Here is a 139417-nt window from a genome sequence, read left to right as displayed (position 1 = left end):
GTTTCTATTGTCTCTGTTTTGTCCAGTTTGGCTCCTACTTTCAGCAGTGCCTTCTTGTCTGGGGCCCTGCCCTGAAGTGGAGTTTCAGTTCATTAGTATCGAGAGTTCACAGGGTCCCCTCTGCTGCAGCCTCCTCAGATCTTTCTGTGGGCCAGTTGCGCTCACCCACACTTGGGAGTTGTGTGCTCAGTCCTCCCAGTTTCCACAAAGCATATATCCATTCCTGGCTGAAGCCGCGAAGACTGGGTCTGCCCCTCTGCCTCTTTCTTCCACTGCTGTGGTGGTCTTGGAAGACGGAGCTTCATCTAAGATGGAAGGGCCTGGACCCCTCTGAGTCCTGGATCCCTCATCTGTCCCTATGTTTGCTCAGACCGAACGTGAGCAAAGAGTAATGGTAAGCCATTGAACTTTGGGGCTTATTCACACAGGCTGTCCAATTGTGACTCCCACAGAAATTGATTTGTAAGAGAAATGCTGGCATTGCAAAGCTCTGAAATAGGTGGTATTGGCTTAGCACTGTAGGGGCAGATGCTAAGGAAATGTATCAGAGGCCAGAAAGGCAGAGATCTATGTTATACATTTCACAAGCCTGTCTCCTGTGACCATTTGGAAAGTACGAGTACCTCCTGGATTTATAGTTCTAGAGAAAAAGGTTGAAAAGAAGATGCACATAAAGTTTCTTCACTGCTGTTGGCTGCATCTGGTGAGGATTATGAGGAAGACATCAGCTCAAAAGGAATGGAAAGGAGTTGGGATAAATCAGAAGGTCAGGACCGAGTAGGGCAGAGACACTCAGGCCTTCTGGATTCCCAACAGTCTGAGGTGGTATTTGAGATGCTTTGGGCCTAAAACCCAGCAACATCTGTCACTTGATCAAGGTGATTGAGGGTAAATATGAGAGTAGGGCGTGGCCTTCTCACCTGTCGTTTCAGGTCGATTCAGCCATTAAATTGTGAGAAAGGGCCCAGAGGGGATCAAGCAAAGACACAGGTGAGAATGTGCACATAGAACAGACCTGAGTCAAATCAGTCAGATGCCTATTAGATTTTTAAAGGGACTGTAATTCCGATGAGATCCCATGCCTGGCCTGCAAAAGCCTTTGATAATTCGAGACTTCAAATGGAATGAAATGATGTTTGAGCCTTCACCCTTCCTAGGAGACAGGAAGCAGACTGGGAACGTGAGAAAACTCACTCCAGAAATGGTCAAGAAGGCAAATAAAACCCAGGGGGTAAAGAAGAGTCCCAAAAGTCACCGTGGAGGACATTGGACTTGGAGATTCTCTCAGAGGGAGGAGTCAGGGCTGTAGTCAGGAAACTTCTCACCCTCAAAGTGGGGGCTGCACAAAGTATCCCTGGTGAATTCTCAACATTGCCGCGATTTCTCAAATTCTAGAAGTTTTTTTTTTATTAGAAATTATCGATGAGGGCACCTGGGTGGCTCAGTCGGTTGAGCATTTGACTTTGACTCAGGTCATGATCTCACGGTTCGTGGGTTCAAGCCCCACATCGGGTTTTGTGCTGACAGCTCAGAGCCTGGAGCCTGCTTCAGATTCTGTCTCCCTCTCTCTCTGCCCCTCCCCCGCTCATGCTTTGTCTCTCTCTTTCTCTCAAAAATAAAATAAACATTAAAAATTTTTTAAAAATTATAGATGAATTTTTGAAATGCTTTGATGGATTCCAAACAGGAATGCAGATTGTGGTTATCGGATCCCTATTCCACTGGAATACATCGGGTGTGTGTGGAAAGGGGTATGTGACCTGTGGTTTTAGTTCAGAAGGCTCTGGACAAAGAGGAGCCACAGAGAGACCACTGCAGGTTGCCCATGGACCCTGCACTCTCAGCGGGAGGCAATGACTGGGTGGGACCTAGGTGTTCTCCCTTAAGGGAGGGGTGTATTCTCTGTGTAGGAAGGACGGGGCAGAGCGTATTTGAAGTGTTATGGCAGAGACAACCAGCACTGCTGAAGATCCATGTTTCCAGTCTTCCTTGCCATGGGGGTGGAGTCATGTGATTCATTCTGGCCACGGACTAATCCCAGATGTGACCTGGGTTAATTTCTATTTAAAAAAAAAAGATCTTTTTAAAAAATGTTTATTTATCTTCAAGAGAGAGAGGGGAGACAGAGCATGAGCAGGGGAGGGGCAGAGAGAGGGGGAGACACAGAATCCAAAGCAGGCTCCGGGCTCCGAGCTGTCAGCACAGAGCCCGATGCGGGGCTCGAACTCACGAACCGCGAGATCATGACCTGAGCTGAAGCTGGACGCTCAACCCACTGAGCCACCCGGGCACCCCGACCTGGGTCGATTTCAAGTTGACCCAGATAAGAACTGGAACTCTCCTCCAACGTTTTTCCGTTGGTGGTGGTAACTGTGGAAGTCACGTGTGGAGACGGCAGAGCCACAAAATGGAGGCTGCCTGGACACCTGGGACACCACGTGGAGGAGAGAGCTACCCTGGACAGTCATCCAACTTGTTTGAGACTGGGACATGGGGATGAGACAAAAACCTTACTTTGGTCAAGCCACCAACATTGTGGGGGTTTGTTACCATAGCACAACTTTAGTCTTCTTGGCCAACAGAGATAAGTAGTAAACTTTTTTCACACAAAATCGAGCCTACCAGCCATGTTACTTATAACATGCTTTTAAAAAACTGTTAAGGGGCGCCTGGGTGACTCAGTCAGTGACTCTTGATTTTGGCTCAGGTCACAATCCCAGGGTTGTGGGATCGAGCTCTGCGTTGGGCTCCGTGCTGAGCGTGGAGCCTGCTGAAGATTCTCTCTCTCCCTTTCTCTCGTCCCCCTCCCCTGCTCTCTGTCTTTCAAAAAAAAAAAAAAAAAAAACTGTAAAAAATCAGCTTCACTGAGGTACAATTTACAGATAATAAAATGTTTGTCTGTAGGGGCGCCTGGGTGGCTCAGTCGGTTAAGTGTCCGACTTCGGCTCAGGTCATGATCTTGTGGTTCGTGGGTTCAAGCCCCCATGTTAGGTTCTGTGCTGACAGCTCAGAGCCTGGAGTCTGCCTCGGATTCTGCGTCTCCCTCTGTCTCTGCCCCTCCCCTGCTCATGCTCTGTCTGTATGTCTCTCTCTGTCTCTCCCAAAAATACTAGGCATTAAAAAAATTAAAATATTTGTCTATAAATCAAATCGTTTACAGACAATAGAATCCACCAATGTTAAGTGTCATTTTGATGATTTTAGTAAGTGTACCCGGCTGTGTAACCACAAGATAGAGAACACTTCCTTCACCCCCCTGCCCCCAAAGTCCCTCTTGCTGATTTGCACTTGAACTCTGTTCTCACCCCAGCTCCTGACCCACACTGATTCGTTTTCTGTCACTGTAGTTTTGCCTGTTCCAGACTGCTACATAGACGGAATCACACTGCAACTAGCCTTTGGTGTCTAGATTCATTCATTTAACACAGCGTCTCTGAGATTCATCCAGAAGTTTGTTCCTCTTTATTGTCAACTAGAAGTCCACAGCATGGCTGCATCACCCGATGGACATTTGGGTTATTTCCAGTTTTTGACTACTGTAAATAAAACTTATTACCATTTGCGCCCAAGTTTTTGTGGTCACATTTTCATCTCTCTCGGCTCCATTTCTAAGAGTATCATCTCTGGGTTGTATGGTCAATGTGTGTTTGACTTCAGAAGAAACCCTCTCCCAACGTGGCTGTACCGTTTTGGATTCCAGTCTATCAGAGTATAACCTGCTTTCCAACTTAACTAGTATTGCCCTGCTGAAGGGAGACATTTTTCCGAGACACGACTTCAATGGTTTTGATAGTTCAAACCATCCCGTTGTTTAACATTTAGGTCACTTGTCTATCTCCCCGATGGTAGGTGTGATTGTGAAGGACACCTCGTACGTGAATTGTAGTGCACGTCTCCGCTCATTATCTAAGGTGAAGTTCCTGAAGTTATTCCAGGTTAAAGGGTACAGACTTTGCTTTAGACTTTGGAGATATATTGACATCTATTGCCTTCTTAAACCGTTGTACTGACTCATAAGAGCACCAACAGTATGGTAGCATGTTCATGTAATTTGACAGACCCCCTTCGTATAAAGGGGATATCAGTCTTTTCTGTGTCTTATGCATCGTTAATAGTTTTCCCAGTTTTTGTTTTGTGGGTTTTTTGGTTTTTTTTTTTTTTTGTCCTTTTAACTCTGCTCAGGGTGTTTTCATCCACAGACATATTTATTTATTTATTTATTTATTTATTTATTTATTTATTTAAAACGTTTATTCATTTTTGAGAGAGAGAATAAGCATGAGCAGGGGAGGGGCAGAGAGAGAGGGAGACAGAGGATCCAAAGCGGGCTCCATGCTGACAGCAGCGAGCCTGATGCGGGGCTAGAACTCATGAACCATGAGCTGAAGTTGGACACTCAACGGACTGAGCCACCCAGGCGCCCCTCATCCACAGACATTTTAAACTGTTTTGTCATCCACCATGTCAACTGATTCTTTCGTGATTGCTGTCTTTGGTGTTACGCTTGGAGAGGCCTTCCTCATCTGAAGATTATAAAAATAGTCACCTAGATTCCTTTACGTTTTAAAGAACTTCAATCTTTACATTTAGCACTTTGTGTATTTATTTTGTAACCGTGACATTTATGAGGCACACCAAAGAGTCCACAACACATATGCAAGCGTGACAAATCATAACAATAAAGGTGCACACCCCAAAAATAATCAGAAGAAAAACAAGTCACAGGAAGGACACGGCATTTGCTTTCTTCGTTTCATTTTTGCAGAGATTAAAACTGAGCAAAACTGAACTATATATTATTTAAGCGAAACTCTAAGAAAGGCAAGGAAATGAACGGCATTCTAAGGGGCCGTTCCTTCTACAGGGGAGGGTGGGGTGGAACCAGGCAGGGACCCTCAGAGCTTCAAAGGTAACGGATGCTCTCTCATCTTCAGGTGGGGGGTGGGCCCACTGGGGTTCATCTTAGCATTCTGGTTTAAAGTGGACACAGTCATTTTATATGCCCTTTGGCATGTATATTCCAAGTAACATTTAAACGCTTTTTTAATGGTGGTGAAATACACGGAACATAAAATTTACCATAAAAGTTAAGTATACAGTTCACTAGTGTTAAGTATATTCACATTGTTACGCAACCAATCTCCAGAACTTCTTTCGTCCTACAGAACTAAAACGCCATCCCCCATTAAACGACAACTCCCCACTCCCTCCTGTCCCCACCCCGCCCCTGGCAACGGCCATTCTACTTTCCGTCTCTATGAGTTTGACTACCCTAGGTGCTTTATATAAGAGGAATCACACAAGATTTGTATTCTGTGACTGGTTTATTTCATTTAGTATAATGTCCTCAAGGTTCACCCATGTCGTAGCATGCATCAGAATTTGCTTCCTTTCTAAGGCTAAATAATATTCTATTGTATCAATACACCACATTTTATTTGTCCGTTTATCCGTCCATGGACTCCACATGGAATTAAAAAATAAATAAATAAAAATGTCAACTCTCTGCTTCTGCATCTGACTCTATAATTTACTAGGAATGCATTTGGGTGTGTGGTGTGAGGTAGGGGCGGGCAGCCTACTCTGAGTTTCTCCACTTCTGAGAACTGTGAGAAACCCACTCCTTCATTTTACAAGCTTTAGTGTAAACGTACGCCGTGTAGAGACGCTGAAAGAAAGCACTTCATCTTTCATTCGTCAAGTATTAATCGAGTACCTGCTACTTGCCAGGAACTCTTTAGGGCCTGGGGGTGCAGCTCCGTGAAGACGGACGTAGACCCTGCCCTCACTCTGCCCGTGACTGGTTTCAAGTGCTGGAAGACAGGGACCAGTCTGGGATTCGAGGACAGAGTGGTCACTTCCAGCTTGTGAGGGATGTGGAGAGAAGGCTTCTGAGAGGAGGTGGCCCTGATCTGGGCCCTAACACCTGAATGGAGCTTGTAAAGAGCTAAGAAGAGAGACATTGAGAGAACAACCAAGCCACAGGCCTGAAAGTCTAACGCAGCTATCATTTCCTGCCTGGTCAGTTAGAAAGCATTTAGCTGCAGGTGACAGAGGTCCCCAGCCACAGTGGCTTGAATGATCATATAAGGTTCAGAGGCAGCTGGTGCTTAGCTCGATGGAGCCCCACCTCCTTCCATCCTTCAGTTTTGTCCCCCGTCAGTGTGTTGCCTTCCATCACAGGCTTATTGTGCTACAGCTGCAAGATGGGCGCCTCAGATTCATCCATCACATCCTTTCACTGCGGCCTCCAGAGGCTGGAGGCAACGGGGTAGCCGACGTGTAGAGTCCGCTCCTCCGGCATCTCTCTCTTTGTTCCAGGAATGCCATCTTTCCCAGCCTTCCCTTCGGTCTCACTGATCGGAACGAGTCCCACGACAGCCACAGACCAACCCCTGGCAATGCGGGATGAGATTTGTGACTGGCTTAGACCCAACAGGATTCATCCTCTAGAGTTGGGCTGTCCAATATGGTAGCCACTAGCCGCGAGTGGTGATTGAACACTTGAACCGCACGTAGCTAGGGAGACTGGGGAATTGAATTTTTATTGAATTGAATTGTGATCAATTAATCACCGAAATGTTTTTTAATTTATTTTGAGAGAGGGAGGGAGTTGGGGAGGGGCAGAGAGAGAGGGAGAGAGAGAGAATCCCAAGCAGGCTGCACACTCACCACGGAGCCCGATGCGGGGCTCGATGTCACGACTGTGAGATCATGACCTGAGTGGAAATTGAGGGCTGGATGCTTAACCCGCTGAGCCACCCAGGCGCTCCTTGATTAATTTGAATGTACATAGCTCCACGTGGTTAGAGCCCGCCGTAATGGACAGCACAAGCACAGCGCTAGGGTCTGGGCACTTCGCCTTTGGCTAAGTAAGGTCTGGGTAGGTTTATCTGGGGAGAAGGGAGGCAGCTGGTGAGCGGGTAGTAACCGAGGGTGTGGCCTCACCACGTCCAAGACCTCCAGCCCCGTCCTGAGCGCTATAGAAACCCATTTCCTCTCCAGTATCTCCGAAGCCCCTGTAGCTCTGATTTCCTGCCTCTATTAAACGTTCCGGCCCCGCGCCGGGTCTCTCGGGCTGAGGGCCTGAAGAATACAGAGAAACTGACACAGCGGCATAATTCTGAATGTCCTTTATGTTGTCCCGAGTCACACTCTTTAACTTGCTCCGGCCTGCTGGACCACCGAGGACGGGAGGAGCCAATCGCAGATGCGTCGTCTGGAGAAATGTGAATGTGAGCCGCCCTCGGGGAGGGGCATCGCCAGCCCATTTCACAGGCGAGAAAGGCGAGGCTGTCCCACCGGGCTGGAATGTGCACCTGGTCTGGCTCACCCAGAGCATGTATGGTCTCCTAGGAGGCCTCTGGAGTCAGTGCTGGAGGCAGCCGCAGGCCTCAGCCCATAACTCAGGGGGAAGTCAATGGAAACATCGTTTGGGTGTATTTTTAACCTCGCTGGCTGCGAGCTGAGAGCCCAGCGCTGCTCTGCGCCATCAGTGAGGATAAATGGGCGAGGTGGTGGGCAGAGGCATCTGGCTGACCAGGCCTTCCCAGGGAGTCGGGGCAGGGCAATGAGCCATGACTTGATGGAAAATCGAGGCTCAGAAGGCATTGACGTGGCCAAGGTCACATAGTATGTGTGTGGGAGGGTGTGCTGGGGATCGGGGGCAGAGTTGAGAGTTGAAAAACCACCAGACGCCCGTGCCCTATTGCCGCGGTGGGGGAAGCGCTTGGGCTCTGGAGTGAAGACTTGTCTAGAAGCCTAGCTCCACCTCTGATCAGTGATACATCCTTGGGCTCAGTTTCCTCCTCCCCCAAATGGTATCATACAGAGCACTACCTCGGGGGGGTGGGCGTGGGCCTTGCCACCGCCCATGGCAAACCGTCAGAAACAATTCCTACGTTGGTGTGGCTGGCTCTGCTCTCTCCCTACCAGCCCGCAGGGCATGTCCACAGCGACCGCGTGGGCAGCCACTCTCAGGAGGTAAGACACGGGCGCGAGGCCACACACGCTGGAACGTCGGTGCTTTTGTTTCCTGGCCCGGGCTCCTAACCGTTACCCTCCAGGAGAGCCTGGCTGTTGAGCGCTTACTGGCAGCGCTCGTTTCCCTCACCTCCGGATCCCGGCTCATCCACGACCCCCAGTCCCTGCGAAGGCCTCGGGCCCCCACTCCCTCATCCTGCTGATCGCTGCCTCTGCTCCTGGGAAACCTCCATTCCTGCTTGCAACCTCAGGAGCTTCTTGGTTTGGCCATCCATTCACGTATTCATTGACTCATTTACTTATTCGCTGACTCCTTCCACACGTTTCCTCCGGCCCCGCTGTGAGCAGACAGTCTGCGGACACAGCACCGAACACAGCCTGCCCCTGTGGAGCTAACAGACGTCAAAGAAATAAATAATCATAATTACAGGCCCAAGAGGTGCTCATGGAGAGAGGGAAGAGGGTAGGGGCGGCTGTCCAGCATTTGGCTGAGCTGTGCGGGAATCCGTCAGAGGAGGTGACAAAGAGTCGAAGCTTCAATAATGAGAAGGAACCGGCCACGCAGGGAGCTAGGGGACAGTGGTCCCGGCAGGGGCACGCGCACAGGGCCTGCGGTGAGGTACAAGCCAGGTCTACTGGAGGAATGGAGAGAGACCAGGGTGGCTGAGCGAGCAGTCTGCTGGGGAGTCCAGGCTGGCGGGCCCCCCCTTGTTCGAGTCCAGCCAATCCCAGCCCCGGCCGCGTGTGGGAGTCATGGGCGTGGGGAGAGGGCAAGGCTTTTTAAGATACAAATTCTGGAGCCCTATCCCTGCGGAGTTTGATTTGCAGTCTGAGGCGGGGCCCCCTGATCCAGGATTTTTTACAACGCTCATCCCCTGGTCCCCACCCAGTGACTCAGACCCACGACTGGGTTTGACTTGCAGCACCTCAGAAATGCATTTTCCTGGAGAAGTGCAGTCAGAGGTGGTGCCTGGCTTTGGTTTCCCTGCATGGTTCCTGCCCTCCGAAGACTCTCATGGTAGTAGGAGAGGTGGTGTGCTGAACTGATCGTTTTAGCTCAGCGCTGGGGACCAAGGGGTCACAGAGAGTTAAGTCCTACCTGAGATCAGAGGAGAGCAAGCAGGGCCAAAAAAGCGAAGCTGGTCTGGGCCTTGAGGATCGCATACGAGTGGGGCCATGGTTTGGCGAGGAAGAAGAAAAGGGTGCACCAGGCAGAAGGAACAGCAGTTGCAAAGGTGTGTGGCCCGTGCAGAAAATGTTGAACTTGCCCCGGGGCGGCGGGCACGGGGTGGGGAGGGGGATCGTTGCCAGCCGGCCGGAAGCCAAGCCAGCCAGAGTCCTTCTCCTCTCCTCTCTTTGGCCACCATTCAGAGCGCAGCTGACTTTCCAGCTAGAGAAGGAGCCCCCTCCTCGTGGCCCCGAAGTTGAGAGGGAGGAGGCTGATGCCGGCTCTTTCAGTCTCTCTGGCAGGGGCTCGGCTGCCACTCAATCAATGAGCAGCCAGTGCAGAAATGTCAGGACCAATTACAAGGCATGAGCTTTATCGTCCACAATACATCTGTATGAACGAGGCTTTTAATGATGCCACCGAAGCTGCTGGCAGAACCTGTCACGGCCACCCATCCCCTGGTGGGCACTTCTCATGGGCTGCATCCTTGGTTTCCTCTGGATGGGAGGGGAGGTCGGATGTCCCTCTTCAGAGGGAGAGGAGGCCTTGAGCTTCGGCCCATGGAAACCTTGATCTCCTCACTATCAAGTGGGGACATGGGGGATGTCAACAGCTACCGCACCATAACGAACAGCCCCTAAGCGCAGGGGTACAAAACAACAATTTCATTTAGCTGACAATTCTGTGGATTGGCGATTTGGGTTGGGCTCAGCTGCTCTCCGCCGGGATTGCTCACCGCATGCAGTCTCGGCTGGGACGGCTGGGTCCCCCTCCCCAAGAGGCCTCTCACCCTCTGGCAGGCCAGCAGGGCTAGTCCATGTGGCAGAAGGGTCTCCAGTACAGCAGTGGGAGCCGCAAGGCCTCCTGAAACCTCGTCTGACCCCTGGCCTGGCCTGGTCTGACACCTGCCTCTCATCTTACCGGCCCTGCAAATCCCATGATTCAAGGGGACAGGATCTATCTCTTTTTTTGTTTTCAATTTTTTAAACATTTATTCAGTTTTGAGAGACAGAGAGAGAGACAGAGCATGAGCAGGGGAGGGGTAAAGTGAGTGAGAGACACAGAATCCGAAGCAGGCTCCAGGCTCTGAGCTGTCAGTACAGAGCCCGACGCGGGGCTCGAACTCACGAGCTGTGAGATCATGACCCGAGCCGGAGTTGGCCGCTTAACCGACTGAGCCACCCAGGCGTCCTATCTCTCTCTCTCTTTTTTTTTAAAGTTTATTTTTTAAATTTATTTTTGAGACTGATAGAGAGGAGGCAGGGGAGGGACAGAGAGAGAGAGGGAGACAGAATCCCAAGCAGGCTCCATACTGTCAGTGTAGAGCCCGACACAGGGCTTGAACTCACAAACCGTGAGGTCGTGACCTGAGCCGAAATCAAGAATCGGACACTTAACCAACTGAGCCACCCAGGTGCCCCTGAATTCTAGCTCTTGAGGGAAGTTGCTGCAAGGACTTTGGGGCTGTGTTTGCAATTTACCCACGGCTGATAGGAGTCATGCAGTCCATCAATAAAGATGCTCTGAGCTCCCACGTCTTATGCTGGGTGTTGCTGGGGCCACAGAAGGAAATCAGGCTCAGTTTCTGCTTTCCAGAAGCCTCTGGTTTGACGGAGGAGGTATACATAGTCAGATGGGGGGGACATCCGAGGTGCTAGAAGGGGAAGGTTTGGCCCAACACAGAAATGAGGTCATGGAGGTGGGACGTGGGGAATAAACTCTAATGGCCTTTCTAAACTATAAAGTGCCTTACGGCTCTAGGGGATGAGAGCGGCCATTGATTTTGCATTTATTATTTACCAGGGGTGTTCATGACTATCTTCAGGTTATTTGGCTTCGGGTTTTTAGCTGAGGCCCAGAGCAGGTGAGGTCACACAGACTGAGGCAGGTCTAGGATTGGAACCTAAGGGTGTCTGGCTTTTTGCACTTGTCCCAGGCCACCTGACTTTGTTTGGCCCAATGATTCAGTAGGTGAGAATTCCCAGGAAAGCGAGTGATGCTTGGGCCCCAACACGCAGGTTTGTGTGTACAGGTGTGGGCGGGGAGGCTGGGGACTTGGGCACAGAGGCCGGGCCGAACCCATTTGGAGCCTCCAAAATAAAGGCAGTAGGAAGGTCTCCAGGATGCACACCCTGGGACCCCAGACAAGCCCCACTTTGTGGGAGCCACCGGTTCACTCGCCCCTACTCTGTCCCATGTTGCCACCAAGCTCTTACGGCTGTCCAGTGTGACCTTCTTTTCTTCTCTGATGTGTTTGTCACATGTCAGTTGGGAAAGCGGGAGATGCGTCCGCCGGCCGGTCCTTGTTACCTGAGGAGAAAGGCTTAGTCTGAGGCGAATGGCAAGATCCTGTGTTTCCCAGGCTGGGGCCTACCCAGAGGAAGACTTGGGTGCGTGGCCGGCATCTCCTGGGCAGTGGGGAGCATGGGAGCAGAGCAGCCATATTAGCCACAAGCGCTGTTTGCCGAGTCGGTCCCGGGCTCACCTCATTTCACTGTCCTGACAGCATCCCGGGGTAAGTATCATTAAGTCTGCTTTGCAGATGAGGAAACCAAGGCACAGAAGGGTGAAGTGGCTTGCCCAAGGTCACGCGATGAGTCAAGGCGTGGACTGGGGAACGTTGGACCCCCGGGGCCCTGCTCCTTCCCACTTAAGCTGACTGGTCTCAGGAGCCTGGATGTGGGGCCCCATGGGGCCCAGCCAGCTGCTCTGTCTGTGTCCCGGTGCGGGGCTTCCACAGCCTTCTGTGGGGCGGGGCTGCTATCCCCTGCGGTCTCAGAGGTGCCCCTACCCGCCCAAAGTCACATAGCGGATAAGGCGCAGAGCCAGGAATCAGTCCCAAGTAGTTGGAGCTCTGAAGAGTCCCGGATGTGAAGCATGTGGTCCAGGCTTCAGGGCACGTGGCCAGCTGCCGCTTGGGGAGCGGAGCTCCAAGGGACCGGTGAGGCCACCTTTCCCGTTGGGGAAGGTTCACGCCTTAACTTTTGCTTCCTCGGGGTCCCCTCCGACTGGGCCGGAGGGAAGAGAAAAGCTCGTGTGAGGTGGGGCTCTGGCGGGCGGGAGGCTGTGGGAAGAACGGAGGGAAGCTTGACCTGACTCCAGACCTGTCTGTTCTGAGGGGTCCTGGAGGCCTGGAGCTTCCCTGTCCTCCCTGGTCTGGGGTCTTGGAGACCCCTCAGTTCACAGCAACGCTACGACAAGAAAAGCGAGACCCTCGTTTCCGGAGCGCGTCCCGAGGGCCAGGCGCCGCCCTGAGAACTCGGTGCGTTTGCCTCATTTAGTGTCGGGAGCGGGAGCTGCTATGCTCCCATTTTACAGAGAGGGAAACAGAGGCACAGAGAGTGTTAAGGACTCGCCTCCAGCTACTAGGGGAAGGCCAGGCATCGCACGAGGATCTTGCTCCCTTTCCCTCAGACGCGGCACTCCTGGACATTGTCAAGAAGGCACAAGGCATCTTCCTGGTCTTCGGACACTTGAATGGAAGACACAGGACCAAAATGCCAGGCGGCGACGATGATGGAGAGACAAGGGTGAGGCCCCACATGTTGGGCAAGCTCCTTCACCTCCCGGCCCTCAGTTTCCCTATCTGTAAAAGGGGATGCACCTGTCTCAGAGGCTCACTTTGCGGATCGCGTTAACACATCTAAAGTATTTAGAACGGTGCCTGTCCAGCCCGTGGTAAGTGCTCAGTAGAGCTGGCTGTCACAGTGACATTGATAACTGGCGTGGAGGTGATACTGGGCACGTTCGTCACCGCAGTCGGATGACGTGGCAGCACACCCTCTCCAGTGTGCAGACCAGCACCCAGGCACAGGGTTAAGGGGGTGGCCTGAGCGCCCTGAGTCGGGACATGCGCAGTGGGTGCCCCGCTGAGCCCCAGGAGGACAGGGCCCCGTCGCCCCCTCCCCCTCCGTCAGAGGGGACTGCCTGCCTGCCTGGGGCCAGTTGCCAGCACGTGAGCGTCCTTTTACTGGGACCTGGTGGGGACTGAACTTGAGCCTCCGACGCTTCGGGGCGCCCCCTGGTGGCAAGTGAAAACTGCCCAGTAGTGACTTTGTCTTTTCCAGGGACGGTCCCTTTCATGTTTCACTGATCAAAAATTAACAATGGTGATAAGTGCTCACATGGCCCTTAGGTCTTACCAGGCCTGTTCGAAATGCTGGACATACTCGCCGAATCCTCTCACAGCCATACAAGGAAGGGAGCAGCGTCAGCCCATTCTGCAGATGGGAAAACTGAGCTGGGAGACAAAAGTTCCACGGTTGGTCGGCAGCAGAGCTGGGCTTGAACCCACGCGGAGGGGCCCAGAGGCCGCACCTTAACCCCCACCCTACGGAGTGGGTACTTTTATTATTTTATTGTGTTTATTATTGGGGAAACTGAGGCACAGAGCGGTTTGCACGCGTTTGCGTGTCGTACCCAGGGCCACCCAGCCGGGAAGGGCTGAAGCTGATATTTGAACCTGGGCTCTCTGGCCACAGAGGCTGTGGAAGTCACTGTGACACATTAGCCTCGCCATGGTCTCCCCAAGTCCTCTCTCTTCACCCCACTGGACCTCACTCCCCAGGGCCCAGCTACCCCCTCTAGTTGCTCTATTCACCCCTCCCTTTCAGTTCAATCGGCCACTTCTTGCGTTCACCTCAGGCCCAGGCCAGCGTGTGTGACCTCTGGTGGAGGATGGCCTCCCGGGCCTCATTGTTCCTGTCTGAGAAATGGCCTTGCGGCCTCACAGGGCTGGGAGGGGGTGGGGATCTCGGGATGGGCTCCTGTGCCACTCCGGGCTCTGGGGCTCCTCCCTGCCCCCCTGCTGCCTCCTCCCGGGCCCAGGCTTGGAAGCCTTCGAGGGGCTGCCTGGGCTCCGTGGGGACCCCTGTGCCGCGTCCCCTCCTGGACTTGGAAACTCACGTGGCCCCTGTGGGGCGTGGTGGGAGGTCTTCCCTACCTCTGACGCGCTCGTCTCGGCCTCCCTGTCCCTCCAATTCTCCGGACCTGAGTTAGGGATTTGGGGTGCATCTCACCCCTCCCCCTCCCTGCCTCAGGCCCTTCTTTTCCCTTTGAACTGTCTGTCTTGCTGCGGAGGAAGCTATTCATAGCCCAGATGATGCAAAATTTATAAAGTGTGGCTGGTAGGGCCGAATCTGCGCTCCGCACAGGCCAGGCCGCCCCCCTCCCCACTCCCCACTCCGGGCTTCCTGTGTGGTGGGGGGGCAGCTCCCTACCCGCTCCCCTCCCTCAGCCCCCTTCCTTCCTTACCTGCCAGCCTGCATTTCCAGTCCTGGGGGGGACCCGGGCTTAGCACGGTCTGCTTAGGACGGAAGGGGCATGGCCCGGGCTCTCAATCCTCGCCCCTGCAGCCAGCTCCCTTCATGACCCTCTGTTCCTCACCTGAAGAACGGGTTGTTGTCAGAGGCAGACACAGCAAGAATCTGCACCTGGAGGGCCAGGCACTGCTCTAACAGACTCACTGGATGCTCGCAACACCCTGCAAAGTAGTTGCAATTATTATTCGAATTTTATGGACGGGGCGACTGAGGCACAGAGAGGCCGGCTGACTGGGGCAACCGCGGCCCGAGGGGTGGAGGGCTGGGAAGTGGTGCAGCTGGGATCCAAATCCTCACCTGCCGCTTCATCACTGCCGTCGGCCCGGTGCACGAGCCTGACTCCCTCTCCATCTGAGGGGAGGCAAAGTTCCACAGCTGGCGAGCAGCTGGGCCGAAGCTTGAACCCGGACAGAGGGACCCGGATGCCACACCTGAATCCCCATTCTCTTTCCATGTTGAGAAGGAAGGAAGATCTTCCCCCGGAGATTCCAGGAGCAGAAAGGTTCTGGGGCTCGAAGCTTCATAGAGGACTGATGGGTATCCCTCCCGGGGGGGGTGGGCAAGGCCCAGGGAGGAGAAGGGAGCTGACCGGGGACACGGAGAGATGCCCGCTCTGGCTCAGGTCTCGGCCAGTGGGAGGGGTGTGTGTGGCCCCCGACACGGTCTGCAACAGCCCCGGGCAGCCAGGCTTGTCACTCGGAGAAGTGGCAGACTCCGTGGTCCCCACCGGTGGTGGTTCCAGTTCTCCGAGGGAAGACAGGTAACAAATGGTGCCCTGGGCAGGCAGGTCTGCTTCCGACACGCCCACAAATCCACGGACTCGGTCCTCACAGCAGCCTCGGAGCAGACGCAGGAACTCTACGGACGCAGGAACGCGGGTTCAGAGAGGTAAAGGGACGTACTCGGGGTCACACAGCCGGCAGGTGGCTGGGGAGCCACGTGCACCTGGACGGTCCGCTCACCACGTCAGCTGCTGCATCGGCTGAGGTCCTGCTGCGTCCCCGGTGGTCCCACGCCCCCACACCCGCCCACTGAGATAAAAAGTAATCTAACGTAAAACTATCCTTTTTAAAGCATACCGCTCAGTGGCGTTGAACACATTTGTGGTGTTGTGCAAACGTGTCCACTCTTTAGTTCCAGAACGGTTCCATCACCCCGAAAGAACACCTTGCACCCGTTGGCGGTTAGTCCCCATCCCCCCGCCCTCAGCCGCTGGCGACCTCACGTCTGCTTTCCGTCTCTGCGGGTCTGCCTGATCTGGACATTTCATACAAGTGGAATCACGCAGTATTTGGCCTTGTGGGTCTGGCTGATTTCACTTGGCCTGATGTCTTCAAGGTTCAGCCGCATTGTAGCAGGTGCCAGACTTTATTCCTTTTTTAGGGCCAAACAATATTCCATGGCACGGATAGCCCACATTTTGTTTATCTGTCCATCCATGTGTGGATGGACATTTGGGTCGTTTCCACCTTTTGGCCATCGTGAAGAGTGCCGTTAGCAACATTCACGTGCCCGTTTTGTGTGAACGAACACCGGTTTCAGTTTTGGGGGGCAGAGACCTCACAGGGGAGTGACCGGGTCATAGGCCTGTTGTTTCAAGGACCTGCTGGCTGAGGACTTGACAACAAGCCTTGTGCCCAACACCCATCGTGTCCCTCCTGTTCCCCTTGCGGACCTGACCCTGCATGTGTCCTCCTTATGCGCACAAGCCAGTGTTTCCTTGCTAACGAGCAAGGCTGCGCTTGGCTACTTCCCTTCCTTATCACTGGGGCTCTGGCCAGGAGCCCAGGGCTCTGAGGGACCAGGTCGCAGACGGGAAGTTCATGGCCTGCAGAGGAAAGGGGTCTGGCCCAGTGAGAGGGACACGAGCTGGGCTTTGACCCCAGGCCAGTGGGACCCCCGAGTCCCGGCTCTCACCATTACCGCGTGTCCCTGCACGTGGGGACCGTACCCCTGGAGAAAGCCGAGCCACAGAACACTCACATCCCACCTTCCTGGGACATTGGCTCTCCTCGAAGATCTGAGGCAGGATGTGAAACTTCTATGCGAAAACAAACCCCAGCTGGATTCTGCAGCACACTGCCAACCTCACAAGAATTTTTCATCCTTAGTCACAGGCATCCAAGAAATGTCCTGGCTTTGATGGCCTGAGACACGCCAGGGACCCACCCCCTGCAGTCCCCCGTTGCTCAGTGTCAGGGATGTGATCGGAACTCCCGGACGGTGCTCGCTTCAGCAGCACATATACTAAAATTGGAACAAAACCCTCAGGCGGCCTCCTTGGGGTGTGCACTTCGGTGGTATCTTCGCCCTCCCCTTCTTCTTCCAAAGAGAAGTGGCCAACTCCCGCCTCTGCCCGGCTGCCCCAAGCTCACTCGAGACTCTCTGAAGTCCTAAGGTGGCAAGGAAAGAGACCCACCTGTGCACAGCATGGCCCTCCTGCCATCGGCTTTGGTATGGATTGGGGCTGCGGCTTTATTTCCTTCCTCCAGGGGCCCTGGCTGCTCTCCCTGTCCCTCCTGTCCCCCTCTGAGCAGCATGCGGACACTCCATAAATATCGAACTGATCAATGGATCTGTCCCTCTGGCCTGGACGAGGTAGCTGGTAATGGCAGCCATCTTGGGATCCCATGAGTGGTCCCCCAAGATGGGGGTATTTGCCACTGTGCCTCGCTGTGCCGGTGAGGAAACTGAGGCCTCCAGTGGGCTTGGGCTTTTCCAAGGTTACCCACCAAGGCTGTGGGGGTGGGATGGGTTGGGAACCAGCTCATCTGGCTCCCGCCCCAGACGTTAGTCGACCTCCTTTGACTAGGCCATGGGCCCAGTGCTGCCATGTTCCTGAATCCTGGATCATTGGTGTCCCATTGGCCATGAACACCAGCCCCTGTGTTAGTGCCTCATGAGTGCCTCAGGATTCTGGGGAGGAGACGAGCCACTCGCTCAACAATTGTTGACTGAGTATCTACCCTGTGTAAGGTAGGCCTTCTGTATCCAGGGTATGCCTGACACAGGGGCTCTGACCTCCTGGAGATGATGTTCTCATCAGGAAAAGAGATAATTCTAAAATGCCAGGTGGACTTAAGGGCTATGAAGACAAACGGTGCAAAGAGATGGGATGGAAAAAGTCAGGGAAGGCCTCTTGGAGAAGATAACATTTGAACAGACACCTGAACCAAGTGAGGAAGTGAGCCATGAGACTTCTGAAGAACTTTCCAGGCAGGGGAGCAGTACATGCAAAGGCCCAGAGGTTGGTGAGCGCTTGACACATTTGAGGAAGTTACCTAAGAACTGGCAGATACCACAGACTTGGTCCATCCTTCAGGCACATTCCTTTTGGCCTGCAGAGAGTTAGTTCTCATGATGGTTTTAAAAATTTGAATTCACGGCCAACATTTTATTTATTTATTTCAATGTTTTATTTATTTTTGAGAGAGTGCCAGCAGGGAGAGGGGCAAAGAGAGAAGGTGACAGAGGATCCGAAGCAGGCTCCAGGCTTTGCGCTGACAGCGAGAGCCCTACGTAGAGCTCGAACTCACGAACTCCAAGATCGTGATCTGAGCTGAAGCCGGACGCTTAACCGACTGGGCCCCCCGGGCCCCCCATGGCCAACATTTTAAAATCTGAGATTTTTTTTCCCCATCAAAAATCCAGATTGGGGCCCCTGGGTGGCTCAGTCAGTTGAACGGCCGACTTCAGCTCAGGTCATGATCTCGCTTCTCGTGAATTCGAGCCCCGCGTCGGGCTCTGTGCTGACCTCTCAGAGCCTGGAGCCTGCGTCGGATTCTGTGTCTCCCTCTCTCTCTGCCCCTCCCCCACTCGTGCTCGCTCTCTCTCTCTCTCTCTCTCTCTTTCTCAAAAATAAATAAATACTAAAACAATTTTTTAAAATTCCAGATTTCCAGCCTCTCCTAAGAAACGAAAGTGCTGACGATCCTGAGCCCTGGGTTTGGAAGGCTGGAGCCAGCAGCATCCAGCCCTCTGACCCCCGTGGCCGCTCACCGGCTCCGTCCTCATGCGCTGAGTCCGTAGGATTCACATTTGCGGCCCCTGGCCAGGGTCACCGCCGGGTGCTGGGGGCCCGGGGCTCACAAGGCTCGGGCTTCATCACAGGTCTCGTGTCTCTCATCCCGTCCGGAGAGGAGTTGGTGGTTGAAGGATGGAAGCCCCGTTTCTACCACATGGGGCAGGACCGAAGGGTTATGCCGTGTTGTTTCCGTAGGTCTCCCCGGTCCCCGGCAGTTTACGGCAGTTTTCCTACCCCTGGAAAGGGTGTGGGGGGCTCCTTCCTGTGCCCGTGCTGCCCCTGTAACCACAAAGTCTCGGGCAGGTCGCCTTGTCACTCAGCCGAGTTACTCTACCTCTGTGCCTCGGTGCCCCTGTCTGGAAAATGGGAGTAAACAGACACTGATGTATCTAGCTCAGGACAGAAATGGGAGCAGGCAGGGACCATGATGCTTTGGGGATAAAAGTCTTAGTCATTTGCAAGTTAGGGTCAAAAAGAGAAGATTTGGGGGCATGCCAGCTTCTAGAACAAACCCACACCAGCACCCAGGGCCCCAGGATCGGGGACCTAATGCACTCTCTCTGCTTCGCTTCCTTCTTCCTTTCCTACCTGCCCTTATCTCCGCTTCATCGTTCAACCCCTATCCTTGCGCACCTGTTGTGTGTCAGGCCCCGGGGGGTCAGGGCCTTGCTGTGGCCCCCTGCCCTTGCCCCCTGGAGCTTACAGGGTGCCTCCCTCCCTGCCTCTCTGCCCGCATCTCTGGAAGCCGCACCTCTTCTGTGGCTCCAGCCCCTGCTGTGTGAACGCACCCTGCACTTGGTCACTTTCTCTCTCTCGCCTCCGGTCTCGGAGTGGGGCAGCTTTGCTGTTGCCAGTAGCTGGTGTTTGTCCCGTGTCCCGTTCAGCTTCTCAGAGACTTTGTCCCCCACGGATTCACCACTCTAGAAGCAAGGGTCTCCGTCCGGGAGACCTAGGGGGCCTTCTGTTTCTGGAGTCTCTTTTCTCTTTTCCAGATTTGGAAGCAACCTGAGGATCAGGATGGTCCGCTTCCTTCCTGGGTTGGTAGCGTCTAGAAATCACATGGGGTAACACACCTTTAAATCATTTCCCTTTTGCAATTATCCCATGAGGCACTCTAAGCCCTCACCGTGTTTTAATAGGTAGGTAAGCTGAGGCACAAGGAGGACGAACGCTTTGCCGGGGGCTGCACGGCTACTACATGGCGGCCGTGGACCTGGGCTCGCTTGCACAGCTGGACCTGGAGGAGGTGTCAGACGGGCTTTCTTGCAAGGATGAGTGAATGAACGAGTGAACGAATGAGAGAAGCAGGTCTCTGTGCGTGTTTGGGGCGGGGGGTGGCAGCCAGGCTTGGGTCCCTGGCCTGCTGGGGATTTGCCCACCATGGTCTGGCCCCTAATCCATGGGCAGAGCCCCCTGTGCGGCCCATTTTCAGCCGGAGACTTTGGCTTGGAACAGAGACATGGAACAACAGCCAGAGAACTGAGCCGGGACCTATGGGCTCCGGGTTTGTCCCCCCAGCTCCCACCCTGGGCAGCTGAGGACCAGGGATGGGCATGAGCATCGTGGTGACAGGGCTGAGACAAGGGCCGGCGTCTCTGCTTTCTCTCCACCCACCTGCTAAAAGGGACTTATTTGTCTCTGTCCCAGAGATAAAGGATCCTTCTCCCTCAGACAGCTGGCCTCCGCCAGGACTCCCCCGCCTGGATTCCCCCGGCCCTTGCTCCAGTGTGACCCTCTCTCCTTGAATATCCCAACCTCTTTCCAGCAACGGGCTTTTTGCCCCATTCTTCCCCCCCCCCCCGCCCCCCCTCCCCCAGCTTGGAACACCCCTCTCCTACTCAGGCTTCAAGTTTCAGGATAAATGTCACCTCCCCGGGGAGGCTATCCCAATCCGCTCGCACCTGGGGGCTTACCAGCAGTCTTCTTATCACCAACTGGGATCACCTTCCTATGTCCTTACCCAGTGCCAAGTGGCAGGGACCAGGCCCCCTTGTTCACCACAGTGCCTGACCCAGCGGCCCTGGTATACAGCAGGTGCTCAGTGAGTACCGAGGAATGAGGGGTGCCTCACGTCTTCTGGGCGCATCCTGCCTGAGAAGACAGGGCTCCCTTTGCCACAGCTCCAGCAGACATGCCCTCGGGTCCCAGTGTCTGGGACGGGAGCATGTGCTCACCTAGTAAGGAAGGAGGCTGGGTGGGAGACCCCTGGCCTCCTGTGTCTGGGGCAGAGAGGACTGGCCGAGCCACCAGGGCCTGACTTCACCTCCTGCCTCCCTCGGTAGCAGATGGGAGGGGCTCCAAGCCTCAGACCCAGGATTCCTTTGCATTCATGTTCCTATAGGCTCAAAACCCTCATACCTCTCAGGCCTGACTTACTCCTTAAACCCCGTCTGTTCTCAGCTCGAGGTATTTGGGGAGCTCAGAGGGTGTGTTTTACGGCCTCATCTCGGCATCCCAGGGCCCGTGGTTGAATCTGGCAGGTCCTTCTCGCACAGGCAGCTCCGGGAATCTCGAAAAGCCCTGGCGTGTGAGCTCATGGGGTCCTGTCACACACTCAGAGAGGGCCTGCCCACAGAAGCTGAGCCACTTTGCTGCGGTCACGTAGCCTCTGCCCTCGCCGTGCGTGGTCTCCGGATGCCTCCCAGGCTCTCGCTCCTTCCCATTTCTCTTCTTTCCCCAGAAGCTCAGGATGTGGGGCACAATGAGGCCTGAGTGCTCAGACTGAAAGTGCCCGTTCTGCCCGTGGTCACGCCAGACCTTGTGCGAGGTCACACAGCAATCAGCAGCAGGTGGGAACTCAAGCCTCTGCTGGGCCGAGTCCTCAGACGGCACCGTGTGGGGCCCTGTCTGTGGATGCAGGGGGTACGGTGCAGTGTGAGGGGGTGACCAGCCTTTCAAAGTTCCTCGTGAGCCCTGGTTCTCTCCTTCATGGATTTCTCGGTGTGGGTGTGAGGCCAGGAGGCATGATGGCCGTCGTCACCCCAGGTCAGGGGGCTGGTTCAGCTGTGCAAGGGTAGGGGTGGGAGGGCTGTCTGAGTCCAGAGAGGGGACAGCTAATGTGAACCCAGTGGCTGGCTCCAGGGGTGGCAGCCTGCAGGATGGGCTGGTAGGTGGCCTGAGCTGGCTCCTTCCCTGATGCCCAGCCCCGTGGCGGGGACAGTGATGATCAGATGTGGCCTCGTCCCGGAGGAGCCAGCAGGGAGGACACGCACGTGCGGGCACACAGGACACAGCGCACAGATATTGCGAACCACACCCCCATGAAGCCCAGGCTGTGTCAGGGTAGGCTCAGGGGTGCTATGGGGTCCCTGCCTCGGCCTGTGTGGGGGCAGTGAGCCTAGGGTAGGTCCCTGTACCCCACCAGCAAAAAGAAGAGGTCAAAAACCTGGGACAAGCTTCGCTACCATCAGATGTTGCCTCCAGATACTTCTCTTTGCGTTACACAGGCTTTGTTATTCCTCGTGCCATCTGCCGTCTGCTTTCCGGGTCGCTGATTCTGGGGGTGCCTTCTGGACCGTCAGCCCCTTCTGCGTGGATGGCTGTCCTGGCTGCTGCAGGTTCTGCCTCACACGTGCTGCACACTGGCCCTTCCTGCCAGGCATCGGGCCCTTTCCACCACTTGCCGTGGAAATGATGCTGCTGAAGCGCCCTGAGAACTCCCACGTGCCCCGATTACTTCCAGCAGGTTCGTGCGTCGTTGTAAAATCCCTGGGTCAACGGGTCCGTGGGTTGCGTGCTGATAGGAAATTTGTACTGAACACACCGTGCCCAGAGCACTAGGGTGCGGCGTGGGTGTCACCTGCCCTTCCCTGTCCCCCATCCTCTCACTTCTCCTCCCTAGAGGCAACCCCTGGATTTCTTGTGTGGCTTTCCAGAGGCTTCCACACACACACACAGAATTGATACGAAGTATTTCCTGTGGTTCTTAAATTTTTTAATGTTTATTTATTTACTTTGGGGGAGAGAGAGAGAGCGTGAGCGAGAGCACGAGTGGGGGAGGGACAGAGAGAGAGCATCCAAGCAGGCTCCACAGTCAACACAGAGCCTGACATGGGGCTCAATCTCACGATCGTGAGATCATGACCTGAGCCGATATCAAGAGTTGGACGCTTAACCGACTGAGCCGCCTGGGCGCCCCTGTGGTTCTTATTTTTAACAGAGGGTGTAGCAGTGTGAGTGCCACCCTGCGTCTTGCTTTTCTTTGAACGTGAGATATCTGGGCGGTGCCTCACGTCAGGATGATCAAGCCACGTCGTTCTTTTTCTCTGCCCTATAACACTCTGTGGTACGACGTCACCTACTTTTGTCACATCAGCCCCCCGTGGTGGGCATCCCGGTGTGTGGCCTTCGGCTCTCGAAAACAGGTTGTAGTGAGCATGATATCCGTGGGCTGTCTTCAGTGGGCCTGGGGCCAGCGGTTTCTGGCAAGTTTGCCTAAATGGCCCTCCCTGGCAGCCATCCGACCAGCGATGAATGTGGGACCCACCTCCCTCCGCCGTGTTGAGGTCTTTGACAACCTGAGGGTGAAAATGGCCCCTCAGGGTAGATTGTATTTCGTTTGTCCTGTTTAGAGCTGGCCGAGTAGAGGGTAGGGGGCTGGAGAGAGGGACCGTTGGCCAGGCAGTCGGCCGTCACACAGGTAGGACAGCACTGACCATGCTCAGGGTGGGTAAGGGCCCCCCCACATGTCCAGGGTGCATGTCAAGGAGACGAAACTTCCTGAAAGATTTGCTTTAGCAGGGCCTTATGATGCATGAAGGATTCCCTTAGGTGCAACAGAGAGGGCAGGGCAGCCGGGCGGGCGAGGAACACCGGCAAAGGCAGGCAGGGGTGGAAGTCAGGGTGGATTCAAGAAGCAGGGTGGGTTGTTGTCTGCGCTGCAGGGGATAAGGACAGGCCGTGTCACAGCGCCTCAGTTTGTCCTCTGGGCACTGGGGAGCCAAGTCAGGAGAGGGAGAAGGGAGGACCCGGGGGGAGGCGAGAAGGGGCGACCCTAACAAACGAGGCCTGTCCCCCTTATAGCAAATAATGAACCCAGAACAGAGCGGAGGCTGATGTTTTATTCACGGCCTGCGCGGAGCCATCAATTACCGGCTCCTGCCACCCAGCCCGGCACCGCCTCCATCATCCTGCCATCCCAGGCTATTTTGGGCTTGGGCTTGGGCTGGGGCTTGGCCTCGCCTCCCCCATCATTCAGGCCCCTCTCCCTGCCTGGGGTGGGGGGCGCTTTCCAGGCCCCAAATGAGAGGCCAGAAGCCACAGGTCCGTTCTCGCTCAGCATTTGGGTAAACTGAGGCTCGGAGGGGCGCAATGGCGCTATCAGGAGGAGGACCGGGGCTTTCCTTTCCCCCGTGTCGCCCTTGAGGCAGGTCGGGAGGGTTATTATTCCCATCTGACAGGAGGGAAGTGGAGTACCAGGTAGCGGTAGTTCAACACAAGCCAAGGCTGGAGATGTTTTCACCTGTCATCACTTTTCCCAGGCTCTTCGCGGCTGCCAGCCTGCTTCTGGGAAACCTGCCCCTCACCGAGCCCAACTCCAGCGCCCATTCGCTCCACAACCACCCCGACGGTCTCCCCCGTCGCAGTCCCACGTCAGCCACTAGGCCAAGGAGAGGGCACCCCGGCCGGGCGCTGCGGGGACTGAGAGCATCCCTCTCCTCCCTCTCTGCTCACCAGTCAGCACAGTACGGCCCCCCGCAGAGACAGAGGGGGGCCCCCAGATCCCAGGACCTCAGGGATCCTGGCAGAGCTCCCTCGGAGGACCCAGTAGAAGCCCCGAGCTCAGAGAGGAAGTCCACCCAAGGTCACAGGGCAAGGCCTCCAACAGGGAGGGGAGGGGGCGAAGGGGAGGAGCACTTACTACTATCTCCGTGTCTAACTCCGTGCCTGTGGGGGTCGGGCTGCCTGTGCTGCACCTCTGCTCATGCCTGAGGTCTCAGTGATGAGCCGAGCCATCCCCCCACCCCCCCGGAGCAGTGAACAACTTCCCGACGGCTCCTTCCCCAAGAGCGGGGCCCCCCAGCCTGGGGGTGAAGGGAGCCGGAAAAAAGGAGACTAACGCCGTCCCTGGTGCCCGTCCCTGTCTGACGCTGGGAGGTGAAATGAGTGGCGGAGCCCGTGGAGCGGGCTGGGGCCTGGAGGCTTCTCGAAGCAGGGTTCCCCTAGGCTCCCAGGGTGGCTGGAGTGCTGACTACGCACCGGTGGGGGCCCATCGCATCCCCCCGTCTCTGAGGCAAAGCCGGAGGCTCGGGCTGTGGGGCTCCACGGTGGGCCCTCCAGGGCACCGTCTCAGGGAGACGGCAGCCCCGGGAGCCGCGTCTCATCTGGGCGCTCCAGGAGCCCAGTGTGGCTACAGCCGAGTGGACGAGGAGCCACGAGTGTGAAGTAGCCACAGGGCTTGGGGCCAGATTGGGAGGGTCTTGTCGCCAGCCGCCTCCCCCGCCCTTGCACACAAGCTTCTGCGCGATCCCAGGCAGAGGGCAGGCAGGGTCTCGTCTATCCTACACTGGTCTCCACGGTCATGCTGGCTGAGAGGTGGTCGGAGCGGGCTGGGGACTTGGACTTCATGACCTCTGAACTTATTCTACGAGGATGAGTCACCGTTTCATTTGGGGAAATAGCACCGAAGCTGCCTCTTAGGTTCTGAGGGCCACGCCGAGTACCCGGGGGGCTCCTTCCTACCTTCGGTCCCGGAACTTTGGAGGAGACCCAGGGTGTGCGTGGGAGAATGGGGTGCAACTTCCTCTCTGCTCCAGCCGTGAAAACCCTCTCTGAAGGTCCTGGGGGAAGGACCCCAGGGGATGTCCCTGCCTCCATGTCCCCCATCAGACCCCCTCTGCTTTGTGCTGTACTGCCTCTGGCCTGGCCCTCAGGGGCGGAGGGAGCAGAAAGGGGCCCCACGCACCTGCTGCTCCAGAAGGTGATGAACCAGCCAGCCAGCCAGGGCTTAGGTATCAGGTCTGGCTCATTGTTTTGTTTCTGCCACCTGGTAGCAGCTGGATGACCTCACTAAACCTCAGTTTCCTCGTCTTTAAAGTGGGGCCGGGGCACTGAGTGGTGTGAGTGGCTATGCTGGGCACACGAGTCCCCCTTCCAGGTGCCATCTGCCAGGGCCCCGCGCTGCTCAGGAAGGCTCACGTTTCTTGCCATCTCGCCTTCTGTTCTCTGATTCCTGCACACTTGCTGCTGGAACTGCCTTGGCCAGCGACCTGGTCCCCACCCCATCACTGGAACAGCCTGGGCCCCTGCCACCTTCTGTGCGGATCCTCCCGGGTTTTCAGGCACCATCTGTTCCCCTAGACCCATCTCCGAGACTGGATGTGGAAGGGCCGAATCCTGCCCCCGCGGGATGCTTGAATCCCTTTGGGGCCCCCAGCGGGGTGCCGTCACGTCTCTGCTTGCACACCTCTGCTGGTAGGGAACCCACTGCCACAAAGAAGACAAGTCCCACGTGTGGGGGCCAAGCTCTGTCTAAGCCCTTTGGTCACAACTAGCCCCACGCCAGGGAGGCCTGGAAAGGTGAAGAGTATATCTAGACCCTGAGGTGTGGTTGGTCCCGCCACCCACCCGCTCCCTCCCCCAAACCCATATCCCCTGTCGGTTGTTCCTATTCTATGACACTTACTGGGTACCTACCGTGTGCAAGGGACTCAGTGGTGACAAGTGATGCTTCTGCCCTTGTGGAGCTGACATTGGAGTTTGGGGATTGATACGTATCGGTTGGCAATGCCTTGGAAGAGTAAGGCAGGGGAGAGGGGCCCTACTGCCAGGGTGGGGAGGACGGCCATTTTAGAGCCGCTGGTCCAGGAAGGCCTCCGTGACAAGTCCATAGTTGCACAGAGGCTTGACGCAGGTGAAGGATTAAACAAGAGACCATTGAGGGGCGCCTGGGTGGCTCAGTCAGTTGGGTGTCTGACTTCAGCTCAGGTCACAATCCCACGGTTCGTGGGTTCGAGCCCCACGTCGGGCTCTGTGCTGACAGCTCGGAGCCTGGAGCCTGCTTCAGATTCTGTGTCTCCCTCTCTCTCTGGCCCTTCCCCTCTTGAGCTCTGTCTCTCTCTCTCTCTCCCTCAAAAATAAATAAACGTGAAAAAAATTAAACAAAACAAAACAAGAGACCATTTGGGGAAGAGCATTTCTGGCAGAGGCAACTGCCAGAGCAAAGGCTCCGAGGTGGGACCCTTCCTGGAATTTTTGACTCAGGAGATGGCATTGCCTCTGTTTCTGTCACACCCACGCCCAGGCCCTCAGTAAACCCTGCAGGTACACCTGCTCAGTTCCAAATCCAGTCACTTCTGCCGCCTCCACGGCCACCGTCATCGCTCACTGGACTCGTGCAGAGGCTGCCGCTTGTGCGCCTAACCTCCTATTCCCACGGCAGCTGGAAGACAGTCGAGAGCACGAAATAGACTCTCCTTGCAGATGTCCCACGGAAAGAGTTTGGCGGGTGAACGCAGAGCTCCTCTGTGACCACCCTGGGTACACTCCCAAGAGAAATGAGAAGGCCACTCAAACAAGTAGAGAATCGCACGTTCGTACAGCGCAACTCACAGTCGCCAAGAGGTGGAAACGAGGCTGATGTCCGTCAGCGGGTGCGTGGACAGACAAGATGTGGTCTAGCCATCTGACGGAATGTTGTTTAGCCACAACAAGAAATGAACATGAAAAGGAATGAGACACGCTGCTACGCGGATGGATCTCGAAGCCGTTATGCTGAGCCAAAACAGCCCGACGCAAAAGATCACCTATCATATAATTCCATTTACACAGAACATCCAGAATAGGCAAATTCACAGACGGAAAGTAGATCGGTAGTGCCCATCGTTTTCCATCTGCCACCTCGGTTCTTCATGGCCCTAACGCTGCCGAAAAACATCGCCCTGAAGTCTGTGCATTTCCATTTTTATTGTGTTTCCTGCACGAGAATGTCAGGTCCGCAAGGCCGGGGAATCTTGTCTCTTTGGGTCACTGTTAGGTCTCCGGTGCCCAGGAGAGGGCCTGGCCCCCACTGGGTGCTTGCCAGAGGAAGGAAGGAAGGAATGTCAGTCCCCCTGCCTTCCTGCCCTGCCTCCAACACCTCCAGTGAGCCGCCTGCTGAATCCCACTGGTTCTGCATTTGATGAACGAGTGGTGTAGTCCTGCTCTGCCTGCCCTCCTGAGTGAAGGCCACACCATTTGGCGTGACGTTCAAGGCCTTTCCCCGGCCCCAGCTGGCCCATCTCTCCACTGTCCCCACCCTGAACCCCTTCCCTACACCCACTCCCACACTCACGACAAACAGGTCCCTCCGCCTGCCCGAGGCCACATGGCCGCTGAGTGCTGCAGCCGAGAGCTACGCTAGGTAGTTTCAACCTTGACTGCTCCCACGAACTCTGCTGCCCAGATTTGGAAGCAGCCAAGAAGCCAGCCCAGGGGACACGGTGATGACAATTATGAATGTTCCCATGAACCCTCGGACACCCATTAATCATGATCCCCCTGGCCCTCTGGGGATTATTTTCCAGGTGAAAAAACTGAGGCTCAGAGAGGTTACGAAGGTCTCCCAAGTCACAGAGTGAGGAAGGGGCCGAGCAGATGTGATTGTGGAAGCTGCATTTTTCTTTCTGATGTTAGCCTTGTATTGCTCTCCCTGGGCTCTGCCTTCAAGATCCTTTAGCCTCTGCCCCTCTTCTCCCCGGGGCCTCAGGCCCACTCTCCCTGAGCCCAGATCCAGAGGCAGGGTAAGGACCCAGCCACTTACTGAGCTGGAGCTGGTCATCTGGCTATGCCTCAGTCTCCTCACTGGGAAAGTGGGGACAGTGTCAGTCTTCCTCCCAAGGGTGGTAAGAGGCCACAGTGAGGGAGGGGCCTGGCACATGGTCAAGGTCTGGCAAACATCAGGGTAACTGGGGCCATTTCCCTAGTTCCCTAGAGCTCCAGTCCATGTGGGAAGATTGATGGGGCCCAGAGCTCATGTCTGGGTAAAAACTGTTTCAAACACAAGACCAAAGGCCTGCAGGATTCCAGATGAGGCCCTAAGCCAGCCCTGAAGGACTTCCTGCAGGAGGAGAATGTGGGTAGTGTGGGTTCTGGGGTATCCCCGCAGAAGAAGCAGCCCGAGCACGGACCTGGCGGTGGGGGAAAGCGAGGCCTCCTAGAGGCTGAGTCCTGCTCGAGGGAGGAAAGTGGGAACACAGGGCCCCGAGCAGGTTGTCAGGCCTTCCCCGGGGCCACATTATGACTTTCAAGCCCCCATGGTACCTTTGCCTACACGAGCTCCTTCCGCCACAAAAAATAATCAAATTATATTCTGACTGCATTGGTATAAAGGTGAATATTAATCCGTTCCTTATCTGCTCACCCATTCGTCCGCTTGTCCCTCTATCCATCCGAGTCCATCTGTTCACCTAGCCACCCCTCTATTCATCCATCCATCCATCCACCCAGCTGTCCGTCCACACACTCCCCCAGCCGGCCAGCCTGCCCACTCAGACCCCTGCTCGCCACATCTAACTGACATGCCCTGTCCGTCTGTCTACGGACGGGTCTGTCTGTTTTCTTTCTTCGTTATGACATCAGTCTCTGCATTCATCTTTGTCTCCAGAGATTTTTCTAGCATCTGACTCCAAGCCCCAACACAAGTCCCCTCTTCACCTCTCACTGATGACGGATCTGACCCAAACTTCAAACTTAGCTGAGCTTCAAGGCCCTGCCGGTCTGTCATGTCTCTCCACTCCCTGCTCCTGCCATTGATCTAGAGGTTTGGGGACCCTGGGAACTGTGGCTGTTGTGCCCAGTGGGTGAACTGTCCCCAGCCATCCCCCTAGGCCGTGGGTTGGAAGCTGTTTCCAAGGGTCTGTGGCTGGGGTTCTGCAGCCCAGAGAAGAAAGGTGGGCCATGATCACAGGGGCTGAAGCAGTGGGGGGAGGAATGGGAGCACATTCATGTCTGGGCCTCAGTTTGCCCACCTGTAATGTCCTCCCCCGCATTCTAAGCTGCTTTCTAGGCTCCCTAAGCGGCCTGAGGGCCAGGGTGGAGGAGGGGTGCTTGCTTTTCCCTTTCCTCTCCGCCACTTAGGCACTTAACAGCCCTGATGCCCTTGGACCAGGAGGGGAGTGACTGCTGCAGGAGGGAGCACCTCAGCCCCATTAGCACTGCTAATAGCCCCTGGGGAGCCAGAGGTCACCAGGTCACAGCTGTGAGGCCATTAGCAGCCCATTAGCTCATTCTCCCCTCACCCCCAAACCCCCAACTCCAGCCTCAGAACCTGCCTTGTGCTTCCTGGCAGAACTTCTGGCCCCTCACTCACACCAATGGGTCTCAGAGGCCCCCATCCACGGTCAAGGCCTGGTCAGCCCGTGCAAGTTTGTGGCTGACCCTTGCAGAACTGGGGGCGGTCAGAGGCAAGGGAGAGCAAGACAGGTGCGAGTTGGTGGCTGGACCCACTGAGCAGGTGGTGATGGCTGGTTAGAGGTGTGGGCATTGGGACCAGCCACTTAGCATGAAGTCGCCTCTGCCTCTTTGCCAAATCGGAGTTGTGTGCTGTTTCCAGCTTTCTCCCGCCCAGCCTACGTGAAGTGACTTTTACCCAGAAGGACCGTGTCAGGTCGGTGAGTCAATCAACAAATATTGACTGAGCTCACAAAGCATCAGACCTTGGGTGGGAGGGCAAAGACTTAGACTCTCCTAATTACAGAATTCATTCACTCACCAACAAACACTTATTGAGCACCCACTGTATGCCAGGCCCTGAGACACAGCAGTGAAAGAGACAAACATCCCAGTGAGGGGGATGGAAAACGGGCTTGTGAAGGAACGGATGGCAAAACTTCCAGAAGGAAAGGGCCACGTAGGAAACCAAACATAGTGTCACTGAGGCAGGGTGGGAGTGGCCACTGTGGTCCAAGCATCTGGGGGGGCCTCCCTGAGGAAAGGGCCTCGGAGCTGGGCTCTGGGTGGTGAGAAGGGGCATGGTAAGTGGAGAGCGAGGGGAAGAATGTTACAGGCAGCAGGAACAGCACGTGTAAAGTCCCTGTGGTGAGGAAGAGGAAGCCGGAGGGGCTGGAGGACAGAGGTGGGATAGCAAGGGGAGGTAATACGGGGTTCTTCTTGTCATGCAAAGGACAGCTGTTGGAAGATTCAGAGCAGGGCAGGATGTGATCTGGCTTGAATTTCAGAGGGTCCCTCTGGCTGTGTGGGGCAGAAGGGGTGGCTGGAAGGCCCGCCAAGTGACGACTGCCCGCGTCCTGGTGAGCTATGACTGGGCCCTCGCTGGCGCACACAGGGCGGGCGGGGACAGTGGAGGGGAGGGATGGACTCCGATCTGCTTGCAGTCTGAGTCACCAGGAATTAGAAGCCTCATGAATCTTAGAATTAGACTCTCCTAATTAGAACTAGAATTAGGAGCCTCACGGAATCTTGGCATTAGAAGCTGGCAGGAAGCTTGGGGGACCTGATCCTCTGTGTAGCCTCAGTCCCCCGGGTCCCGTCCCAGCCCCTGACTGAAACAGCCCCTCTCTGTGCTCCAGCTTTGACAGTCTGAGCTGAGCTGCCCTGAAAACTATCCTGCTCTTGCCACCCCACCCCTGCCCCAGATGTATTGCATCAAATGTATTGGTGGCCATAAAGGGCAAGCTGCTGAAAGCATCACTCGGTGTCCCTCCAAGCGGGTCGGGGGGGTGGGGAGGGGACGCGTGACCCAGCCTGTCCGGTGTGGAGCCCTTCACAGTACTGCTTTATTTGCTTCTCACGAGGATGTGATGAGATGCATGCCATTGTTGTTCCCATTTCGTGGATGAAGAAACTGAGGTTCAGCCAGGGATCCTGTGGCCCCTCGGGGCCCAAGTTGGGGCGGTCGGGGCGGGAGAGGAGCAGTGGGAAAAGTGGGCAGAGAGAACAGCGCCTGGCACAGTATTTTTAGCCAGCTGCCTGCCCTGCCTGCGAGGGGAGGGGAATCGAAGACGGTCTTCAAGGGAGGAAGAGCGTAAAGTGATGTCTTAATTGGGATCCTCGAGGAGAAAAACTGTTACAAGTGCTCAATTATTGTATAATGAGCCCGCCAGTGTGAGGAGAGAGCCACAAACATTTGCAAAGCTGCAGTGTGTGTGTGGTGCTGCTGGGGGCGGGAGGCATGGAGGTTCTTTCTCCTGGTGGCGACGATTCAGCAGCAGCAAGGTCCTCCGGCCCCACCGTCTGCTCCACGGATGAACCACCGGTGGGGGTATTTCAGGCGTTGTGGGGACATTGGATGAGCATCCAGAACCGATAGACCCTCCTTCCTTGCCTCTGCTAGAGGGGAGAAAAGGGCACGGACTCAGAGATTTGGGCTGTTGTGGACAGGGAAAGACGGGAGCCCTGGGAAGGACAGGCCCACATCTGTCTCTGTCCAGGCCTCCCTCCGTGGCTCCCCATCGCTGTCCCGAGAAAGTCCCAGCTTTGCTGCTCCCCCATGACTTGTCCTCTTGGGCTTCCCCAGACGCTTCCTCTGGCCTCGTCAGTGGCTCTCATCTAACCTGGGCCTGGGGCGTTTCTGCCTCTGGGCCTTTGCTTTTGCTGTTCCCGCTGGCTGGTTCCCCGCCCTTTTTGTTCATATACGAAAAACCTATGCCATCTTAAACCATTTTCTCCTCGGTGATCATCTTGTGTATTTTATCTGCCCTGCCGGCACGAAGTCTCTGTTACGTCTTTGGGTACATCAGCCCCTGCCGGGGCCTCAGTTAACTCATCTACCCGATGGGGGGTGTTGGACTGAAATTTCGGAATTCTAGAATGCTTGAGCTGTAGGGACCAGGATCTCCAGTGTACAGAGAGGAACCACAGACCCAGAGAAGGTCTTTCCTTCCACAGTGATTGGCCACAGATCAGACCCCCTGCCCCAAGGGGCTCCACCCCCAGCAATGCCTGGCCCTTGGCAGGCGGTTGGGGCAAGTGAGATGTAGCAGATATTATTATTTCCATTTTACCTGAAATTTTTTTTTTAATTTTTTTTTTAACGTTTATTTATTTTTGAGACAGAGAGACAGAGCATGAACAGGGGAGGAGCAGAGAGAGAGGGAGACACAGAATCGGAAGCAGGCTCCAGGCTCTGAGCTGTCAGCACAGAGCCCGACGTGGGGCTCGAACTCATGGACCGTGAGATCGTGACCTGAGCCGAAGTTGGACGCTTAACCAACCGAGCCACCCAGGCGCCCCTTTACCTGAAATTTTTTTAAATTGCAAACTAATTTAAAAGAACATTTTGCTTTCACAAGTATGTCTGGGAATGGAACAGGGGCTGGGAAGTAGGAATCTGATATAGAATCATTGCTGAGGGCTCTCAAGGGCTGGCCCCAAGGACCTCACTTTCCCATCTGTGAAATGGACACGCTAATTGTCCTTGTAGTCCTGGGACCAAGATGAGGCCTCCAGGGAGCCAAGCTCCCATTACAGAGGCTCAGTGGTACTGAGGGTGTCTGTAAGAGCCAGTGGAGGTGTGTGTGTGTGTGTGTGTTTGTGCGCGCGTGCACGTGCGTGTGTATAGCCCAGCTTGTCATAGGCAGAGATGGGCTTCTTGGAGTTCCTCCCAACATCCCTCCCTGGTCTGGGATCAGGAGTCTGGAGGCAGCTGCTGGAGTGGCAGGAAAGGAGCAGCAACAGGAATCTGTGGAGGAAGGGAGGGCTGTCCTCACAGGACCGTGAAAGCCAAGGGCTCCAGCTTGAGGCTGCCAGGGGCCCCACAGCCTGTAGGCCTGGGTCGAGGGCATTGTCCCGTTTTATAGGTGGGCAGTGGCGGCCTCAGAGGTCAGGGAAGAGGAGAAGGAGAGGAAGAAGAGGAGCAAAGACCCCAGCCTCTGTCCTCATTCATTCATTCATTCACTCATTCACTCCCTCCCTCATTCATTCACTCCTTTGTTCATTTATTCTTGTTCACATCACCCCACCCACTCTCCCTCCCTTCTTGACTTCAGTATATGTTTCCCCAGCTCCTACTGAGCACCAGACCTCATGCTGAGTGGGACAATGGGACAGACACAGGCTCTGCCCTTAGGCCCCTTCAGTCAGGTCAGGGAGGTAGACACCTTCCAGGACCTGTGCAGGAGAATCCACAGTTACAGCCACCTGCCACCCCAGGGTCTTGGGGGTGGAGTCAAGGGGGCTTGCTGGTCAGGCTCACTTATTTGCTCCAGAGGCCTCACCTGACTCCCTTTTGAAACCCAAGTCAGCTCAGATCACCCCCCTGCTCAAAACCTTCCCATGACTCCCCTCTCTAGGAGAAAAAGGCAAAGTCTTCCAAAGACCTCAAGGCTCCCCACGAGCCCCTGACATGAGTCTCCACGCCTCTTGTCTTTGCTCTCTCTGCTCAGCTACATGGGCTTCTCCTGGAACTCACTAGATAAGTCCTACCTCAGGACCTTTGCACATGCTGTTCTTGCTGCCTGAACCAATCTTTCTCCAGTCATCCTCATGGCTCCTTTCTTCACCTCCTTCAGGTCTTTCTCAGTAAAACATTTGTGGCTCAACCAAATATTGCACCCCCACCCGACCCCCTCACCCTGATTTATTTTTCTCCCTACCATATAATACTCTGATTCCTCACTTAGTTTAGTTATTCTGTCTCCTGCACTAGGGCCCCAGCTGCACAAGGGCAAGGATTCTGTCTGTTTTGTTTACTGCTCTGACTCCGCAGCTGATGCAGTCACTGGCACACAGTGGGTGCCCAGCAAATATTACCTGAATGAATGAATGATTGATTGGCTGCCTGCAGGACACCCTGCTCCAATGTTGCCAGTCTAGACTTGGCTGGAGAAGAGTGGGAAGGGGTCAGGATGGCCAGCTGCCGTCCTCTTCCACCACACGAGCCCCAAGGACTCTGCTGGGTCCAGTGTCGAGGGTGAGGCCCTAGCTAAGTTTGAAGTTTGGGTCTGACTCTGTCAGCAGTGGGAGGTAGAGAGAGGGTTCATCCTGGGAAGGTTGGGGTCAGATGCTAGAGAAATCTCTGGAGGTGAGAGATGGGTGAGAATGTTGATGCTATAAGTAATGAAGAAAGGAAACAGTTGGGTAGATGGGTGAACGGGGAGGCAGATGGGTGGAAGGATGATGGATGGATGGATGGATGGATGAGTGGATGGATGGATGGATGGATGGATGGGTGGACGGATGGATGAGTAGAGGGGCAAACAAGTTGATGGATGAGTGGATAGATGGGGAAATGGATGGATGGATGGATGGATGAATCAATGGGTGGTCAGATGGGTAGACAGTTGGCTGGGATGATGGTGCTGCTGCTGTTAACAGCCATTATTTACTGAGTGCTTCTTGTGTGCTCTGCCTGCACATCATATGATCAGTCTCATTTAATTCCTATTACAACCTAAGAGGGGAGGCTTTTATGTCCCCATTTTGCAGATGGAAAAACTGAGTCCCAGGGACATGAAATGACTTACTAAGGCCTCAGGGCTGAGGAGAGGTTGAAGCCAGGCTCATACCCAGATCAGCTTAGCCTCCAGGGCTGCCTTGTTCAGGACGAGGTTCCCACCACATGAGTGAGCACCCCGCCCATCTGGGCATCTCTGAAGATCCCATTGGCTGACCTCTGGAGAAGGAAGTTGCTGCAAAGATCTGTTGGGTCCAATCTGATGTTTATAGATACATCTGGCCCCAGAGAAGTGAGGACAAGAGCAGCTCATCCACAGTCCTCCATGCCCCACTGGCACCCAGCAGCCCCGCTATGGGGCAGGGGGTGTGGGTGGGAGGCGGGCTCCATGACTCATCACAGAGAAAGGGAGCCCGGTCCAGCCGGCACCATGGCCTGTGCCCCAGCCTCGCTGCTCCAAGCCTTAGTGCCTAACAGGTGAAACTGGGCAGCATCATCCCCAGCGAGGTGATGGATGTCAAGTGCTTGGCACACGGTAGGTGCTCGGCTTCAACTGATGACGATCCCAACCAGCTCTGTCACATCCTTGTAGGGGACCCTGGGCAGGTCACTACTCTGAGCCTCAGTTCCCTTTTCTTTAAAATAGGAGTGCAGATGCCTGCCTTGCAGCTTTGTTAAGAAGATTCTATTCTTTAAACAAAGATTTATTTTCCCAGGCACCACTCTTTTTTTTTTTTTTTTTTTTAATTTTTTAAATCTTTATTTACTTTTGAGAGAGAGACAGAGTGTGAGCAGGGGAGGAGCAGAGAGAGAGGGAGACACAGAATCTGAAGCAGGCTCCAGGCTCTGAGCTGTCAGCACAGAGCCCGAAGCGGGGCTCGGACTCACGGGCCACGAGATCAAGACCTGAACCAAAGTCGGCCACTTACCCGACTGAGCCACCCAGGTGCCCCTTCCCAGGGACCATTCTATGTGCTCGGAGATAGCAGTGAGGAAAACAAACATTCCTATCTTCAGGGAAAGACAGTTAACATAACAAATAAGTAAATTACAGACCATATCAAGTGAGGATAAGTGATATGGAGAAAAGTAAATCTGGGAAAGGGAGAATGGACTACAGAGGAGTACAAGTTTTTTAATGTTTATTTATTTTTGAGACAGTGAGAAGGGGAGGAGCAGAGAGAGAGGGGGGTGGGGGACAGAGGATCCGAAATGGGAAAGAGTCTGATATGGGGCTAGAACTCATGAACCATGAGATCACGCCCTGAGCTGAAGTCTGACTTTTAACCAACTGAGTCATCACGTGCCCCAAGAGGTGTACAATTTAAAATAAGGTGTCCAGGGGCACCTGGGTGGCTCAGTCGGTTAAGTGGCCGACTTTGGCTCAGGTCATGATCTCGCGGTCCGTGAGTTCGAGCCCCACGTCGGGCTCTGTGCTGACAGCTCAGAGCTTGGAGCCTGCTTCTGATTCTGTGTCTCCCTCTCTCTGAACCTCCCCCGTTCATGCTCTGTATCTCTCTGTCTCAAAAATAAATAAACGTTAAAAAAAAAATTTTAAATAAGGTGTCCAGAAAAGCATATCCATGAAAAGAGATGTTTGAACAAAGACCTGAGGTTAGTGACAAAAGTGAGCCTTGCAGAGATCTGGGGGAAGAGCATTCTGGCTCTGGAGAGGCAAGTGCAAACAGCCTGGGGTGGGCACGACCTGGTGTGTTTGAGGAATAGCAAGGAGGTGGAGGAGAGGGACAGGAGGTAAGATGAGAGGTAATGGGGGGCCTCGAGGCCGTGGCTGAGCTGGGGGGCATGGGACGGTTTAGAGCGGAGGGTTTTAATGGGCCCCCCAAACTGTGATGTATGGGGAAGGTGCACGTATGTTTTTGTCCCCAGCAGAGCAGTCTCCTCGGCCCTTTAGTAGCTGAGCCCGGCTTCCCGCCTCCGCCGCCAGCTCCACTCCCTCCCACCCCTGGTGGCCCCTGTGGAGGCTGCAGAGAGCCGGTGACGTCTCCCTCCCAGGCCCCAGGCAAGAGCTGTGGCATCAGGAGACCAAGAGCACGTGACGCTCAAGCTGGGAGACATCCCCTCGGTCCGCACCCGGCCTGAGACCTGAGACCCCAAACCTGGGCTCCCAGGTCCAAAAGCAAGGGGGAAACTGAGGATGGGCACGAAGGCAGGTGCCAGGAAGTGGTTATACAACTGCACCAAGCCCGCAGCACTGCCAACGTCACCTTTAGAAACTTTATCTTCTCCATTTGGAAGCAGTTTGTGGTCCAAATTTTTCCCGAGGCAGAAACCCCTAAGGACATGCACAGCTTGGCTTGGCATAAACCGAAATTGTTTAGAAAGCAAGACGATAAGAATCCTTTCTCAGCCTCCCACTGTGCTCCTCAGATAATGCTGGGGGAGCAGTGTGTCTAACCTTCAGAGCCCCTGAGACTGGAGAGGCTGAAAGGGGCCCCGTCCTGGGATGGGGGGCCTGGGTGGGAGGGGCAGTGCCCGCCTCACCCAGCGGGAGCTATGTGCTGACACAAAGCCCCGAATTCCCCATCTTGCTTCCCTCACTGCACCCATTTTGTGCCTAAGCCCTGGCTAGGCTGAAGGCCCAGGAGGGATCCCGGGACAATGGTGCGCCAGCTCCGGGCACTGACCTCGGGGCCATGCCTGGATGGGCCTGATCTCTGGCACCCCCCCCCCCCCCCACCAACCTCACACACACAGGACGAGCTGAACGGCGCCCCTGCCCAGACACCCCAGGCCCGCTACTCAGGGACAGAAGTGTTCTGGTCCTCGGCCACCTCTTGTGACATGGCGCTCACTACGTCCCAGGGCAGCTGTGTTTGCCTTTGAGCTGCTGGAATGGTAGGAAAAGTTATATTTTCTTCTGCATCAGTGCAGAAAGAGGCCGAGGTTTGGCCTCCAAGAGACCTCGGTTCCACTGGCCACACCTGGTTCCTACCGCCAGTCCTTCGCTCTTACCGTTCCCCCTGGTCTGGATGCCCTTCCTGCTCCCATTGTTACTACAATCCTGGGCTTGTAGACACCAGAGAACTACAGGAGGAACTTGAGCCCCGAAGGTACTCACCCCCAGCAAAGGGACACAGTGCAGCGGGTACGAGCATCCGCTCTGGAGTCAGCCGCTTCACGGCTATGCGACCTTGGGCTAAACAGTTCTGTGACTCAGTTTCCTTCATCTGTAAAATGGGAAAAATGCTCTAATGGATATGGAGATGTGGGTAGAGAGAGGATGCCTGGAGACGGCACTGCGCTGATGCCGGGCATGAGCTGAAACACCCTGAGATCTCCCGCCCAAGAGCCTGGGGGTTCTGCGCCACCAGGTCAGCCAGCTGCCAGCTTCCGGGATGTGAGGAATGGCTGCTTTCTCCATCAGGCCTCCCTCCCTGCCCCATGTGAGAGCCCCCTGTTGTGGACACAACTCCTCGGCCCTCCCGCCACCCCGCCCTGCCTTCCAGCCTCCCTTTGGGAGGGGGCTTACCCCTGCCAGCTCTTCTTGTCTCTTTCCCCTGTCTTCTAAGTGCCAGTTTCAGAGGCCGGAAACTGTGGGTTTCCAGGGGCTTCTGGAGGCGGCCAGAGGCATTGGAAGACGTAGACAGGGGGTTTCTGGGGAGGGATGGAAACCTGCAGGTGGCAGTGACGGGCCCTCGGGCAGATTTGGAAGTCAAGGCTCCGGGGGTGAACGCAGGAGGCCTCTCAGAGCCCAAGGTGGGTGTGGGAAGGCCCAAATACACTGTCAGCACCCTCTCTCAGACCCCTGGCCCAGGGCTCAGTCATCTCCTTCTTGGTCTGATCCACCTGAAGCGCTGTAAGACCCTGGGGCTCGTGCAAACGGAGGTGCGGGACCCAGAGCGAGGAGGAGCTGGTGTGGGGCCCCAGCAGGAGCTAGGTCCAGGCCTGGGGTCATGAGGTCATAGGTCAAGATGGGGTCTCAGGTCAGTGGGTCTAGCACCGCCGTGATGTCGTCCGCTTGGGGGCCTCTGACCCTTTTCTGTGCCTTGGACCCTTCCTTAGAATTCTGGTCTCACATGTATCAAATAACACCCAGAATTCCTAAGGAGCCAGTTATCACGATAGTTAAAAAGCGCTTTTGTGATGGTTAAGGACGTGCGTCTTTGTGAACGCATCGATGATCAAGTTGAATGGCGGGTTTCATCCCAACCACAATATTAGGCCAGAGGTGGGCGTCAATGATATTTAGAAAGCTCTGCAGCCCCAGGAAAGGGATTTGAACACATCTGCGACTTGCCTTGGTGACAAAGTCTTAGGCACTGCTGATGATGATACCAGGGTTTGCTGTCTCAATGCAAAGTTGAAGGAAACACTACATTTCAGCTGGAGGTTGATAAAAATAGTGATCCTTTCCCATTCAAATACATGAACTTAGAGTTGCAGCCTCATTTCTTCTGCTCCTGTGTTCCCTGCCAGGAAGAGGAGCAGAAACGCCAATGATGCCACATTCAGTGAGCAACGGTGACAAATGATGGCCACTGGTCTTTATGGAGGCCTTGCATTGTGTGGGACACGGGCTGAGAACTTTCCCCACGTCTGACCCTTGTCAAATCCCCATCATGTGGAGGAGTAAACTGAGGCACAGAGAAGTCAAGTCGTTTGCGCAAAGTCACACAGCTCGTGAGTGTTGGTGTCGGGACTTGAACCTAAGTCTTTCTGACCCCAGAGCTTGTGCCGTTCACCCCCCTACCCAGTAGAATGCCCGGGGTACACCTGGGGTCTAACAGATGTTTGGCTCCTTGAAGGGGCTGTTGTTGAACCCTCTGTGATCAGGAGGATTCCCTGGGGCTGGGCTGGGCTCCCTGGATTTACAATTGGTTCTATATTTATCATCCCCGTCCCTAAGCAGGTTAATGGATTTTAAATGGAGTCGATACTAATTGCCCCCGTGCTGTGGATGGGCCGGCCTGGGGGGAGAGGTTCCTCCACAGCTCTAGGACCAAATTCCTTCACATAGAACATCAGCAAACCTAGGGTGAGGGTTTAAATAGGCCGAAACGGAAGCAAGGAGTGCTCAGGGCCACGGCGACAGCGTGGGCGAAGGCGTGGCAGTGGGACCCTACACATGCATGCCAGGGGAACCAGGCATGCCTCCCATCCCAGCAAAAGTCCTCCTGGTCCATGCGCACCGGGCAAGGCTGTCCCCGAGGAGCTTCTGTGAGATTCAGGTTATCACAGAGTGTTTATTAATCACCACAGACAGGATGGGGTCGGGCAGCTCCACGGGGAGTCCGGAGCAGGAAGGAGCTCGTCAGCATGGAAAAATTGAAGGGAGTTGTTCAGGACAGCTTTCTGGACCAGTCTCGCAGGGCAACGGGGAGCCCCAGAAGGGGGAAGCCTCCCTTTTCCCTCAGCTTTGGGCTATTTTAAAAATTGATTAATCTGGGGAGCCACAGGGACTCTTTGAGCATGGTATAAAGAAAGATACAACAGACTTACGGAGAACAGTTCACCTCCTTCCTGATGTCTCTTTCCAGAACATTCTACGAAACACCTGCGTGTGTGTGTGTGCGTGTGTGTGTGTGTGTGTGTGTGTACGTGTGTGCACGTATGTGTCTCCTGCTTAAAAATAAAAATTCCAGTGATGGCATCCATCCCCTCTCTTCTGCATCATGCTTTTCCACTCTGTCTTAAAGAACTTTCCCCGTTAGATTCAATCGACAAATATTTCTTGAGCGTCTTCTAAGTGCTTTCAGACCTCTGTCCTCATGGAGTCTGGGTCCTTGCTCTCCCATAGCTGTGCACTGCCCCCCCAACCCCCCGCCACTGATGTGCTACCTTGTGTTTTCCTTCCCTGGGGATACCGTGCAGCCTGTTGCTATCGCAAGGTGAGTAACTTTGGAAGTACATTTGGGCACCCGCGTGCAAGCATATCAGTGGGATAAATTCCAAGATGTGGAATTCCTGGGATAAAGGGGTGTATCCGCTGAACTTGGCCAGCTGTCACCAGACTGTGGTTGAAATGTCAGGGTTTAGGTTGCAGCCAGGGAAGTGGTGCTGATGTGGATCGAGAGGGAGACTCGGGGGTCAGAAGTGGGACTCGCCTGGGGAGAGAGAGAGAAGCCCCTTCTGCCCCCGAGGAGCCCCCGATCTGAGGGAGAGGCAGGATTGGAGAGGCACAATGGCTCAGGAGAGGTATGGGGGTGGGGGGAGCCCAGGAGGCTGTGGATGCCTGGAGGAGGTGTGGGACCTGGTTTAAGAGGGTGGGGCATCCAGGGAGCAGGTCTCTTCATGAGCATCTGCTGTGTGTCTGTTGCTGTGCTGGATGCTTTTGGGGAGCTGTCCCCCTGGAGATCTGCATCGTCCATCACTTAGCCAATGAATAACTGGGGGCCTCCTAGGCGCTGGGCACGTTACTAGGCGAGTGTCATGCCCATTGTGCAGCTGAGGAAACCAAGGCTTGGAGGGAGAAGCCAAGAGCTGAGGCTCCAGGAATCCAGTCTCCCCACCCCTCTCCCCATCCCTGAGAACGGCCCAGGATGTGGGTGCTCTTTAAATAGGAACTTCTGGCCCCGGTTGACTCCTGGGAATGGACCTCAGGATCCCGGGAAGCCTTGTCCATCCTGTTGCTGGGTTGTCAGGCTTTATTACACTGACAAGATAATTTAACTTAAAAAAAAATTGTTGAAGCAATAAATGCTTTCTATACAAAATTCCAACAAAACAGCCCTGACGAGGTACCATGAGCCCTTGTGTCCCACACTTGTAAACTACTGTCTTTCCTCAGAACAGAGGCTGAGCTCCTGCTGCAGGGAGGGACTCCCCCCCCCCCCACCCAGGTGGGTCTGAGTCCAGAGCACTCAGGAAGCCGGTGTAGACATTTGCCTCCCCACAAAAGCGAATGCGGAAAAAGGCCCCCCTCCTAGGACACACGAGCAGCAGTTTCATTTCCAAGGTTTCAGATTTTTTTTTTTTTTTTTTTGCTTTGCAGATGCAAAAATATCTGTCGTTTTTCTTAACATAAATAGGATCATGTAATAGACCCTATTCTGCCTCTTGGTTCTTTTTGTGGCAGGGTGGGAGGGGACACTTGGCCAATAAACTCTCCATTGTCAGGCCTTACAGATCTCTTTCTGTTTCAGAGTCAGGCCCAATTCAGAGAAGAGGAAACTGAGTCGGAGGCCTCAAGCCGGGCTCCCTTGCTGAGGGTAAGGGGGGCTAGTCATGGGGGCAGGGAGAGATGGCCCCACGTGGTGACTGCAATGGGGGGGGGTGCACAGAGAGGAGGCTGGCAGTGCCCACCAGGGTGGAGGGGGCCTGGGTAATTGGCCGGATTATCCCAGCAGGGAGGCCTCCTTGGGGGAAGCTATTTTTAACTCTGAGAGGCTGAAGCGACTTCCCTCCCTCCCTTTATTGCCCTTTATTCTTGTCATACTGGGGCCTGCAGGCCTTGTCCACCTTCTGTCCCTTTAGGGGAGAGAGAAAACACCCTGGCCTGCACCTCAGGGTTTATGCCCCATGTGGCAGAGCTGTGGCTAGGAAGGACCCCATGTTAGAGAGGAGGAAAGAGCTTCAGAAAGTTTGAGGGACATTTTGGAGGCCTTGCTGGTCTTTCACCCACCATGTCCACAGGCAGCCCCTCCAGGGCAAGGAGATGAGTATTAGGCTCCATCTCAAAAATCTCTTAAATCAGAAGAGGGATTATTCAGAACTCAAAAATCCAGGGGTGGATCTAAGAGCCTCAAAGAAGCCTGTCGGGAATCTTTTTTCGCTCAATAGATCAGCTCTGGTTTCCTCTGGGTGGGTCCTCTCTCAGGTGGCTCAGCCACATAGGGGCAAAGGGGTCCCCAGGGGCCCCAGGGAGCTAGAGCTCCTTTTCCAGCTTATCCAGCCAAAGTCCTAGGGTCAGTTCTCATTGGCTGACTTCAATCACATGTCTCTCCTCAACCAATCACAGTAAAGCTCACAGCCAGGCCTGGGTGGCTTGCTCACCTCGGGCCCTGGGGATGGTCCCAGCCTCCAAGAAGAAGCACGTGGCAGAGAGGTGGGGGTTTGGGTGGGCGGGTCCCCCAAGAGAAAGGTTCCCAGAAGAGGGGCCCCAACCACGGGAGGACGTGGACCACCGATGCCTCTAAAGTCTGGTAGCCGGGACAGAAACGGTCCGATGCCCAGAAGACACCGGACAAGCGTGGCCCAGAGTCACGGGCTCTACCTCCCTGGCCTCCATTAGCGCGTTCTCCTGACGGCTGCAGCTCCATGGAAGGCAGAGAGGAGGGACCGGGGTGACCAGGGCCAGTGTCACAGCCTGTGCAAGAGGGGAATAAGTCAGCCAGGCTGAGCGGATCAATGCCTGCTTCCTGACGGGTGGGAGGGACTCAGTGTCCTGTTTGCAGGGCCGCCACCCGTTCGTTGCTGAAGCTCTGCTTTCCTCAAATCAATGCTGCAGGGTCAGCCCGGGGCCCGACCGGCGTGTGGCTGCGAGGGCGCAGGGTAGTCACTTCCTTGACCTCCCTGGCAGGCATCACCACCCCTCCCTAGCGCCCCAGAGGAAGGGCCACCTGTCTTGGCTTGCACACCTCTGCACACGAGCAGCTCACAACCACCCCAGGCGATCCCTTCCTTTGACCTGTCTGGGCATCATGTCTTCCTCTCCAACGGGAGTGGCATCTATCTGCTTAGAAACTGGAGTAATAACACCATGATCCTTCATGATAAGTTCACGCAGGTGGGCATTTAACCCAAAGCATAGCACAGGCCAAATGTATAGTCAGTGGCAGCCATTGTTACCATCATTGTTATTATCATTTTGTCTTGGGGATTAAAGGCACTGAGGGAGGAGACTGAGCTGAAGGTAGGACTCCCAGGTCCAGGCTCTGCTCTGCTGCTCACTGCCCAGGTGGTCCGGGCTCTCTCCTCCCCTGGCCCCAGCAGAATGCAATCCTGTGCCTCTTGACTTCCAGTCAAGGGCTTTATGCATCCCATAAGAAATGCATATCCTGGATCAGCTAGGCACAGGTCTTTCTCCCTTCTCAGGGGTTGCAGTGAGAGGCAGGGTGAGCCCTGGACCCTGGCCACCTGCCTGGAGGAGGAGGCAAGGCTTCTGCTGAGAGACAACCTGTGATTGTCTGGGTCTTTCCATCCTGTGTCCATTCATTCTCATTTTGCAGGCACTTACTGCACACCCACTGTGTGCCAGGCCCTGGGCCGTGAACGCTCCGGGCAGACGTAGTCCCTGCCCTCGTGAACTGACAAGCCTCGGAGGAGACCAGTAGTAAACAAGAAGTCTCAGAGAGTGGCCAGACACGAGGAAGGTAAAACGGGGGATGGTGGTAAACAGGAGATGGGAGACTCTGCTGGGCCCCCCCCCCCCCGAGCTGCCTCTGAAGGAAGAGCGGCTTGGGGAAGGGAGCCTAGGGACAGAATCAAGCTGGTGGGTGGCATCCAAGAGCCCGGCTGGCTGGCTGGTGTGTCTGGAACCGGGAAGCCGTGGAGCGTAGGTGAGGTGCGGGTGGCAGGTCGTGGGCCTCTGGGGCTTTGGTTCTCACACCTGCCCTGGGCAGGGTTAAACGAGGCAGCCCGTGAGCCCATTTTATGTTTCAAGGGTCTCCTGACATGGGGCTTGGGGCCGGGCTGAGGTCTAGGTGTGGCAGGAGAAAGCTGGGCAGGCTCCTGGGAGGAGGCAGCCCCCAGGAGGATTCTGGGGAGCCCTGGTGCAGCTGAACTGGTGAGGGACAGTCTGTTTTTCACATCTCAACCAATGATCAATTTATGCCTGACGCAAATGCATCGGCGTTGGTATATGAAGACGTGAATATTAAAAGAACTGTCAGTTCTGTGCCTGCTGCCCACCCCGACCAGCAAACCCCAGCCTGGGGGGGTGCCTCCCGCTCTCGCCACCCCCTTCCATGGCTTTGTGGCCTTGGAATCGACCTCACCTCTCTGGGTCTCACTTTCCTCAAATGAAGGAGTGATTCCAGATGGGCCGGGGGGCTCTTTGGCCTCCTGGCTGTGGCTCTGAGGATGCCGAGATGAGCAAATATTAGTTGAACAGCTATTACGTGCCACGCCCCAGGTGGGGAGGGACTGCCCCATTCCTCAGAAAGAAAGCACTTCAGATTGAAGGAAAGCCGGGAACACTCAAAGCGTGTTACCTAAGTTGCTAAAACTCCTACTGTGTGCAGGGCACTGAACTCCCGTTCATCTCATTGGCTTCTCTCACGGCCGTGTGACAGGGGCTTATTTTACAGAGACCTCAGCAAGGGCTGTGTCCACATCTCTATGCAGCCCTGCTTGGCCCCCTTCAACCCTAGAGGGAGGCATGATCCCCACCCCCTACGGGCAGTGCCCTTATAGGGCCATGGGAGGCTCTGCCTACAGACCAGGAAGCCTTGGAGCCAGGTATGTGAGCTGGTTAGAGCAAGAGCCCCGTATGTCCCTGTCCCTCTCTGCCTTGGTCCCTGCATCTGGAACATGGTTGTGTTCACCAAAGGGAGGCTGGTGCCCCAAGTTGCCCAGCAAATGCCTGGGTGTCAGGGTGCTAACAGCCGCTTCTAGGATATGATTAAGAACTGAATTCCATTCCATCAGGTAGGGGGGTGGGATAGGGGAGCCTAAAAGCAGTGGCCTGGGGAGTCAGGCTTTCACCTTTGCCAGATATTCTTTGCCTTGCCGGAAGTCCTGGGGCAAAAGACACCTGCTGTCTCTGTGAAATGGGTCCGATAATGGCTCTGGGGGAGGCCTGGGGCCCAGGGATAAGACCTGGCTTGGTGAGGATCTAGGTGGGGACTCTGTGTAGGGAACATTCTAGGGTTGCAGATACCTTGGGAGTTACCCTTGTCCCAGGAACTGTCAGAATCCTAGGCACAGAGGTGCCCCAAGGTGTTCCTGTCCATTCCCCAGCTATGAGCTTTGGATGGAACTATCTCCCAGCTGACGGGCATCCGGGGTCCTCTGGGGACCCGCGGCGGAGCCTGGGAGGAGTGCCTTGGGGCCGGTTCCACCTGGGGCGGGACTGTGGCCTCCTGGGGCGGGACTGTGGCCTCTCTGTCTTCCGGGAAACTGGGCGGGGGGGCGGTGGGGAGCTGAATCAATTCCCTCCTGGGTCGCTTGGAGGGAGAAGGAGGAAAAGTTTCCTGAGAGCTTTTGGTCCTCTGGGAGGCTGGTCTCCGAGGAGGAGGAGAAAACCAGGGCACGGTGTACCAGTTAGGGGCAGAGTGGGGCATTGGGCCGGACTCTCTTGGGGTGGCCCTTCTCTCCACTGCAGCCCTTAGCAGCTGTCAAGGCAAGGGGGCAGGGGCTCTTGTTCTGGGGACAGATCGGGCCCTGAGTCCTGGTACTACCTTCAACAGCCCTGTGACAGACAATGGGCCTCCCTGTGCCTCTGCTCCTTTACTTGTAAAATAGGGTCAGTGAGTGTATTTACCCTGTTGCAGTGACAGCAAAATAATTCCAGCCAGGTCTTTAGCACAGAGCCTCACACGTCTTGAGTGCTCACTCGGTGTTAGCTGTTTCACCCAGCCAGGAGCCGTATCAACTGTTGAGGTATATTTTACACGCATTTAATCCTCACTGCGGCTCCATGAGGCAGGAATGGTTACTCTCCCCACTTGATGACAGGGATAGTGAGGCACGGAGAGATGAAATGACTTGCCTCCACAGCTGGTCAATAGAGTTGGCGCAATCCAAACCCTGGACAGCCTGAGGTCGGTGAGTTCTCTGGGTGGGTTGGGCCAGGTGGTACCTACCAGCTGCCAGCGGCCTGGAGCCTGGGGCTGGGAGCCTGGGGCTGGTGGGGCCTGCAGACCGCTCTGTCTCAGCCGCCAGCAATCTGGGCGGTGGCCAGAGAGCCATCCTCCTTGGTTAGAATCCTGCAGCCAGTCTCCCTGCTGTGCAGACACATAATTATATTTCACATTAAAGGGGAAGCTGGAAGCCAAGGGGGCCAGGAAGCCCTTTGAGGCTTGTGCTCCGGGCACAGACCTGCCTCCTTGGCCCAATTCTGTGGCCCCAAGGCTGAACAAGGGGTCAGACTGGTGATAAAATGGGGTCTTCCTGGGCCAAGGCCCAGCCGGGCAGGTCTGTCTGCCAGGATGAAAGGCCTGGGCCCGGCGGGAGGCTGAGAGATCTGAGGCCCAGACAATAGGCCCCAGGAGGCTGGGAGGGTAGGGCGAGTGGGGACAGGCTGGGAAGAGAGCCTGAGCCTTGCTGGGGTGGCAAGAGAAGAGGGTCACATGGGGGTCAAGTCAGCAGAGAGAGAGAGAGAGAGAGAGAGAGAGAGAGGGAGTAGGGGGGAGGAGCACAGAGGAGAAAGAAGGAGATGGGAGAAGCCAAACAGAGCACAAGATGGGGAGGAGAGAGATGCTATTAAAGAGGGGGAAATGATGTATGTATATGAGTGTGCATAGAGTGTATGCCTGGTGTGCAAAAAGAAAGGATTCCATGGGAATGACGTACAAGCTAGGATCTGTGTGCACGTATGCACATGTGCAGATACCCCCCTGCATGCACACGTGTGAGTGTGTATGCACCTGTGCACTTGGAACCATCATGCATGTCAGGACATGCATTTTGCATGCTTGTATGCTGGCACCTGAGCTGTGTACCAGGCTGTGTGGACGCGTGTGTGCAAGATTCCCTTGCCTGTCTGTGCGCTGGCCATGCACCTGTGTGTGCGCGTGTCCCTGGAGGACATGCCTCTGTGTGTGTGTGTGTGTGTGTCTGTGTGTGCGCGCGCGCGCCCCATTGCGCAAGTGGCTGGCGGTGTGTGTGTGGGGGGCGGCCCGGGGCTGGGGGCGCTCTGGGCCAGGCTAGGGCCCGGGTGGGCGGGGGCAGCGGCGGCGCGGCGCGGGGCGGGCGTGCTCTCGGCGGAGAGTTAGAGGAGTTGCCGAGCCCGGTTCTGGTGGCAGCGGGGCGCGGAGCTGGGTGCGCGCCGAGCCTCTGCCTCCCGCCGCCTCCTCGCCCTCCATTCCGCTCTCCCCGCCTTCCCCGGGCCTTGCCGCTGCCATCGCCTCCCTGGGAACGGTAGCCGGGGGCGAGGGGCTGGCGCGGCCGGAGCGGGCGGGGAGGCGCGGGGCGCCGGGGCGTAGAGACGAGCGCGCCCGGCCCTGCCCGGGATCAGATAACAGCCGGCGGGGGAGGGGGTGGGCCGGCCGCGCTCCCAGCCGGACGGAGGGACGGACGCCAGCCGCGCCGGCCAGAGCGAGCGCCCCGCGGCCGGGGGCGCCGTCCAGGCGCGCGCCCCCGACCCGTGGCTGAACCGGGGAGATCGGCGCCCCACACTGACGCGCCCCTTGGCATGGAGCGCCCCCGGGGGCTGCCCTGAGGCGGCGGCGGCGATGCAGGCAGCGCGGCGGCTGCCGGGGCCAGGAACGGCCGCCCGGAGCTCGGAGGACGCGGAGCGCGCCGCGCCCGGGGCACTGACCGAGGTAAGTGCGCGGCCGCCCGGCGCTCGGCCCCCCGGGGGCCCGACTCCGGCATCCCGAAGGCCCCCTCCCCGGCCCGGAGCGAGCACGAGGTGGTGCTGCAACAGGGAAGGTGGGGCGGGAGGTTTTTTTCTTCCTCTCGTTTCTGTTTTTTTTCCTCCCTTGGTGAGCCATCGGAGGAAATGCTGACTGCGAGCTTTTCTTCCCCTGCCATGTCTCCGGCTACTGCCACCAGGGAACTTTGCTCCTTGCTAACCTTCGTCCTGGGGGCGCTCCGGGAAACTTTGAGGCGCCCTCGGCCCCCCTCTGGCCAACTCGCACATGGGGGCTCGGGAGGGAGCGTGGGGAGGCACTTTCGCGCCAGGCATCAATCCTATGCGTGACCTTCCCGGAGACCCCGGGATTAAAGTGGGGGTGCAGAGGGGGCGCAGTCTACCAGCGCCCGAAAATGCCTCCAGGCCCTAGATCTGCGGGTCCTCGGAGTCCTTTCTCACTCCCACCTCCCGTGCTCTAATGGAGTAAAAATATTCTGGAAATGGTGTTTTCCGCTAGCCAGCCGGCAACTCCAGCCGCACCTTTTTGCTTTTAGAAGTCGGCCTTGATCGCAGAGGCGATGACCCCTCAGCTGAGAAGCCCCCAGGGTTGCATGGCAGGAGTGGCTCCTAGGTGCTCACCTCTGCTCCTGATGCCCTATGGGGAAGCGGCGTGGGGAACCAGGGGGCTCACTGGAGTGGCACCTGGGGTGGGGAGCTCCTGTGTGTGTGGGGGGGGTGCTTCACATGGGAGTTGAGGCCCCAGCGCATGTCTCTGCTGCCGGTCCTGATTGAGTGTGCACTGGTCATGTGAATATTTTAAAACCTGTGTTTAGAATGGGAGGTCACAGGAAAGTGTTTCTTTAGAGATGGTCTTCTGTTCTGGGAGGTTCTCCTGGCCCCTCACCCTGCTGCCCATTTCCTAGGGGGCGTACCCATTTGGGAGTGTTGCACTGCCTGTGATCCGTTCTACTTTATTCTTTGCTCCCTGTGCCCAGGTTGGAGCCCTGGGGTAAAGTGCTGGGGACCTCCTGCCCCCGCCCCCATACCTACCTCCCGGAACCCAGGTTCACAGGCTCTCTTCCAGGAGCACGGAGGTGCCCACATGCCGCTGAAATCAGTAGCCACCTCTGGAAGGTAGAACCTACAAGGCGTTAGCCTCCGGCCTTATCCCTGACCCCCTCCCTTAGGTGCCGAGTAAGCCCAGTCCCGCTGCCTCGGCGTGACCCCAGGCTCACTTTCTGCTAGGTTGTTCCTTTGTGGCCCCTCAACAGGGACTTCCTCCCTAGGCTGCTGTCATATGGCCAGAGGGTTAGGGAGGAGGTCCCAGTCTTGGGCCCACTGGAGGCTTATGGTCTTTTTTTTTTTTTTGTGAAGTCCCCGCTCCTCTGTTCTCAGAAAATCACCCCACTCCTCGTGCTCAGAGCCCAAAGAGAATCTTCAGTAAAGTCTGCCATCAGCTTTCTGGTGGTCCCTTCTCTCCGGCCAGGGGACTGGAGGTTGGCAGCTCTAAGAGGGAGACGTTGGACGGGATCCCTTCAGGTGGGGTCAAGACTCCTTAGGGGCAATAGGGTGCAAGGAGGAGGGACTTGCTTGAGCATTCCTGGGGACAAGAACGGGCGCTCCAGTGTGCCAGATGACAGGGGTCCCCTCTTCTCCACTGGTGCGCTGCTGAATGCATATAGGTAGGGGGTGCTCTGTAAATGCTGGGTGTTGGCGCAGCTCTGGGTTTATTGGCCCGCCCCTGGACCTCTGTCCCCATCATGGCCACCTGCCCCGTTAGGCCCCCGTAGGGCTTCCAGGCTGCTCAGGAAGGGATGTGGTGGAGGCTGCTGCCCGATCCAGGGATGTTCAGTGAGCTGTGCTGTGCTGCGAGAAAGATATGCCCAGAGAGGGACAAGGTCTTGCCCAAAGCCACACAGCGAGTCAGGGGTTTGAGCAGAATCATCTAGCTCTTCCCAGGCCAGGGGGCTGCCCCTGTCAAGCTTCTTGTCCCAGGGCCACAGTGTCCCTCCCCTCAAGTCTTCCTGAAGCAGAACGAGGTAACATTGGTGGCCCTGCAGCAGTGAAATAATAGTGACAACAATGAAGATAGTAATAACAGTAACAATGACAGCAGTTCCCTGCAGTTATGCGGTACTGGGACGGGTTCTGCTTGTGAACAGTTCCCTCTGGTGCCCTGGGCCACAGTTGGCAGCACCGGGCATGGCACCCGGCGGCCTTGGCACACGTCTGGGGCAGAAGCAACTGCGTCGTCACTCCCGGCAACCCCTGCGGCCCTCGCCCAGCCCCAGGCTGAAGGCTGCTGGTGCTCCCTCAGAGCCCACCCGATGGCCACTCTTGGTCTCGCTGCCTCTTGGCTCTGGGCTGGGCCGTCCTTCCGACAGGTGCACCTGGTGTGCGGTGCTGGGCCCCCGCCAGGGCTTTGCTGTGAGTGACACATGGGCACACCTGCCCCTCCCCTGGGGCCTGCAGCTGGAGCCCTGCCATAGGCTGGCACAGAGAAGAGGCTGAGAGGGAGGCAGCTCGTGGGCAGCGGGAGGGTGGAGGCTGGGCCGGCCACTCCAAGGTGTGGTGGGTGTGGGCTCGGGCCCACAGGCTGGCTGTACCAGGGGAATTGGCTGCGTGATAGGAAGACAGCAAAGGCCGAAGATAAAAGAAAGAAAGCCGGCTTGAAACTGGGCCGCAGGCGGGGCAGGGAGGTTGGAGGCTTCAGAGGAGCCTTGGGGGTGGGGTGGGGGCGGGGCTGGACGAAGCAGGCGGATTTTCCAGAGGAGCCGGGCCGCAGGCGGGACTGGAGCCCTCGCCGGGCACTGGCCGAGGGCCCAGCACTCTGCCACCTGATTTAATTTCCTAATGGTCTGCCAGTACCTAGGGTGGCATTAGCTCCATTGTACAGACAGGAGATCTGAGGCCCAAGGAGGCACCGGGAGGGACAGGAACCTGTGTCCCTCTGGTCCAGAGCCCTGGCGCTCTCCCGGGGACGGAGTTGCACCCTCCTCTGTTCCCCAGGCACCCTGCCCGGCTGCGTTTGTGTGCCAGGCTGGCTGCAGGGTGCCTGCTCGGCATCCCAGTGCCCAGGTGGCGGTATCCCTGGGACCTAGGGAAGGCCTGGCGTGCCCTGTAAATGTTTGGTGGGTCTGTGTCTAGGCTGCTTTCTCTGGCCGCAGAGGCCTCGCTGTGATGATGGGAGCTGTGGCGGGCCGTGAGCTCTAGTGGTGGAGACCCTGGCACCCTCAGCCGTGGTCCCGGTGTAGTGCCCGGCATACAGGAGATGCTTAATAAACTGGTGGTGAATGAATGGAGACCCAGCCCCTTCCCTCGAGAATCTCACTGTTTGGGAGGAGGCTTCAGGGCACACAGCCAAGGTGAGCGGGGCTGAGTCACTTCTCCTCGTGGTCTTCAGTTTATCATCTGTGAAGTGGGATCAAAGTCGCAGCTGGGGGGACCCCTGAAAACACCTGGGAGGGGGGGAGTAGAAACGTGAGCTTCCGTGTGTGCTTCTGGGTAGGGGGGATCTGAGCAGAAATGGGGGTGTGGAAAGGGAGCTGCACGAAGGGGGGGAATGTGGCACCAGAGCCTTGAGAATCTGTCCTTCCAGTGCAGCCTGTCCTTGGACATGTGGGGAAACTGAGGCCCAGAGAGGCTAAGTGGTTTGCTGCAGCGGGAGAGGGCCTCAGACACAGGCCTCCTGCTCCTGCTGTGTGTCTTGTACCCCCTCCCCTTCTCCACCCCTTCTCTCCACCCACCCCCACTGATGTTCCGTAGCGCAGGTCTTCCTGCCCAGCTGCTGAAGTGGCAGCTGCAGAGGCAGCGTGAGGCTGAGGGGACCTTGGGGACCCCTGGTCCAGCCCCCTAATTGGCCTTCGGCCCTGTAACATCAGACAGAGTTCCATTTACACGGCCAGATAGGAGCGGGGGGCCCTTTCTCAGTGATCCCGGGGAGCAGGTCTACCCCGGCTGTGCATTGATGCTGCCCCAGAGTCAGTGGGAGCAGCCTCCTGGATCCTGCCAGGGACCCGTCCCCCTTCAACCAGCCTGGACTGAGCACTCCCACCACTTGGGCAACTGAAGCCTCCCCCTCCTTCCATCATCTGTGGTCTGGGTCTCTTTGGGGGACTCAGGCTTGGGGAAGGGCCAGGGAACAAAGATAAAGCCTTCAGAGTGGCCATGCTTGCTTGAGCACCTACTGTGTACTTGACACACTCTGGGTGCTTTCGTCTTGGTCTTGGGCTCAGGATCCTCCTGTGTCCTCAACTCAGAATAAAAGCCACACTCCTCACTGTGGTCCACAGGGCCCTGCACAGTCTGGTCTTCAGTACTACCCTCTCTGCCCCCCACTGTCTTCCTCTCCTCAGGCCGCCCTGCCTTTCTCCTTGCTGTGCCTCCAACACCTGAGGCCTGCTCCTGCCCCAGGCCATTTGCACTTGCTGCTCCCTCTGCTTGAAACACTCTTCCCCAGATCCCCACAAAGCCTCCTCCTTCACCACCTTCAGGTCTTGTCAAAGGCCACCTCCTCCATGAAGCCTCTCCTGGATGACACCATGGGCTCCCTTTGCCCACATTCCCTCTCTTGCTTTTTTCGACTCGTCGAATTTAATGCCATCCACCATGTTATGTTTTATTTGCTTATCTTGTTTATTGTCTGTCTCCCCCACTGGGATATAAGTGCCTTAAGTGCAGAGGTTTTGGTCTTATTTGTTCCCAGCTACGTCCCCAGCACCTACAGCAGTACCCTGTGTGTAGTAGATGCTCGATAAACATGTGGGGGCATGAATGGGTTGGTTCCTCCATGTGCGGTGCTTGATAGATAGTGTGCTCAGTAGCAGTGGTAGCCACAGTTATCATCCCACTCTTCAGATCAGAAAACCGAGCTTCGGAGAAGTGACAACACTGTCCCCAAACTGAGGAGCTTGTCGGGGGCAGAGCCAGCTTTCAGACCTCTCCTCTGAGCCCTTGGCCTGCCATCTGTCTGTGAGGGGGAGAGAAGTGGCATTTATTTCAGGCCCCAACTCTGCATTGAGCTCTTTTTGTCTGTGACCTTATCTGCTTCAAGCTCTGAACCTTGCCGTGTTCCTGGCCTTTGGCTTGCTTGCAGCTTAGGGCGTCCCCCATCCCCACCCTGTGAGGGGCAGAAACCACATTCCCATTGCAGATCTAAGCAAACTGAGGTGCAGAGGGTCAGGGCCGCTCGGTCCTCAGCGCTTCTCTTCACGTTTATAAATCTTTGGGCCTTCAGTAGAATGTGTGGAGGCCGGCTGCAGGGGCTGGGGGTGGCAGAGGGGACAGCGTCTCCATTTCTTGCCCAATTAAACACTTTCACACGCCCATCGGCCTTTTGTTTTGTGTCGGTGTGTTTTACCTCCTCTGCACAGTCTCTGTTTTTGAGCACCACACCCAGGTTGAAACATTTTATGTTTCAAGATTGGCCATTACCAACTTCAGCAGCTTTCCAGCTGTAAAAAGAACCTATAAGCCTTCTAGCTGGCAAAGCACAGCCCCTTGGCTCCCCCAGATCACCCCATCGCCTCTGCCAACCTAAGGCTTACGCTCCTTCTGTGGATGTCCAGACAGGTTCCCGAGGGGCTGGGCCTTGGCCAGGGCTGCTCAGCAACCCCAGGTGCCCAGCGGCCATTTAGCCAGATGTGCCCCAGGGCAGGGCACTGTCTCTTGAGGCCCACCCTCCGGGCAGAAAAGGGATCAGGTCATAATGAAAACCAGAGCTATCTCCAGATTGCCTGTGACTGTCATCAGCCTCTGACCTGTGAGTGGGTGTCCTGGAGGAAGGGTGAATATGACATCCCAAGGTGGGAGTGAGCCGGCTGAGGCCAGAGAGGGACAGCCCCAGCCAGAAGTGGTGAAATGTCTCAGAAGCAAGGTGGGGGGTCGTGGTCGAGACTCTCTGCCCCCTAGAGCCTCCTTGCAGCTGTTCTGAGACTTACTTAGGAGAGCTGGGGCGGGGAGGAGGGAGCGTGTGGAGATAGGGAGGTCCTGAGCTGTGTGTGTGTGTGTGTGTGTGCGCGCGCGCGTGTGTGTGCGTGTGTGTGTGTGTGTGTGTGTGCGCGCGCGCGCGTGTGTGCGTGTGTGTGTGTGTGTGTGTGTGTGTGTCATGGAGACTCTGACAGGCTGAGGGCAAGAGAGGTCAGGGAGGGGCTGTGCGGCCCCCACCTCCTGCCCACCTCCCTCTCCTTCCAGCTGCAGCCTGAGCCCCCTGAGCTGGCGGCTGCAGCCCTGCAATTCTCCAGCACTTAAAGCAAAAATAAATCACTGCCAGCAGCTGGCGTTCTGGGTGGTAGCAGCCGCCTGCCTCCTGCCCCCGACCCTATGCCTCTGGGCTCTTGGTTCCGGGCCAAGGCCAGGCCAGGCTTCCACTCGGGCCTGTGGGGGCCTGAGGAGGACTGGGGATGGCCGGGGGGAGCTGGCCCCATCCCTTCACGCCCCATCCCTTCACGGGACTAGAGCTTGGCAAGGCCCAGAGAGTGTGAGGCCTGTCTGGGTCACGTGGAGGGCAGAGGTGGTTGCAGGGCGTGGGGATCTGGGGGCAGGTAGGGAGCTCAAAAGCGGGATTTCCTAGCGGCCTTGACTGTGGCCTCGTGGAAGCAGGGTGTGACAGGACCTGGGAATCCCGGTGCCACCCCATCCTCAGGACCAGCCCCTGGCATCTCTTTTCTCCCAGGCCCCTCCCTTCCCTTCTCGGAGAGGTCTCACCGGTCAAGTATTAGTGTGCAGGCTGTGGGGATGTCAGGATTTCGGCGCCATTCATGCTTTCCACGATTAGCTCTTGAGCGAGTACGGTGAGCTGTGCCCTGTGCCTTGGGATCGCGGCTGATGTCTTGGTGGGTGGAAGAGGATTAAAGAAACAAGCGAACAAACACATAAGGAAGCACAGACTTTGTCATGCCTTTTTTTTTTTTCATGAATCATTATCGTTTTTAATTATAAGAGTGTTACATGCTCATGGTAAAGTATTAAACAAGTGTAGGGATAGAAAGTGAATCTCTCCTTCTCAGACTCTGTCTTCCGCCTCACCCCAGCCCAAAGCTTTATGTTCTTGAGGTGACCATTATTAGAGAACTTTCTGGATTGTCTGAGTGCTTACGCAAACATGTGAATGTAGTTATATAAACATGCCAACATCTATAGTTCCCTTTCCCCTTTCTTCCTTTCTTGCTTTCTGTTTTTTTTTTTTTTTCCCCCGTGGGATCATTCCATACGCGCTGTCCCTGCTGGTGCCCCAGGGCTCCAGACCCAGGGACTTCATCCTTTCTCCTTTGATGGGCATTGGCTTGAGGGCTGAGTCACAGAGTCCAGATCATAGAGTCTTAGCTGTGGAGTCTTTGAATATCCAGAGCCACCCAAGCGTACGGGTCATGGATTCTTTGAGATGGGAAGTTGTAACCTCTTTGAGACCGAGATTACAGAGGTGCAGAATTGGCGCATCTTAGCCGTGGGAGAGGTGCCGAATCCTGCACGGGGTACCTCCTTCCTCAGACCTCTCTGGGAGCATGCTCCATCCCCAGAGATTCTGGTTCGGAGGGTCTGGGGTAGAGCCCGGGAACCTGCACTTTTCAATCTTCCGAACCTCGGAGCCCCCAGCCCAGCCCCCTTCGGTCCCCATGCCACCACGAAGCTCCCTGCCCCGGGCAGATCCCACCCGCTCTGGGCCTTAGTGACCCACAGCTCATGCACCACGGGGAAGGTGCTCGCTGCCATCCTTTACTTCTTCATGGTCTTCAGAGCTGCGGTGGGGGGAAGGGGCTCTGGGGAATCGGTCACCCCTGATTCATCTCTGAGCTTCTCCATCTCAGGTGTCTACCACCTGCTTGGCGAGCCCATCATTCCCATAACCTGGTTTGAGCCTGAATCTGAAAGACACTGCCCGCCTCGGTCCACTGAGGGCCCCTGGTGGAGAGGATCTGCTAGCCTAAGTCCGAGAGGGGTGTGAGTCACCCCCACTGCTCCTGGACCCCAAGTCTCAGTTTCCCCATTTACGAAATGGGTGTGGACACCAGGCCCACATCTGGGCACCCACTTTTTCATCCCTCTTGGCTTTGGCTCTGCGGTCAAGGCAGGGCAGGGCAGGGCAGGGCAGTTTCCTCTCTCTCTCTGCTCCCCCGCCCTCTGCCATTCGGGCCGGAGGCTCAACCGTGCCCATATTCTTGGCCTGCTGAGCTTCAAGCTGTCGGCAGCACCTGCCTGGCTGGGGCGGCCAGGCCCCCTCCTGGGCCCTGGGGAGCCTTCAGGACCACTGGAAGGGGTGCCCCCAGCACACCCTGGGGCAGCTCCGGAATGGTCCAGCCCCTCCCTGGGGGCTGCATAATGAGGAGCCCCTGGCTGCCTTCCTCCTTTCCTCTGTGGACCCTGCCAGCCACAGCCTCACAGGCACCCCTGGGGCCTGGCCCTCATCCTGCAGCAGATGCCCTAGTTCTGAAGCTCCAGGGCCAGGTGACCAGGCTTTGGGCCCTGTCCCGACCCAGCTACCTTCCTGGTGGTCGCAGGACCAGCCGTGGCTGGGCAGGCTCCAGGGGTCCTCTGGAACAGCGATCCGAGCCAGTGGTATCAGTTTCTTCATCTGTGAAATGGGAACACTAGGGAAAATGGGTTGAATGAACACATACACTTGAAATTGTGTCCGGGTGGTGGAAGGAGCACGGAGGCAGCAGTCCAGGGGGGACAGTCAGCCAGGTCCCAGAAAGGAAAACAGACGCAGGGACAGTGGGGAGCAAACTGCACCCTGTATTAGTTTCCCGTGGCTGCCATAACAAATTACCACAAACAGAGTGGCTTAGAACGACACAGATTTATTATATCCCAATTCTGGGGGCCAGAAGTCTGAAATCAAGAGGTCAGCAAGCTTGCTTCCTGCTGAGGCTCTGAGGGAGAATCATTCCATGCCTCTCTCCCAGCTTCTGTAGCTGCCACCAAAACTTGGTGTTCCTTGCCGTATAGACACATCCCTCCAATCTCTGCCCGTTTCTTCACCCAGCCTTCTTCTGTCTGTGTCTTGTCGTGTCCTGTCTGGTCTTCTCTTTTCTTCTCTTCTAAAGACACTTGTCATTGGACGGAGGGCCCATCCTAATCTAGAATGATCTCATCTCCAGATCCTTGGGTTAATTTTATTTGCAAATACCTTTTATCTAAATAATGTCACTTTCACAGGTTCTGGGTGGATATATCTTTGGCGGGGTGGGGGGGGGGGCTTTCATTCAACCCACTACACATGGTCAACCTGGATACGCTGTCCTTTCTTTTTTAAGAAACATATTCTATTTTAGCGATGTATTTTGGAGACATACAGCATTGGGGTTACATGCCTGATCTTTGCTACTGTGCCAGCTGCGTGTCCTTGGACAAATTATTCAGCTGTGTGTCTCAGTTTGCTCATTGGCAAAATGGGGATACTAGGGTCCTTTGTCCATTAGGCTGTTGGGAGCAGTCAGATGAAACACGCAGCCCTGGGATGGGGTGTGTGTGACACCTTTTGTTAGTATACCAACCAGTGAAATGGTTTTAAAATCTAGCTGGCATTTCCCATGCGAGGCTGAGTTTCCATTTAGTCAGCCCGCCTCATTCTGATACGCTTCTGTGTCTCCGCCCACCCCTGGGCTGTTCCTGCCCGGACTTAGGTCCCCATGCCTGGGTTGCCCAAGCCAAACGTTCCAGAAATGGCCCTGTGGGGTCAGAGGGCCTGTGCCTCTGTGACGTCGAGAGCTGTCACTGCTGTGCCCTCCTCCGGGTCGTCCCGGCGTCCTCACCTCTCAGCAGAGCCGAGCGAGCCTGCGCCCTCGCACCCACGGCCGCCAGTGTCGCTGGCCACCAAGCCCCTGCCAGTCCTGGCTGTGACGGTGGCCCTTGCATTTCCGTTGCTTCATCTGCCCGTCTCTTGTTCTGGAGTCAGGTGGGGCAGCTCTTTACATCCAGACACCTTCCCATAGCTTTTCTGGCTGCAGCCAGCTCCTGCAAGGACCTTGTTTTCCTGACCTTCATCCTTCCCCCAGGCTCAGGTCACTGGGAGTCAGTGGGCATGCCCCTGCCCTTTCTCATCGCAGTGGGTCTTCGTGACTAACGCCAGGGACAGGAAGCGGCTGCCTCGTCTTGCAGATGCCCAAACGGAGTCTCAGAGAGGCCGCGCGCAGCCCATCGTGTCTCTGAACAGCCCAGTCTGCGCCCGGAGCCCGAGGGGTGGGCTCCTCAGGGGTCTGGGTTTCCCTGAGAGCTCGAAGTTGCCAGAGGGAGGGGGCTGGGTTTTATTCCCGCCGTCGCCCCCGCTTCGGGCCACCACGGATGAGCCGCTGCGATGCCCTGGCCTGATGCCACGTGGCCAGGAGAGCCTGGGTGTCCTCAGCCCCTCCCTTGGCTTCCGGTGGCCGTCAAGACGTTTCGGGGGCTTTAGCAAAATGCATGCCCTGGTGGTGAAATCAGCAGCCCGTGGTGGTACTGGGTGCCTTTATTTCTCAGGAAGTGACGTGACGTTTCGCTGAGACTTGGCACCCAAAAATAATAATGAAAATGACTGTTTACCCAGTGTCTTCTGGTGCCAGGTGCTGTGCTCAGTGCTTTCCCGAACATTATCTCATTTAATTCTCAAAACGTCCTGGCCAGGCGGGGCGTAGGGCTTGAGAGAGGAGCCACTGAGGGACACAGGTGGCCAAAACAGCGTTTGAACCCAGATTGACAGGCCCTATGAGCGGGCCTCAGTTTCTCTCCAAAGGCATGAAAGCCACAGGCCCTGCCGTGTTCTCCCCCGAGGGGGCAGAGATGCCCTGGCCAAGGATCCGGGAAATGCGATGTTGGGCAGGAGCCAGGTCGGCCTGGATTCCAATGGGGCTGTCGCCCTCTGCTAGCTGTGTGTCTTGAGGCAAGCAGCTTCACCTCTCTGAGCCTCACTCCCTTATTCTGAGAAATGGGGCTAAGTCTACACCCCGTTTAAACTGCGATCGTGTGTGCCAAGTGTTAGCACTATTACAGAGCTCTAGACGATGGAGGGCTCCCAGAGTTCTGTCCATTTTGCAGGGGGAGAAATTGAAGCCCCGAGAGGGAGGGACCGGCAGAGCTGATGCCCACATTGAATGACCTGCTGTCCTCTGTCCCCTGAGACCTCGGCCACCGAACACGGCGTCCATCCAATCTCCCTCATTCTTACCCCCACAGGACTAGAGCAGAAAGGTCATCGCTTGAGCACCTACTGTGTGTTGGGAGGCTCATGCAGGGGAAAGATTTAGGTCGAGGTCTTGCTAAAGCTCTCAGGGTCGGGGTTCCTCCCCTTCATCCATTTCTCACGTCTGTTTATTGGTCCCACGTCCCTGGACCCCCAACCCCACCCACAGCTGAGTTCTGTGGGTCTGTGGATATGGGGTGGGGGCACAGCACGCTGCCTGTAGACCTGGCCACGAATGTTATTTGATGCCCCGGGATGTGATGGCAGCCGCTCTGGTGCCTGTGCAGACAGAGGAGCCATTGATCACTTCTTCCTTCACTCACTGATTCCTTTAATTATGGACTTAAATTAACCCATGGCCTGAGGAGAAGTTTCTGCAGAGGACGGTGGGAATGGCAGAGCAGAGAAGGCACCCTCAGGAGGTGTCTCTACATCAGTGCCTCCCAGGGTGAGTTTCCAGCCAGTGGAGACCTTAGAGAGTCCTTCAGAGCCATCCCTGGGGCCCTGGGCAGGGCCTGGGGCAGAGAGGTTTCTTGCCACCTGCCTCTTGGGCACACTCTGACCCTCCTAGACACCAGGGAGAAAGACGTAAGGGACACGAACCCCTGAGTCTGTTGCCTGGGGTGGCCAGTTAGCCCCACCTCACTCCAGGTGCTGCTTCTCAGCTTACACTGCTGATCCCAGGCCTGTCCCCTTCCTGCCTGTTCCAGAACATTTTCCCTCAGTTCTGGGGCCCTGCCCTTCACTTCAAGGTCCTGGACCCTTAACTGACAGTGTGGCCTCCTCTTTCACTGAGAAAATCAAAGAAGAGGACTTCTACTTCCTCCCACCACAGCCACCCATGTCCTGGCACCTGTGCCCCTCAGCGTGCCTTCTTCTCTTTCCTGCGGATGGAATGATCTCCTGCCTTGCCCACTGGACCCCCATCCCTCGCACCTACCCAAGATCATCACTGTGGTGAGTCTCCCTCTCTCTGCTAGACACTTCTCTACACTCTGCACCTGTTTCTTCCAAAGGTGGGCATTAAGGGCTCACCGTAGGCCAGCACTTTCTGCAAGTACCAGGACTCTCCAGGGAACAAAACAAAGCCCTGACAGCACCCATTCATTGTCAAAACTCCCAGCAAACTAGGACTAGAGGGGAACTTTCCTGCCTTGATAAAGACTATCTACAAAAAACCCTATAGCTAACATCGTATTTAATGACGGGAAACTTTAAGCTTTCCCACTTAGATCAGGTACAAGGCAAGGATGTCCCCTCTCACCACTCTTTCTTAGCATTATACTGGAAGTCCTTGCTAATGCAATTAGGCGAGAAAAGGAAATAAAAGATATACAAACTGGGAAGAAAGATAAAAGTGTCGTTGTTCACAGATGACATGCTTGTCTATGTAGGAACGTCTGAAAGAATTGACAGAAAACAAATAAGCCCTGGAGCAAATAAGCAATTTTAGCAATGTTGCAGGATACAAGGTTAATATACAAAAGTCAATTGCTTTCTTATATACCAGCAACGAACAAGTGGAATTTGAGATTAAAAACAATACCGTTGATATTAGCACTCCCTGGAATGAAGTGCTTAGGTTCAAGTCTAACAAGATATATGCAAGATCTTTAAGAGGGAAACTCCAACACTCTGATGAAGGAAATCAAAGAAGAACTAAATAAATGGAGAGATATTCCATGTTTATGGATAGGAAGACTCAATATTGCCGAGATGTTAGTTCTTCCCTGTCTGATCTATGGACTCAATGGAATCCCGATCAAAATACGAGTTAATTTATGAATATCAACAAACTGATTAAAGTCATATGGAGAGGCAAAAGACTCAGATGAGCCCAACATACTATTGGAGAAGAACAAAGTCGGAGGACTGACACCACGTGACTTCAAGACTCGCTATAAAGCTACAGGTATCAAGACAGTGTGGTATTGACACAGGAATAGACAAATGGATCAAAGGAATGGAGTGGAGAACCCAGAAATGGACCCCTATAAGTATTGTCAACCAGCTCTGACAATGGAGCAAAGATAGTCTTTTCAACAAAAGGGGCTGGAAGAGCTGGACATTCATAAGAAAAAAAAAAACCTAGACATAGACGTTGCACCCTTCATAAAAGTTAACTCATATTGGATCATAGATCTAAATGTAAAATGCAGAAGTATTAAACTCCTGGCAGATAACATAGAAGAAAACCTAGATGACTTGGATCTGGTGATGCCTTTTTAGCCACACCAAGGACACGATCCGTGAATGAAATGATTGACAAGCCGGACTTCATTAAAATTAAGAACTTCTGCTCCGGGAAAGGCAGTATTAAGACAATTAGAAGACAAGCCATGGACTTGGGGAAAATATTTGCAAAAGACACATTTGATAAAAGGCTGTTATCCAAAATATACAAAGAAGTCTTACAACTCAACAATAGGAAGCAAGCAACCTAATTGGAAAATGGGTCAAAGACCTGAATGGACGTGTCAGCAAAGAAGATACACGGATGGCAGGTAACATAGGAAAAGAGACTCCACATTATATGTCATCGGGGAAATGCAAATTAAAACAACGAGATGCCACTGCACACCTATTAGAATGGCCCGCATCCAGGATACTGTTGACACCAAATGTAGGCGAGGACACAGAGCAAGAGGAATTGTAATTGCTGGTGGGAATGCAAAATGGTGCAGCCTTATTGGAAGATGTTTGGTTCTTAAAAACTGAACATCCTATTACCGTATGATCCAGGAGTCATACTTCTTGGTATTTACCTAACGAAGTCGAGAACTTACATCCACACAGAAACTGCATGCAGATGTTTATAGCAGCTTTAGTCACGATTGCCCAAACTTGGAAGCAACCAAGATGTTCTTCAATAGGTGAATGGATAAATGGTGCATCCAGACAATGGAACGTTATTCAGCAAAAAGAGAGAGAGAGAGAGAGAGAGAGAGAGATCAAGCCATGAAAAGACACAGAGGACTTTAAGTGCAGATTTACTAAGTGAAAGAAGCCAGTCTGGAAAAGCTATATGCTGTAGGATTCCAACTATGTAACATTCTGGAAAAGGCAAAACCATGGAGACAATAAAAAGGTCAGTGGTTGCCGGGCGTGGAGAAGGGGAGATGAATAGGTAGAGCACAGAGGATTTTTAGACAGTGAGACTATTCTGTATGATGCCATAATGATGGATACAAGTCATTACACATTTGTCCAAAACCATAGAAAGTACAACGCCAGAGGTTAGCCTTAAGGTAAACTGTGGACTTTGGGTGATTATGATGTGTCAGTTTAAGTTCACCAATTGTAACAAATGTACCACTTTAGTGAGTGATGTTGACAGTGGGGGAGGCTGTGCATGTGTAGACTCGGGGTATATGAGAAATCTCTGTACTTCCTCTCAATTTTGGTGTAAACCTAGAACACCTCTACAAAATAGTCTTGCAAAACGAGTAGTCTTGGATGCCAACCCCCTGCCCTCACATGTCAAGGGGCAACTGAGCATAGATTTCTGAATAAGTGACCGTAGAATACACGGGAGGGAAGGGGACATCTGATCGGAGACCTTCATGGAGTCAGGGAGGAGCCAGGAGCATATCGGAGGGAAGCGGCCCGGGGAGAGGCCAAAGGTAGGTGGTGTTCCCCCATCGGGGTCAGGGACTGGTGTGGAGAACAGAACGTCATGGCTGGAGCAGCGTGAGTAAGGAGGGGGCCTTGCAGGTGGCCCGGAGGCCAGGCAGTGCTCTGCTATTGTTTCCTTCTTTCTTGCAACAGCAAGCGTTTCTTTCCCACTCTCTGGGCCGTGGCCGTGGCCCCGCTGAGTGGGTGTGAGGAGTTAGCCTTGCATCTGTCAGGCTTTAGTTGGGTTCAAATCCCTTTCATGTGACTCCTCAAAAAAAATATTTTTTGAGGCGAAATTCACATGACATAAAATTAACCATTGAGAGCGAGCCATTCGGTGGCATCTAATACATTCACAATGGTGTGCAAATGTACCTCTCATCCTGTTCCAAAACGTTTTCATCGCAAGACAAAACCCTGTACGCATTAAATAATCACCCCCACCCTCCAACCCGCACTCTCCGTGCCCCCATCCCCTGGCAGCCACTGCTTTCTGCATCTGTGTTTACCGATTCTGGACATTCATATACGTGGAATCATCCAACTTGTGGCCTTTTGTGTCTGGCTGCTTTCGCTTGGCAGAGTGTTTCTGAGGCTCATCCAGACTTCAGTGTGGCTCAGTACTTGATGGTTTTTAGGGCTGAATGATAGTCCATGCGTGAATGTACCACATTTTGGTCATCCTTGGGCAGTTGATGGGTGTCGGGGCAGTTTCCGCCTTTGGCTGTTGTGAGTCGTGCTGCTGGGAACAGTCATGGACATGGTCATGTGTGAACACTGGTTTTCACTTCTCTTGGGTCCATACTTAGGAGTGAACTGCTGGGTCATATGGCAACCCTGCGTTTAAGTTTCTGAGGATATATTATCTTCCGCCACTAAAAGCACGCTCTCTTGACCGCCCCCTCCCCTTTGGCTTCTGCTCATTTCTCTGCTCCCTGTAACTACAGAACTCCTCACTGCGTGTGTCCCCAGTCGCTTTCCCCAATTTCTCCTCTTGGCCTTTGCCCCTGATCTTTGTACCTATGGTGGCAGTACAAACTGCTCAGGTCCAGGTCACCTGGGCCCCCCTTGGTCACCTCCAGAGTTCGTCTGGCTCACCGTCAGCACCATCTGGGCCCAGGGCCCTGGCTCCCCCTGGGAAGGTCTGCGTGGCTCGACACCCGCCCCAGTGCCTTGAGGTGCGCTCACTGGGGTGCCCTCTCCTCCCCGCCAACCCCGGGCCTCAGCCGTGTCCTCAGCCAGCTCTCGGTCTCATCTCTCATCCAGGCCTGCCCTCTACTTCCAGGCTCAGCCCCCTCCCTGCCCAGCAGCATCTCCCCTGCGAGCTCTTACCTTCCCCTGATCCTCTGCCCCCTCCCCGGGTGGCAGGCGACCTCCCACGACTCCCAGCAGGGCTTGAGGTGGCCAGCGGGTTGGGGGAACTGAGCCACGGCTTGGCCTTCTGGCAGGACTGCTTCCTGGCTCCGCCGCTGTGGCCTGGACTCCTCATCTGAACGGTGGATGCAGGCATCCTGCTGTCCACCTCCTAGGACTGTCCTTACGGTGAAGCAAGACAATCAGTGGAGGGTGCCCGGTGTGTGGCCTGCATGGGGGTGGGGTGGGCTTTCTGAAGTGGCTTCCTATCCTGTCTTTCTTCCTGAGCTGCAGCAACTTCTACGGGAAGCGGTCCAGGCATGCCACAGAGCTTTGCTGACCCTCAGTTTCCCCGTGTGTAAAATGGGAATAATAAGCTACCCACTAGAGGTCCTAGCAGGGCTCTGTGTCTAGGAGTTCCCACAAGTTCGGCACACAGTAGGCGCTCAACCTGTGCCTGCTTGGGGGTCACGGACGAGTGTGCTCAGCAGTGCCCAGCCTGGCAGGCAGGGCTCCTCAGGGAAGGGGGGCCCTGCCTGCTACAGTGGGGATGGAAAGGCAGGAAGGGGACAGATGCCACCTCCTGATAGGACCCCCCCCCCACCCCTCCCTCCCGAGACTGCAGCTGCTTGAGGCGGAGGCACAGACCCAGCTGATCCCCCACCCCCTCATCAGCCTGTCAGCACCGAGGATCCGGCAGGAGCCCCCCACCGGGGCTGTGCCTGGCGGCTGGATTTGGAGGGCGTCCAAGCCACCTGGCTCCCCTTGGCCTGGGGATGCTGGTACTGTTGCGAGTGGAGGGTTTCATGGTCCCCTGCCCTCCTCTCTGTTTCCCGTCCTCACAACCCAGGAGTCCAGGCACATGGGGTCAGTGTGAAGCAGCCGTGTTCACAGGGCCAGGCCCGTGGTGATGAGTCCCGTTTGGGGACAGTGTAGACGGACGTGGACTGTAGAGACAGGTGGAAAGCCATTGGAGATGGCGGTGCGTGGCTCCGTGTGTGTGGTGGTCGTGCAGGGGCCTGACCGTGGAGAGGGCGTGCGCCTGAGTTCTGTGAGCGGGTGGGAGAGATGTGTGTGTCCTGGCCAGTGAAGTGGATGTGGCCCGACGGCACAGGTGGGGAGGGTGGCGCGGGCGGGCGAGGGGAGTATACATGGGTTGGTCCCCCCGCCTCCCCTTTCCCTGACCCTCGGTACCTTCTGCCCCTCTTGCCCAGCCCACCGCTCTCTGGGGAGGGGCTGAGGCTGCTTCTAGGCCGGGGCTGGATTTGTAAGTCATTATTGTGTCCCTTGACATCACTCTAACACCCCGTTCCCTGCACCGTGGTGCCCGTGTCTCCCCAGTTCCCAGGTTCTCCGGCTCACCTGTCACCTGCCCTCCACCCGCAGCCGGAGGGAAAGTGCAGGCTCCTGGGTCTCTGGAAAGGACGTTTACTGGAGGCCTCTGCTGCTTCAGAGTTTTATGGGTGCTTTCACAAGATAACTGTGGAAATGCTGTCCTCTTGGTATCCCCAGTTACAAAGGAGGATGTGAGGCGCAGAGAGGTTTGAGGGATTTTCTGGGCCCCCAGGTGCTCCTCTGAGCCCGGGTCCAGGGGTCTGGCTCTGGCTGACGGAGCAGCCCTCCGAAGCCCAGCTTCAGGGTCCCACACAGTCTGTCCTTATGTCACTGGCTGTTCCAGGGGCTGGCCCCGCCCCCTGCTGCCCTTCCCTGTGCAGCATCTTGCCCTTGTGCAAGGCCTCGGGTGTTTTTGCTTTCTTGCTCACAGGGCCAGCACTCTCTGCAGGCCATCGATCTGGTGTTGGGGGCCTCTAAGGTCCTTCTGGGGGCCTGGGGCCCCTGTCTGAGCTGAGCTGCCGCCACCACTAGGCGGAGGCCTAAGCAGAGGGAGGCCAGGGGATTCCAGGCTATGAGGGCCCCTCCACACTTTTCTTCAACAACTGATTGCCGAGTGCCCGGTCTGTGCCAGGCGCCAGGCTGGTCTCAGTGTCCCCACTTTACAGATGAGGCCCCAGAGGCCTGGAATGCACAGCTCAACCCCCCAAGTGTGAAGCCAGCCCCTGTGCCCCTCCTCCTCTTCTGTCCTGCCCCCACACTGAGGGCCCTTCTTTGGCAGAAGGATCCTTCTTCAAGCTGGGGCTGGGGCACTGAGGGCGCTAATGGTCACCAGTGCGGGCCTCTCTTGCCGCCCCACGGGCTGGAGCAGAGAGAGGAGTCCAGATCTGGGCTGTGACTCACATGAAGTCTCCAGTGTTCTCAGGCCACCTCCCCAAGCCTCAGTTTCTCCCCTGTAAAATTACAATTATCTACCTCGTAGGACTCTTGTATAGCTTAAACAAGGAAATCTTTGTCCTTGGGGACAAGGTGCGGTATATAGTGCATTCTTAGTAAACATAAAAGCTTAAATTGTAGATTGTTGTTGTTCTGAACGCAGACACGGAGCCCTTGTACTGTGCCTGGCCCCGTGCTGGGTGACCAGAAGGTCGGCTTGAGGCAGGGGTGGTAGGGGTGCCTGGTGTGGTCAGGGCTGTGACAGAGAAAAACCCAGGGGGCTGCAGAGGGTTAGGGGCGGCTCCAAACCCAGCCTGGGAGCCTGAAGAAGAAGCCAGAGGTCAGCCAGGAGGTGGACACCCTGTGGGTTAGGGGGACAGCCTGGGCAAAGGCATGTAGGGGTACGACCTGCTGGGAGTTCAGTGTGGCCAGAGATAAACTGTCAGATAAACTGTCAATTCATTTTCTCTCCAAAAACTCTTTCCTGGCCCTGCTGGGGTCATAGAAAAGGGGTGCCTGAAAGTGCTTGAGGACCCCCGGAGCTGGCAGGCCTGGACAGAGGCCACGAACACACAGTGTGGTCAGCGCTGGGATCCGTGGGCCTCTTCCCTCTGTATCCCCGGGGCCTGGCACACAAATGCACCTGCTGCTGATCATGTTGACATGTTAATAATATTTCTCTATGCCAGGCACGGTTCTTTTTTTATGAACTCATTCATCGTCACAGCAATCACGTCGTCTCACGCCTATGTTACAGATGGGGAAACCGAGGCCCAGAGTGCTTGAACACGGTTGGTGCTCAGGCAAGGATTGTGGACTGGTCCAGGGAGAGGAGAAGGGTGTTCTGGTTTTGGCTTAGGCAGGGTGAGTCGGGCTCTCCTGGCTGGGTCCCCCCAACCCCCCACCCTGTCCCGTTGTGTGGTCCAGGTACAGCCTGCCCTTCTCTGGGCCCTGAGCCCCTGCAGCCAGTCTGGGACACCTTCTGCTCCCCAGCTGGGCCACAGTCCTCTTGTCCCTGGGTCCCTGCCAGGCCTGGCATGGCGGCCTCTCAGGGTCTCTAGAAGGCAGGTACTGGCTGGGGGTTGCTCAGAGGTGCCTGCCACCCTGACCTTGGCGTTGAAATGCGAGTGGGGGGCTGGTTGGCTCTCAAGTGCTTGCTGAGGTCGGAGATCAGTGCTGTACACGCCTGGACGTAGTTTGTTCCCACAGTCTCATAGGGAAGGAGTGACATCCTCAGCTGACAGGCAGGGAAACGAAGGCTCAGAGTGGGGAAGCCAGGTGCCCGAGGTACATAACCAGGGAGTCACAGAGTCAGACTTTGAACCCAGAGCTGGCCCACTGCAAAGCTCGTGCAGTCTGTATTCAAGCAGGTGCGGTATCTCGGGCTTTGCAAATAACGTGAATGCACAGTGGCCACTTGCTGGGTGACCACTGCATACCGGCCTCATGCTGGCTACCAAGTTCTCACATGTCCACCCCAGCCCTCGGAGGCACTGTCAGTTCCCATCTTATAGATGAGGACACTGAGGCTCAAAGCGGGGGCAGTCTGTCTGGCAGGATTTGGGATTCTAGCCAACTCCGCTCCCAGGGGTCTCAGGAAGATCCAGGGGTTATGGGAGCTCTGGGTTATCCAGAGCTCCCCAGCCCGATGTTGGTGAGGCCTGACCCATCCCACTGTGTGAGGGTCCCTTCTCTGTGAGGGCGATGACAAGAGGGTAGCGCTGTGATTTGAGTGCCCTTCACGCTTGTCATTGTGTTGACAGCTGGAGCTATACCAGAGCCACCCACCCTGTGCCTCCACTTGGCTTCTGGGAGGCGGGGCTGGGCACTGAGGTAGGGCCACCCCCTGGCAGGTGAGGGGACCCTGCATGGCTGTGGCTTCAGGTAGCAGTGGAGACTGGCTTCCCCGAGCCATTCTCCTTCTCCTGGGGCTGCTCCCTGGGCACATCAGTGGGGTCTCCCGGGGCAAGGATTAGAGCACATTATCAGTCAAGGTCACCTGCCTGGCTTCCATTCCTGGCTATGTGTCCCTGAGCAAGTCATTGTACTTCTCTGAGCCTTGGTGTCCTTATCTGTAAGACAGGATACCTACGACCTCATAACGCTGCCCTGGGGCTCCGGGAGGCCAGATGCTGGGATGTAAAGGTACAGGCTCTGGGGCTGCCTGCGGTTTACTTCCCAGCTCTGCCTCTTACAGGCAGTGTGGTTCAGGTTAGTGACTTCACCTCTCTGAACCTTCGTTCTTCATCTGTTAAATGAGGATAATGGCAGAATCTTTCCGGTGGGGCCTTGTCAGGACACTGTGAGGCAGTCAAGGTAAAGCCCCTGTCAATGTGAGCCGAGGTCCCGTGCCACAGGCTCTCAGCATGGGCCCACCGTGAAAGAGTGAAAGAAATCTGGACTTCTCCTGTCTGAGAGCCAGAGTTCCCTTCCCAGAGGCCACCCATGTGGGGCTTTCAGCTCCCGGCTGCCTGCGGGAGCAGATCACCAGCGGTTTCATCCCGTGCACTCGTCTGATGAAATATAAATAGCATGCAATGTTTTCGAGCGAGGCCAGGAAAGCGTCTGTGGGTCGTCCCTCCCGGCCTAGGCAGTGAGGCCGATGAGCTGGCCGTGGGGATGAGAAGGAGATAGGAGCTCGTGAATAAATCATCGCAGGATCTGGGCTAATGGCCCGGCTGTGGGGCGGTGCACGCAATTTGTGCGTTAATTGTCCAGAGAGGGTGACTTCTGTGTGGGCACGGCCCAGGGTCCCCTGGTTTGCAAAGTGCCTCGTGTCTGGGGTGCCCTCTTCTGGGGTGCAGCAAATCTGGGAGAGGGCTCTCCCGGGGTATTTGGCAGTCGGGGTCTGTGGCACCCACCTTGTCCCTTCTTGCTTTCCTCCTAGGTGAGCTCCAGGACTCTAAAGGGATCTTACACAGGGGATGCTCAGAAAAATGGGCCTGATATGGGTCCTTGGACCCGTGTCTTGGCTCCTGGCAGCCGGCAGCCAGGGCGGGGACTGGGCCTCAGAACCAGTGGGGGTAGGAGATCTGTGAGCAGAAGCTGGGGGCTGGGGGCTGAGCCTCTCCCCATCCCGGCCCTCCACCTCCTTTTCTTTTCCCAGCCTCTTTGTGTTCAGTGGTTTGGTTTTTTTTTTTTTTCCTTTGAACCAAGGCTGTCCCAGCTTAGCCAGCTCCTGCCCCGTTGCCAAGGTGACCAGACCATCTCTGCCATCCTATGGCCACTGCCAGGGTTGGGCGAGGGACTACAGTGCATGCACATGCACCCAGACTGAGCACACATGCATGTGTGTGCCGCGCCTTGTAAAGCTTAAACGTATACCTACGTGTGTGCAAGGGCAGACACGTAGAGACCTACCCCATGGTGTCCAGCCCCAGCACAAATGTAGGCACAGATCTGTCCTCGTGAAGGCACAGGTCTGTGTCTGTGTGCACACATCGCAGATTGCACAGGCACCCATGTGTTCCTGCCGAAGAGCAGGAGCGCACATAGCCCCAGCCGTACGTGTACCCCCGAGTGTGAGACACCGGCTCTCGGGGCTGCCCGCTTCATACCTCCCACTTCGCTTCTGACCACACCCTAACTGTCTGCACAAGCGCCTCCTCTGGTCACCGGAGCTGCCTGCACGTGTGGCTGGGGGATGAACATGTCCTCCCTGCACCGCCCCCACGCTCACCCCCACTCGGGGCCCTGTACCCATCAGTGGAGTGGACGTCAGGCCCCCGCAACCCCCGCCTCCCCCAGCACCACTCGCCCCTTGCCCCTTGGGGGGATAACCGAGGCTCGAGTTCTGGGCACCAGCGGGCCGGAGCCTACGTGCCCTTGTCAGTGACTTGCTGCCATCCTTCCCCTGTTTCTGTCTCCCACTCCCAGGATCACCTCCCAAATAAACTTCCTGCTCCCGCATCCTTCACTCAGGTCTTTCCTGGGGAAATGCAAAGTGGGGCCAGGTGTCTACACTTCCCTGACACTCCTAGAAAAACATGCACCCATACCTCAGGCTGTAGGTCCATGCAAGGATGTGCCCACACATGAGCACCTATTGTGTGCTGGCCCCTGATCTGGGCACTTTGCATAAACTAACTCCACTAATTCCCTAAACAGCAGTACCAGGCAGGCAACATAATTGGCCCGCGTAACCGATGTGGAAATTGAGGCAAGGGTTAATCCTGTAATTGTGTCTTAAAGGCGGAGGCAGGGCAAGCTGGAGCAGGCAAGGGCTGGGACCAAGTGTGGGAAGAATCCCCGGGCCCCTAACATCTTTCTCCTGCCGGCAGATGCTGGTGTGAGAATGGGGTCAGGAAGCAGCCTCATTCATCCTCTGAGCTCTGGCCATTCACCCCAGCCACTAACACACACGAACTCTCCAGGCCTCCAGGCCTCCAGGCCTCGCCTGAGGAGGAGACGGCCCTCCGGGCGCTGACTGGCTTGTAGCTTTGAGGTGCTCGATTCCCTCTCTGAGCCTGTTTCTTCCTCTTGGGGGAGGACATCAGGCAGCGTCTCGTAGGGTTGTTCAGAGGAATATAGAAGAGATGGTAAATGAAAGCTTCAGGCATGAGAAAGCTTTTCCTGGGGTTCTCAGTGGCTGCCCCACCTGCTCTTGGGGCAGAGACCTGCTGGTCACACCCCCAGGCCCTTGCCCCGCCAGCCCTGGGCTGTCAGCAGTGCCCCCGCCCCCGCCCATCCCCCCCCCCCCCCCCCCCCCCGCGCTGTCCTGCCCCAGCATCAGTTAGCTTTCAGGAAGAGGCAGGCAGCCGTGCACAGGGAGGCTCACTGCAGGACGTGGTCCTGAGACATCTGGAGAGACTGGGTTCTCCTGGAGACATTAGGGCCAGGCTGGCATAGTCATGTCCACGGTCTCTCTTCCCATGGCCCTGGAAGTCTTGGATTCCCATCCCCTCTGCTGTGGACCAGCTGTGTGGCTCTGGGCAAGGTGCTCACCCTCTCTGAGCCCGTCTCTGGCCTTTATCAAGAGGAACGATGCTGTGAACTGAAGCAGCATATGTCACGGTGTTGGGTGTGCCTGGTGCACGGTTGGTGCGCGGTTCCGGTTTGCTGGGGTTGGAGAAGCGTGTGCGGTGGGGGGAGTCGGGGTGAGACAGCTGTGAGGTCACAGGATCACTGCCCTCTGGCTGTGGGTCCCTTCCCACCCTGAGCTTCAGCTCATTGTGACATTGGGCCAAGAAGATCCTCTCCCTCACCCAGGACTAGACGAAGCAATGCCTGGAAGACAGTGCTGTCAATACTCATCCCTGTGTTCCAGAGAATTCCTCAGGCTCATGTTCCTGGCCTGGGCCCCAGGACTCCTGAGTGACTTTGGGACCAGGCCAGGGGGCATCATAGGTGGGTCACAGGCCGAGGCCCCGCCCATGCCCGCTCGGACCTCATCTTGCCCGCCTCCCTCTTGCCAACTCTCTTCCTTCAGATAGCAACTCCTTCTTGCCTTTGGCCTGCGCGTTTGCCCTCCCTGCTTGAGCCCTGTGTCCTCTTGCAAGCCCTGGCTTCCCCCCAGGCAGCCGGACCGCACCTCCCCCCGTGGTCGTACAGCCTCCGGTGCAGTGTGAGTCTTCTCCATTCATTCACTTCCTTCTGAAGTGTCTGTCTCTTCCCCTACCTGTTAGAAACACCAAGGGGCACGGGCTTTTCACCCTGTTCCCACTACACCAATTCCAGAGATGGAGTTGGTGCTCGATGAAGACATGCTTGTGGGATGGACAGATGGATGGATGGATGATGGATGGATGAGTGAACGCGTGAATGAATGAATGAATGAATGAACGAGACGGCCCAGGTGACTCCACCATTTCACGATGATGCCCCAGTCCCGACCTGCCTGGCTGTGAATGCCTTTGATGTGCACTTGCTCAGGATAATGTTCTTGAACGCGTGAGAGAACCCACATAGGACCACAGAGGAAACCAGAAACGTGAACTGTTTATCAAAATGTTATTTTAGAATGTGTGATACGGTAATTAGCACGCTGTTGCTTCAGAATGCCTTTGCTGGCAGCACCTAGAACAGGCCCCGGGACCAGCCGTACTGAGCGCCAGGCTGCTGGGCTCTGCTGCCTCCATTTGTCACAGAGGGGATGGTACATTTTACAGAGAGAAAAGGGGAAGTTCGGGTGTTTTTCCCATCAAGTTCAGAGAGCCCTGGATTCCATTTTGGGCCCCCAGGGTAGGACCCCCTGGAACATGCTACTGAGTGGCAGGGACCACATAGCCCTGCCTCTGTCCCACGTGGTCCTCCGGACCTCCCTGCACCCCTCTCCCCTCACTCAGGCTCCCTTGCTTTGGTGTCCTTGAGCAGCCCTCGTGAGGGTTTGGGGACCAACACAGGCCATGGCAGGGAGAAAAGTTTAGCTGCACCCTCAGTGCCACCTACATGGCTGTTCTGGGTAGGCAGGCACTGGGATGTTTCCCAGCAGGGTCTTATTAGCGGGGGGAGGACCCTCCAACACCCTGAGGCTCGGCCTGGACCCCTCCCTGCTGACCTGGCAGAAAGCTGACATTTCCTGCTCCGTGGGCTTGCCCAGAGCTCAGAGGGGACTCTGACGATGACAGCCTTGCCCCTGCACCCTGCAGGGCTGCTCTGCTGTGAGCCGTTAATAGGGGAAGGAGGTGGGAGACTCCCCTTCCCCGGGCCACAGACTTCTCCCTGAGGCAACATGAACAAACCCAGAAGAGCTTCTCATTTGACAGATGGGGAAACTGAGGCCCAGAGAGAGCAAGGTCCCATGGCAAGTTGAGACTGAAGTGGTCTTGGGATGGACGGCAGCCATGCCCGCTGCTTTGCAGTGCATGCCTCGAGGGTACTCCTGGGTCACAGTGGCAGAATCATGAGGGGCCTTCTGAGGCTTAGTCTCCATTGCCCTCCTTAGCCTCTTCTAGAACCTGGACCGTGCTCAGGGCAGTCAGACCCAGGCCCTGGCCTTAGGGGGCCCCTGGCCTGGTAGGGAAAACTTGGAGGGATAGGTAAGTGCCACCCAGCATGGTCTGGTCAAAGAGTGAAGCACAAGCGGTAGGGGCTTGGAAGGATGCATAAGAGTTTGAGGGAGAAAAAGGAAGAAAGGGCCTTGGGCAGAGGGTCTGGCATGTGGCAAGGCAAGGCGGTGGGAAGCATTTCCTCGGAGCACCATTTTTGGGACCTGGGTTATTACTGCCACTGGCAGATGAGCAAGAAGCAGCTCAGGTGCTCCCATCTACCCAGCTGGCGGTGTGTCCCCAGCCAAGTCCTATCTCTGAGCTGTTTCTGTCCCCTCTCACCTCCCCTCCTCTTCCTGGCGTACGCAGCTCCAGCCCTGCTGCCCTCCCTCCAGTTCCTTAAACACATGGAGCAACCTTCTGGCCTCAGGGTCTTCGTTCTTGCTGTTCCTACTTCCAGGAACACTGTTCCCACATTTTCTCCCGTAGGTCTCAAGTCAAATATCACAGTTTTCTGAAAGACCTCTGGAACAGTGCCCACGTTGCCTCTGGAATTGCTTCTTTTTTTTTTTCCCCTCTAACATGTTCATTGTCCGTCTTGCTCCACTTGAATGTTGGCCCCAAGCACTGTATCTGTACGTTGTAGTCTCAGTAGATACCTGTTGAGTGAGTTAGTGAGTATTAAGTGTGATTCTGGCGAGGAAGTGAAGGCCCAAGCCCTTGGCAGTGCCCCCAGACCTGAACTGTAAAGAGGAGTCCTGGGGTGGAGTGATGAGCCTTCTAGAAAGCCCCCTCTATTTTCATGGACTCCTGATCTTAGAGCTCAGCCTCCTGTCCGTGCCAGAAGGAACCCAGGGCCCCTCAGAGAGGTCTGGCAGGCTCTCCCAGTGCATTTTCTGTTCTCCAAATAAAAACAAATTTGCCAAATGAGGACAAAAAAAAGGGAAGCTAAGAAAACAACCATCCCTGTGTTTCCCCCTGCAGAGCATCGGGGTCATTGGGGGACTGAGGCCAGGGGTTCAGGCCCTGATCCTGCCCTGCCTTGTCCCAGACAGGCCCCACATTGGGCCCAGCCTGATATGAAGAAATGCAGCTTCCAAGAGGGGGTCTTTTCCCCGATGGGGGCAAGGCAGGTCTGGAGGACTCACTAGGGAGGAGGTGGCTGGAGCACAGAGGGACCAGAGGCAGGATACCTGGGTGATAGACTCAGCTCGCAGTCTGGTAACCTTGGACATGGCCATGATCCTTTCTCTGCCTTATTTATTCCTCTGTCAAAAATGCTCGTGCTATTCCACCTGGAACATTCTCTGATGCAATGCCAGGCACTCAGCTGAAGCCAGGGACTCAGTTCAAGGGGCCCGCGACATGTTGTGGGGACTCAGCAAGGAGTAACAGGGGACCCAGGGAAATCTTGGAAGGCTTTTTGGAGGAGGCATCCTTTGAGCCTGAAGAATGCATTGAGTTCTGGAAGGCAGAGCAAGGCATTCCACTGTCGGGGGCCATCTCATGCTGGGCTCTGAGGTGTGGACATTCCTGAGTCATCACTTGCTGGGGATCACATGATACTCAGTGGGGAGCCCAGCTCTAGCACTGGGTTCATTTCTACTCTGTCTTTTTCTGTTGTTGATTCATAAGAACTCTTTATATATTTAAGCACTCCAGTCCTTTCTATAACATTTTCATTTACCTTTTTTGCTTATGATGGATTGTGATCAACAACATCATAAATATTTTTATGTTGGTAAATTTTCCTATCTTTTCTTTCATGGTCTTCCTTGTCCCAGGTTGTTTCTTGTAACTTTATTTCAGGTCTTTGCTCTCCTGTGCACATGCTGGATGCTTAGGAAATGTCTGAGACTCCAATTAAGTTGAAGCTTGAAGCATTACAGCTGTAAGAAATATAGAGGCCATGGTGCCTTTGCTCACTGTATTCCTCTTGCTGGAGTTCCTTCCCACTCTTCCCATCTGTTCATTCCTTCCTACTTGGAGTCAGGTCCAGTCCAGGCCCTCCAGGGGCCTATGCCCCCCTTCTAGAGTGAATCAGGGCCTCAGATATATGATGATGGGAACGGGTGGGGGACCAGGAAATTTCCAGCTAGGCAACCTCCATGTATTAACTTGCTGAAACCCCACGAGATAGATAGCATTATTAATCCCATTTTACAGATGAGAAGATGGGCTCAGAGAGATGATATGACTTGCCTAAGGACACAGAGGAAGGGACAGAGATGGGACTTGAACCCAGGTCATATTGCCCCAGAGCTCATACTTTCACATTTCCTTCTGACATCTCATAGCCCTTAGGATCAAGTCCAAGCTCCTTAATATGTTATCTGGCGCCTCTCAGGTTCTTGGTTTCTCCATCTGTTAATGTAATGCCTTGGCCCCAGCACCTGTGCATGCAGGCACTTCTCTGTTATTAGAGTGATAAAGTATGTCCCCGCCTGTCGCTCTACACCCTCCTCGGCCCCAGATCCCTTAGGATCCTGGAATGTTGGGCTTGGAAAGGCCAGCCCCTGGGATAGGAACAGGGAGGCTCTGAGGTGGGGAGAGCCTTGCCCAAGGCTCGGTGTGTGAGGAGCAGAGCCAGGTGGGCACCCTGATTCGTGAGGCTGTCAGCGCCCCTCACTGCACTGCGGTCAGTCTTGGGCTGGGCTTCCTCCTGCTGCTCCCTCCAGGAAGTCCCCCTGCACCCTGACCGGGTTAGACATCTCCCCTGGGCTCCGAGGGCTCTGACCGTGGCTCTGATCCAGACTTGTTGTGATTGCTGGTAAACTCACTATCTCCCTTGCTTGGCAGGGTGCCCCATGCAGACAGGCATTTATTTGCTGGTCCATCCAAGTCACTGGTGCCCAGCTGAGCCCGGCAGGAGCAGGCCCTCAGGAAAGGTTGACTGCAAGAGGGAGCCCCAGAGAGGGACAGAGACCTGCCCCAGGTCGCACAGTGAATCGGAGCGGAGCAGCAAGCCCGTGAAACCCCCAAGACCCTCTAGGTGTCATCTGCTCCTGGGACTCAGTGAAGCTTGGGGACAGCACAGTGTCTGTAATGGCCACTCGAGTGGAGGGTTCCCAGGGGCCTCTGTCCTCTGCTGCTCCCAGGGGCCTGGGGCCAAGGACACCCTGTCTCCCTCCTGGCCCTGCCCCCCGTAGAAGGATGTTCTCAAGATAAAAATACCCTCAGAAACATTCCCCAGTGTCTGGCATGACCCGCCGTCCATCCTGGGGGCCAGAACCTCCTGCCCTGGCTTCACCTTGGGGCTCAGAAGGCAGATGTCCGCTTCTCCTGGCCACTTGGCGCAGCCTGTCCCTGGGATCGATGTGTCCAGCCCCTGTCACGGGCTGTGGAACACGAGGGGCCTGAGGGTTGCGTGCCAGCCAGCACCGTCCAGGCACAGGGGAAGGAGGCAGCCAGGATTCTGTCTGTGCCAGGTCATGGCTCTCCTGCTTTGTTGCCTGTTGGGATGCACTCGGAGAGGATCACGCGGGGCTGTGTGGGAGGGCCAGGGATACATATGCCACCTTTCAGTCCTGTGGGGAGTCCCCACTTCTGCTGTCAGCTGCCGGTGCCGGTCAGAGCCGGAAACCCGCTCTCGGAGAACACGGGAGGGACTCGGCACTTGTCGTGGGTCTGCACCGGGACAGGGCCTCAGTTTACTCCCTCGACAGTCTCCTGAGATAGGCGGGGTCTATCTGTTTTGCAAATGAGGAGGCTGAGGCCCAGAAAGGGCCCTTCATGAGCTGGGGTCAGCCAGGCTTGAATTAGGGAATCGGGGATCACCGGCCCCTCGGCCGCACCCCGCCCGGGAGGACTGTTGTGCACGTTGGTGACAGCTGCCTCCTCCCAGAGCCCTGCTGTCCCAGGCCCTGTGCCCAGAGCATACCTCCCTCACCACACTGAATTGCAAGGCACATCCGCTGGGCAGGCGTCATCAGCCCATTTTGTGGAGGAGGAAGCTGGGCCTCAGGAAGGGGAAGTGCCTTGCCCCACGTCCCTGGCGATGTCAGCCCAGTGTTGGCTGACAGGTTGGCACTGACGGGGAGGAGTAGGGAAGCCTCAGTGTCCATCCAGGCGCTGCCTTCACTTGCTAGGAGACTGAGGGCTGGTCTGGCCTGTGTGGGCTCGGACCACTCTAGGGTTATGTGCAAGCCATGCCCCCCCACCCAACCTGTCCCGTCTAGGACTGTGACCGTGACCAGCAGAAGCATTTGGAGGACTTCAGAAGTTTTGAGTTCACATCATGGGCTGCTGTGGCCACCACAGGGTGGCAGGGGGACCACTGGACAGGGTGTCCAGAGACCTGGGTTCTTGTCTCCAAGCCGCCTCTCATTCAGTGGCTTTCTGACCTTGGGCGAGTCACTTCTCTGCTCTGAGCCTCAGTTACCCTTAGAATGGAGCTAATTTTGCCCATTTGTGAGAAAAAATGTGTCTGGCTTTGTGGGTCTGAAGAAAGCCCCTTCCAGGAACTAGGGCACCAGGAACAAGGTTGAGAGAGCCTGGGGCAGGCCAAGTGACCAACAGGAAACGGGGAGCGGCAGGCTGTCTCACACCCTTCTCCCTAAACTTCTTTGGCTCCCATTGCCCTGTGACACCTCCTCTTTCAGAGTTCCAGCTCCAGGTGACCCCGGAGCAAGTGACTTAGCCTCTCCCAGCCCCAATTTCCCAGTCTGTCCAGCTGGGAGAACTATCTCTCCCTCAAGGTGGGGCTGTGAAGCTTGGAATAACTGAAGCCAAGAGCTGAGCACTCAGGGCCAGACAAAGTGTAGGCCCATTCAAGGGGAAGGACATAAGATCAGGGACTTGGACACAAGTCCTTGTCAGGGAGTCTCCCAGCTGTGTGATACGGCCTGTGATGGACTCTCCCTGAGCCTCAATTTCCCCATCAGTTTTGAGAGTGTAAGGGCTAAGGGAGGCACCCTGCAGACCCATGGCAGCTGCTCAGGGAATGATGAGGGACAAGAAAGCAGGGTGCTGAGGACTGGAAATCTTGAGGTGAAAGCCTGGAAGGTGAAGAGGGACGAGCAAGACATTCCCTTATGGAGTGAGCAGAGGCCCAGAAGGGGGAAGTGAGTCACCCAAGGTCACACAGCTTGTGATGGGCAGAGCTGCGACTTGAACCCAGGCCTGTGAGCCTCTAAACCCACTGCTGTCACCTGCCCCAGGAGGCTTATGATGTGGGGGTGACTCACCCACAGTTCCCTTAATCCCAGCCAGAAAAGCCAGTGTGACAGTGGATTGCAGCCAGCCTCAGCCGCGAAAGGGTGGGGCTCCACGGGCTCAGTGGCTGGGAGGTGGGGAAAGGTGAGAAGGGCCTGTCAAGTCAGTTTGCCTCTGGAAATTCACAGAGCCCCTTCCCGCCACACTCTCCCCCGATCCACACGGCGTGCCGGAAAGAAAAGCAGGGGTCTCCTTTGACAGTGAGAAAATTGAGGCTTATGGAATGCTGGGACCACGTAGGATATGTGTATGCCTAATACAAGTCTCTGACAAGTTACTGATGTGTACCCATCCATGTAGCCATTTATCCACCCATCCACTCATCTGTCTGTTCATCTGTCCCACTCACCCAACCACTTCATCCATCCAGGCATTCATTCACCTGCTCATCTCCCCACCCATTCATCCATCTATCCATCACCCACCCACCCACCCATTCATCCATCTATCCATCACCCACCCACCCACCCATGCATCCATCTATCCATCACCCACCCACCCACCCATTCATCCATCAATCCAACTATCCCTCCATCTAACTAGCCATTCATCTAATTATCCATCCATCCATAATCCACCCATACACCCATCCACCCCTTCATAATCTACCTACTCACCCATCCATACACCCACTCACTCACCCATAATCCACCCACCCATTCATCCACCATCCATCCATCCATCCATTCATCCACATACCCATCTACCCATCCATAATCCATCCATTTATCCATCCATACATACATACATACATACATACAGCTATCCATCCATCCAACTATCCATTCATCCAGCTATCCATCCATCCATCCATCCATCCATCCATTCACATACCCATCTACCCATCCATAATCCATCCATCTATCCATCCATCCATACATACATACATACAGCTATCCATCCATCCAACTATCCATTCATCCAGCTATCCATCCATCCATCCATCCATCCATTCACATACCCATCTACCCATCCATAATCCATCCATCTATCCATCCATCCACTCACACACCCAGCTACATATCCATAATTCATCCATTTATTCATCATCCATCCATCCATCCATCCCTCCATCCGTCCTTCTACCCATCTACACTTGAATCCTGTGGTTGGCACTGGGAAGGCTCTGTAGGTGGTGGCTAGGAGCATAGGTTAGGGATCTGAGTTCCTCTGTGAACTTAGGAAAATTACCACATTAGCTACATCTCTGGAATGAGAACAGCAATGGTTTCAACCTTGTGGGGTAGTTGTGAGGATTACATGAGCTGATCTCTATAAAACACCTACCACAGTGTCTGGCATGTGGTAGGCCCTCTATAATTATCAGTTGTTATTTTCTCTGGGGACCCATTTTGTTCTGCCCTTATTTGGTTCCGAAAGGTTTTATAGATAGACTCACATTCTGCGAAGGTGTGAGGTAACAGAGGTGTGGGCTGGAGGCCTCTTCCACCTCTTGTGGGGCCCCAAGAGAAGCAGCAGAAATGTGGGTTCATGTAGAAATTTCAGATTTTTGAGCACTTGTGAGGAGAGCAGAACCACCGACAGTAACTTGGCTTTGTCCTATTAACTTTAGGGTCTTCTAGCAACTGATTCCTCTCCAGCTGGTGCCTGGGAAATGGCAACTGCTGCTAACACAGACTTGAAGACAGCCACTTGCCCCCTCAGCACCGTTACTTAGAAGATAGGATTCAAGAGGTAAGATTAAGGTCAGCAGTGTGCATCTATCCATCTAGTCATCCACTCAACCAAATACTCGTCTGTCTGCTTATCTGTTTACTCCCCTATCAACCACTTGTTTGACCTCTCATTAACCCATTATCCATCCACCAGCTCCACACATCCTTCCACCCATTTGCTTTCTTTCCATCTACCTATCCACTCACCTACCCAGCCCATCCAGCCATCTTTCCATCCATATATTCACCCATTTCCCAATCATTCACCCACCATCCCAGCCATTCATCCATGCACCCAGAATCCCATCTGTTTTTCCATCCACCCATTCATCCATCTAGTCATTCATCTGTCTGTTTATCTGCCTGCCCACAAATCTATCCATCCATCCATCCATCATCCATCCATCCGTCTCTTCATCGACCCACTAATCCATCCACCCAACCCACTGAATCATTTCCTATCCACCTAACCCATCCATCTTTCTGGTTACCACCCATCCATCCGTCCGTCTGTCCATCCGTCCATCCGTCCCATTTATTGATGCTTGTGCTCGACTACCCACCTGTGCATGTATCTGTCACCTCATTAATTGATCCATCCAGTTCCTTATCCGTCTGCTACCTGCTGCCTATCCCCTCATCCTTTTGTTTGGTCAGTGGGCGTTTCCTGGGTGTCCCCTCTGTGCCAGGCCTGCACCATCCTCTCCGGACCTCTGAGGTTGGTCAGAGATGGGGCCTGGGGAAGGGCAACTCACACAACGAAGAAGGTAGCTTCTGGCCACAAGAGGAGAAGCCCGGGGCCAGAGAATCCAAAAGTGCTCCCTGGAAGTGAGGGCCTTTAGCTGATCCCTGACAGATGGGAGGATTTTAAACATTCACTTTAGCTGTGATCTGGGGGTCCGACCACATGGGGGGGAAGGTTGCCACAGAACAAGCCATTAGATGCTTGTTGGTGTGTCCAAACAGGAGTGGCCTGGACCAGAAGGAAGATGTGGGTGAGGAAATGGTGGACAACTTTGAGAATTCAGGAGGGAAAACTACACAGGACCTGGTGAGGCAGTGGATATAGGGGCTGAAGGAGAGAGAGGAGGCCAGGCAATTGGGGAAGTGGTCAGGTTACCAAATGACCCTATGAGGAGGGACAGGAGGAGGGGGATGGTGAGGAGGAGGTAAGGAGGAAGGGGGAGAGGGGGAGGGTCAGGAGGAGGGGGAGGGAAGGAGGGAGAAGGAAGTAAAGAGGAAGAGGATGAGGAGGATGAAGAGGAGGGGGAGGAGGGACAGGAGGAGGGGCAGGAGTGGATGTGGGGGAGGGGAGGATGGGCGAGAAAAGCAAGGAGGAGGGGGAGGAGGGGGGAAGGGCACAGGAGGAGGGAGGAGGTTTGGGAGAAGAGGGGGAGCCATAGTTGACCACATGGTCCTGTGGAGCATCCAGGAGGGGAGGCTCGGGTCTGGGGAGGCAGCAGAGAGCTGGCACCAGAGGAGGCTTGTCAGGGGCAGGGAGCTGCCCCTCAAGGAAGGCTGCCCTGGGGGCATTAGCTCCCTAGCCTGCCCGTTGCGTGAGCAGAGCGCGTGCCTGTGGTCAGAGAGAGCTCTCGGGCAAAAAGACTAGCATTAGCGGTTGGAAATCGAGCAGGTGGGCCCTGCAGTGGTGAGGCCCGGGGGATGGACGGGGCACCAGTCATCTCCAGCATCATACTGGGGTGTCATCACTGTTTCTCTCCTTGGGCCTGGCATGGGCTTGCCACAGAACACCTGCACTGTGTTGACCCTGAATGTTTGCGGGCCATGGTGTGCAGTGGGGGCAACGGCTGTCTGTGCTTTGGCGGAGGGGAAGGGAGTTTGGCCTGGAAAGGTCAAAGGACACTGTCTTCTTCTTCCCCGTTGTGAGAATGGAAATGGTGCCCCCAACCCTCCATCTCCCCTCCATGCAAACTCTTGGCCCCCTCCAAGGTGACCTCGGCCTCCTCCCTGGCCCCTGAGTGTGCCAGCGTGTTCTCCCTCTTGCTCCACGGTTCCACCTCGACCCCCTGCCAGCAGTGCCCCGCCCCCTGCCCGTGCACTCCCAGCCCTGGGTGCGTTTCGCTGCTGAGGTGCTCTGCCTGGCTGGGGTGCACCCTCCAGGCCCGGCCTGCCTCTCACTTCCTGTGTGACTGAGCAGGGGAGCCCCTCTTGGAGCCTACAAATGAGAGATTGGATTCTTCAAACCCTCTTTATTTTTTTTTAACATTTATTCATCTTTTGATAGAGAGCGTGGGTGGAGGAGGGGCAGAGAGAGAGGGTGACACAGAATCCGAAGCAGGGTCCAGGCTCCAAGCCGTCAGCACAGAGCCTGACACGGGGCTCGAACTCACGAACCATGAGATCATGACCTGAGCCAAAGTCGGACGCTCAACCGACTGAGCCACCCAGGCACCCCATTCAAACCCTCTTTCTAAGCCTGATGGATAGTTACTAGATTGAGAAAGATTCTGGGGCTGTGCCAGGACACGTGAGAAATAGTTCTCTGATGGATTAGTGATGTCTGCCATGGGTATGGGGTAGAGGAGGGGGTGCCAGCTGCGTGTAGGCCACACACTGGCTTTCCCTGAACCAAGTGATCTCCAAGGATTTCTTAATTGTAGGCTTTGGTCACGAGGTAATGAGTGCCCCATCCCTGGATGGTCCAAGCAAAGGCTGAGTGGCCATGGGTCAGGGGTGCTGGTGTGGGGCTTACCTCTGCTTTTGGTGCCGAGATTTGGGATTTGTATGTCTTCTCAGCACACGGCGTGACAAAGGCCTTGAGAACTGAGACAGGAATTCAGTGTCATGCCTGGAGTCTGGCCTCAGGGCCTGGTAGGATGGGGTGTTGGCTTCTCTCCTAACCCTGTAGACTGGGAACTTGCTGCTTAAAGGCGGTGTGACCCTGGGCGAGTGATTTAGTCTTTCTGAGCTTCCGTTTCTTCATCTGGAAAATGGGGATAATAGTTGCAACGTTGTGGAGGGATTAAGCGAGATAATTTGAGCTCTTAGAACCCGCCCTGGCTTGTAGTGAGTACTCAGGATGCATTGATCAGTGTGCTCCCACCTCGGAAGGTGCTCTGGCCAGCTGAAAGCCCGAGAGGCAGGACCTTGAGCCCCTCCCACTCTGGGCTCCCTCCACTGGCTGTTGTAGTTAGTGAACGCTTTCTCAATATCTGAGAATGTGGGCCCAGGCCTCGTCCTCTTCCCCTCCCGGATGTCACCGAAACCTGAGGTGCCCAGAGCCTCAGGGGACTGGGCATGGGGTGTCCTGCTGCATCCGGAGGCACCTCCCGGTGACTTTTGGGCCCCACCTTTGGGTCATGTGGCAGCTGCCTCTCTAAAAGCTCCCAGGCCGGGCCCTGTCGCCTTCTGAACACACTGGGGGCCAGGAGTCTTGAGTCTGCAGACGCTGTGCCCGGCGAGGAAGTGGGCTCAAGAGACAACGGGGCTGGGACAGCTTCCCCGTCTCTCAGAGGTGTCTGGGTCTGTGCTGCCCACTGCTCCTTCTCTGCCTGCTGGACTTGCCTCGCTCCCTGCCTGCGGTGTTGAAGTCACCTTGGCTCGCTCAGGTAGCACAGCCCTTGCCTCTCTCCTGCTCCCCTCCGGGCAATGCCTGGGATCCCCACTGGCCAACCTGGGCATCTGCCCACAGCGGTCCCAACTGTTGTCTTTACTGTCTCCTCCAAACCCACGAGTGGCTTTGTGACCCGGGACGAGTCTCAGCCTTAGCTCTTGAATCTGGGAAATGGGGAGCCGGCCTCTTTACTTGCTAAGGCCTCTTCCAGCAAAACAAATGTAATTCCATTTCTGATCTGATCTAGCCACATGCATCCATTGAGCAAGAGCCAAACAGGCCTGCGTATCCTTGGTTGAGGATATTGTCCCACATTTCTTAAATCAAGTCTTTAAAGACCATAGAGCTGCGTAACCTTCTTGCCACACCTGTGTTTGTCTGCGTGGAGTGTCCTTGGGATGTTTGGCAAGTTTGTGGTGCTGGGTTTTCTACTCATGGGTCCTCTTCTGGGTCTTTCTTTGCGGTGCTATATTCACCATGAGCCTGGGAGGGGCTCCCCACGCCCCTAGAATCACACACACACACACACACACACACACACACACACACGTGCATGTACCGGCAGGCATATACACCCAGCAGAGGGGGGCCATGGGAAGCTGAGGACCGGACTGATGCCTGCAGCTCTCTCTCTGATCCTTACTTTCTGGGTGACTTTGCTCATAGTCTCAGTTTCTACCTGAGAAACAGGGGAGCAGGGTGTGAACGTGACCTTGTTGATTTTCTCTGTGTGGTTTTAGGAGGAAAGCCGACAGAAGAGGGGTTCCCCAGCCTGTGTGACACACTGGGTGGGTCCCAAGTGCCCAGCCCGGGCACAGACACCAGGAGTCACTGCAGCAGCCTTCCCTGTCTGGGCGCTGCTGGCCAGGTGCGAGGCTGCCTGGCTGGTGGGAGCAGCGCGCCAGGCTGGGCTCTCCGGCCTTGATTCTTCCGATTCTGTCCCTTGCAGGCCTCGAGCCGCTCAGAGCCCCAGTTGGAGCAGCCATGACCCACTGGACATCCCTCCAGGCCTCCAGGCCACATAAACCTGCCCCCTGCGATCCGGTGGCCTCCCGCCGGCATCTAAGTACCCCGAGCCTGGCCACCTCCGCCTGGAGGGTCCAGGGACCTGGGGCTGAGCCATCTTCTCGGCGCAGTCTCCGGGGTCCCCACAATCACCGGCTCCCTGCCTCCCGGGCTGGGCGGAAGCAGCATCCACCATTACAGCCTCAGGCCTCAGCTCCTCAGACCCATGGTGAGGTGGTCAGCTGGAGTAGCTGTGGGGGGGAGGAGGGAAGTGCGAGAAGAGGCCCCCGTGGAGCCTAGAGTCCCCCATGGCATGAGACCTTGCATTAGACAGAGTGGTTTGAATTTCACCTCTCCTGCCTTGTGGCTGTGTGGCTGTGGAGAAGTCGCTTCACCTCTCTGAATCTCCAGTCGGAGGAGAAGTAACGCTAGTAGCCACCTTCTTGGGTTTCTGAGAGGATGACCTAAGACCATCAAATGCTGATGAGTCTGGCCTGCTTTCTCTGCAGTTTGAGGCAATGAGAAACGAGAGTGTCACACATGTGCCACAGCCCCGGGGATCCAGAAGCACCTGGCAGCTGAGACACACCCTGGGACGGGTTTGCTGCCTGGGTGGTCATGTGAGCTTCTCCCGCACCTGTCTCCCAGGGGTTTGAAGCAGAGGTCAGATGTCACGCTCCCCCGGAGGCTCTGGCTGCCCCTGGTCACACAGACCCGGGCTGAATGCCAGTGTCGCCTCCCCCTGGCTGTGTCACTTCCTGTTTCCCGGTCTCTGGTGGGTGCCCAGCCACCTGCCTCTCTGCTTCTGGCCCGGCTACCGTGGGGGCCTTCTTATCTGGGGCCTCATTGTCTTCTGGGCATTCGAGGGCTCCCAGCCTTGTCTAGCACTGACCTTCTAGCGTGACCAGGGGAGGGGATCAGGGGTGAGTGGGGAGGAATACACCTGACTCCTCAGTGCCTCAGCCAGGCCGGCCGGCCAGGGTTCTCCCCCTCCTTCCAGCCCAGCCCCGCTGAGCCAGGCTGGGGGCCTGAGCACTTGCAGCCCCGATGCTAATGGCCAGATGGCCTCAGTGCCCGCAGGGCCGGGCGGCACCGTGGCCTCCGGCCCGCAGATGCCTCAGCCTGGCACCAACAGGCCAGCCCGGAGCCAACGGGGCACTGGGGGAGGGGCGGCCGCCAGCCTGTGTGTCCGGGGGCTGAATGCGTGCTACCGGCCATGAGAGCAGTGTTTGTCCGGCCACGGGTGCTGTGCAGCGGGGCACGCCCTGAGACTTGTTGGTGTGCGTGAGTGTATGTGTGCGTGTCTGTGGCAAGTCAACCACGTGCTCCCCTGCGTGGGCCCAGGACAGTGATGCTTCTGAGCGCTCCCTGTGTGCTGTCATTTGGAGCTGAGAAAGGCAGGGATAGGGAAGGCCCCCGGGCCGGGGTCAGTCAGGGACCTCCCTGGGCACTGAACTCGTGGACCCCCTCCTAGCTACCGCTGGGGACTCAGAGGGCGTGGAGAAGGGGTGTTGGGAGTGGGTGCCCTGGGGCAGAGCCCGTGAGCATCAGGAGGGTGTCCTCGGGGCCAGGCTGTGTCCCAGACCCTGGGCATGAGACAGCGGCGAACGAAACAGCACACCCCCCGTGTTCCGGTGGCCGGGGATCTCGTAGTGGGAACGGCAGCCGAGCCAACCCCGTGCGTGTCATTGCTGTCATTACCACCATTATCAGGTCACCGGTCGGTGCTTTGGGGTTACAGTGAGGACCTGGGTGAGGTGGTGCGGTCTCCCGAGGGTGCAGGAAGACCTCTGGAGATGCTCCTGTGGCATTGAAGCCAAGGACCGAAGGAGGTGAGGTGTCAGGAGGGTGTCTGGGAGGAAAGTCCAGGACGGGCTTGAGGAACAGCGTGGAGGCGGTGGGCTGTAGCCGAGTGAGCGAGGCGGAGGCGGGAGGTGGGTTCCGAGGGGTCCCGGGCTCCGCTCACGCAGGCCTTGCAAGTGCCAGCAGGGACTCTGGCTTTGAGCGGAGGACGGACAGGCGCCCCCGCCGCGGCTGCCTCTGGACTGGGGTCGGGGCAGGAGCATCGGGGTTGGCGAGGTGGCCGCCATACTGGTCCGGGTGGGTGATGATGGGGACTCGGGCCACGGAGGCGGGAGAAGAGGCAGGATCCCAAATAGATTTTGAAGTCAGAGCCTTTGGGGTGGGACCAAGACGAGTTGAGGATGAATGCAAGGTTTTTGACCGGAGCTGCTGGGAGGACGGAGTGTCACTTTCCCAAGCCGAGAGGGAGGATAAGGAGCCGGCTTAGGAGGGGAAATGGAGAGTCCGGTGATGGGTGAGTTAGGGCGAAAGTGTCCGCCCGCCACGTCCGAGGGCTGGGTGGGGGCGGAAGCTCGGGCCGGAGTGGCCTGCTCCGCCAGCCATGCCGTCTTCTCCATTACAGGAGACGCCCCACCCGGAGCCGGCCTGGGGGCGAGCCAGGGCCCCCCCACCCCCGGGATGACCTCGGCCGGCAGGGCCAACCCCTACAGTATCGTGTCGTCAGAGGAGGACGGGCTGCACCTGGTCACCATGTCGGGCGCCAACGGCTTCGGCAACGGCAAGGTGCACACGCGGCGCAGGTGCCGAAACCGCTTCGTCAAGAAGAACGGCCAGTGCAACATTGAGTTCGCCAACATGGATGAGAAGTCGCAGCGCTACCTGGCCGACATGTTCACCACGTGCGTGGACATCCGCTGGCGCTACATGCTGCTCATCTTCTCGCTGGCCTTCCTCGCCTCCTGGCTGCTGTTCGGTGTCATCTTCTGGGTCATCGCCGTGGCCCACGGCGACCTGGAGCCGGCAGAGGGCCGCGGCCGCACGCCCTGCGTGATGCAGGTCCACGGCTTCATGGCGGCCTTCCTCTTCTCCATCGAGACGCAGACCACCATCGGCTACGGGCTGCGCTGTGTGACGGAGGAGTGCCCCGTGGCCGTCTTCATGGTGGTGGCGCAGTCCATCGTGGGCTGCATCATCGACTCCTTCATGATCGGCGCCATCATGGCCAAGATGGCTCGGCCCAAGAAGCGGGCACAGACGCTGCTGTTCAGTCACAACGCCGTGGTGGCCCTGCGCGACGGCAAGCTCTGCCTCATGTGGCGCGTGGGCAACCTGCGTAAGAGCCACATCGTGGAGGCCCACGTGCGGGCCCAGCTCATCAAGCCGAGGGTCACCGAGGAGGGCGAGTACATCCCGCTGGACCAGATCGACATCGATGTCGGCTTTGACAAGGGCCTCGACCGCATCTTCCTCGTGTCACCCATCACCATCCTGCATGAGATCGACGAGGCCAGCCCGCTGTTTGGCATCAGCCGGCAGGACCTGGAGACAGATGACTTCGAGATCGTGGTCATCCTGGAGGGCATGGTGGAGGCCACGGCCATGACCACGCAGGCCCGCAGCTCCTACCTGGCCAACGAGATCCTGTGGGGCCACCGCTTTGAGCCTGTCCTCTTTGAGGAGAAGAACCAGTACAAGATCGACTACTCCCACTTCCACAAGACCTACGAGGTGCCCTCCACACCCCGCTGCAGCGCCAAGGACCTGGTGGAGAACAAATTCCTGCTTCCCAGTGCCAACTCCTTCTGTTATGAGAACGAGCTGGCCTTTCTGAGCCGTGATGAGGAGGACGAGGCAGACGGAGACCAGGATGGCCGCAGCCCCCAGGCCCGGCATGACTTTGATAGACCCCAGGCCGGTGGCGGCGGCGGCGGCCTCGAGCAGCGGCCCTACAGACGGGAGTCAGAGATCTGAGCCGCCATCGGCCAACGTGCAGCATCCGCCCCGCCAGGGAGAGGCCCGGCGTCCCGCAAGGGCCCCGGGTTTGAGCAGAACGGGCCAGGTGCCCCGGTTGCAGACTCAGTAGCGTTTTAGATGTTTTATGTTTCTTCACAGTGGCCTGGCAAGGTTGGCGGGAGAGTGGGCGGCCAGTGGGCTGCCCCTGGCCTCAGGGGCCAGAGCAGGTGCAGGGACAGGGAGGTGGCCTCTCGGGGTCCAGGCCAGGAGCCGGGGGCTTCTGCCTGAGGCTAGAACTGCAGCCTGCCTGGAAACGGCTCCACAGCCACCCAGCCTCTGTGGGCGAAGGCTGGCAGGCTGCAGTGCGCCTCGCTGGTTTTTAACTTGGGGAGAAACACCAGTTTTGGCTTTCTCAACCTTAGCTTGAGTAAGACTGTTTACAAAAAAAAAATAATAATAATAACAACACGTGATTGAAAACAATTTACTTTGTGGGGGTTATAAGAAAGGACAGTTAGAATCCCACTATCTGCTGAGATGGAAGCAGTCAGATGGAGGCTCCACGAGGTTCCCTGAGGCCGAACAGGCCTCTCCTCTGCGAAGGCGGGCGTGTGCCGGGCGGCGCATCCGCAAGGGCGCGCGCGGTGCTCACCCGTGGTTCTTCATGCTCACGGGCGCATTAGATGACGTTTGCGATAGGAAACCAAGACCATGTGAATGATCGTAATAAAAGCTTTCCGGTAGAGGTGGGGGTAGGGGCTGGGAAAAAACCAGTTTGAGCTTTTTGAGTTTGACTTTTGTACCTTAGAGGTGCGTCTCAGGGCTGGATATGGGATCTGCCTGCCGTGGAGGGTCCGCTCTCCCCCCACCCGCCAGATTTTCCTGTTTTACTTTTCTCTTCTTTTCTGCCCAGTAGCCCCCACCCCTTCCACAGTGAGGGATACTTGGAAAACGTTGGAGGAGATGGCCCCGTGGGAAGGGAGGCCGGGTTCCCAGACTACAAGGAAGCAGATCAGCCCCGTTCCCACGGGACCCCAGTGAGTCGTGCCTTAGAGACCCGGGTGGGCCAGCTCCGGTTGTTTCTGTTCTTATCGGACTCGCCCCTCCTCCCAGCCGCCCCTGACTCCACCGTGAAGTCCCCACCAGCCTGTCTGCAGAGGCTGGGCCGTCCTGGTGCTCTCTGCACACCTGGGGCAGCACGGGCTGTACTCTGCTGCTGAACGGCAGAGGAATCATCTTAGAAAAGGTGTGGCATCGTCAGCAGAGATGACTGGGGGTGGCACATGCAACCAGGCACCCTCGTCAGGAAGGGGTTTGGGGCGCTGGGCTCTGTTGGCCCAGAGCAGGCCCCTGGACCAGGAGCTGCCCAGTGTGGGCTTGCTCTTGGTGGAGGACACAGATGGCACAAGATGGAGCTGGGGCCCTTTCCAGGACAGCTGAGAATGTTGTCCTCCCAAATAACCAGGCCTGGAAGGAAGTCCTTAATTAGAAAGCCCATGTGTGTCTCCCCAGCCTGCCTGTCTAGGCCACTCCAATCCGCATCCCCCAAGACAGCCAGGCACCAAGGACTCTGGCCCAAGTGGGGAAACAGGTAGGGTGCAAGGTCACCCAGTGAGTGGGTGGGTCCTGGGAGGCAGGGAGAGGCCGGGGGCCTGGGCTGGGGGCCCTTGCCTTCTCTCTCCTTCTCCAGCCCCCAGGGAAGCTGGAGACCTGGCCTGCAGTCAGAGGCCATGGAGGGTCTGTGCACGAGCTGTCAGTTCCCACCCACAGACACCCTGGGCCCGTGCCCTCGGGTGTGCCTGACTCCCAGCGTCCTGCCCTAGCCTCAGGCCCCACCCTCATTTCTGGCTGGGATGATTCAGGCCGCGGAGGCAGCTCTTTCCTCTCAGGATCTGCTGGAGGGACCTCAGCTCCTTCTCAGCCCAGGGCCTGGCTTCCAGAGCTGGCTTTCTCCATTTGAGCCCTGGGGTGCGAGGGTGGAGTTGATGTGGGAGGGCTTACCTGCCCACCCCCGCCCAGGTTGTCAGGGACCCAGGGAGGGACGAGGTGGTCCTGGTCACTTGGGGCTGGCATAGGAGCCTGCATTCTGCCGTGCCCAGCAGCTGGAGATCTTTCCCAGGCCGGGTGTGTCCGGCTTCCGCTCCCACCCTCCGGAGCAGGGGCCAGGGACTCTGGGTGCCCCCAGGCCTAGCCACCTCGGCTTGGTGCGCCTCCTCTCAGGCCTGTCCCCCTCCCGGGCCCACACCGGATGGTTCAGCCCCAGACCCTGCGGGAGAGCAGCCCTGATCTGCCTTTCATCTCTTGCCAAAGGCAGATGCTGCGTTTTCAAACTCTTCTGCCCTCTTTTTTTTCCTCCCCTGTATTTATTTATTTATTTATTGCTTGTGCTAAAGACCAAAATAGTCTCCCTCTTTAGTGCACTTGAAACGGGAGGGTGGATGGGAGGAGCCGTGTGTGTGCAGAGCAAGGATTACGTGGTCCCTGGGAGTGTGTGCCGCGTGTGTGTGTGTGCGTGTGCGTGTGCACCCATGTTTGTGCACGTGTGTGTGGCGTGTGGCGAGCACGTCAGTCCTCTGAGTGTGCCACATGCCCTGCGTGGTGTGTGTGCTGAGCACAGGTGAGTGGGGAGCGTTTGTGCCCGTGTGTGTGGTCTGTGTGCCGTGCAGGTGCGCGTACCAATCCAGTCCCTCCCTTGCCTTCCCCGGCACTGAGATCTCCAGGGGGTTTCTTGACAGCCTGAACTAGGAGGTGTGGGGGTTGCAGTTGGCCCAGAATGTGGCCCCTGACGCCCTCCCGCCTGAGACACCGAGCCGCTTGTGTGGGAAAGGGGCCGTGCTGGCAGTGTGCTCAGGAGCGTGAGTGTGTGAGCCCCGAGTGGGGGAACTGACGTGGACAATCATCCCATCTCATCTCTGTTCAAGCGGATGTGTGCAGTCATAGCTTTGCCTGAGTGCCCGGGTGTGCGGATTCACCCAGTCATGGGAGCGTCGTACAGGTGTGTGCGCACGGCGATCTCCATACGTGTGTGAATCCGGGCTGATGGTATCCATGCGGGATGTGTACGCGTGTGTACGCAGATACACGCAGAGACTCGTGTGTGCGTTTACCCGTAGGCGTGGTTGTGGGTGTGCGTTCCATACGTGGGCACTGGTTTAACTGTTAGCCAGGCTGGAAGGCTGGGGACGCACCGCTCAGGACGGATGCCGGCTCCGGACGTGGGCACACAGCTGAACGCAGTAGTCCTGCTGACCCCCTGCCCTGATTGTGTCCGCAGGGGAATGTGTGGAATGTGCGTGCCGGAGGCTCCGAGGCAGTGTCTTCGTGTGTGCGTGAGTACATGGCATCCAAGGATGGCCTATGCGTGTGTGCATTTGTCCCAGTGAACACGTATGCACGTGTGGAGCATTTGCGTGGCAGCTGGGCCAGGCTCTGTGAGCAGGGCTGGCGCCTGCCTGCTGGGGGCAGCGTGTATGGGCACGTGTGAGCATGTGCAGGTCCCAGGGGTGTGTGTACACGAATGTCAGTGGAAATGGTGTGTCTGTGCACGCTCGTGCGTGCTGCTAGGAACATGCTGGCCGCCCCCCCGTGCCCTGCTGGTGCTGTGCCGCCCCGTCCCCGCCTGCTGAGGGTCCCGGTGGGGGCCGGGGGGGGCGGGAGCGGGGGCCTGATGGGAAGGAGGCCCCTGCACAGGGGTGTCTGCCCTGCGTGAGGTCATAGAATGTCAAATCTATTTTAAATGGTGAAACTGGAGAATTTTCATGTTATTTTCAATACATAGCAGTATCTAAAGACATAGGCCACGAGACTAGACCACATTAAATGCATTTTGATCTCTTTGAGTGCCACCGTGTGGAGATATGTGTTTGAAAATCCCTGCCTGGCATTCCGATGCTCCCTCAGCCCCCTGTGTCCTGGGGCGACGGGGCTCCCCAGGGGCCTTGGGGGCGGGGGTGGGTGGGTCACGGTAGGACCTCTGGGAGAGAGGACAGAACACAACCTGCTCGCAGCCCCCAGCGGGCTCTTCCAACTGGCACATAGACCCTCATTCTCCTGTGACCGCACACCCTGTCCCACACGGACCCCCGGGGGCACACCACCCACTCGGACCGGTTGTCACACTTCCCCAGCCACGTGACCTTGGGCCACCGCTTTGTCCTCCCTGGGCCCACACCTCCCCGCTTTGCGTTCCTTCTGCAGAGATTTGAGGAGCGCGTCCACATGCACGCGTGTGCCGACTGCAGGGAAACAGTAGCTCTTTCCTGGGACTCGGGCGCAGAGGAGCCCCAGCTGGACAGCAGCCCTGGTTCTCACCACCGTAGGGGAGAGGAACCCCTACTGCAGCCTGGCGCCGTGAGGTGACAGGGAGGACCTGGAGTGGTGTCCCCCCCTAGGGAGGCTGGGCCGATGCGGGACAGAGGGCAGAGACAAGTGTGGCCAGAAGGGGGAGCAGGAAGGCCAGCAAGGCCCATTCTGGGGAAGGGAGAATTTTATCTGTAGGAGGGCTCAGTCTCTGGGATTTCAGTGGCTTTCTAGCAGAGGGCCCACAGGGAGAGAATTCTTTCCTTTGCCCAAACTAGTTCCGTGGCCGGAGAACTCCTCTGCATCAGTGAAGGACCCCAGGGGACCTTCATTCTGTAGGATTCAGATGATGATTCCAGACCACAAGGTAGGAAGCCTGGGTAGTGGTGACATATGCGCTGATGAAGGACAGGAGGTAGGGAGGTGTTGGGGGCAGGTCATGAAGGCTTCTTGGAGGTTGTTTTTCCCTGGGGTTGAACCTGGAGACAGGGAGAGCTGAGGGTGGTTACGGCTTAATCTGGGGGCAGGGTTGGAGCTCATCCTCTCCTAACCCTGGAGCCCTCCTTGGCACCGCAGTACCTGAATCTAAGCCAGTTGAGGCCAGGGAGCGATGGCCTCCCCCAGCCCCCCGAGTGCTAGTTCCCACAGACGGGTATGGGGCCCCAGTCAGCGCTTGATAAATATTTATTGTTCAAACTTCGTAGCACTGAAGCTCAGGAGCCTTGAGATACCCCCTGTCCTGGCTGTGACCCTCGGGCAGACCCCAGGCCACTCCTTTGCTTGGTGACCTATATTGAATTCCTTTTCTCCTGTGGCCTCGGTCTCCTGGTCTCTAAAGAAGGGGTGTCCATAATTGTTGCTAGCTCTCACACTTGTCGGAAAGAACGAGAAGGAGAAAGAGGACCTTTAATTAGCAGATGCCTTGAACACATGCTGCATATACAAGCCCACGAGGTGGGGCCGGTGCACGTGGAAGGAGCCCGAGGCTCGAGGTTGTAGCAACACCAGGTCTGTGTGTGGCTGAGACCACAGGCTCCCCCTGCACTTACCTGCCTCCCAAGGATGAGATGAGCCCCACTCAGAATCTGCTTTTTAAAAGGTAGAACGGCGTGGGGGGTGGGGTGATGAGTGTTTAATGAGCGCTCACGAACTTGAAGTTTGAGGTCTCTAAGGTGCCGGGTTTACCTGCTTTAGAGGAAATCAGTCCAGGGACATTAAGGGACTTTCAAGGGAGGTTATCTGAGCTGGGATCTGATCCAGGCCTTGGGTCCCCAAGCCCTCCTGTGGCCTTCATTTCACCCAGACGCCACTACCCTCCCAGGCACCGGACCACCCAGGACCTTTCCTCTGTCTACCAGTGGCCGGTGCTGGGGTTAGATTCTCGGCCAGTGGAGGGATGACAGCCCAGCCAGGGGGCCTGCCCTGGACTCCGTTTATCCTTCCAATCATCGGTCTCCTGCAGTGAAGGGCCCCACTGGCTCAGGAAGGACTCACAAATGGGTTTCCCTTCAGTGTGGATGGTCGACATCATTGCTGTCCGTTTGCCCCTCGGGGATAGTGGGGGCTTCAGAGGACATACCCTACCCCACTACGGCCCACCAGCCATCCAGCACCAGAGTGACCTTAAAGCCAGAATCAGGCCTTGTAACCCCACTTCCTGCAGCCCTCCCTGGCTTCCTGCTACACTGAAAATAAAATTCCAACTACTTCTCCGCCCCTGAAGCCCCATTCCATCTTGCCCTGACTTCAGCCAGCTCATCTCCCCCTTTCCCTGTGCCCCTCTGCTCCAGGCACCCACCTCCTTCTACTGTTTTGAGAACACTATATTTTCATCTTCACCCCAGGACCTTTGCACATGATATTCCCTCTGTCCGGAACACTTCCCCCTCAGATCTACCTCCTCCTTCCCGTCTAGGCCTTCCCTGACCCAGTGTCAGAGAGCTCCATGAAGGCAGGGATTGTCCTCTCTTTCATTCACTGCCGGGTCTCCGGTGCACGGCACAGTATGTGCCTCGTGTGAGTTTGCCTAATGGATGGTTGAGTGGAGGGGGGGCAGGTCCTTTGGGCCTCCCACCCCGAAAGGGGTCTGCAGGTCTCACCAACCTACAATCTCCACCTCTTCCCATCGCCCCAGCTTGGACGGAGCCTACCGCACCAAGCAGTAACAATACGGAGTGATGCCTGAGTGGTAATGGGACGCACGCAAGGTGCCGTGGGAAGAAAAGCAAAGGGAGGCCTGGTGAGAGAGGGACCAGGGTGGGTCCCCCAAGGAAGTGACACTTCCTCTGAGATCTGAGGGATGAGTCAGGCTTTGCCCAGTATGTGAGGAGGAGTTCCCAGGCCCTGAGTGGGAACCGACTCCGTTGGGGGAGGGGCAGGGAAGACCGCGAAGGGCCCCCATTCCCCGCACTCGGCCTCTCAGGCCTGTGCCACAGCCTCACGGCCTCGACCTCCCGGAAGGTCAGCCTCTGTAGGGCCGGGGAAGCCCTGTTCCACCTGCTTCACGACTGTGCCCAGCGCCCAGAGACGCAAGACCCGGCACCCGCTAGGTGCTCAGTCAGTTGAGTAGGTGCTCCATCTGGCTGCTCTCAAGCTGTGGAAGAGCCACCGAAGAAAAAGGTCAGTGGAGCTGCCTGTTGGCATTCTCCGCGCACGAGCAAATCTCCAGCCTCGGGTCGTAGGGAGCCGCTGCCCAGAGGCTTTGACGGTTTCCTGTGCTGTGAAGTCGAATTTGATAAAATAAAAATTTGAAATGTACCACGTAAAACACACAGGGTTGCATAGGAGATCCATTTCACTGGAATGCCGTCATCAAAACGGGAACGAATTAACTTGTGGCATGCTAGCGGCTCTTTCCTCGCTAACCACCGATGGGCGAGCGCCCCCCGGCGGTGGCTCGGCTGCTGTCATCTCCCCAGTGAGGAGCACAGCCTCGCTGCCAGGGGGTCCCACAAAACTGAGGGGCGGGGTCATGACCCCCACCGTCGCCTCCATTATAAAAGGAAGAGGATACTTAATTTGTGTTAGTGGTGAAACAATGTGGAGATATAGTCTTCGCACCCAGATGCATGTGTCCTTCATTTTATAAATTTTTTTTTTAACGTTTATTGATTTTTGAGAGAGAGAGCATTGAGCAGGGGAGGGGCAGAGAGAGAGGGAGACACAGCATCCGAAGCAGGTTCCAGGCTCCGAGCTGTCAGCACAGAGCCCGATGCGGGGCTCAAACTCGTGAATGGCGAGATCATGACCTGAGCCGAAGTTGGACGCCCAACAGACTGACCCACCCAGGCGCCCCATGTGTGTCCCTTTAAATGGGGGCCCTTAAAGGGCTGTGGTCCGGGCTCAGGCCCCTGTGGTTTCAGTGGCTAGGGGACTGGCTTGCTGCTGGGAGGCAGGGCAGGCAAACTTTGTCTGCAAAGGACCTGATGGTAAATATTTTAGACTTTGCAGTCGTGAGGTCTCTGTGGAAGCTGCCAGCTGTTGTCATACAAAAGCAGCCGTGGACAGTATATCCACTAATGGGTTCCAATAAAGTCCGTTAGTTGTTATAGGGACCGTGTTCCAATGAAACCTCATTTATGGACACTGAAATTTGAATTTCATGTAATTTTCACATTACATGAAAAACTCTTCTTTTGATTCCTTCCCCCATCGTTAAGAAATGCAACAACGCTTCTTAGCTGGAAGGCCATACAGAAGCAGGCTGTGGGCTGCGTCAGAAACACCCAGAGAGCGTCTTCCAACTCCCATGGCTGGGCCTCACTTTGAGACTCAGCAGGTCTGGAGTCAGGCCTGAAGCGTGTATTTCTTTTTTATTTCTTCTTCTTCTTCTTCTTCTTCTTCTTCTTCTTCTTCTTCTTTTTTTTTTAACATTTACTTATTTTTGAAAGACAGAGAGAGAGAGCACGGGGAGGGGAGGGGCAGAGAGCGAGGGAGACACGGAATCCGAAGCAGGCTCCAGGCTCCGAGCTGTCCGCCCAGAGCCCAACGCGGGGCTCGAACCCACGAACCGTGAGATCCTGACCGGAACCGAAGTCGGAAGCTTAACCGACTGAGCCAGCCAGGCGCCCCTGAAACGTGCATTTCCGACAAGCTCCCGAGGAGGCTATGCTGCGGTGGGGGCTCCGCTTGCAGAGCTGCTGCTGCTTGTCCAGGGACACGTCCTGTAACGCCAGGCAGGATGGAGCTCCAGAGGTATGACTTAACCCCCTAGCCGAGGCTCTCATCGAATTCCGGGTGACCTGGCATCCCCCACAGAGGTGCCAGGCCGCGCAGCCCCTCTCTGGTGTAGGAGAGAGAACATTCTTCCTTCTCTCCTCTTAGGTTCTCCACCTGGTGCCCCGCGAATTAGATGGACAAAAGACAGAGTAACAAGAGAATACAGGCATTTATTAGCCCGAGCTTGGCACATACACAGGGAGAAGTCAGGCATGAGTAATTCCAATGGATGCTTGCTTACACAGCGCCTCGAAAGAGTTCTATGGATGAGGAAACTGAGGCTCAAGGAGCAGAGGAATGGGCCAGCAGCCTATCTTGTGGCTCAAGCCAGATTTCTGATGCCCCTTTTCTCTCCTCACGCCCCCCCGTCTGGCGCAACATGCTGACCCTTTTAATCTCTAAAATTTGTTTGGAGCCTGACTGGATTTCTCCATCCACTGCCGCTGGTCCAGGCCGCCATCGTTGCTTCTCAGATGACGGCCACTATCCCTTCTCTGGCCCACTGGGACTTTCTTGCTCTCTTCTTGACCCGGGCAAGTCTTTGGGGCCCCCTGGCTTTGGGACTGGGGGATCTGGGCTCTCTGACCCCCATGAATCCACTGAGGCACTGGCAGGGATGGCGTCCTGGCAAGGCAGAGAGTTTAGCTGAACAAACCTGTGCCTGGTTCTAGCCTCCCCGACTCTGCCAGCTGTAGCTCCTCCCTGGGCCTCAGTTTCCCCATCTTCAATCTGACCTACCAGGAACGGTGCTTTCTCATGGCCCTGAGTGCTGGGCCAGCTCTGTGGGCCCAGGTGCTAGAGATCTTCTTCCCTTCCTGGATCAATGCTGGGGTCATTGCTGAGGCCTGGGACCGTTTTTTTAAAAATGTTTATTTATTTTTGAGAGAAAGAGAGTGAGCGGGGGAGGGGCAGAGAGAGAGACACACACACACACACAGAATTCGAAGCAGGCTCTGGGCTCCCAGCTGTCAGCACAGAGCCCGACGCGGGGCTCGGACCCATGAACTGTGAGATCATGACCTGAGCCAAGTGGGATCCTTAACTGGCTGAGCCACCCAGGTGCCCCTATTATTATTATTTTTTAAAGTTTATTTATTTTGGGAGAGACAGAGACAACACAAGTGGGGGAGGGGCAGAGAGAGAGGGAGACACAGAATCCCAAGCAGGCTTCAGGCTCTGAGCTGTCAGCACACAGACCAACGCGGGGCTCGAACTCACGAACCGCGAGATTGCCAAAGTCGGACACTTAACCAACTGAGCCACCAGGCACCCTGGCAGTTCCCAGCTGAGGCTTGGGATAGAGGTTGAGCTGGAACTCTGAGACCACGGCGTTGGACCAGGGCAGGGCTGCAGGCCGGGCTCTGGAGCGGTGCAGTTGCCCAGATGGTGTATTACACAAACCCAGGGGTGCCATTCACAGCCTATACAAACATGCAGTCTCTGAGGCCTTTTTCCTGTCCTCACTGCCTCAGGGCTCCAGAGAGGAACTGCCCTGGATTCAACGTAGTGGGGCGGGGGGGGGGGGGACCCACAGCACACGTGGAACATGTGGCATGGGACGGCAGGGATGGGGGGCAGAGATGGGGGCTGCTTTTATAAGCAGCTTTTATAAGTTGTTTTGTGAACTCACTGACTAGCTAGAAAATGTTTGAAAGGTGGTGCAGCCTCAATGCCAACACACAGACACACACACAAACACCCACACACCAACACATGCATACACCCCCAAGATGCACACAGCTACACGCACACACTGAGCACACACACATATAAGCGTGTGTGAATATTAGTTACGTGGCCACGGAGAAGATAGCCTCCCGCTGCGGGGAACAACGCGGCCAAACCTCACAATGTTGAATGAAAGGATCCAGACACAAGAGGGCACACGGTGGTGAGGTCCATCCACATGAAATTCTAGAATAGACATTAGTCTGTGGTGATAGACATGGGGGCAGTGGTCGCCTATGGGAGCAGGTGGTTCCTGTTGGAGCAGGGGGCTGGGTTTGGGCTCAGAGGACAGGCAGTGCCTGGATCGAGAGGAAGGGCCTGACAAGGGGAGGTCCTGTGTCCATACGGCCTGCCCAGCAGAGAGTGGGTTTCACAGGTGAAGGTCAGAGGTGACTTATACCCAAGGTTGCACGGTGCTGCCCTCTCAGCCGGCCACCGCTGACAGCAGTCATCCTGGAGGCGGAGCCTGCAAGGGACAGGCAGACAGAGGCCAGGGGGCTGACGGGTGGGGTGGGCTGTGCCGGCTGAGGGTGAAGGAAGGTGAGCTGGCGGTCAGAGGGCGAGTTGGGAGGGACGGGGTGGGCGGTGAGCCCCTCACTGAGGCGGGTGTCAGCCGAGGGGCACACGACATTCAACACCCTCACTGCTCAGAGACACCGACAGGCTGCTCGCCGCGGGCTCTGGCCCTCCCAGGAATGGCTCAGCACAAACAAGGACCCCCACCCCCACCCCAGCCCCTCAGAATCAGGCCCCACTCGCCCTGTCCCCTCGGAAGAACAGTGGGGCTCCGCTGCTGGGGCCAGACGGGCAGGTGATAAAAGGTGTATTAGTGAACTCTGCTAAACAGCCTTGTTTGGGGTGGGGAGTCGTGAGCCCCAGCTCCTCCCAGGGAGGAGCCCCTGGGTCCCAGTTCTGAGACGAGGACCCCCCCCCAAGTGACCATGAGGCCCCAGGTTCCGATCATAGAGGGTGGACTGGGCTGGGGTCATTTCTTGAGCCTTCTGCTACTTCAGAGACAGAGCGTCCCTCCGTCTGCCCAGCCAGGTGGCCACAAAGGGGGAGCACTAGGAAAGTTCAGGTGGCTGTGATGTCTCCCCAGGACCCGCTCAGCGGTGGAGACAGTGAAGTGTGACTTTCATTCATTCAGTAGATGGGTACTCCTTCCATGCCTGGCCTAGGATGTGATCAATGCCAGTGATGCTCAAACTAATTGGTTGGCAGAGAAAACGGGCAGTCGGAAGGACCCTTGGAAAGGTGACCTTCACAGTGGCCCTGAAACCACCGGGAGAGTGTGAACGGGCTCTCAAGTCCAACACCCTGGCTGTGAACCTATCTTCGCCTCTCCCTAATTCTGTGCCCCCAGCCCAGTGAGCTAGTTTCTTTGTGCCTCAGTTTTCACCTCTGTGCAATGGGGCTGATAATCACGAAGAAGCATGGGGATTAAATGAATAAGAAATAGCAACACACAAAGGGGCCGTGAAAGTATGGGCACTGTCTCTCATCGCCATTATCTGGGGATGTGCACCCAAGGTGGGGGCAACCTTGGGCTGGTGCTCCATGGGCTGGGGGAGCAGAAGGAAGGCAAGGGTGGCTGGAGCAGTTAGAGCCAGGGACAGAGCTTGGACGAGAGGAGGGATGGGCTGGGGCTGGGGTCTGCCGACCGGGTCCAAGGTGTCCACGGTGGGAGCAAGAAAGCCCTGTGAGATGGTTGGCGTCTTAAGAAGATCACACCCGCTGCCGTGTAGGAAGTGGACAGTGAGGCTAGTGTGCTGTCTGGGAAGAGAGGAGGAGACCGGGGTCGCGTTTAGGAGTCTGCATGGCCGCTGGGCTGAGGGGGGCTCATGGGGCCACTGAGGCATCTGGCTGGCCCTATTGATTTTGATGTGGGCCGCCAGGTGGGTGGGGAGGAGCGAGCTTCGCCCAGAAGGATGGCATCTCTGGGCATTTTAAGATGCCACCAAATGACACAGCCACTTTGGAAGGCAGGCTGGCAGTTTCTTATGAAATTAAACATACACTTAGTGGACGATCCAGCCATTCCCCTTCTGTATGCTGCTCAAGAGAAATGAAAAGTCATTTTCACACAAAAACCTGTAAGTGGATGTTTGTAACAGATTTATTTGTAATCGCCAAGACCGGGAAGAGACCCAGGTGCCTCTCACCTGTAAGTGGGGGTGAGCAGGCTGTGGCCTGTCCCCACAACGGAATCCTCCTGAGCAGGGAGAAGGAACAGATGTTGATGCATGGTGTGACAGGATGTGTCCCAAAGGCATGATGCCGAGTGACAGAAGCCAGACTCAGGAGTCTCCCATTTATGTGACATTCTGGAAGATCCCAAATGATATGGATGGAGAACACATCCGTGGTCAACAGGGCCTGGGCGGGGTGGGGGTTGGTCAGGGAGGCAGGGTTACAAAGGGATGGGAGGGAGGGCTATGAAAAATGCTGTATATCCTGACTGTAATGACGGTCACACGGCTAGGTGCAATTTGTCAAGACTCGCAGGACTCCACACAACGAAGGATAAATGTGGGTCAGTTATACTTTATTGAACAAAATAAAGGGGAAGAAAAAGCAGTTGCCAACAAAACCTGTGTGCAGAGACATCGATGTGCTGGGTTTTGGAGAAGAGATCAGGCTGAAGGTCGAGACCGGGGACTCACTGGCGTGTGGATGGAACCGAACGGTCGCGAGATGGTGGAGACACAGGTGATGCAGCAGGATGTGGTGGGAGGGAGGGAGGGAGGCACCGAGGATGACTGGGGCTTCTGCTGTGCAGATAAGGCATCAGAATGACGCCGTCTCCTCCTGCCACATCGTCCCGCTGGGGCGCACGGACACCCCCACCCTCTCACCCTCAAGAGACCGGGACACGAGCATGAAGGGAGAGGCGATTCACATCACCTCCGCTCAGGGCTTGGCCCAGCCTCGGTGGTCCGTCTACAGATGGGGTTGTTGGATCAAAGAGCTCAGAGGCCCCCACAGGCTTGAGGTTTCAAAAGGAAGACTTTTTAAGGTGCCGTCACCTACAGGCCACATGCACCCAGGTGAGGTGCTCACACACGTACCTCTGCACACGGCATCTCACACGCTTGAGTCTCTCACACGCATCACTGAACGCAGTGCCACACGCATGTCAGTGAACACAGTTCGCCACACTCACACCGGTGACCCAACTCTGTCTCTCTGTCTCATACACACACTGGCACCAGTAAACGTGGCATCTCAAGCAAATACATCACGAGACATAGCTCCTCACAGACACAATGTTAAGCTGATAAACCGAAAGACGTTTGGAGAGATAGGTACACATATCTACAGAAGACAGATATTCAGATAGAGACAAAAAGGCCGACAGACAAATTTTATATGTATGTATACACAGAGATATACTGAGAAAAAATATAGTCAGAGAGACAGAACAGACAGAGGGGCGCCTGGGAGGCTCAGTCGGTTCAGCATCCGACTTCGGCTCAGGTCATGATCTCACGGTCCGTGAGTTCGAGCCCCGTGTCGGGCTCTGTGCTGACAGCTCAGGGCCTGGAGCCTGCTTCGGATTCTGTGTCTCCCTCTCTGCCCTTCCTCTGCTCACACTCTATCAATCTCTTTCAAAAATAAATAAACATTAAAAAAATAAAAAATAATAAAAATAGACACAGAGACAAGATAGAGAGTGTGACAGATGGCCTGAAAGACATAGCCTGATAGGTGGACAAATAGATGCAATCAGAAAGACGGACATGTTAACAGACACAGATGGACAATACATAGAAAGACAGGAACACGAATAGAGAGATACATGTAGACAGACAACTACAGAGACAGAAAAATAGGTAGACATACAGACACACATATGCACATAAGACTCTGACAGACAGACATAGAAAATAGAAAGAGACTGATGCACAGCCATTCAAAATGACAGATGTCTACTATCTACCTATCTATCTATCTGGACAGAGGGAGATAACCAGACATATAGATATATGGATAGAAAGGCAGACTGACAAATAGAAAGATAAGGGGACATGCAGAAAAAGATTCAGATGGACAGATGGAAAGACAGACTGGGAGTCATACAGCTCGGTAGGTAGACAGAGGTAGATAGATTTACAGGAAGAGGGTCAGATAAACAGACTGGGAGCTAGATTGGTAGATGGGCAGATAAAGATACAATCAGAAATATAGAAGGAAAAACAGAAAGGAGGTGAAAAATAGACAGGCAAGTGGATGGATGGATGGATGGATGGATGGACAGATGGAGAGGAAGATAGAAAGATAGGCAGATAGATAGACAGACTGACAAATGGATAGGTAAAAAGACAGCTTGAGAGACAGATGGACAACATGTGGACAAATATGTAAAAAGAGATAGATTGGGGCGCCTGGGTGGCTCAGTCGGTTGGGCGTCTGGCTTTGGCTCGGGTCATGATCTCGCGGTCTGTGAGTTCGAGCCCCGCGTCGGGCTCTGTGCTGACAGCTCGGAGCCTGGGGCCTGCTTGGGATTCTGTGTCTCCCTCTCTCTCTGCCCCTCCCCTGCTCATGCTCTGTCTCTCCCTGTCTCAAAAATAAATAAAAACATTTTAAAAAAAATTAAAAAAAGAGATAGGTTGAAAGATTGACAGGCATACAGACAAATATTTATAGAAAGACAGATACATGGATAGACAGTGAGACAGACAGAAAGACACTATCTGTCTACAGACAGGTAGAAAGAGAGAGAGAGAAACAGACTGATGGAAAATGGACAGTCACATATACAGAAAGAGCAGCAGACAGGCATATAGACAGATAGATGAACAAATGGATAAGCAGAGAGCTGGATAGAGAAATAGATCACTAATTAAGAGATAGAAAGGCATACAGACACAAGTAGACACACAAATAGATATACACATATCTCTAAAGGTAAGTAGTTATACAGACAGACCGGTAGAAGGATAGACAAATATACATATAGAAAGACACATAAAAACCCAAAGAGACAGACAAACAGAAAGGCTGTTAGAGAGACAAGTAGATTTATAATATAGATAGATCAACAGAAAGGCAGACAAATGGATATTATATAGGCATTCAGACAGGTAGAAAGGTGGTCAGATAGATAACTGACAGAAAGATTGGCAGACAGGCAAAGAGATGGCCAGATGAATATAAAGACAGGCAGAGAAAGTTATCAGAAAGACAGAAAGGAAGACAGACAGACATGCACAGAGCTAGAATGACATACTGACAGATATGCAGACAAAAATTCAGGCAGACAGAACGACAAATAGAGAAACTAATTGAGCAACAGGTTGACAGACAGACGTAAAGAGAGGAAGGTAGATAGAGAACAAGATAGACAGCTCATCAGCAGACATAGAGGCAGGCAGACAGAGGCGCGGGACACACAAGCAGTCAGGGGACAGACGAGTAAAGAATGCATGAAAGCAAGTCCTGACTTGCTGAGAGACAGTGGGGAACACAGAGTCAAGGTCACCTTGATTGTTCAGGTGAAAACAGGAAACTCTGTTTGGGCCATGTGTGAGTCCTGAGAGAGTTTGGGCTACCTGGGTTACCTACGAGGAGCTTCTGTATCATCTTGTGAGTGTGGTGTATGTGTGTGTGCTCTTGTGCATGTCCCCCTGTGCGTGTGTGTTTGCCTGAACCAGGTGGAAGTTCTCTGGTTCCAGTGGTGAAAATCTTGGTGCCTACATGAATAAGATCACATAAAAAGCATTTGGAATATTAAGACTTTGTCAGCTTGACTTATGTTTAGATGTGTCACACATGGCTTTTTTTTTTTTTTTTTCCTGTCTTTGAGAAAAGTTACTCTATTAGGATTTGCAGCTGAGACAGTCTGTTCAGCAAATGGCCTGGGGAAACCACTCCCACGAAAGGAGTCACTATTGACCTCTACTATTAACTGAGAATCTCACGTTCTGGGTAAAATGTTGCAGAGTTTTGATTAAGTTCAAATGGCACCAAGAGCCAAATAATGTAGATTTGAAATATTCTTTGGGATCAGAATACTTTTGCCTTTTTAAATATTTGACTAAGTGTATATACATCAAGGATTTCATATCTTTATTTATTTTATTTTTGTTGGTTTTGTGTGTAGGTAAACTTCTATAAAAATTCTACCATAAAGCGGTTTTCTTGGAATGTATCTAAACAAGGGCTTCCAACTGGAACCAGCAGAGGGCAGCAAGAGATCAGTCACTAGACCGTTGCTTGGTTTGGGGATAGGAAACGCCAGGTATTCTTGCCTCTTTAGTTCTTGCGCATTTGTGTGGAAACATAATCCACTCAAAACTGATTTTATGAAAGATCCAGTGAAGTCAGATTGAATAGTATAAATAAGAATACAGAATGAGGGGTGCCTGGGTCGCTCAGTCGGTTAAACGTCCGAATTTTGATTTAGGCTCAGGTCATGATCTCACACTTCCTGAGATGGAGCCCCGTGTCCAGCTCTGCTCTGGCAGGTGGGAGCCTGCTTGGGATTCTCTCTCCCTCTCTCTATGCCCCTCTCCCGCTTTCTCTCTCTCTCTCTCTCTCTCTCTCAAATAAATAAACATTAAAAAAAGAATACAGAATGAATACCTTACTGAGATTTCCAATTTTAAACTTATTCTTTTTCCTTAATATGGCACTATTTACTAAATTCTGTACTCAAAAAAAAAAAAATACTGTGTTCAGAGAGAATGATGTTTGGAAGATAAGCGATCAAATGTGCCTGAAGTAGTTACAGTGACAATGCCACCAGGAACATGGCTTCTTCATCCAACTGCTGGCAACAATTGGACATCTATTTATCAGCATTTAACGTGCAAAAATAAAACTGTCATCTCAAATATAATTTGAGATAGTTATAAATACATCTTTAAAATTTTAAGACTCCAGAATAAGTAGGAATAGATTGACCCATATGTAAGAGGGTGTTTTCCTTTAAACGGGGAAATTACGAAGCAGAAGTATGTCCTTTAATATTAGCTAAGGGGCAATAATGTCTGTTTCCATCCATGTTATTTGCTGTTGTGCTGGAGTATTGGTGAAAGCAAAGTTAGGAAACAAACAGGAGCAATCAAAGCTAGAACAGTGATGAAAACATACATCAGGTACTTTTCTTACTCTAGCTTGTTCACTCAAGGTCATGTCTGTGAACTTCATCCATATTATTTCATGTAGCAATAGTTGATTTCCTCATTGCTATGCACTACTGTTGTTCAAATATATCAAAATATACGTATCTCCTCTATGATTGATGTAAAATTGCTTTGTGTCTGACTTTTCTAGCTTTTGCCTACTTCCACGTCTTTCAGTGGGCATTAGCAATAACCACTGTCAGGCTGTGTCATAGGAGGTGTGTTATGTACGGTTAGATTTATAGATACTGCCAAGCGATCTTCCAAAGTTGTTGAACTAATTTACACTCCCATTAGCAACACTTGTTTTACTAGTCTTGTAAATTTTTGACTTAGTCTTTTTTTTTTTTTTTAAAGAGAGAGTGCGTGTGAGCAGAGGAGGGGGTGACAGAGAGAGAGAGAGAGAGAGAGAGAGAGAGAGAGAAACTTAAGCAGGCTCCACGCTCAGCAGAGAGCTCAACTTGGGGCTCAATCCCACGACCCTGGGATCATGACCTGAGCTGAAATCACGAGTTGGGCCCTTAACTGATTGAGCCACCCACACACCCCTTGGCTGTTGTTTTTTTACTCAAAGTTCTTAATCGTAATGAAGTCCGATTTAACAATCTTTTATTTATTTATTTTTTTTAAAGATTCTTTACTTGTTTTGTTTTTAAGTAAATCTATAGCCAACGTGGGGCTGGAACTCACAACCCTGAGATCAAGAGCCAGATGCTCTACTGACTGAGCCAGCCAGGCATCCCTAACAAACTTTTATTTTATGGCTATTGTGTTTTAGGGGTCCCATTTAAGAAAGCACTTCTTATACCAAATTCATAAATACCACAACATAAAGAAGACACGCTCGTATGTCTTCTAGAAAGTTTATTGTTCTACTTTTCATCAAGACCTTCTTCCGGAGGTCTGGGTCCCAGCTCAGAATAGTGCTCTGCCTGCCCGGCCCAGAGGTATCTCCATGGCCAGGGGGTGGCTCCTCCTCAGAAGTCTAGCCCTGCCTCCGTGTGGCCCCATCTTTTTAAGAATGTGGATTCTGAAAACAGGTATGGGGACATTTGCACAAATACATGTGTGATAAGAATATTGATTTTAGCATTACTTATATTAAAACAAAAAAATGAGGAAAACAATAGCCACTCATTAAGAGGGGAGGGGTTAAATAAATTCCAGCATATCCATAAATGCAATACTATAAATTTGTGGGTTTTTTTTTTTTTTTCAACGTTTTTTATTTATTTTTGGGACAGAGAGAGACAGAGCATGAACGGGGGAGGGGCAGAGAGAGAGGGAGACACAGAATCGGAAACAGGCTCCAGGCTCCGAGCCATCAGCCCAGAGCCTGACGCGGGGCTCGAACTCACGGACCGCGAGATCGTGACCTGGCTGAAGTCGGACGCTTAACCGACTGCGCCACCCAGGCGCCCCAAATTTGTGGGGTTTTTAAGAATTAAGTAAATGTTCATGATGAACAGTCAAATGAAAAAAAAAAAAAGCAAGTTGTAGAAATTTCTTTGGTGTTACAAAATGTACACGTTTACCTTAAAAATATTTCCACCAATAGGCAAAGAAACTAGGACTACAGAAATTTGGAAAACCAAGAATAAAGTTGCCCCTAATTTAACACTTGTTACAGAGCTGACAGAGGCTGGATGATGTTGGCAGGTGGAGAGACATGTTGATCAATGGGATGGAACAGAGACTCAAACAAATATGCCCAAGCTCAACTGATTTTTGGCAGATGTGCAAAAGCCATTGAAGGGAGGAAAGATGTGGCCTCTCCATCAAACAGGAGCAGGGCAATTGGACATCCCCAGGCAAAACACGCAAGCCAGCACACAAAAATTTCTTAACCTAAACAGCCACACTTCACAGCTCATACAAACATGAACTCATACTTCCATGTAAAACATAAAACTAGAGCACGCTTTGGCAGGGGGAATTCCGGAAGAATTTATGATCTAAGGCTAGGCAAAGATATTTTAGATTGACACCAAAAGCGTGGTCCCTAGAAAGAATTGGATAAATTAGAATTCCACAAAATTAAGAGCTTATGCTCTGCGTAACACCCTTAAAAGAGGAGGGACTGACAAAATACAGATGGGGGGAAATATTTGCCAACCATATAGCCAACCAAGGGCTGGTATTGGAATGTATAAGGAACCCTCAACATTCTAGGATGATCGATTGGACCAGGGTCTCTCTGCCTGGCCTCCCAGCCTATTGGAGCAGTTCTCAGCCTCCCAGGCCCTCCCACACACTTAGAAAATTCTTCAGGGTCTACAAAATGACCTTCCATGTGCATGAGAGGCATGGCAATTCAAACTTGAAAAAGACACTGTCCTAATGGAGTCAGGCAACCCGCCGAATGGCGCCACGGCTCATCGCATGAAGCACACCACCAGCCACCGCCCACTAGCAGCGAGAAGACCGCAGGGACAAGAGCAATGTGTTACACTGGGTCAGGGTAGGGCGACAGAGTGCCAACCATACAGCTTAGGGGGTGGCCTTCTGGGGGAGACGGTGTGTGAGCTGAGGTTGCAGAAATGGAATTTCAGGAGTGAAGGGAGGGGCGATGTTAGGGAATGTGATCAAGGACAGAGTCTTGAGATGGTGACGTGGTGTTGAAAACACCTGCACGCTTTATGCATGTGACTGAGCCCAGTTAGCGCCTCTCTCCAAACCTTCTAATAGCTGGAGGGTGGGGGCAGGGATCCTTCATCTTTCTGCTGCCCAAGACAAGCCTCGTATGTAAGTTCCCTTTGCTATGATTACAATTGCCACCTACCGATCTGGAGTGGCCTGCCTTTTCCGTCAGTCTCTCCCTGCCCTCTGAATATAGGTGCCAGATTCAGATTTCATCTCGGAGGCTCCAGGGAGGGTGTCGAGCCAACAGATAGATTTCCAGGGAAGGAGAAGTGCGGGCAATGCCTTCCTCACTCTCCTTTCTGGTCCTTGGGCTTTTCCTCCTCACTCCTCACTCTCACAGGGGTTGAATCCTTGGATTCCTCACATTTCACTGCTGCCAGAGGATTCAGTGGCTAGTCCTGACCACCTCTCCAGAAGGTTCCTTCCCTCCCTGGCCGCATCTATGTCTTGGAAACTTCTTTCCACCTAGATACTCCTCCCACCCCAGCCCTGAACTGAGCACTGACTGGTGGTTAGAACCGTGCAGCCACCAGCCCTGAAGTTTGACTCAGGAAGCCGAGACTTTACTGGGACATCAGCCGGAGGGGATCCGGGGGAATGTAGCTCAGTCCGTGACCCAAGAAAGAAAATTCATCTAGGGTCTAAGGACCAAATTAAACTCTGTTTATAGAAACTTATTCCAGGAGGATTTAGAGGAGGAAATGAGTTAAATCCCGGCTGTTGGAGCAGGAAGGAGGCAGAGAAGGAGGAAACTGATCTTTGAGGATCATGAAGAGAGGTCTGGGCAAGTGGAATTCTGGAAGACAGGGACAGTGGAGAGAAGGCAGGAGTGCTTTAAGTATGTGCGACAGTGCGTGGCCTGGCTCAGCAGGGTCCTAGGGGTTCCATGTCAGCTCACAGTGAGGCCCCAAATAACATGTCTCTGCAGACAGTTGGGAGTCACTGCAGATGTGGGAGCAAGGGAGGGGGCAAAGTGAAGACTGTGTTTCCAGTGGTTTGGTGGGAAACATGATTTCTTCCCCCTCAGGGTGGGTGTGAGCAGCCCCTGCTCACAGACCCCAATGAAGTCGGGTCTGTGTCTTGCTCCTTACACAAGAATAAACTGCATGTTGACCAGAGATATAAATGGAGACACTGAGACCATTTAAGAACTGGAAGAAAAAATCTGGGTAATTCCATTGCCACCTGTGCGTGGAAAAGGCTTTCATAAGTACGCTCCAAAAATTCGGATTCAATAAAAGAACAGACTGATAGGTTAATGCGTAAGTGCTAAGAAAAAAAAAGTCTTGCATGGGCAAAAAGCACCATAAGCTAAGCCAATATACAAATAAAATTGAAAGAATATTTACAACATGTCCTTCCAAAAGGTTAATCTACTTAATGGAAAAGAGCTCTTAAAATTGACAGAAAAAAAGAACAGTGAATGAAAATGGCCCATATGATACACTAAAGACTTTTAATTCACTTATTATATAAATGCAAAAGAAAAACTATATAAAACCTCACTTCTCACCTCTCAGATTGGCAAAAATTCCCAGACCTCAACTACACCCTCTGTAAGTGTGGGGTATGGATACAGTGTAGCAGCCGTGGGGGCAAATTTGACACTATCTATCTAACAAAACCACAAATGCATTTACCTTTTGACCCAGCAACTGCACTTCTAGGAGAAAGCTTGAAACTACACCTCAAAGGATAACCAGCCCCCCCCCCCCCCCCCGAACAAAACACAAAAACCAGTGCACATAAGCTTGTTGATGGCTGTATTGTTTGCAACAGCAAAATATTGAAATAGCCTAAACGTCCATGCTGAGAAGCCTTGTTGAATAAAATACGCTACATCTAAAACAAATTGCAAAACATGCACCTGTGAAAACTAATGAAAGCCATCTGCTTAACTGCTATGGAGTGATTTCAAGGATATACTGTTAAGTGAAAAAAGCAGTTTACAAAGTATATGTGCATTTTGAAGAAAGAAGGAGAGTAAGAATATATAGATATAGATGCATATGTATTTGTTTCTTCTTTCAAAAAGAAACCCAAGAGGAATAAACAAGAAATTAATGAAAATGCTTTGCTCTCAGGGTTGGATGAATAGTATGGACAGGATAGGGATTGGAAGGCAATTTCTCTGGGTACACTTTCAAAAATATAATTTGACTTTCTAACAGTGTCAACATTTTACCAATTTGCAAATAAAGCTAAATATAAAGTTGCATAAAAAACAAAATACAAAAATCAAATACAAACAGGAGAACACAAACCTGTGCAGCAAATTGATAACACAACTGAACACGTTAAAAATAAATAATAAAATGATAAATAATAAATAAATAATTCAAGTGACTTTCAAAAACAACACTTCGAATATATACTCTTCCCTAGTGGGATGTACTCTAAGAACCAAAAGATCAATAAGGAAATCTTCAACTTTGCTTGACAGTTTTGTTTTTGATGGTACAATAGGCATGGGAGTACTGAAACTATTTTGGGGGGTTATAGGATTGAGGAAATGCATACATTTCCTAATGTTGTGGGGTAACCAGGGCTGTCCCCATGGGAGAAAGGGAATACAAACCGGGAATGGGGAAAAATAGAGAAGAACCTGCTGGTGTTTGATTTAAATTGGAGGATTAGTATAAACCTATGATTTTAAAAAATTACAGGCACACACTCACACCTAGTGCCCTAACTAGTTCATCAAAAGGACCTAACAGCAATGGCATCCAGGGAGCAGGAAGCATACCCTTCCCCCGCCGAAAGATACCAGGGAACCTGGGGGGAAATGGAAGGCTGGGGGCAAGCGATGTTCTAGATGATCCTGGAACATGTTGGAAAGTAGGACACGCTCAGAGAACTAGGGGGACCTGTCAAAAGGACAAGGCAGCCTGAAGGGGATCCCACTGGCTACATCTTGGACAGTTTGAATGTAAAAAATAAATAATGACAGCTATGGATGAAAAAAGACTCCCTGAATAAAATAAACTTCCCCAGCCCCTTTCCATGTCTCCTATAAAAGAGTCTTTATACAACTACACAGGCACAGGGGCGCCTGGGTGGCTCAGTCGGTTAAGTGTCCGGCTTCGGCTCAGGTCATGATCTCGTGGTTCACGAGTTCGAGCCCCGGGTCGGGCTCTGTGCTGACAGCTCGGAGCCTGGAGCCTGCTTCTGATTCTGTGTCTCCCTCTCTCTCTGACCCTCCCCCCATTCATGCTCTGTCTCTCTCTGTCTCAAAAATAAATAAACGTTAAAAGAAACTTTTTTTTAATAAAAAACAACTACACAGGCACAACAACCACTTACTTGTAACATGGACTAGATTCATGTTATTTTTCTTTTGTGAGAGGCAAAATAGTCTGCACCTCCAAGTTGGTGAATATAAGAAATGCTGGGACAACTTTAGCCACCAAACAGTTTCTCCCAAGAAGGGTGTGGATTCATGTTCAGAGGGGCCTCACAGACCCACCTTTGTGGCAACCAGCACTGAACAATATTTGACTCAAAGGGTTAGAACTCTCCAAATTTCTCCTTGGAATGAGCCATTTGGGAGAGGCCATTGCTTTCTATTTCAAACCCAATGCTCAGTCAAAATCCAGTATTCGGCCTCTTTGGTGGTGTCTATTCCACAAATGTCTTCTATCCTGTGGTGAAAACAGAATCTTGGAGGGAAGAGACAGGGAATGATTGACACGATATTGAAATATGAGTAAGTCAAACATCTTTCCACCTTCTTTTTTTCCCCTCCATTGTTCATTATTCCTTTCAAATCTCCTTGCTCTCCTCCTGTGTCTGTCTCCATGTACATTTATAAATTAGGGAGGGCAGGGTTTTCCAAACAATGTATGTATTTTTCACATCATCGTTTTCCTAGGGCAGCGATGTCTATTAAATAAAAATGTAATATCAGCCACCTATGTATATTCACACTTTCCAGAAGCTACATTGAAACATTAAGGGAGTAAAATGCATTTTCATGGTATATTTTATTTACTTCACTACTTCAAAATATTATTTCAACATGTTATTAATATAAAATTATTAATGATATATTGTATATTCTTTTTATCATACGAAGTCTCAAAATCTGGCTATGACATTCACAGCATATTTCAATTCAGATTAGCCCCATTTCAAGTGCTACAGTAGCTATCGTACTGGACAATGACTTCTATATTTTGCAATTTGCCCACAGTCCACCCACGCAAGCAGCCACTGGTCCAGATTGCTGTTCACCTTCGGGGGCGCATGACTGGTCGCTTCGTTGTGGAGAGACAGGATCCTGTCTAGTAACGAGCGGCTGTCACTTGCCATTGGCCGTGGTGCCCGGCACCAAGGACCTTCCCAGTACTACCAGAAGCGTCTGCTTTGGCTGCTTTCTGCCCCGGGGTCTGAAGGGTGTAGACAGGTGAGAGGTCTGGCATCGCAGGGTTAGCTGGAGCTGCGGGATGACCCCTTTTCACTGTGAGCTTTGGAAAACCGGTGTCCATGGCTGAGGGCCCGGTCATGGGGGAGTCCCCTAAGTGGGGTGAGGGCTGCGGGAGCCGGCAGGAACGCATCTGTGCAATGGTCCCCAAGACAGCGGATTTAGGTTTGGGACCTCAGGGAGGCCTGGGTGGGGGAGTCCAGGCGCCTGGGTTGTGCGTCGGGGATCTCTGTGGTTGCAGTTTCTTCTCCCGGCTCGGGGTAAGTGGCGGTGCCGACCGCCCTCCCCGGTACAAAGCTTCCATTGTAGGGGCTGTGTGGCAGGACAGCAGGCTAAGGGCTCAGTGCCAGCAGGCGTGCCAGGTCTCACCCGGACACTGCCCTTCAGTAAACGTTGGGGGTTGGGCAGGAGGGGTTAGGGCAGGAAGCAGTGGGCTGCAGACCACAGGGACAGTGGCACACTGGGCAATGCACCAGCATAGGGGACAGGAACTCCAGTCTTTTAAAACATGTAGTAGAAGAATCATGTAGTCAGGTCTCTATTCCTACAGATTTTCTTGTTATGATGGATTATTGAATATAGCCTATGTTACTTACACATAATACAAATCTAAACAAAGGCATGCACTTTATCATAAAGGCTGAATATTTGTGTTGATTATTCTTTGGTTCCATGAAAACAAGAGTATTAAATATACTCTTTTTTTTTAAATTTAATTTACATCCAAGTTAGTTAGCTTATAGTGCAACAATGATTTCAGAGGTAGATTCCTTAGTGCCCCTTGCCCATTAAGCCCACCACCCTTCCCACAACCCCTCCAGCAACCCTCTGTTTGTTCTCCATATTTAAGGGTCTCTTATGTTTTATCCCCCTCCCTGTTTTTATATTATTTTTGCTTCCCTTCCCTTGTGTTCATCTGTTCTGTGTCTTAAAGGCCTCATGTGAGTGAAGTCATATGATATCTGTATTTCTCTAACTAATTTCGCTTAGCATAGTACCCTCTAGTTCCATCCACGTAGTTGCAAATGGCAAGATTTCATTCTTTTTGATTGCTGAGTAATACTCCATTATCCATTTGGGCTCTTTCCATACTTTGGCTATTGTTGATAGTGCTGCTATAAACACTGGGGTGCATGTGCCCCTTCGAAACAGCACACTTGTATCCCTTGGATAAATACCTAGCAGTGCAATTGCTGGGTCGTAGGGTAGTTCTATTTTTAATTTTTTGAGGAACCTCCACACTGTTTTCCAGCGTGGCTGCACCAGTTTGCATTCCCACCAGCAGTGCAAAAGAGATCCTCTTTCCTGCATCCTCGCCAACACCTGTTGTTGCCTGAGTTGTTCATGTTAGCCATTCTGACAGATGTGAGGTGGTATCTCATTGTGGTTTTGATTTGTATTTCCCTGATGATGAGTGACCTGGAGCATTTTTCCATGTGTCAGTGGGCCATCAGGATGTCTTCTTTGGAGAAGTGTCTATTCATGTCTTTTGCCCATTTCTTTCCTGGATTATTTGTTTTTTGGGTGTTGGGTTTGATAAGTTCTTTATAGATTTTGGATACTAACACTTTATCTGATATGCCATTTGCAAATATCTTCTCCCATCCCGTCAGTTGCCTTTTAGTTTTGCTGATTGTTTCCTTCTCTGTGCAGAAGCTTTTTATTTTGATGAGGTCCCAATAGTTCAGTTTTGCTTTTGTTTCCCTTGCCTCCAGAGATGTGTTGACTAAGAAGTTGCTCAGGCCAAGATCAAAAAGGTTTTTGCCTGCTTTCTCCTGTAGCATTTGGATGGCTTCCTGACTTACATTTAGGTCTTTCTTCCATTTTGAGTTTATTTTTGTATACGGTGTAAAAAAGTGGTCTAGGTTCATTCTCCTGCGTGTTGCTGTCCAGTTTTCCCAGCACCACTTGCTGAAGAGATTGTCTTTATTCTATTGGATATTCTTTCCTGCTTTGTCAAAGATTAGTTGGCCATACGTTTGTGAGTCCATTTCTGGGTTCTCCATTCTGTTCCATTGATCTGAGTGTCTGTTTTTGTGCCAGTACCATACTGTCTTGATGATTACAGCTTTGTAGTACAGCCTGAAGTTGGGATTGTGATGCCTCCTGCTTTGGTTTTCTTTTTCAAGATTGCTTTGGCTATTCGGGGTCTTTTCTGGTTTCATACAAATTGTAGGATTATTTGTTCTAGCTTTGTGAAGAATGCTGGTGTTATTTTGATAGGGATTGCATTGAATATGTAGATTGCTTTGGGTAGTATCAACATTTTAACAATATTTGTTCTTCCTATCCAGAAGCATAGAATCTTTCTCCACTTTTTTGTGTCTTCTTCAATTTCTTGTATAAGCTTTCTATAGTTTTCATTGTATAGATTTTCCACCTCTTTGGTTAGATTTATTCCTAGGTGTTTTATGGACTTTGGTGCAATTGTAAATGGGATCGATTCCTTGATTTCTCTTTCTGTTGCTTCATTGTTGATGTATAGGAATGCAACTGATTTCTGTGCATTGATTTTATATCTTGCAACTTTGCTGAATTCATGAATCTGTTCTAGCAGCTTTTGGTGGAATCTTTTGGGTTTTCCATATAGAGTATCATGTCATCTGCCAAGAGTGAAAGTTTGATGTCCTCCCGGCTGACTTGGATGCCTTTTATTTATTTGTGTTGTCTGATTGCTGAGGCTAGGACTTCCAATACTAGGTTGAATAACAGTGGTGAGAGTGGACATCCCTGTTGTGTTTCTGACCTTAGGGGGAAAACTCTCAATTTTTCCCCATTGAGAATGATATTAGCATTGGGTCTTTTGTTTATGGCTTTTATGATCTCAAGGTATGATCCTTCTATCCCTACTTTCTTGAGATTTTTTTTTTTATCAAGAAAGGATGCTGTATTTTGTCAAACGATTTCTCTGCATCTATTGAGAGGATCATATGGTTCTTGTCCTTTCTTTTATGGATGTGATGAATCACATTGATTGTTTTGCGGATATGGAACCAGCCCTGCATCCCAGGTAAAAATCCCACTTGGTCGTGGTGGATAATTTTTTAAATGCATTGTTGGATCCAATTGGCTAATATCTTGTCGAGGATTTTTGCATGAATGTTGATCAGGGAAATTGGTCTCTAGTTCTCCTTTTTAGTGGGGTCTCTGGTTTTGGAATCAAGGTAATGCTGGCTTCATAGAAAGAGTTTGGAAGTTTTCCTTCCATTTCTATTTTTTGGAACAGCTTCAAGAGAATAGGTGTTAAGTCTTCCTTAAATGTTTGGTGGAATTCCCTTGGAAACTCTTGTGTTTTGGGAGATTTTTGATTACTAATTCGATTTATTTACTGGTAATGGGTCTGTTCAAATTTTCTGTTTCTTCCTGTTTCAGTCTTGGTAGTGTATATGTTTCTAGAAATTTGTCCATTCCTTCCAGATTGCCCATTTTATTGGTGTATAATTGCTCACAATATTCTCTTATTGTTTTTATTTCTGCTGGTTGGTTGTGATCTCTCCTTTTTCATTATTGATTTTATTTATTTGGGTCCTTTCCTTTTTCTTTTTTGTCCAACTGGCTAGTGGCTTATCAATTTTATGAATTCTTTCAAAGAACCAGTTTCTGGTTTCATTGATCTGTTCTACTGTGGTTTTTTTTTTTTGTTTTTTTTTTTTTTGCTTGTTTGTTTTTGTTTTGGTTTCGATAGCATTAATTTCTGCTCTAATCTTTATTATTTCCTGTCTTCTGATGGTTTTGGATTTTATTTGCTATTCTTTTTCCAGCTCTTCAAAGCGTAAGGTTAGGTTGTGTATCTGAGATCTTTCTTCCTTCTTTGGTAAGGCCTGGATTGCTATACACTTTCCTCTTATGACCACCTTTCCTGCATCCCAGAAGTTTTGGGTTGTGGTGTTATCATTTTCATTGGCTCCCATGAACTTTTTAATTTCCTCTTTAATTTCTTGGTTAGCCCATTCATTCTTTAGTAGGATGTTCTTTAGTCTCCAAGTATTTGTTACCTTTCCAAAATTTTTCTTGTGATTGATTTCGAGTTTAATAGCATTGTGATCTGAAAATATGCACTGTATGATCTCAATCTTTTTGTACTTGTTGAGGGATGATTTGCGTCCTGGTATGTGGTCTATTCTGGAGAACGTTCCATGTGCACTGGAGAAGAATGTATATTCTGCTGCTTTAGGATGAAATGTTCTGAATCTATCTGTTAAGTCCATCTGGTCCAGTGTGTCATTCAAAGCCATTGTTTCCTTGTTGATTTTCTGATTATATGATCTGTCCATTGCTGTAAGTGGGGTGTTAAAGTCCCCTACTATTATAGTATTATTATCAATGAGTTTCTTTATGTTTGTGATTAATTGATTTATGTATTTGGGTACCACAACATTGGAACATAAGTGTTCATAATTGTTAGGTCCTCTTGGTGGATAGACCCCTTAATTATGATATGATGCCCTTCTTCATCTCTTGTTACAGTCTTTATTTTACAGTCTAGATTGTCTGATACAAGTATGGCTACTCCAGCTTTCTTTTGTTGACCGTTAGCATGATAGATTGTTCTCCATCACCTTACTTTCAATCTGAAGGTGTCTTTAGGTCTAAAGTGGGTCTCTTGTAAACAGTGTATGGATGGATCTTGTTTTCTTATCCATTCTGTTATCCTATGTCTTTTGGTTGGAGCATTTAGTCCATCGATGTTTAGAGTGAGTACTGAAAGATATGAATGTATTACCATTATGTTGCTTGTAGAGTTGGAATTCTGGTGATGTTCTCTGCTCCTTTCTAATGTTTGTTGCTTTTGGTCTTTATTTATTTATTTTTTCCATCTTTTCTTCCCTAGAGAGTCCCCCTCAAAATTTCTTGCAAGGCTGGTTTAATGGTCACAAACTCCTTTAAGTTTTGTTTGTCTGGGAAACTTTTTATCTCTCCTATTTTTTTTTTTTTTTTTATCTCTCCTATTTTGAATGACAACCTCGCTGGATAAAGAATTCTTGGCTCCATATTTTTCTGATTGAGCACATTGAATATATCCTGCCACTCTTTTCTGGCATGCCAAGTGTCTGTGGATAGGTCTGCTACAAACCTGATCTGTCTTCCCTTGTAGTTTTAAGGACTGTTTTTTCCCTTGCTGCTTTCATGATTCTTTCCTTCCCTGAGAATTTTGTGAATTTGACTATGGTATGTCTTGTTGATGGTCCGTTTTTGTTGCATCTAATGGGAGTCCTCTGTGCTTCCTAGATTTTGATGTCTGTGTCTTTCCCCAGGTTAGGAAAGTTTTCTGCTATGATTTGCTTACATAACCCTTCTACCCTTTTTTCTCCCTCTTCCTCTTCTGGGACCCATATGATTCTGATGTTGTTCCTTTTTAATGAGTCACTGATTTCTCTAATTCTTAAATCGTGCTCTTTTGCCTTAATCTCCCTCTTTTTTTTCTGCTTCATTATTCTCCATAAGTTTGTCCTCTATATCGCTGATTCTCTGTTCTGCCTCATCCATCCTTGCTACCATGGCATCCATGGAGATTGCAGCTCAGTTATAGCATTTTTAAATTCCATTTTGTCTAGTTTTTACGTCTTTTATCTCTGCAGATAGGGATTATAATCTATTTTAAACTCCAGCTAGTATTCTTACTATCGTGATTCTAAATTCTGGTTCAGACATCTTGCTTGTATCTGTGTTAGTTAAGTCCCTGGCTGTCATTTCTTCCTGCTCTTTTTGTGGTGAATTCCTTCACTTCATCATTTTACAGGAAGAAAAGGAATTAATGAGGTAAAAAATTATAAAAAAATTAAAATTATAAAAAAATTAAAATTAAGACATTAAAAACAACAAACACAAAAAATCAAATAAATGATGCTAGATCCTAGGTTTGTTTTGGTCTGGGGGTTGAAAGGGGCATGATAGATTAGAGAAAAAAGGAGAAAGAAAAAAATAAGGAAATCGTTTGAAAATTTGAAAAAAATGAATACACTGAATTAGAATAAAATGAAATGATGGAAGTAAAATACGATGTAAAAAAATTTACACAAAAGTAAAAAATCTAGTAAAAATATAAAGAAAAACATTTTTAATAAAAATTGAAAATAAAGATAATTTTTTCTCTTTCTGTATTCAAGGAAAAGAAAAGAAACGAAAAAGAGGAAAAAAAAGGAAAAAAAAAAGAAAATTGAATAGATGGACCAGCAAACAGACTGAAATACGATTGAAATTACTTTGTTTTCCCCTTAGAAGTCAAGCTATGAAGCACTTTATAGTCCATAAACTAAGCAGGCGGAGAGACGTGTTCCTGAAGAGCGACGTTGGCCCAGTTGGCCGGGGCTTAGTGTAACAGCTCCGTTCTCCACTAGATGGCGCTGCTCAGCTTACTGGGATGGATTGTTGTGCCACTTGCAGGTGCGTGTGCGCATGCGTGGGAGCGGTGTTAATGGCGACGCCCAGCTACCCAGTCTTTAGTATCTGAACTTTGTTCTCCCTGATTAGCAATTGTGCACAGGTCCTTTGTCTTTGGCTTCTGCCCACTCCCCGCTTTTACACAGTCTGTGACCAAGCCTCAGGCAGCACCTCCCTCCTGAGTTCTGTTTCAGATGCGGCTGTGTTTTCTGACCCCTTATTTCTGAGGGACTGCGGCTTTGACTCGTTCTGCCCCTCTGCGGGAGGGTCTCACCGAGCAATGGCCAGGTACCAGCCTCACCGAGGAACGTTTGCAGGACCGGGCTGCTGCTGGTGCCCCGATACTGTGGCCGGGTGCCAGCCCACCCCAGAAAAAGTTCTCGTGATCTTGCAGCAGCAGCGTTTCTGAGATTATGGTAAATTACATGAATCTGGCACCAGGCTTCACCCCCCAACAACCTCGTTCCAGCACCAGCGAATGTGGTTGCTCTCCCGGGTCCATTGGGGCCTTTGGGGGACCCACACAGCCTCTACCAGCTGTCCTCCCAGCCGGGGAACCACCTCTCCCTGTGTGGCCTGAAGACCCCCGGACTCCACTCTGCTCCTGGGGATTCGCCCTTCTCACCAGAGCACCTCCAGGTATGGAGCAGTGGGGCCTCAGACTCTGCGGTCCCCTGTTTATAGAGTCTTGATGGAATTTAAACCCTCTCCTTTCTCCTTTGTCCCTTTTTAGTTCAGTCCCTATGGCTGTTTCCACTTTTCTACTTTCTCTCCAGCTGCTTTGCGGGGGGGGGGGGGGGCTTTTCCCATACCCCCCCCCCCCCATCTCCATCCTCTCTCCACACACAAAATCAGCTCCCTGCCCTCTGTGGCTTCTCTCTCTCCCAGTTCACCTCTCCGCGCTGCGTACCTGCTGAGTTCTGTGGTTCAGGTGGTGCAGATTGTTGCGTTAATCCTCAAATCAGCTTTCTAGGTGTGCAAGATGGTTTAGTGTTGATCTGGCTGTATTTCATGGACGTGAGACACACAAAAAGCTTCCATGCTGTTCTGCCATCTTGGCTCCTCCTTCTAGTTTGCCTTTAAATATCCCTGACTCTCCCTTTTGGGGGAGGCACATTTGAGGCTTACTGTCCTGTCCTCATTTGGCTGCCTCTCCAATACACTCTTTCCTTGCTACATATTCCATGTCTCAGTGATTGGCTTTGCTGGCCCTCAGACAGATGAACTTGGGTTTGGTGACAGCACTAACTTTATAAAGACAGAATCCTTAACGAATGTATAGCAGGAATAGCTTCATTTGATAGCACCAACAAAATAATCAGTTAGATAGTCATCCAAGCGGCTCAACCAGTTCACCCCAAATTAACAGATTTCCCCGCCCCCACTTCTTTTCTTTTTCTAAACCATGTAATTAGTCTCTTCTTTCTTACAAAAACCTCTTGCTTTCCCCACAAAAGTGGGACACGTTTTTGGTTACTCTGGAGTCTGTACTCACTGAATTGCAATTCTGAGACCTCAGAGAAAAGTCTTTGTTCTGTATTGCTTTCACTTCCTTTTTTCTGTTCCAAGTTCCCATGTGTCATGGTCTGCCGCTGTGACTATAGGCATTCTTTTCTTTTCTCTTTTCTTTTCTTTCTCTTTCTTCCACAATTTTAAATTTAGACTATGAGATTCTTGAGGGCAGAGACAGTGGGTTACTTGTTTATTTATTTATGCCTCAAAATTTTATTACATTTGTAGGACGATTAGCCACTCGGTAGTGAAAGGGCTTTGTGAGAGCACTGATCTCCCTGCTGAAAAGTGTTAAGGGTACAAATGGAGAAGGCAGAAGAAAAATAATACCGTACAGAGGAGCAATCATAAAAGTGAGGGGGAAGCATCAAAGACCCTGCTGCCTAGAGCAGGGAGGAAGCTGACTGCAGAGAACGCATATCCCTCATTTGCTGTATAAATTAGCCTACGTTGGAGAGCAGTGTTTGCTTTTGTCTTCAATATCTACTCTATTGAGGTATAATCTGCATACATTAACAGGCACTTTCAGTGTACAAGTCCATGACTTTTGATAAAATGTGCCCCCACTGGGCGGGCTATCATCACAATAAAGATCCAAAACGTTCCGACTACTCAGAAGGTTCGCTAGTGCCCCTTCGCCAAAGACCTAGTCTCTGCCCATTGCCTAGGGAGCCACTGACATCCGTCCTTCCGGTTACCTTGCCTGCTCTAGAATTTCGTATCACTAGACCGATACAGCAAACCATGCCTCCATCTGTTGACAGACACAGTGGACTTTGCTGGGGCAGGGCCGGTCAGGCCTCCACGCCCCGCCATGGTGGGGGTCCAGGGAGCGTGCACAGAGGGGAGGCTGCGACCCAGATGGCCATCTTAGGTGCTGGGAAGAACCCTGTGGTCAGGTTAGAATCCCTGGAGGTAGAGGTGGTGGGAGGGACAGTCCATTTTGGCAGTGTGGGCGGTGTGGGGGGGTGGGGGAGGCAGGTAACTTGGGGACTGGGTGTCTGGAACATTCACAAAACTCCCTGAAAGACACAAATGGCTTTTAGGCATGCGAGGCTATCGCCAGGCCCCTTGCATATGAGGAGATAGATGCATCTCTGAACCACTTTAGCATCAGGTCAGACGGCAAAGGTGCGAGAGTTAAGTAACGTGCCACGTGAGCTGTGGGTGAGGGAAAGTAACCACGTGTTTCTCTCCAGTATCGCTTGGCACCATCATTTTGAAGGGCGGCTTGGCAGTATCTTTCCATTTACCCACATTTCCTTTAACCAGGAGTTCCAGTCCTTGGGATTGCTGACTTTAAAAATAAAACTGTCAGGGTGTCCTCCCTCATCCACTTTAGAGAGTCACTGTCTCATAAATACTTTGAAGTCCCTTACTTGCTGCTGTCTCCTTTCTCTGACACGGTTCCATCCCTGGATGAGCCCCCATCTTATATTTACGCGACCACACCACTCAGGTGAGCTGGAGACGATATCCAAAAGTGGACCCACAGACTGGTTCGAAATGACCTACACGCCAAATCAGCCAGAAACATTGCCCAGAAGTCAGGAAGCTCATGCTTCTTTCACAAAATACTTTCTCCAGAACCCCAGTATCTATAACCAGTCTTCTTCATGTTCTTACATCCTAGATTTCCCTTCTTTTCCCATTACCTTGCCTCATCATTCATGAAAAAATTAGATCCCATCAGGCAAGAGCCAAATTATCTTCCCTGATAAAACAAGATGAACAAGGTCTACACTCATGTTATCCTTCTTTTCCCCATCATGTCAGAAACTGTGGACTGACTTGCAGTTACCTCTACCTCATTTTAATACTAAAGTCTCCATCCAATGGGGAGCAGAAGCCTCGTTTACATAACATACGATGTATGGATAGGCATGTTTCTTTAAGGTGCATGCATCACCTTGTGCCCACCTCTATAGCCGGTGACAAGGTTCCCAAACCTAAATATTCATCCTAACCCTAAATGAAAGGAATCCATCTACCGTTGCTGGGGGAGTCACAGCTTTGGAAGTTATTCCCTGTGATCTCCTTATTTGCTGCAATAAAGTTTACTTTGTGCGATAACTCACCTGATGTAGTTTCTAGCTGTGACTCATGGAGGAGAAAACTTCAGCTACACATTTAGCAAGAAAACAAGAGAATCAGGCCTTTTAGAAACTAGACACAGAGAGTTTAGCTTTGGTCATTGTAGCAACTGGCACCTCAGTAGTAACAACAGAAGGTTCCCAGAATAAATCGAGTTGGAGGAGGGGGCATACCCTGCTGCCATCAGCCCCTCAGGCTCCAGGCAGGCAGCAGCTAACGTCATTGTTTGGTCAGGGTTCTGGATCAAACTGCACCCCCCCTCCCTTCTTCTCAGCCAGAGCGGTGCTTGGGAGGGTGATCCCAGAACAAGTCTCCTCTCATCTGCAGACATCTTGCCAACACCTTGACCACTTTGCCTGAGATACCAACTCCGCTGTACCCATGTGTGATTTTCCTGCAGACCTGGGACCTAGTTCACCACTTAAGATGAAACCCTGGGCACTTGATTCAAATGCAGAAAGCTCTGGTAGAGTCAGAGCTTTTGACCTAGCTTGGGCTTCTCTCCACGGAATGGCTTTCTTCACCTGTCCCACCCTCATCCTTCAGCTTCCAAACTGCTGGGAGGGAGGGAGGGAGGGAGAGTGTCTGAGCCACTCACCTTGTCTGGGGCAAAAAGTCTCCTCCTTTTCCTGCCCCAGGAAACCCCACTAAATCATTTAAGAATCGTGGATTTGAAGGCTGATGTCTCACTGCAAGCCTTCCTTGGGGGGCGGGGGGCAAGTCAAAGGAGGATGTTAAACAGGTAACATCGGTGACTTAGAGTTCATAGTCCAAACACAAGTGGGAATGGTAAGGAAGGCCTGGTGGGGGATGTTTTTGAGCCCTCAGCCCTGGGCTCTGGGCCCAGCACACTCCTAGTGCAGTACTCTGCTCAAAGTGATGGTTTTTGTCCTTAGTCTTCAAGTTCCACTATGTTCCTACTCTCCCACGGGCATCTGGCAGACGCTCCTTAACCAAACTTTCTCTTTACCCGTACTCCTCTGAGTCCTCTTTCTGACTAGGCCTGGGCCTTGCATTCTGTCCTTGGCCAGCTTCATCCAATTTTAGCAAGAATCCTCCTGCTCATTAAGTTTGGTAAAAATTCCCCATAATTGAATTCCGATCAAATTTCTCATTCTGCAACAAGAATCCTGTTGAGTTGATTGAAGATTCCTCCTCAACATGATGTTTCCTCTTAGTAATTTTCTGGCCGCTGGCCCCCATGTGTTCCCTGGCTATAAATTTCCACTTTTCCTTGTATTTGCCATTGATCTCAGTCTCTCTTCCCCACTGCAAACCCCCACTGACTTCAGAGTGAGAGGGAGACACAGAATCTGAAGCAGCTCCAGGCTCTGAGCTGTCAGCACACAGCCCGATGCAGGACTGGAACTCATGAGCTGTGAGATCATGACGTGAGCTGAAATCAGACGTTTAACCAACTGAAACTTCCAGGCACCCCTGCAGTGGTCCCTCTTGAGTAAAGTCCTCCCTCTGCTATAACAAGTGTCTGAGTCTCAGACACAATCCCCATGGGAAATCCTCAGTCTGAGTCCAGACACCCACAGGTACTCTTGCCAAGGGATTTCACTGCCTCCTGGCCATGTCAAAGAGGAAGATGGGCAAACATGAATGAACCTCAGAGACGGTACTTCTGAATGAAGCAGGGAGGGGGTGGGAGAGGTGGGGCTCTCATTCTGACTCAAAGTCATCATCCCAGGCTTGTTTCAAAAGTCAGACTAAGGGGCACCTGGGTGGCTCTGTTGGTTAAGCGTCCAACTTTGGCTCAGGTCATGATTGTGAGTCCAGCCTCGCATGGGACTCTGTGGGACAGCTGGGAGCCTGGAGCCTGCTTCCGGATTCTGTGTCTCCCTCTCTCTACCCCTGCCCTGCTCACACCCTGTCTCTCTGTCTCAAGAATAAATATTTTAAAAAAAAATTTTTTTTAAATGTCAGACTAAAAGAGTGAACACAGCAAGGGTGTGAATGTATTCAATGCCACTGAACCACACAATTAAAAGTAGCTAAAATGGTGGGGCACCTGGGGGACTCAGTCGGTTGAGTGTGCAACTCCTGATGTTGGCTCAGGCCTTGACCGCACATTTTGTGGGATCAAGCCCTGTGGCGGGTTCTGTGCTGATAATACAAAGCCTGCCTGGGATTTGCTCTCTCCCTCTCTCAGTCCCTCCTCTCCCACCTCTCAAAATCAAAATCTTAAATAAAAATTTAAGAAAAATAGCTGAAGTGGTGATATGTATTTTTACCACAATTTAAAAAAACAAACTTCTTCTTCTTGGTTTGGAGTAAGGGAATTTCTGAAAGGCAGGGAGAATTTTAGCATTTAATAGCTAAAGTTCATCCACAGCAATTATACTATGAATTATATGTCTTTCTTTTCTTCCTTTTTTCCTTTATTTTTTCCTTCCTTCCTTCCTCTCCTTCTCTTTCTCTCCTTTTCCCTTCCCTCCCTCCTTCCTTCCTTCCCTCCTTCCTTCCTTCCTTCCTTCCTTCCTTCCTTCCTTCCTTCCTTCCTTCCTTCCAACTTCTTTCCTTCCTGGGAACACTGCAGACCAACCAAGGCTGTGTGTGTAGACTGTGTGGGACCCTGAGGATATGCAGAATCATGCTGGAGGGAAACTCTTTCAGTGTGTATATGCATTTAGCAGGGAAGGGTTCTTTCTTAATTTTACGAAAAGCTCACAGAAAAGCCTGGTATGTGCCAACATATACTACTTTAAAAATAGTTGACGTCACTTCATATGTTATTAATAGCCCAATTATGTCTTTTATTAAACATATTTACTGAGGTATGATTGACAAAAATCGTGTATATTTAGGTTGTATGATGTGAGGGTTTATCTGTGTGTACATTGTGAAATGATTACCACAATCAAGTTAATTCACATAGCCATCACCTCACATGGTTAGTTTAAATTTTGTAGGTGTGGTGAGAACACCGAAGGTCTACTCTCTTAGCAAATTTCAAGTATAAAATACTACAGTATTATTAACTATAGTCACCACGCTGTACATTAGATCTCCAGAACGTATTCATCTTACGATTGAGCTTTGTATGCTTTGCCCAATGTCTCCCCGTTTCCCCTAACCCCCAAACCCTGGTAACCACCATTTTACATTCTGGTTCTATGACTTTGACTTTTTAAGATTCCACATATAAGTGAGCCATACAGTATTTGTCTTTCTATGTCTGATTTATTTGTTTAGCACCGTGTCGTCAAGGATGTTGTCACAAATGGCGGATTTCCTTCTTTTTTTTTTATCGCTTAATAATATATACATGCACATATGCATATATATGTTACTGACCTTGGGGATCTTTGACTCTAGAGCGTAGAAAGAGACATGAGGCCAGGGATGGTGTGGATAGCATTTAGTACAAGCTCATGCCCGGGCATGATGGAGACAGTCTTGGTAAGGAATACTAGGATGCTCCCTGAACAATGGCCAGGGAAAGTTTTTATTTTTTTAATGTTTACTTTTGAGAGAGAGAGAGAGAAAGGCAGAGAGGGAGACACAGAACCTGAAGCAGACTCCAGGCTCTGAGCTGTCAGCATAGAGCCTGACGCGGGCTCAAACCCATGAACTTCGAGAGCATGACCTGAGCCGAAGTTGGATGTTTAACCTACTGAGCCACCAGGTGCCCCCAGGGAAGGTTTTCGAAGGGTAGAAGGCAGGAAAGGAGTGACATCTAACCCTGTAAGGGTGGAGAAATATAGGAAGTTGGGTGTGCAGGTGCAGGTGACAGAACATGCTTTTTCATACGTGGTATGTTTTATTTGCGTGATAACTCTCTGCCCCTGGGTGTGATTTTTAGCCTTATGAGGGGAAAAGTCAGGGAGAGGTAGGTGCTGGGGTCCACTGTCGCTCTGACTGGTCTGGTGTGGTCTTTGTCCCAGCAGGCCAGTTGTAAGTTGAGCCCCAGAGCCTGTTTCAAGCTTGTGGGTTTACCTTCTTGATTGTATGCAGCACCTGCACGGTGGGCTAGAGAAATGGGTTATGTGAGGAGGCCCAAAGTTTTCTACCAAAGAAATGTTTCAGAAAAAAGAACTGCAAATGGGCAGATAAAGAGCTTTCATTTTGAAACAGACTGAAACTGCAAGGAGATTAGGGCCTAGAGCAATTTCATTTCATGATGTTTTTATAGGCAGGTGCCTCAGAGTCCCTGTCACACTCAAACACACACACACACACACACACACACACACACACACACACCTGTTTAACACTTCATTTTGGCACCAGGGATGAAGTCTGTTTATTCCAAAAGCATTTTGGAACCAGAAGTGAGTCCAATTTTACAATCAACAGTGAGTGACTGTACGCAAAAAGTTACTTCAAACCTCAAGTAGATGCAAATAATCCATACACGAATCCTGACGGCTTGCTGGTCAACCCCCCAAAACCCCCTCAAGCCCCAGCCTAGCAGACTGCTGGTCAACCTGGGCTGCGGAAAGAGGCATGCAAGGCAGCATCCAACCTGGCTCTTTGGTCACACACGCTCCCTGCAACAGCCACATCAGTCGCACACTAGAAGTCTCGAGCCGCCCCCCATCCCCTTTCTCCATCATTGCCAAGGCTCCCCAACCCCGTCCCCGCCCACGTTGAGCCACGGCGAGGTGGGGAAAGAAGCGGGAATCCAGGAGGATTCGCGCTCGCGGGTAAGTGCGACGGCAGTGGTGCACGTAGGACCACGGGAAAACCCGTGGCGCCCGGTCCCCGTCTCCGAGCCCGGGCCGCCCTCTCCCCTTACCCGCCGCGGCCGCGGTCGCTTCCCGCGAGCCGACAGGCGGCGAGCGGCGTGTGCTGGTCGACCCGTCTGGGCAGCCCCACAACCCCTGCCGGAGACGCGACGACAGCCTCCCTAAGAGACCTACTCGCCCAATCCCCAGCGAAGGCAAGACCCGCCGACGCCGTGGCACCGCCGAGCAGATCCTGCTGGCGCTGCCGGCCCCCTGGAACTCTGCGGCGCTCACTGCGGCCGAATCCCAGCCGTCGCTAGTGTTGCGGAGCTCCGGGGGAAAAGGCTAGAGAGGCGGGCGCCAGGTGGCGCTAGACAACCGGGCCGGCTCCGGACCGCAGGCGGGCGAGGGCGCACCACCGGCCGCCTGCGAGTCCGATCTCGTCCCGGTCCCCTCGGAAGGCGCTTCCCCGCGCCAGGTGAGCGGAGGGTGTCCCGCGGGGCCCCGGGTAGTATCCGCCTCCGCCCTCCCCCCAGGAGTTCCCTGCCTGGATGGATCGGCCCTGCCTGGATGGATCGGCCCTGCCTGACAGGGCTCGGCACCTACAGCAGAAGGGGGAGTTTGAACACCTTTTTCTGGAAATCTCCCTGGAATCGCCTTCCCCTGCCTGGGACGGCGGGCGGGAAGGGGACAGACTGGAGGCGGCGACTCGTGAGCCGGCGCAAAATTCCCCAGAGTCGCCGGCACGTCCGCGTCCCATAGCCCACCTTCTTTCGCAGAGCGACAGTGCTGCTTCTCGGTGTCCTAGATGGACAGGACATCTGCAGGGGTAGGGTGGGCGGGGACCGAAAAACTGAAACCATGAAAGTACAGGTAGAAAGCGTGGAGGGACGCCTCCCATTCTATGATGCTGCAGTGTTGGACTCTGATTTCAGCTTGGGTCGTAGTCTCATGGCTCATGATATCAAGCCCCACATTGGACTCTGTGCTGGCAGCATGGAGCCTACTTGGGAATCTCTCTCTCCTCCTCTCTGTGCCTATCCCTGCTTATGTGCTCTCTCTCTCTCTCAAAATAAATACATAAACATTTTTAAACACACACCCAAAGTACAACAATGAAAATAACCAATTATTAGAATTATATCATTTTTCTGTTAGTAAATGCAAAAGGAATCAAGCGTTTTCATGCACCTTCTAGGTATTCTTGAGCCTGATACATTTCCTCTTAAAAGTTCATTATAGATCAATACATTTTGTATTTATCTTATGCATTTATAAATACATTTTGCTTCAACATTATCAATAGTGTAGGTAAACTATAAAACAGTTTGTGAAATTCTAGTTTTTATGGTAAGAGTGTGTTCTTTTGAATTGCTTTGGATTACTTAAAATTAAATTAGAATGCAATTAGGAGCCCAATATACTGATCCAAATAGACGTCTTCTTTTCTAGTATCCTTTAAAATGGGAACACATTGATCCTGAGTAAAATATAGGATAAATGGAACTTTTAAAAATGTTTATTTTTGAGAGAGAGAGAGAGCATGAGAGGAAGGGGCAGAGAGAGAGAGAGAGAGAGAGAGACAGAGGAGACAGACTACAAAGGATATCCTGACCTCTTCAGGAAAATCTGCATGTCCCCTCCGGAGCTCAGAGGCAGCCCCCACCTGCAGAGAATTACACGGAGAGGCTCCCGGTAGCCATCTCTGCAGAAAATAAATGTCTCAAGGACCTCCTGAAAAACATTTCCAAGCCCTTTCTCTGCTGCCGGGATTGGCCGTGTCGGCCAAGGTCCTGGAGGTAGACAGCTACGTTGGTGCTAGAGACACTCCACTTTTGTCTGGCTGAGAGGCAACAGGTGGGCGAGGGCAAGATGGGGTGTCTGAGGAACTCACCGTTCACCACTAACCCCTCCATCCGGATCCACCCCACTGATATGTTACCAAGTGTCAGGCAACACCTGCTGCGTACTTTTATGTAACTAGTTCCTCCAGACTTTGGTATGCAAAATGTTCTAATCCCCCCAGAGACCAGGGAATATCTCTTCTTCTCTCTCTTTTTCTTTCTCTCTCTCTCTCTCTCTCTCTCTCTCTCTCTCTCTCTCTTTCTCTCCAATCCCCAGGCCCTGACAATAATCTGCACCATCGGCCCAGAAAGCCAGACCAGCACAACGTGTGCAGGGACAGCCCCAAACTGTCAGGACTTGCCCACTGACTGACAGCTTCCTCACTTTTAATCCTTCTTTCCATTTAAAACCACATGAGGGAAAGCCAAATCTGTTCCCCTAAGCCATCGGGTCAGATGCCTGCCTTGTAAGTCAGCCCGTCTCCAGCTTCTCCACACCACAACCTGAGATCAGCACAGGCTTCCTCCTTTCCCATCACAGAGCTGTCCCTCTCCTCCGCCTCCCTTGGCTTCTGCCAAGCGCACATGTGATGGCCGACTCCCTTGCTACGTGGAATAGCTCTGAATAAGCGCCTGGTCTTCGGGAAATCTTCACGTCTGCATTGGTTAGTAGAGTGGGAACCAAGACAAGCACTCAGGATAATATGCATTTCTCATGTTAATACTTTTTTTAAGAGTTATTTGATTTGTGTATCCCAGTGTTTCAAATGGGGACGTAATTCACATACGATAAAATTCACTTTTGAAAAGCACACAATTCATCTCTCCCTAATCTAGAACACTTCACCTCAAAAAGCAACCCACTATCCATTAACAGTCACTTTCCATTCCACCCTCTCGCTTCTCTTGGCAACTACCAGGGTGTTTTTGTCTGTATGGAGTTGCCTATTGTTCTCACAACCAAGTACTGACTACGTCTGACCTTGCCTAGCTTGTGAGATCAGGAGCCATTGGGTGTCTTCACAAGCAGAGATACCGGCAGCTCAGGCACCCTAAGAGTCTATGCTACGCAGCCCTGCCATGCCAGGCTCCACCCACGGATGGGTGCTTCAAGGAGCCCTGTGATCTTCAGCTGCTGTGGGCAGGGTGCTGGTAACACCTCCTCCATTGCTCTGCGGGCCAGATCATCAGGTTGTGCCTTCTGAGTTCCTAGGAGATGGTGCACACTCAGGGTTTGTGGTCAGTGGTGTCAGCGATGGGATTTTGGAGTGGTGGGGGTCTGGAGCTGACTGCCAGGAAAGAATTCTTGAGAGGTCCTTGGTGTACAAAGGTGATTTTATTAAAGCAAGGGGACCCCTGGGCAGAAAGAGCTACACTGGGGTTGGAGAGAGTGACTGGTTATATACTCTGGAGTTGGGGGAGGTAAAGGTAAAAAGGAGGCCTCCAGAAAGACTTTCATATGCTAAAGAGGACTCCAAAGATATCTGAGGCCTAGCTATTGTCAAACTAAGGTGGTTTTTTTCCTCTAGTAAGGCATTAACATTATGACAGTAAGGGGTTTCTGGAGAAATGTTATACTTTGTGTTTGCCCCAAGTATTTGTCAGTGGGCTGCAGGTTATAAAGCGATTTAATTTTACCCGCCATTTCCTTCTTGCCTTTGTTCCCCACATCACTATGGAGGGGAGGGTGATGTTGGGACTCCAGGAAATTGAATCTGTAGGTTTCTGGAGATTCAGCTATTGATAAGGTTGACCTTTTCTCGTAATTCACTAAGGTGTCTGTAAACTGATGGAGACTCTGTCTTGCCTGACTGACATCTCTATCAGTTAGCAACTTGTTTTCCTTTCTTTCCTGTGTTCTTGAGCAGTCGGGGTACCGGAGGGCTATCACACATATCCCACCTGGGGGTGGTGGTGATTGTGGGGTGTCAGCTTGCCTTCTGGCCCCTCATCATCAGGGCCTGGGTCAGCTGGAAACGGTTGAGGAAAGTCAAGTCTCCTGGGTTTCAATGCTGCCCCAGAAGCACCTGCGCTTCTCTGACTCACTCCTGCACTGCCCCATCCCGGCATTCCCCACGCATAGCTACGTTGCAGGCTGGGATTCCAGGGACAGTAGTCACAGGGTACAGCAAGAGTGGCAGCCTCTCACAGTGACCAGCGACCTGCCTCTGCCCCGCCCCACTTCCAGCAGCTGGTCCAGCACAGCATCACTGTCAGATTCACTTAGGATTAGAACAGAGGCTCCAGAGTTGCCAGCAACTGGTCCTAAGTCATACACAGGGCTTTGAACCTAGGTCAGGTGGCCTCTAAAGCTGTCCCCAAAGAACAGATCGTCTGCCAAGGACACGGGTTGGTCGCCAGGTAATTACAGTTAGGTTGGTTCGATACAAAAAAGGAGGCAGGTGTCACGATGGGGGAGGGGGAAGGGGGGAGCTTCTGCCTCCAGCTGTTTGTTTCCCCATTTCCTGCTGCCCTGAGACCCAGCCACTGAGCCATCTCCTCCTCAACATTCTAAGCTTCCATGTTGTCCAGTGTTGGCTCAGGCACCAGACACAATAGGGGGATCCCTGCCCTTAAGTGATCATTAAGTTTCTCAATATCGAGGGGTTCAGTCACGAAATGTCTTCAAAGTAGAAACAACAAGTAAAGTTAAAGATAAAAACCCTTGGGGCGCCTGGGTGGCTCAGTCGGTTAAGCGTCCGACTTCGGCTCAGGTCATGATCTCGTGGTTTGTGAGTTCGAGCCCCGCGTCAGGTTCTGTGCTGACAGCTCGGAGCCTGGCGCCTGCTTCGGATTCTGTGTCTCCTCCTCTCTGTGCCCCTCCCATGTTCATGCTCTGTCTCTCTCTGTCTCTCAATAATAAATAAACGTTAAAAAAAAAAAAAAGATAAAATCCTCAAGAGGAGATGAGGGTGAGAGCAAGTCCCTTGGTCTGCTGGTCCTGCAGGAAGGGAAGGAGAAGAATCTGACTTTTGGTGAACTTGACCCATAAGTGGCCTACATTAAATCCTTTCATCTTTCAGTCACTGAGGCACCAGCACATTTTCCTGAACCCCTTTCTGCATCGGGCCCAGTGTCCTCACAGAGTTTACAGGCTGAAGAGGTCATCAAGTGTGATCACAACATTTAGGGGTCCCACACGAGGCCAGAGGGTGCAAGGAGGAGGGGTGGGGATCAAGAAAGGCTTCAAGGAAGAAGTGACTTCTGAACTGGGTCTCCCAGATGAGTTATCATTTAGACAAAGCATGGCACTGAGCAGGAACCAAATACAAGATGAATGAATGAATGAATGAATGAATGAATCAGTGCATGAACGAATGAATGAATGAATGGCATTCCCCTAACACAACATGAGGAGGGCCAGCTCATTCAGGCCGAGCCATGGAGACACAGGACACACTGGGGGAACAGAGGGGAGGGGCTGCAGCATGATGCCAGCCTCACCCCCTTTGTGGGCACCTTGCTGCCACACTAGCTTGAGCCCTGGTGGCTCAGGGAGCCCTTGTCTGTCCTCTTCCCTGGGATACTGCTTCTCGTTCCCAGCAACCCTTGACTGTGTAGACTCAGTGTCCCCACGTGTAATTGTACTCCCCTCAAGGGAAATTGTCCCCACTTTCTGCAGAGTGGGGGTTGATGTATAGCCCAAGTCAACCAAAGGAAAGAGAGAGTGACAGTGGTGCAGCAGCACAATTATGGCAGGGGACGCGCTGGGGTGGGGGTGGGCAGAGCCTGGGCCTGGAGGCTTGAGGATGAGGCTATCAGGGGCTTCCTGCACTGAGAGGAACTTCCCAAAGAGGAGGCAATGGTGAGGCAAGGGAGGAGGTCAGTTTGGAACACACAAACTTTGAGAAGCTCTAGGGACGATTGGGCAGAGAGGGCTGGGAGCAGCTGAGCATAGGGGACAAAGCTGGGGACAACCCTGACAGAGGGCAGGGTTGGAGATTGTGACCCATGTGAGATGGGGAGGAGGCACAGTGGAAGGGGCCTGAGGACACAGAGGAGGTTCATTAACTGCAGTCATCAAGGTGGAGACCCAGCCCTTCCATTTCACAGCCTCCTAGTTCCTCCTGGAGCACCAGGCTCAGGAAGGCCACTCAGTGAATATGTGTTAACCAGACCAAGTCCACCTCTGTTTCCACTTTGAATCACTAGAATAGAATTTGCTGAAATCAAGACATATTTCACAAAGCTCAGGTTATTCAGCCAAGAAAGTAATACCAAGGATTACAAATAAAAGCATTTTATACAGACTCAAGAGAAAACTAAGAATCCTGACTAACAACCAAGACTCTAAACATGCAGCTCACCATGGCCTCAGGGCCTTTGCACTTTCTTTTCTCCCAGCCTATAAGTCTGTTGAACAAACAAAAAACACCTGAGTAAGTTTTACAGTTGTTGTTGTTGTTGTTGTTTTGATAGCACATACACCCAACGTGGGGCTCAAACTCACCACCCTGAGATCAAAAGAGCTCATGCTCTTCTGACTGAGCCACCGATGCACCCCTAAAGATCTTTCGTTTTATTCAAGTTTTCATGAATCAGGCAGCAACCAATCTGGCAGACAGAAAGGAGCTCCAAGGAGCTGTACATAGTGAAAGACGTTTATAGGAAGAAAGGAATGGGAATCAGAAAGTTATGCTCCTACTCCTAAAAAAGCTGGATGGTTACCACAAGGTTACTTCCCTTTGGGAAATCAAGGTCTACCAGGCAGATTACCGGACTTGTGCTAATCAGGGAAACCTGACTAGCTGGTTTCAGTTTCCTTTTCTGGGAGAGCTGAAACTGTTACAAAGTTAATTCTCAATTTGGTGATGTGGGGCTTACCGGAAGCAACTCAAATTGGGGCGTATTGCCTTGTTTTTAACAGTCTCTTGAGTGCAGTAACCCTGTTTAGCATTGGTGGGTCCTTGTGTTAAGCACAGTGACTGGCATATTCATTCCCCATAAAGCTTGTCGAGTATTCAGTATGTGCCAGGTCTGTGCTAGGGGCAGGGACTCAGCTAGGAAACATCACAGTCCTGATGTTCTAGAGGGCACAGACGTTCACCCAACAGGGAAACCACAAACAGCAACGTTTCAAGGAGAAATAAGGGTTGTTCATTCACTGTTGATTGAGCCCCTGCCATGTGCCTGGCACTGGCCTAGGCCGTAGGCAAGGCAGAGAATGAGACAGACCACCCCCCTGCTGCTCCTGTGAAGCCAGGCTGTGGAGGGGAGACGAACATAAGCAGCCCGCAGCACGTTGGAAGGATCTGTGCTGGGCAGACACAAGCGGGGTCAGGAAATCAAGAGTGCGGGGTGGGGGGGAGGGGGTGCGGGGAGTGGGCGGAAAGAGGAGACGGTGCGGAGGGAGGAGACTGTGCAGAAGGAGACTGTGCAGAGCCTTGCTCTGGATTTGCACTTCCCTGATGATTAGTGATGCGGGGCACCTTTTCATGTACCTACCTGTTGGCCATCTCGACGTCTGCTCTGAAAGTTTTCTATTCCATTCCTCCGTCTAAACTGAAGTTGGATTGTGTAGACCTTTTTCTATTGAGTTGTAGGAGTTGTGTACTTTGGATAGTAATCTCAATTTACGGTACATATCAAGCAATTCTACTTTTGAGTCACGTCATGACTTTAATCTGCTTCCAGAGAGCCGTTCAAGGATCGCTAGTGGCACCTTGTAGGCGTCCCCATGTTCTTTCCAGGTTTTCGGTATTGTGCTGACAACAATGAAAAGTATGTAAGACCCATCAGAGATGACTTTTTACTGCAATTAAGAATTTTCCAGAGAGACAAGCTTCTCACGTGGAAAGATTAGTGTCCCAGTGTTTTAAGCAGATACTCCCAACACCTGAGCTCTCAGTAATAGCGCTAGGAGGGAGTTATGAGGGGCACCGGCGTGGCTCAGGAAATTGAGAGACTGGCTCTTAATTTTTTTTTTTAACATCTATTTATTTTTGAGAGACAGAGAGAGACAGAGCACAAGTGGGGAGGGGCAGAGAGAGAACGAGACACAGAATCGGAAGCAGGCTCCAGGCTCTGAGCTGTCAGCACAGAGCCCGACGCGGGACTCAGACTCACAAACCGTGAGATCACGACCTGAGCCCAAGTCAGATGCTCAACCCACTGAACCACCCAGGCGCCCCAAGAGACCGAGTCTTGATCTCAGCTCAAGTCTTGATCCCAGGGCAGTAGATCGAGCCCCACATACAGGCTGAGCTTGGAGCCTGCTTGAGGTTCTGTCTCCCTCCCTCTGCCCTTCTCCCCAGCTCAAGCTCTCTCTTTCTCTGTAAGATAGAAAATAAGTAAACAAAAACCATGAAAACAGGAGGTGGTTATGAAATGACCGCAGCACAGTGTGACTACCGTGAATTTTATGCAGTTATGAGTGGATTCTGCACCTTTACCCTTGTGTACATTCCTCTAGACTAAGAAGGGCCCCCAGATGGTCTGTGTTTGTATGCAAAGGATTTAAAAAATCCTAACTTTTTATGATGGATTTGTGCGTGTTTTATGATACTAAGTGATAAAATAGATTCATATCGACATATATTTTTTGCATTCATCACATATCTCTTCTTAATTTTTAAAATATTTCTCGGTTATGTAGTTTCTCCGCAAGTTTTTTCAAATTGTCACAATGCTTCGAAACATTTTCCTGTGTCTTTACTGGGGAAAATTCCCGATATAAGTGAATCTGCACTCTTCAAACCCGTGTTGTTCAAAAGTCAAACGTACTTACAAATTATTGAAGGGATAAATATTATGTATATTTCATTACAATGAGAAAGTAAAAAGTCGAAGAGAATTTGCAGTAGCAGCATGTATGAGCGCATGGAAGCAGAAAGGGTCTTTAGCAGGAAGAATGAGCAAAATGGGTGACGGGGAGTGGGAGATACAGGCTTCCGGTTCTGGCATGAGTAAGTCATGGGGATAAAAGGCACAGCAGAGGGGATACAGTCAATGGTGTTGTCATAGCGACGGATGGTGACCCACGGTAGGCACACTGCAGTGGGCACAGCATAATGCATAGACTTGTCGAATCACTATGTTGTATACTGGAACCTAACGTAACATTGTGTGCCACCTATACTTTAAAAAAATAAAGAAGGAAAATGTCGTTAACGTTTCAAGACAGCAAGGCAATTTATCTGGGCTTTGAAATGGGATCTGTCCTTGACAGATCTTAGTGTCTATCTTAGTGTCATCTTAGTGTCTATCCTTTCAAGTTTCACAATTTCCAATTGATTACATTCCCTTAAGGTAGAAGCCAAAGGCCCCTTTTCCATTTCCTTCCTGCACCTGTCCCGTGCCTTCCGTTATCCACCGAGGAGATAAAGGAGGACAGACCGGCAGCACGCAGCCCTTGCCTGTTAACCACCCACCTCCGTCCCCTGGCTCCCAGGCCACATCAGGCAAAACTCCCCGAGTAGCTCCTGAGCAGCGCCACCAATGCGCTGACAGTTTCTCTGCATCCTCTAATCCCCCCATGGGGGCCTGTGACAAAACCTGCCTGGCGACAGGCAAAGGAAGAGGTTCCATCTCTGCCCAAGGCAAGCTTTCCTTTCCTTGTCTGACATAGAAATGCTGCTCCATTTCCATCTTTTGCAATCGGATGCAGATTGCATTTTCTGCATCACGCATGCAGAAGATCTGACCGTGGACATCATAGATGATATCCATGACTTCCTTGTTTGGGAGAATGTTGAGTGAAAATCTAGAACCAACTGAAACAAAATACACGTGAGAGATCTTCCAGGAAAAGCTTCTTCTCTATATTTTCTCCCCGGGCCATTGACTGTACCACTATGTCCTGTCTTGTCTGATTTTATAACGTCATCGAGAGAACAGCGACCTGTGCCGACAGTGCACAGCACAATGGCATCCTCACAGGGGTTTTGGTTTTTATCTAATCACGGGTGGAGGAAAGAATAAGCGGAAATAGTACATATTCTGGAATCACTCACTTTCTGAAGTAAAATCGAGGTGATGAACAAGGTGGGGCTTTCTTGCCTGCTTTGGTCTAGAGAGAAGCCCTGATTCCACCTTTCTGCTTTCAGAGAGGACCGGGGATGTAGTGAAAACATGATTATCCAGTAAAGAGCTACAGCCAGCCGTGTTCTACAGTCCCTGAAAACAACTATGACACTGAGGTGGTGTGGGTTCTTGTGTCTGAGGTTGGGGACTGTCTAAGGGACGTAGACTAAGGGACACTGGACAAGTTTTTTACTCTGATTTCGGGTTCATCCTCTCTAATGGTTCCAGGAACGTTTGGTCTTGTCTAAGGTTAAGATGTCTCCCAGGTGAGGTCACCGCAGGCACAGAGCAGACACTGCACAGGTGGAGTTGGTTGTCAGTCTGTCCCTCAGGTCCACAGGAATCCCAGCCCCCTTACCAGTGCTCCGGACACAGGAAGGGATGGATGGGTTTATTGGGGTAGGTAGTGGTGTCTCTTTTACCTTTCCTCCAGTGTTCCCACAGTGGACAACAATATGATTGTTGGAGGTGGACAGGCAGAAAGCAAGTGGACCATAATTAGGAGAGATGAGAGGAAGGTGAGCAGTGGGGGCAGAGAGCCAGGAGAGAGGAAAAACAATGCTCCCTCCCCCCCCCACCCCCCACACACACAGAAGCCCATGGGGACCGTGACTGCCTGTAGGAGGGACAGGAAGACCCAGGCATTCACTCCCGGTCATTTAGAGAATGGGAGGGCTGAGATCAGAGATCACCTCCCTCATTGCAGAGGTGAAGGGACCGCGACCATAGGAGGACTGCACGGCTGAGGACGTAATCCCAGGAGCAGTGGGAACCTGAGTTCTCACCTCAACAAAATCTCTTCCCGTTCCCTTGGCCACCCCAACACTGTTGCTGCCTGGACACCTGAAGACCACTCGTGGGTCTGGATGACTCCAGCGGCAGGAACAACATCCTTCAGGTGAGCATTTCTTCCCTCATCACTTTTTCATTTGTCCTTTCCATCCATAAGCTCCTCCTTGTAGCTCTTCCCCTTTTCCTCCCCTTATGATGCTCATCCTGAAGGACCAGGGCTCAGTCAGGTACTTGAGGTCCTTGAATCTTCAATGTCCACAAATCGCTCTGCAGCACCCCTCACCCACACTCACGGTAGTGTCCTGGCTCCCGAGCCTGGGTCTGAACCACTGAATCCTGCTGAGCAGCCCTGACTGTCCCCAGCAGGGAACTGGGCTGGGAGCCAGAAGAGGGAAGCCCATCCCTGCTGGGGCCCCCCGGGAAGTCTGCTGTGCCCTGGGCACTCCCCACATGGTCTTTTCCTGCCCTGGGTGGCTCTGGATCTGCCCCCTCTCCTCTTCCTTCGGCTTGTCAATTCTGGATTCAAGAGGAGAGAACAGGAAGGAATCTGCGGTGAAGAAGAACAGGAGAAGGAAACGAGAATGTGGGGTGTTTGGGATGTGAAGGGTAAGGCCAACAGGTGCACATATTCTCCATCAATTCCCTGACTTTCTGGTTGGCCCTTCTGGGAAACCAGCCGAAACACTGGGGTGGTCTCTGTGGCATGCGGGCACAGAAATGCAGACAACGGATGGTGATGATCTGTGCAGGCAACTCAAGGATGCCCTGAGCACATCTTCCCCAGGGAAGGGGTGCCCCATGCATAGGAGCCCACTGAGGTGCTGGGCTACCTCCTCCGATGGCTGCTTCATTTGGAGGGAGGGCTGTGGGTGC

At 53.3% G+C, this 139417-nt stretch overlaps 1 protein-coding gene across 4 annotated transcripts; it reads left to right on the top strand.

The window, feature by feature from the left end:
- The first annotated feature begins 47642 nt into the window (after positions 1–47642).
- On the top strand, positions 47643–92624 carry KCNJ12 (potassium inwardly rectifying channel subfamily J member 12). Of its 4 annotated transcripts, none has more exons than XM_019413217.2 (4): positions 47643–48211; positions 80348–80469; positions 84974–85258; positions 87455–92624. In XM_019413217.2, the coding sequence occupies exons 3-4, from the start codon at positions 85009–85011 to the stop codon at positions 88801–88803; spliced, it is 1599 nt and encodes a 532-aa protein (XP_019268762.1). In that variant the 5' UTR covers positions 47643–48211; positions 80348–80469; positions 84974–85008; the 3' UTR covers positions 88804–92624. The 4 variants fall into 4 exon arrangements, with proteins under 4 accessions (XP_019268762.1, XP_019268766.1, XP_019268764.1 ...); XM_019413218.2 differs by lacking the exon at positions 47643–48211 and adding an exon at positions 50649–50670; XM_019413221.2 differs by lacking the exon at positions 84974–85258 and having other exon boundaries at positions 80348–80480.
- The last annotated feature ends 46793 nt before the right edge of the window (positions 92625–139417 follow it).

This window comes from Panthera pardus, unplaced genomic scaffold (genome assembly GCF_024362965.1).
Source record: "Panthera pardus isolate Hobbes unplaced genomic scaffold, ASM2436296v1 HiC_scaffold_3, whole genome shotgun sequence".
NCBI lineage: Eukaryota > Metazoa > Chordata > Mammalia > Carnivora > Felidae > Panthera > Panthera pardus.
Note: the sequence above shows the minus strand (reverse complement) of the source record. Positions and strands in the feature narration are given on the sequence as shown.

What these genes read in the sequence shown, in the direction of transcription:
- KCNJ12 (XM_019413217.2), top strand. Translation starts at nt 85,009, where the DNA reads ATGACCCACTGGACATCCCTCCAGGCCTCCAGGCCACATAAACCTGCC. An exon ending in CTCAGCTCCTCAGACCCATG is followed by an intron (nt 85,259 to 87,454) that starts GTGAGGTGGTCA and finishes TCTCCATTACAG; the next exon opens with GAGACGCCCCACCCGGAGCC.